The following is a 133,957-nucleotide window of genomic DNA, read 5'->3' as shown; positions in this document are numbered from 1 at the left end:
CCCTCGTCGCTCTCTCTCTCTCTCCCTCGCTACCTTCCTCTCCGGCGTCCGGCGTCCGACCGACCTCGCGCTCCCGCCGGGTAAGTGTAGTATTAAAATCTCCCTCGCCGCACGCTCTCCCCCTTGCTCCCTCCATCCTTCAACATCCTGCGTCGAAACTCATCCCTCGCCCTCCCGGCGGAAAAGTTTCTCCGACGTCTTCAATTGCAAAGCTGGCAGTGAGACCCTACCACCTCACTCCATTTTAATTTGTTAATCCACACCGTTATAGCCTACAAAAATTGTATAATTATATTTCCCAATCACCTCGCCGTTGCTTCGCTTCTAAACGTTGCATCAACTACTTTGCAGGAAACTGTCCTTGTAGCAGCTCATCTTTGATTGGTCGTTGTAGATGGTGGGAACGATTTATGCTACGACGAAATTATGTTGGGCCGACGGCTGCAACAACCGCCTGCTCTACTTCGGACCTTACTTTACTGCTACAACGTGCAGCAGTTAACTCTCCGTGTAGCTGCGACACCTTGTAGCAGCTAACTTCGTAAGTCGTCTATCTCGCACCCCTATTTTCTAGGAGAGAGATTAACGCAGTAGCCATACTTTTCGTATTGTGTATATCAACTTGATTCAAAAATTATTTTTTCTCACATTTTTCGCTGCCTTCAACGCCCTTGGTTTGTTGTCTTGCTACAGATTACGAAGCCATATTTTTATATATATTTTTAAATAATTATTTAAAATTATTTATGGTGCTTCAGCACCCTTGGTTTGCTTTGCTGGTACACATTGAAGCAGCTACCTCGACTAATAACTTGCTACACCTGTTTGTAGTTGTATATCATCTTGTTTAAAAAATTATACAAAGTGATTTGTGATGCTGGCTCTCCTTTGCTTTGGTTTGCTACGACGCGTTGTAGCAGCTAGTTAGACTAATAACTGCTACACATGGTAGCAGTTACATCTACATGTAGCTGCCACAACTTGTTGGAACTAAATCGGTAAGTCATTATTTTAGTATCCGTATTTCGATAAAAAAATTAACCCTTAAAATATTTAATTGTCATGCCCCTATTTAAATTTGCTTAAACAATGATTATAAATTATTTCCGCTGATGCAGCGCTTTTGCTTTGGTTTGCTGCGACACGTTGTAGCAGCTACTTCGACTAATAACTAATACACTTGTAGTAGCTACCTCTACATGTAGCTATGGCAGGTAAATCCGTAAGTCCTTTTTTTAATAGCCATATTTTTGTTCAAAGATTATCAACTTTGAAATAAAAAGATTTAAAATAATTTCCATTGTTGGAGCGTGTTCGGGTTGCTTTGCTGTTACACGTTGAAGAAGCTACTTCGACTAATAATTGTTACACCTTGTAGTAGCTACATATTCATGTAGCTTCAACAAGCTATGGCAGCTAAAACCATAAGTCCTTTTTTTAGCAGCCATATTTTTGTACAAAGATTATTTACTTGAAAAAAAAAATTATTTCCGCTCCCTGACCGCCTTCGTTTTACTTTGTTGCTACACGTTGAAGAAGTTACTTCGACTAATGACTGCTACACCTTGTAGCAGCTACCGTGAGCGACATGTAGCTGCAACAACCTATGGCAGCTAACTCGGGAGGTTAGCTGCTAAAACGTTCTAACAGCTCTTTCTTCGTTTACGCTCTAACAAGATGGTATTATGTATTTTCAACCAATAATAGTTGATAGCAATATCTGATTTTTATTAAGATCAATGAAATGAGGTTCTACAAGTGGTAGAAGCAACTGCAGCACGTTGAAAAAGTTAGTCTTCATAAGCTGCTACACGTTGTAACAGTGTGACGGGGCAAATAACCTTATCTACACAATTACCTTTTTTCATTTATTGTGCGAATATATATAGTGTGCAATTACATTTTTACCCTCATAGTCCAAAGTTTTAACCCCTAAACTCGCCGTGTGACAACTTTTTCTAAGGAATTTCCTTGATAGTTCATCGGTGCCCCCACGGAGTGTTAATCAGTCAACCTCACCGCGACGACTTGTTTCTCATCCAAATCTTTGCCTCCATCGTAAGTATTGTCTTAGGATTTATCAGTCAAAGCTTCGCCTACTTTGATAGTTTGAATTTTTAGGGTTTTGATCTGTCTCATAGCTGCTACAATGGGGTTTAAGGTTTTTAGGTCACTATTCAATGAGTGTTTACTTTGAAGGAAACAAGAGGTTTTAAAAAAAAAAACATTAGATTTGATGTCACAGCTCTTGTCGTTGAACTGCTACAAAATGATACAACGTGTTTAAACCCTACATTGTCGATTGCCTTTCACTATTGTAGCAGCTAATTGACACTAACTGCTACAACGTGTAGAGTATTATTGTTTACCAGCAACAAGTCACAATGAACTACATAACAGAAATTGTAGACATTGTAATGTATTAGATTATGGTTTTAAAAAGAAGAGGGGCAGGTATCATAGTATGGGTGAAAATCAATTGCATTGGAGTGATCGCAACAGTGTATCATTAATATATGTTGTATTTTTTAGACAGAACTAAATGGCGAGCCAAAGAACAGCTACTTCCCGTTCATATCGCAAGAGTGCACTGGAAAAGTAACTACCCTTACTTCAAGGGGTTTATATCATCACTCCACATAAACGACTGACAGATGGAGATGATCAATGGATCCCCATTTGCTTGGGCAGTAGCCATGCTTGAAATTGCAAATATATTTTCCAGTGCACTTTCTTGCGATATGCACGAGAAGCAGCAGTTCTTTGGCTTACCATTTTAATTCTGTAATTCAAAATACATGAAACTGTTATTTTTATACCATAATTACATACATTACAATGTATATTATTTGTCTTAGGTAGTACAACATGAATTGTATATTATACAACATACGTATTGATCACGTTGTAGCAGATAGGGTCAAGTAGCTGTTACAATAATGAGAAGACAATCTCGGTGTAGGGTTTAACCACAACGTATCAATAAATAGGGTTTACCTATATTGAAGCAGTTCAACTACAGTAGCTGCAACAGAAAAGATAAGCATCTATTTTAAACCCTTAATTCTCTCAGAGTAAAACCCTCACTCATTACTGAACTAAAGACATTAAACCAAATTGTAGCAGCTAATGATGGTTCAAAACCCAAAAGATTCAACCTATCAAAGGAGGCGAAGCTTTGGATGAGAAACCCTACCACAGTACTTACGATGAAGGCGCAACTATAGTTGAGGTGTCAAATCATCGCGGTGAGGTTGATTCAGGAAGACTCCGTGGGCCACCGATATACTATAAATGAATTTACTTCCAAATATTTGTCACACGGCGAGTATAGGGGGTTAAAACTTGGTCCGATGAGGGTAAAAATGTAATTAGACACTATATATATATCACTAGATTGGTATCCCAAACCTGATTTATCATTGTTGGGTCTTTGACTACCCAACACTATACCTAAACCCTTATATCCAACATTGAATCTTTCTAGGATTTTCTCCAACTTATCAAGCTTTGCTTTCAAAGCTTGATTTTCCCTTTCTAGGTTCCTAAACCTAGAGTCAACATGTCCACCATGGACATTCCTAGACCTACCCATTTTTCTAGGCATATGTCTCCCCTTCTTGGGATTAATGCCTTGGGCCTCCTTAGGTCTACTGTTTCTAGATTTATCATGCATTGGTCTTCTAGGATTTTGATCTACAATTACCCTATTCCTATCATGATATTTGAATTTGAAGTTATGCATGGGCAAATAATAAGAGTTATTTCTAGCATGCATGGAGGAACTTAAATTTGACTTCAAATTTAAATTAGAGTTTACCTTACCCTTTACCTTTGAAGCTCCCCCTTGACATGAGCCTACATTCTCCCTCCACTTCTTTTCCTCCTTCTTCAAATGCGCCAACTTCTTGATTTCTTTCTTCTTTGGGCATTTGGTGTGGTAATGACCCCGCTCACCACACGTGAAGCACACTATGTGCTTCTTCTCCTTCTTCTTCCTTCAACTCAAATTAGATTTAAAATGAATTGAATTGAGTTTAGGAGATACCTCTTTCTTACCCAATGGGCATCTACTCTTATAGTATCCCTTTTCATTGCACCCGAAACACACAATGTGATCTTTTGACTTTACTTCGGTGGAGGTGCTCACTAGGTTGACCTCCAAGACCTCTTCTTCATCCGTCTTGGATTCTTCTTCAACCCTTGAGGATGTTGATGATGCTTCATCTTCCTCATCCACACTTGTGGATGACCTCTCTTCATCCTCCTTCTCCTTGGACGTGACCGAATTCACTTCCTCTTCTTCTTTTGATGTTGAATTGTTCTCCACATCCAATTGGTCCTTCTTCTCCTTTTCGACCACTTCATCCTTTTCTTCGGATTTTTCCTCTTCGTGTGTAGGCATGAGTTCTTCCTATTGAACCTTCTTTATCTTGCTCCACAAATCGTGGGCGTTCTTGTATTTTTCTACACGGCTCATCACGTCATTAGGCAAAATATCAATCAAAATAGATATTACCTTATCATTTGCCTTTGATCGTGAGGTTTGCTCTTCCGTCCAATGACGCGGTCGGAGTTTCTTCCCTTTCTTGTCCTTCGGGACTTCAAATGGCTCTTTCACCACCATCATGGTGTCCCAATCCGTGACAAAAAAGACCTCCATCTTCATCATCCAAAATGTGATGTCCCCAAGGCTTCCTCCTTCAAACTTTAGAGGTGCAATCAAGCCGGTCATCTTCTTGTATTTGCTCTTCTCGGCGATTAGTCTGGTGAAGTGCGGCCTTGGCTCTGATACCACTTGTTGGGGATCGGTGGCCATCTTGAAGGGGGGTTGGATTGACGGCACCCCGAAATCGATTACTTCCTACACTCGTTAGTATGCACAGTGGAAATACAAACTAACTACAAATATGAAAGCTAAATACTAAAGGAAAGAAAAACAAGCAAACCGCTAACACGTTCGTTTAACGTGGTTCGAAGATTAGGGCTCCTACTTCACAACGTGTCCTTGAAGTGGACGATCCCGATCCGTTAGTGGATTAGCCCTCGGCAAACTCTGTTTATCTCAATTAGCTCCTTGTGAGTGGAGAAATCTCACCGCAACACTCACAAACACTTGAGAATAAGTAAACTACTAATTAGGGTTTACCACCACTAATTTCGTCAAGGATAACCAAGCTTCTAAGCCTTGGTTATATAGGCTGCGGGTTGAAAACTCCGCCTACCAGTCGACTGACAAAACATGCAGTCGACTGCCCTCTGTGAAAATTCAACCGTTACATCCCAACGGCTCGATACTAGTCGACTGCTAAAACTAGCAATCGACTGCTCCACACTGACCAAGCGAATAGAAACATTCTGTTCGCTGCCAGTCGACTGCACCAGTCGACTGGTGAAACCAACAGTCGACTGGTACCCGAGTACATTCTCTCAGCACTCGGACCCTCACCCTTACGACTCACTTGACACTTTTTTACAGCCTTGACCTCTTGCCGTTAAGCCTACTTCCTTTGGCTCTCGTCCCTCGGATGCATACAAGCCCGCGGCTCGTCCCCAATGTCATCCTTCGCGTATGCCTCGAAGTCGCTTCCCTCGGCCCTTGTCCTCGTTACCTTGTCCACGGTCCCTCGGATGCTCCATCCTTCACCGGACCCGAAGCCGTCAACCTGAGTCACATGTGCATCCTGCAATCCTGCACAATTCAAGTACACATATCAAATACAAGGGTGAACCTAATTTAAACCCTTTGTTCAAACACCAAAACACATGGTCTCACGGACCATTGGGATTGCTCCAACACTAAAAACCTTCAAAATAGTTTCTCAAATATATTTTCCCTCTTAGTCACAAGCTTTTTTAGTTAATCTCTTTCTCTGCCCGCCCTCCGCTCAAAACCTTCAAAATACTTTCCCAAATATGTTTTCCCTCTAAGTCACTCCCTCGCTTAAACACGCTCACTCTAAACCCTTCGTCGTTGCCGCCAACTCCCCTTCTGCTCGTCCGCCACAAGATAATTAAAGGCGTCACAAGCTTCTTCTCAAACAAGCTAGAAGTTCCCCAAACTACTGCCATAAACAAAGCTAACGCTGCCACTCCCACCCCTCCATTCTCGATCATAAGACCTTCCTCCAGTATCTTTTTCTCTCTCAATATAATATTTTTTATTAGAGTTTATTCTACAATGTACAAATCCTAACTACTACACGTTGTAGTAGCTATTTGTATAGTAACTGCTACATGTCGATTGATATCTTAATCCTTCTACCTTACGAATTAGTGATGAAGAATAGACATAGTATTTAAAGTTGTAGTCTTCTGGCTTAAACTCTTCCACGATCTATTAACTCTTGAACAAATTAGTGATGAAGAATAGACTTTTAAATTTTCTTGTTGACATGTTCTATCAAATATTAACTACAACGTGTAGCTACTTACGGTCAGACAATCTTTTTTTACAATGTGAATAGTTTTTTTTATAATTTTTAATTTTTTTGTTATATATTTTTTAGGAAACTTGTCAAACATCATTTTCCACATTTCATTATATGGTAAGTCATTTGTTGTGTATCATTTTACATTTTAATTCCTTCTAATCCTAATATATTCTTTATAATGATTTTAAATGATATATTTAATATAGGGAAAATATATATTATCTTTACTGGGCGTTAGCCGAGTGTTTATTATTGGTGCAATCGACCTCCAAGGTTTTAATGTTAGACAAATATGTTTAATGGAGCTTGATCATGGGAAGTCTTATTCATGGCTAGGCAAGGGTGAGAAGTCAACTGAGTCTTGGAAAGTCCTAGTTGTAGGCTAAGCAAGGGAAATCTCGGTATATCGTGGAAGCCAAGTGGGTAGGTCTGGAGGACCTGATCCCTGGGTAGTCGAATACTGAGGCAAGGGGGAAATCTCGGTATATCGTGGAAGCCAGGTGGATAGGTCTGGAGGACCTGATCCCTGGGTAGCCGAATACTGAGGCAAGGGAAATCTCGGTATATCGTGGAAGTCAGGTGGATAGGTTTGGAAGACCTGATCCCTGGGTAGTCGAATACTGAGTCTTGGTGAGTGAAGCCAGGTGGAGAAAACCCTAAGGGGAGATAACCTTAGGTAAAGAGAAGTCTTGGAGGAGTGAACTCCAAGCAAGGTTGATCGCGCGGTCGACCGGACAGCGGATCTCGGTAAATCTAGGATTAGATTTACCATTATATTCTGTATTACTATTATTGTTGTTGGCTAATATAGTATTGCAGGAAAATTCTTAGTGGATCATGTGATTAGACACTGAGCAGGCAAAGTCCAAACATGTCTGGAGGACCATGTTTGGCAAGTAAGTTGAGGTAAACAACTGGAGGAGCGACAATGAGGTCGGGTTCCCGAAGGGAACAACCTTAGGTCGCTGATCCAACTGAAGAAACCAGAAAGGTTTCAAAGTTGAGATCAAGATAGTTTTATTGTCTTTTATATTACTCATGCATTATAATATTATTACTGTGCTGACATCTGTTTTGCAGGATTCTTTTCTGTCTAACACTGTGTTGTAGGTCAAACTGGATCGGTCGACCGAACCGGAGTGTAAAATACCGAAAAATGACGAATAATGATAAGGGATTTTTCTGGAATTTTTAGAATTTTTTCTGAAATTTTTCGGAGATCGTATGGACGAGTTTACAGGGATTAAACTGAGCCCCGGGAAAGCCTGTTTAGGCTACCCCATTTAAGTGAGGAAAAGTTTATTTATCTTTTTTTTTTTTATTTTCTTTTCTTTCTCCTTTAAACGTCGTTTTCTCTCCTCACTCGCCCGATTTTTTTCCCTAACTCGACGCCTCTTCCCCTTCCTCTCGGTGTTGAGCTCTTCCCCTTTCTCCTTACTCCCGAGCCCGATTTCCCTTTCTCTTCCTTCTCCCTCACGCGGCGCGCGGCGCCTTCTCCTATTCCCCTTTCTCCTCCTCCCCTGCCGGAGCTCTAGGTTCCCTCTCCTCAGTCAAGCGATCCTTTGCCCTAGGTGCCAACGCCGCTGACACCCTCTCCGATCTCCTCTGTGCCAGCCACCGAGACTCCTCGGCCGAGCTCCCACCATGCCCTAGCCTTTCAGGCATCGCCTCACCGATCCTCATCTTCCTCGCGCCGTCGGCGCCCTAGGTTCTTCGCCAGCGCATCTCTGCTGGGGTTGCTTACGGCCAGGAGAAAGGAATTCAGGTCCTAGTGTCTTTCTCGTGCCCTAGTTTGCAATCCTCCTCAGTTGTCGATCCTCTGACCTGATGCCCTAGTACCATTGTTGTCCTCTGCTGGTTCACCCCCACAGTAGCAAGTGGAGTTCACCTGAGAGAAAGCTGCGAATCTGGATTGGAGTGAAGCTTGCAAGGTATTGGATTAGCAGGATTTGATTTCATAACCTGTACTGGAATTGTAAGCTATATGATGGATATTGATCTATAAAGCAGGGTTTGGGAATTTTGGTGTGGATTTGGAGGTTAGCGGCTCCACCTAGCTCCGGACATCATTCTGGCAGCAACTACTCCGGCTGTGATTCAACAAAGGAGGGTAAATTAGGTAAGTTTAGAGGTGATTTCATTTATACGTTCGAGTTGATTTAGAGGAGTTAGGTGATCCAATTAGGGTTTATGATTGGATCTGGATTTATGTTAGCTTCTCGAGGATTTGATTTAGCTAATTTATTTATATGTAATTAGCTAAATCTAGATACCATGTATCACAGGACTTTGACACGAGACGAGCATCTCGACGTCGGGTTTGGACTAGATTTGGACCTTCCTATTGGAGGCGGGTACCTTGACTTATCTTTGATAATATCATGTTGATATGTTTAATAGGTTATAACCTTTAGTAATAATTATGTTTATTCTTGTTTTGATATGTCACTACCGGATACCTGTTACATGTTTGTTTGCTCACCTGTTATGCATTTTATGTAAGTATCCACATGATTATATATATGCTCATATGGTAGTTACATACCATGCCTCATTATGCTCAGGACCTAGGTTTTTATACCCTACCTGACCTGTGTACCTTAGGTCTTCAGATTTGACCATCGATACTACGGTACATATTTTATATATATGGATATTGGTATGCTGATCAGGTTATTGCTATGCTTAGTGTCATGCATCATCTCGCATGATTGCATGCTGTGCGATAGTTTGCTCCATTATTATCGAGCACATCGCCAGTTACATGTATCTGTACACACCACCACTCATGGGTTAGTGGTATATCAGACAAGTGTGTGGCAGTTCTGCTGTTTGGCTCTGTTGATCTGGTGACTCAGCGTGGTAGCCGGCAGACAATTCTGCTATGTTTGGCTTTGCTGGTTTAGTGTAGAAGCGTGGTAGCCGGCAGGCGGTTGGACTCTGTTTGGCTTCGTTGGTCCGCTCATGGGTAGTGTGACGCAGAGTGGTAGCCGGCAGAGAATCCTCCCCGTCATCGTGTACTGGGAGATGAGAGCATTGAGCTCCCCCATTTATGATTTGGGGTAGGAGGATAAGTGTACTCCGACAGCATCCCATCCACTCGGTCACTCATCAGGAGTAGTGACGGCAGAGTGCACGGTTGTCACAGCCCTACCGACTCGGTCTCACCATTGTGTGTGAGATAGCTGACTAGCGTCAGGGGTGACCATGTCATTGGCATCATATGCATTTATGCATTTACTGATTGTGTTTGCTGCACTTATATGCTGCATTTGAATGGATGCATATGTTTGACAGCATACAGGATTTATGATACTCTCGGTCTGATAACCTGACTATTCTGATAGGAGGCTCTGGTGAGTACAATTCTTTTCAGCCCTTTTCTATTGTGCATTCCAACTTTTGTTCAGGAGACTGTACTCCATAGTCATTACTGTCTGTTATAGCTTACTATACATGTCAACTGGTATCTGCTGAGTTATTGAACTCACCCCCGTGGACACTATCTTTTTCAGGTACCTAGTTGTTTATGGAGTTGCTTGGAGTATCCTACCTACCGGTCCCCACGTCACATCAGAAGACCTGTCTCCGCTTTTATTTATGTGCATTTTGGTATACGAAATTTATGTATTTCGTTTTGTGTTCCAGTTATGTTTCTGGAGTGTTATGTTATTGTGTGGTGTAAGCCTAGCCGGCTAGCAGTCTTTGTTTATAGTTGTATGTGTTGTCTATTGGATTTTCGCTGTGTTTGGTTTTGGTACAACCGAGTGGGCTGTTAAATTTATATATAACTGCGTGGTTGTATTTTTGTGGTATCAGCCGAGTAGGCTGCATATATAACTGCGTGGTTGTGTATATATATTCCGGCCGCCTGTGGCTGATGTATATTGTGTCTGTAGAAATATTTCATATTGTCACCCGTACAAGGGAGGTGCTGCCGAAATTTCTTCGGATAGGGACTTCCCCGGGGCGTGACACGGAGGATCGGTCGATCGAACAAGAAGAAATCAAGGCAGTGTTCAGATCAGGGCAGAACAGATCAGAGCCCGATCAAAGTTTGATCGGTCGACCGAACAGTAAGATCGGTCGACCGAACCATGATGACTCAGCAATGCCAGCATCGATCAAAAGCAAAAGGAAAATGGGCGGATCGGTCGACCGAACCAATCAACATTAAAGCAACATTAAATGAGGATCGCAGCAAATCTCGACGAACAAGGAAAAGCCTGTTCGGTCGACCGAAAAGAGGGATTGGTCGACCGAACCCTTAATGAGCAATTAATGCCAGAGATCGAGTCAGCGTCAGAATCCACCCAGGAAGGAAGGGAGCTGGTTCGGTCGACCGAACGTCCATTACACCTATAAAAAGAGGCTCAAGGTTTGAGACTAGGTAATACTCTTTGATCGACTGAAGTTCTCTTCTACAAGCTACTCGTGCTACAAGTCTTCATCAGCTCTGCAAGTCACTTCGTCCGATAGTGTCGACCAAAGCTTCAACTCCATTACTTGTCGGTATATTTTATTAGCTTGCATTGTAATTAACTTAAACAAGATAGTAGGTTGTTACTATCTTGCTCATTTTGTACGTTTTGCTTCTTTCAGAGGATTTTGGAAAAAAGGGTTATAGTGGATTGCCCATCAGTGCGATCAAGGATCGTGGGCCTTCGAGTAGGAGTCGACCTAGACTCCGAACGAAGTAAACAAGCTTGTCTTTCTTTTTACTTTCCGCTGTGCACGACTCTGCTTTCAAAGAAAAAGAAAAGTTTTAAAAAGGCGTGATATTCACCCCCCCCCTCCTCTGTCGCACTCATTCGATCTAACAATTGGTATCAGAGCCTCGTAAGCTCTGAAATTACTTAACTGTTTTTCAAAGCACCTTTTTAAAACTTCTTCTTGTTATCAATCATTTTAGAATTTTTTTTTCTTATTGTTTGTATATTTCAAGCACTACTAATCCCAAGATGAGAGTCTTGGAAATTTGTTTGTTATTCTTTTAAGAATATTGATGTCATATCAAGAAGGGCGAAGTATCTACGACCCTCCACCGTACGATCAAGTCTACTTCAATTCCTGGAGACAAATGATGGAATGCTTCATTGGAAACAACAATTTCAACAACTGTATTGCGCTAAGACAACCTTCTCGAAACTCAGAGTTGAACACAAAGGTAATAAAATATTTTGCCTAATGAAGTCCTGTGTCAATTAAAAGGTTACAAGAATGCATTCGAGATGTGGACCAAATTGATCGAGCTTCACGAGACTCCGTCAAGGCTAGAAGATCAAGGCGAAAGTAAGTTCGAATCCAAGTCTGAATCCGGAGAGCTATCCTCAGAGCCAGATCTAGAAGAACAAGACCAAATCAACTTCACCGCACTAGTGGTTGAGGAAGAGGCTGATGGATCCGAACTCTAGTCAGAACATGTGTCCAAACCCAAACCTAAGTCCAACCAAATGCTCGAGCCTGAATTCGAAATGGCAATGGTCGGGGGAGAATCATAATGAGGATTCAGAAGGTAAAATTGTCAATTCTAAATTTAAGGTTCATATAACATGTTTTAAGTGCAGTGCAAAAGGACACTATAAAAGTAAATGTCCGATGAATTGATCTGCACAACCGGAGGCAAAGGAGGAATGATAACGAGTCTGTCACACTCGTAAAACAAATTAACAATGAATAATTCCATGAACCCCTTATCTACACAATCATGTTGTAGTAACGAGCCCAGGATCGAACCTCGAGGAACAAACGGTATGATGTAATCTAAGATTGTATTTTATTCCTATTTTTGGGGTTTTCACATATAAATGGGGGTTTGAACTTGAATTTAAATCTAACAAAAGAAAAGCACAGCGAATAAGAAATTAATCTAATGCATAAAGAAAACTTAACTATGTGCTAATGATTAGTCCAATACGCATTGTCACACTACGTAATGGATTTCATCTTCAACACAATTAAAACACGAATGAAATAATATGACTCAAATAAAATCTATTCTAAAGTAGAATTGAAACCCTAATTAAAAACTTAACAACTTAACAATTAAACAAACTCTAGCAAAACTTAAACTAGCTTGCATAAATGAAATTCTAGCTTCCAAACACGAATTAACCTTCAACAAGAATAAGAAATGCTAAATGGCAGTGATAAAAACATAACTAAATCAAAAGGAATATAATCTATCTATAAGAAAAGTAACAAAGTGAAATAAACCCTAACCAATCCATTCTCACAACCAATCTATCAAGCTTCACTCTCTTGCCGTCACACAAGAGTGTCAAAGTCGAGAACACCCAACTCTGGACCTCAGCGGAGAAGCTCTACAGCGTATCAGCTCGAGGAATGCTCAACAGTGCCGACGGACCACCCCCGACACGCTGTGAACACCTCAAAACCAATCACCGGCTCTATCACACCCATTCGATCTAATATTTATGACATCTAGATAGAAACATCTAGATAAGTTAATGGTTTTAAGGGCGTTATACACCCGTCCTTCAAGATTAAAGAGGAGGCAAAAAGAACTTTTGAAGTGTACTTTGATAAAAATCTAGCACCTACCTCTTTTACATTTTGAAGTGTATTTTGATAAAAATCTAGCACCTACCGCTTTTACATTGAGAGGAAAAGAAAGTTCGTGTGAAGCTTCAGATACAATTTTATGTTCAAACTAAGAGAGAAAACTATCAAAAAATTTAGAAAGTGAAAGATGCATTATAAGTGATAAAACAACATTTAGATTGTCCACAAATTAGTAATGAAAAATAGATATAATATTTGAAATTATAGTATTTATAGGTCTTCTGACTTAAACTCTTCTACGATGTATTAACTCTTGAATAAATCAGTTATGAAAAATAGCATTTAAATTTATATTGTTATCATGGTTTCTATCCAGTATTATAGTTAACATATTTGATACAAGCCAAATAGTCTTTTCTTACAATGTGAATAATCTTTTTTTAATAAATTTTAATTTTTTGGTTATATAATTTTTTGGTAACAACTGCACTTTGTAGCAGTTAGTGTTGGAGCAATTAGTGTAACCCTAGGTTTTGATAATTGGGTAGAGGTTTAAGTTAGGTTGATATGTGTATTTGAATTGTGTAGATTTGTAAGATACATATATGACTAAGCTTGATGACTTAGTGTCTAGTGAAGGATGAAGCATCCGAGCAACCGTGGATAAGGCAGCAAGGACAAGCCGAGGGAAGTGCACTTCGAAGCATACCCGAAGGATGACATTGGAATAAGCTGCAAACTTGAATGCATATGAGGGACAAGAGCCAAAGGAATAAGACTTGAAGGCAAGAGGTCAAGACCGCGAGAAAGAGTCAAGTAAGTCATAAGGGTCCGAATGCGAGAGAAATATATTCGGGAAGGAAAATTTTGAGTTTAGGATTTTACTAGTTCACTGATAAGTGGACCAGTCGATTAATGCAGCGCACATAAAATTTCTGTACCTGATGACTATGGTACTGTAGTCAGTTGATTGATATTATCATCAATCAATTGATATATATAATGAGACCAATGAAAAATAATGGTGAAGAAAGGAGCGAGAACAAGAGAACCGAAAATTATAGAGATATATATACACTTTGCTGACCTTTTTTACGATAGAATTGAATTATGCTGTCTTTTAATGGTCACGGGTTAAATTCTATCAAAACCAATTACGCCTGTATATATATATATATAACTTAATCCTTGAAAATAATAATTAAAATTAAATAATAAATTAAAATTATTTTGTTTTATAGTGAGGACGAGGAGGAGGAGGAGGTACCCTTAACTAGGGGTGTTCATTATTCGGGTCAATCTATTAATCTGCCTGATCCAAATAACATTCGGGTTATTTGGTTTGGTTAAATGAAATTCGGGTCGGTTGAATGAATTGATCCAAAATGTTAATTGGGTTAATGGTTTGGTTTTAGATTTAACTCCCCATCCGAATAACCCGTCCGAAATTCGAATAAGGAATTAATATTTATTTTTTATTTTTTTAGTATAATTTTTGGAATGTGTAAGTTTTTTTCTTATATTGAATGAAATTATTTTATTAAATTTGGAGCTTATTTATTTATAAATGTAAATTATTAAGAGTTTATTTATTTGAAGAAGTTTGAAATTTTGAAATGAAAAGAAAATTGAGTTAATTGGTACCCGAACCGAATAATCCGAATTAGTTTCGGATAATTCGATTTGGTTTATAACTAATTTGATTTGATTTTTGATTGGATTTAGAAAATTATAAAATCTGAATAATCCGAACTCAATAACTTAAATAATTCGAACCGAACCAAATGAATACCCCTACGGCCCTACCCCTAACTTTTATCAGTTTATGGGCGCGTCCAGATGGCCCCGGGCGTCAACAAGAAGTTGGAAAAATTCGTCACGTCTTCTGATGTAAACAATAATTTGTTAACACTGTAAAACGTCCCTCCATACGTAGCCAAAAGCCACAAGCCATACCAACTCGCCGTGTGTTTCTTCTTTATCCCGCTAAGTGACAATCGAGACCGTCCACGTGTGACGTGACCAATCGCATCCCTCCGATCTCAGACTAATCACAACAAACGATGTTCTCGTGCGACGAAGCGACGCGGCGCGAGTTCTTCCGCGTGACCCCTGGCCGGCGACGGTCAGCGCGACGGTAGCACACGCTACCTTGGACTTCCACCTTCTATATAAAGCTCGAGATCGAGAGAGAGCGTGACTCGAACGGAAAGGGTATTTTTTTATAGAGCAATCTAGGAATGGCGGAGAGTTCGAACTCGTTGGAATCGATCAAGAAATGGGTCGTCGACCACAAGCTTCGCGCCGTCGGTAATAAACTATTCGATCGTCCTCTTCCTTTTCTTCTTCTTCTTCTTCTTCCTTTTGATGAGTTTGCTGACAATTGATTTGCGCGTTTTGTGGTGTGGTGACCAAAAAGGGTGCCTTTGGCTAAGCGGGATAGGTGGCTCCATCGCGTACAACTGGTCCCGACCTAACATGAAACTCAGCGTCAAGATCATCCATGCCAGGTTTGATTCTCTCTGTTTCCCATCCTCAAAGGTTGTTTGGGTCTCTAATTCGTAGTAGCCAACGAATCTGTTTGCTTAAATGCTTCTGAGAGACTTTCCCCCGGCCTCCATACTTTTCAACAGCTGAATTAGTATAAGGTAGAATGGTTCTGGAGCTTAATTGAGATTATAGATGAGCCCTTCTATTGTGCCCTAATTGAATCTGATGAAAACCAAGCTTTACCAATGTAAATGTATATTGGACCATGCGTGACCGTGTAATGGGAATGACCATGGCCTCCCCGATGAGCGTTCCTCTGCTAATAGTAGATGCAGGCTCTTGAATTGAAAAGGCTCTCCTGCCTCATGATATCCATGTTTTTAGGTTCACAATTGCAGTTTGGTATCAGTAAATCACATCCCAGAAATATCAGTAATGAATATCATTCCAATGTTTTCTTAGAGCCGTTCGCTCAGGTTGTTTTCTTTAACGAAATCAAATTTTATCTCCATGTTTCAGAGAGCATTTCATACTGTTCAAAAAGCCATTGTGTCACATATTTTGTATTTTGCTAGTAGGGCTAAAGAGAACAGATGCTAATGATATCCCTTACTCTCTTGTTCCACTCCTGGGCTTTGCTTCCACTGAAAACTAAATTGACACTCATGGTAGTAGAGCATTTTCCATATAAAATTTATTAACTTGGTAAAATTTTACTTATTTAAATCCTTTGAGACAACTATCAAAATTAATTCTGTACAAACAAACAATTTCTTTTGTGTATCCAGTATCCCACTTTCTTAAGCAAGTTAACAATATCATTGCCAATGTAGGATATATCTTTGACTAAAGTTTTAGGTTAAGTCCAATCTCTGAGCTAGGCCTGAAGATATTACTTACAGCTCAAGAGGGACTTAGCTTCTGACTGATACAAAGTTGGCCATGCTTGTGTTTAGTGTCATCTCACTAGTTTGAATAAGTTTAGATTGGTTTTGCCTTATTCTATCGTAATATTTTGAGACGCTCTATTGCAATCCTGTCAATAGAAACATGTTCCTTGAAGAGACAATTTAAAGGGGCATTGTTTCTATTTCCATCAAAAATTTCTTTTTGGGGTGCACTGCTAATCATAAAGAACTTAAAAACTGTAGTCGTTTAGAAAATGTAACCTTATTATCCTTAGCTCTACTCATTAGGTAGCTGATATCATGAGCTTAGTTGCTTCAATTTCTCCATTTGAGCTTGGCTTGAAACTTAACCTTTTCTCTATGTGCACCTGTCTTGTTTGTACAAAACAACTTCGGATCGACTTATATCTGTTTGCTTATATCATTGCGCATATCCTGCAGGTTACATGCTCAGGCTTTGACACTTGCTGCCTTGACTGGCGCTGCAATGGTCGAGTATTATAATCAGCAGGAATCAGGAGCCAAGGCAGTCAAGTATCAGAATCAATTCTTGGTACATCCGCACAAAGAATAAGGAACCTGATTACAGAATTCCTGCCCTGCCTTCTGCTCTGGCTTTCCCCCATTCAATTGGTGATAAAAGGAACGGCACATGTTTCTAGAGCTGATAATCTACTACAAAATGTACTCCTTTTTTTTCTTTTTTCTTTTACATTTAATCTTGGATACATGAATCCTTAATGCAAAATAAAAACGTATAGTATTGATTCACTTCTATGCATAGAATGAGTTTAAATGAAATGAGTTTGTCTATCAGAATGGATTGCTTGTATGCGTTCATATTTTTTGGTCCACTAACTTTTAATTTACAAAGAATAAAGCTTTAAATTATGGTCCTTCAATACTAGTTCTTTCTCTATCGTTATATCAAGGGAACATGAAACTAGTGAATGATCTAAACACTGCCAATAAAATCATCAGAAACCATAAAATCTCCATTCTTATCTTTTTTACATAATTAAAGCCCCTAGCAACTAATAAAATAGTCACACCTCCTATAGTGTTCCTTTCTTGTGTAATAACATTATAAATACTATGAATTGATGGCTTGCTTTCTATGGCTAAACAATCTAATAACCATTTGAGTAGTCTAACAATCGAAATTGTATAATTTGATCATACAAATAGTAATCATACAAAAAATCTCAGGGTATTGTTTAAACTCATGCCAAGTTAATATAATTTGATCAAAACTATCATTTTAGTATTTTTTTTTTTTTTTTGCTTAAATTGTTCTCTTGCAATTACTTTTCAATGAGAAATAATATAGAAAAGAATTAAGAGAAAGCAACGAGCAAGCTAGATAGTTTGAGCTAGTAGAAATGTAAGAAAAAGACAATCAATAAAGAATTTCCAAGAGGATCACTTGAATGCATTCTAAAGTTACATAGTATGAGTAACATAAGCACGGTTTATTTATTTTTGATGAAATGAATTGCTACCTTGCAATTGATTTTCGATATTAAGCAAAGATTAAAGATGTTAAGCAGAGTAAAGAACAAGTATCACATAAAGTGTGTCGACGGAGAATTCCCTAAGAGGACAACAAAGATGCATAGCATGTTGACATAATTTGTGATTGGCCTTCAATGGTACTCACAAGTCACAACTTTAAGAAGAGTTGAGAGCATGTATCCAATGAAATGCATGATCTGTGTGAGTAACATTTCTAGTTAAATATATAATCTCTTTTTATTTAGATTGATCCTACAATGCTAGATTAGATAGTTAGTCTAATCTCAATCTTAAGTCTTAAAGTGTATCAAGTTATGAAGGGTAAAATAAAGCTAGAAGAAAGAGATACACTTGAGAAGTGTAATGGCAACTCTTCCACTTAATGACTTTTATATATGACCTTTTTCATAACATAGACCCAAATTAGAATTAATAGGAATGAAATGGAAGGAAAGTTAAAAGAGAAATATAGAAACAATAACTACTTCTTGAATGTTATATATTCTTATACTAATTCATTATCTAAATCACTAAATTAAACTAACAGCCTGTTTGGAATGATATGGAATTCAATTTCTTTTAGAATTGGAATTGAATTCCATGCTTTGGAATGATTTTTTAGCTAAGAATTGATATGGAATTCAATTCCAATTCCATCAAACAAAGCAAATGTAAATCACACCTCTTTATGTGTGATTTAGATAGGGAATTCAATTCTCTATATTATGTCCATTGTGCCCTCATTCTCTCTTCTTTGTAAAAAAAGAAAAGAAAAAAGAAAGAATGATAAAATGGTAAAACATAAGAATTCCATAACTTAAGTTGCAATTCATTCCAAATATGAGAATTGCATTCAATTACTTATGGAATTCAATTCATAATGGAATTCAATTCAATTCCATGACTTAAGTTATTTCCAAACAGGATATAAAGGAGGCGCTAAGGAGATGTTCTGAGGTGCCAATACATTCTCTTAAAAGAAAATTTGATGGTCTCTTAAGAAGGTCAATACAAAATTTAAAGTAATGATAAATTGAGATTATTCACAACTTATAATGACTTAAGTTGGATTTTTTTTTATGTCTTACCAAAAATCCTCTATAGAATAGCTAGGGATGTTCTTTTTCTTAAAAGGGTACACTTTTATTATCTATAATCAACTTATCTCGCAATATACAGTGCAAGTTAGAACTAGACAATGCTAATTTCTCATCATTCAACTTTCTTATTCGGATAATTTATACATCTTTTTTTTTAACTTTTAGTAACTTGTAAATATGAAATTAATCATTGCATTACAAAGATAATCCATCAACTTGCACTCAACTTATTTATGATTTCTAGAAAAAAAGCACCATTAAATATGTGTCATTTATCAAATTAACTTAAGCTTTACATGCACAAACCTAACTCCACTAATAAATTATTCCATTCACGATGAATTTGGCATTGTAAAAATTCTCCATCTAATTCACGAATAATTTATTTATAATTATAATACATTCAACCAAAGACATTTAAATATTTTTAAAATTAACAAACATTTTGAGAAAATGTTTGCACTGGTGGCTTGGGATGTTGGCTATTGGGTGACACAATGCTTGCACTTTCGGATTTATAATTATCTTGATAACCAGTGAAAATTTTTTGTTTATCCAGACTGGTCAACTCTTTTTGTCAAATTAAAAATATAACAAACATGGATTTATCAAGAGTGTGTAGATATGTATCTTTAGGTAAGACAAAAATTATTACAAATCTTTAAGTATCTATTCAGATATGATATTTCATCATATATGAATAAGCCCTAAAATCTCATTTTGGATATATGATATATCACTTTTTACTTATAAAAAAAATGATATTAACAATATGGTGAAGCTATGTTGGTTGAAGTTAGTAGCTATTGAAGATTGGTAGAGGTGGTGATGTATAACTCAACCCACCAAGTGATGGTAAGAAACTAGCACTTGTTGTGGTGGCATTAAAGAGGAAATGGGAGCAGGAGGAGATGAAGTTGATGACTGTGATGGTGGAGAGAAGACTGGGGATAGGGGTATAGGGGTGTGAGAACATTGGTGGAGGTGGCGAGTTCATAGATGGAGAGGTGAGTAAATGAGTGATGGGGAAGAGTAGAATGGTGGGGGTGGCAATGAGTTTACTAGTGGTAGTGGATATGGTGATTAGAGTGGAGGTGGCGGTGAGTGTATTGGTGGTGGTGGTGAGAATACAAGCGGAGGAGATGATGTTGGAGGTGGCAGCGAGGCAATGGGTGGTGGGGGAGATTGTATTAGAGGAGGTGGTGAGTAAATGAGTGGTAGAGGATGAAGGAGAGAAAATATGATATTTGGAGATAGAAGAGGAGTATAACAATTTAGAGAATGGATATAACCAAGGAAGAAATGTAACTTTTTCTCTCAGTATATTTTTTTATATCGCAACTTAGCTTATATAGCTATGACAAAGGAAGTCCAAAGAACAATTTGGATTTTCCTACATTAAACACACCATTACATTTTTCTAATCAAATGCATGTACTTGCCAATTTAATTCAACATGATAACTTAATTAGCCATTGAACCTATCCGAAACTCGATGACATAGATGCTAGGGATGTGGCGTTCCCGCTGACCTCCTATGGACTATGCTCCGACCTGCAACACAAGTGGCGTTAGTGCCGAGTCAGGGAAGGGGTCCCCGACGATGACCCTTAGACGCTCAAGTCAGTCTCTGGCGAAGAAGAAGAAGCAAAGAGTGGAGCAACAAGAACACTGTAGCATAACAGTGAAATATCGCATACCTTCGTCGATGCTTGGACCCCCTTTATATAGAGCTCCTGTAGGGCACATGCACGCTTCCCAAGGCAAGCACGTGCCCCCAAGTTTTCCCTGAAAATACTCGTCAGTAAAGTGTTCCTGACACAGTACCTTAACATGCCGAGCATATCTCTGAAGTGACAGTGGAAGCTTCTGTCATACGATCCTCTGTCTGACCATGTCACCTGTCAACGACATTAGCTCTCAAAAGGATGTCAAAAGATAGTCTGCTATGTCTGTTGCTTGGCCGAGTGGAATAGCCGCTCGGTCGGAATTCCGCCGTCCACTTGTTGTCTGTTGTTGGGCCGAGCGAGATAGCCGCTCGACCGGAAGTCCACTGTCCGAACGTTCTGTTGTTGGGCCGAGAGGGATAGCAGCTCGGCCGGAAATCCACTATCCGCATGCTCTGTTGCTGGGCCAAGCAGGATAGCCGCTTGGCCGAAAGTCCACTGTCCGCGTGCTCGACTATTGTTAAGTATGCTGCTAGGCTGAGTGGAAGAGTCGCTCGACCCGGTTTCTGCATACTGCTCCCTTTGTCGTCCTCTTATTTGAGCGTCGGGTGCTCGGCTCATGGCCGAGTCAAAGGTGATATCAGATCGGACCTTTCTCTTCCTGATCGAGCCTTTCTCGTCCGATCGACCAATGACTTCTAAGCGTTGAGCACCTTGACTTTAACCTCCTTTGACCTCCACCATGGTAGCAGGGTAGGGTCCCTTATCATCACCGCATCACAAGCCTCCCCTTCAAGTTAGTCACCGACAATGAAGTAGAAGGAGGAGCAAAATAAACAGTAGCAAGAAGTGTCTATCGTGTATCGCGTCCCTCCGTCAATGTTTGGACCCCTCCTTTATATAGAGTTCTTGTAGCGCGCGTGCACGCTCCTTGAGGCAAGCACGCTTCCTAAAGTTTTTCCTAAAAAGACTTGTCAGTAAAGTGTCCCTGACACAATACCTTAACAGGCCGAGTATATCTCTGAAGTGATAGTGGAAACTTCCGTCGTATGATCTTCTGGCTGTCTATGCCCGATGTTGGCGGCACCAACTCCCGAAAGGATGTTGATGGATATCAGAGTGTACTGCTAGGCCGAGTGGGTTGGCCGCTCGGTCGAAATTTCGCGGTTCTGGTGTCCGATTCCAATCGATCAGAACCTCGCTACTCCTGTACGTGTGTCCGCTCGACCGAGGTTCCACTCTGCCACTATCGAGACCTGCTGCTAGGCCGAGCGGGGTAGCCACTCGGACGGAGTTGAAATCTGCCAAGGCCGAAACCTGCTGCCTGGCCGAGCGGGGTAGCCGCTCGGCCGAAGTTCCGCTCTGCCAATGTCGAGCTCTGCTATCTGGCCCAATGAGGTAGTCGCTCGGCCCGACTTCTGCACATCGTCTCTTCTTCCGTCCAACGCCCAATACTCCATTAAGCATCGGTCGTTTGACCTCCCCGTGTCGAAGGTGGGATCCGACCGGGTCCTTCTGCTCCCGATCGGGGCATGATCGTCTGATCGACCGATGCTATCTGCGTGTTGATCGCCTTGACTTTGACCTCCACCGTGGCCGGTATCCTCCGCGGGGTGAGTCCCCTCATCATCACCGCATGACCATGCATCATGTGGTGTGCAATCTTTCAAGATTTTTGTTGGAGAATGATTAATAAGACAACCTACACAAGAAACAACTTTTGCCTAAAATTTATTTGGTAAATTTTTTCTTTTGATCATGCATCTCATACTTTCAACAGTAGTTTTATTTTTTTTTTTCACTTACATCATTTTGTTGTGGTGTAAAATGAGCTGTCAACTCATGCCTTATACTATGCTCTTTAAAATTTTTCTCAACTTTATTTGAAATATATTTGCCACCACAATTAATTCTTAAAGTTTTGATATGAACCCCCGGTATAATTCTCAACTTCAACTTTAAAATACTTAAAAGCTTGTGACTTTTCTTTGAGAAATTTAATTCATACATTCCTTGTGAAATCATTAATAAAAGTAATGAAGAACTTTCTCCCACCAAATAATTATGTTGGCATATTTCCATATAGGTCAAAATGAACAAACTCCAATGGCCTTTTTGCTCTCCAAATTGTTTGTTATAGGAATGGATCTTTGTGTTGCTTTCCAAGTTGACATGTTTCTTAAACTTTCTTAACTTGGTCGATCGTTGGTAGTCCTCTAACCTTCTCTTTTGTTAATAACAATTTTAAACTTCCATAATTCAAGTGTCCAAACCTATCATTCCACATTTTTGAAACCTTTTTATCAATAACAACAAAACAAGATAAATTTGTAATTTCAAGTTTGAGAAGAAATAAGTTGTTAAAGGTCACACCAATCTTTGCAATAATCTAATTGCCTTTTGATATAGTGCAAGCATTATAATGCATATGCAAATCATACCCTTTCTTCATAAGATGACCCACACTAAGCAAGTTGTTGGGAATACAATCAAAGTCTCATATTAGAAATATATGAAAAAGATCATTGATTTAAAAAATAAAAATATTTTCATTGGTATGAGGTCTTTTGGTTAGAATCCAAAAATAAATCCATGAGGCCTTAAGCTAAAAGTAGACAATATCATATTATTATAGAGATACGTCAATTCTTTTAGTTCTAACAAATGGTATCAGAGTTAAGTCGCTCTTCACCTGACTAACCGCTGGAAGAAGCACGAGCCAGAGCAGGTCAATGGTGACCATATGTTTGGCAGAAATCCTAGAGGAGTACACCCTAGGTGGTGAAAAGTTAAGCAGGTCAAAGGTGACCAGATGCTTGGCGGAAATCCTAGGGGAGGCCCGGAGCAAGTCAAGGATAATCGGATGTTTGAGGGGAGGTCCGAAGCATGAGAATATTGGTGAATTATTGGAAATACAATCAAAGTCCCATATTACAAATACATGAAAAAGATCATTGGTTTAAAAGATAAAAATATCTCCATTGGTATGAGATCTTCTAAGTAAAACTCAAAAATAAATCCATGAGAACTTAGACTCAAAGTAGATAATATCATACTATTGTGGAGATATTCAATTCTTTTAGTCCTAACACAAGTTACTTTTTAAATCAGGAACAAAATAAACTTTAGATATTTTCTTAATGTTTTACAAATTTAGTTTTAAAGAAAATCTCACTAATTGTTTCAATTTTGTAAATATAGCATCACCAATAATCACTACACCATGATCAATTTCAGATAGTTTGGAAAATATTTTTTTGTTACCTATCATGTGTTTGCTAGCCCCACTATCTAGGTACGACATATTTATCAACTTTGCTATCATTGGAAGCAAGCAACAAAGTTTATTCATTCTTGCTTTGATGAATAAGATCACTTTCAGTTTGCTTGTCATCTTCTTGCTTAAACCAACAATCTACAACTTTATGTCCAGGTTTGTGGTAATGGTTACACTTGATGTAACCATTTTTCTTATCATCTATTTGTTTTGTGCCAATAATCTCTAGCTTTCTGCCCTGGGTTTTGACAATAAATACATTTAATATAATCATGTCCTCAACCTCTTTGATAACCACCATCTCCTCTTTCTCTTTGAAACTTGAAGCTTTGGTTTTTATTATTGTCATTTTGATGATATTGTTGATTATTTCTTCCTCTTATGCGAGAGATTGAATTACCACACCCTCTGGAATTTTTGTCCTTGTTGTTGTGATAGGATGAACCATGACCTCTAATAGAAACTTAGGATTTAAGAGCTTGATCAGATTGTTGTGATGGGGAAATAATAAATTAATCTTCACTTCATAGGCTTTTAGAATGTTTTGTAAATCCTCTAAAGTCATGCTCTTCAAATATCTTATCTGCTCAATAACAGTACCAAGAGTAAAATATTTTTCAAGAAGAGAACGAAATACCTTTGTATAATTCTAAGATCATCCAAAGTTTCATCATTTAAAGCATTTGATTCACTATATAGAACCAACTTTTGTAAAATCCTCCGACAACATTATCATTTTCTTTCATCTTCAAATTTTTAAATTCTGATCTCAAAATTTAAAATTGAACATTCTTCGCTTATTCATCACCTTTATAAGCTTTTTATAGAATTTCTCAAATTTACTTTAATGTTGTTACTTTGCAGATTTTCTCATACACCCCTTTATCTATTATAAGATTAATCTAATTGAAAGAATGAATGTTCTTCTTTTGATTATCCACTAAAACTTTTTTTTTAGCATCACTCAAAGCTTCTTCATCGTAAAACTCAATAAACCCTTTATCGACTATATTCCATAAGTTGAATGCTTTCAGGCAAATTTCAAATCTGCTGCTCCAATAATCATAATCTTCTCCGTTGAAAGCATGTTGAAATGGAGTAGTAATATTTCTAGATGTATTTTTCTTGAGTCTCAACTCGCTCTGATACCAATTGAAGGGGATAAGATATGATATTTGGGGATAGAAGAAAAGTATAACAATTTAGAGAAGGAATATATAGCTAAAGAAGAAATGTACCTTTTTCTCTCAATATATTTTTTCATGTTACAACTTAGCTTACATAGCCATGACAAAGGAAGTATAAAGAACAATTTGGATCTTCCTAATTAAACACACCATTACATTTTTCTAATAAAATGCATGCTCTTGACAATTTAATTCAACATGATAACTTAATTAGTCACTACATAATTCAATCAAACTTGCCTTGATGAAGACCAAAGCAATTTGGTTTTGAGTTCCACGATACAATTTGATTTAGACTTCCAAGCATGCAATTTAATTTAGACTTCCGAGCATTGATGATGGTGAGTAAGTCGGTGGTGGTGGTGAGTTTACTAGTGGTGGTGGTGATTGGAGTAGAGGAGGTGGTGAGTGCATTGGTGGTGGAAGATATAGGAATGATGTTGGAGGTAATTTTCTAAAAAATGATATACATTGACCTCGGATGATCCACACGATTAGCCTCATAGTTATTTGTAGAGAGGTAAATCAGGAAATCGAGCAGACCACCACATAGGAGGAGTGGAGGAGGTGACAAGTACATTGGTAGTGGAGGAGACTACAATGGTGGTGGAGGCGATGAGTACATTTCTATAACAAGTTATACGCTGACCTCAAGTGTCTCAAACAGTCAGTTCCATCACCATTTGTAAAGAAATAAATCAGGAAATCAAGTAAATCATGACATGGAAGGGTATTTTTGTCGGCTTCGTTGGAAATTGATTTTTGTCTATTTTTATAAATCTATTATGTGGTGATTAACTTAACTATATTCTGAAAGGTAAATGATCTTTTGAAACCGTTTGATTCACTATAAAACTAACTTTTATAAAATACAAGGCAATATTTTATCATTCGCTTTCATCTCCGTGCAATAATGGTGGTGGTGATGGTGATGATAATGATAATGATGATGATAATGATGATAATGATGGAGAAGGAGGAGGAGATCACTCAGGTCAGCCTTGAAATACTTGAATTTAAAGTCATCGTCGAGGTCGATATTGCTTGAGAGGTTGAAGAGAGGCTGGCAACGACCAATGAAGGCGATTCCAACATTAGGTGGACTGCATGTTGACCATTTTCCTTAGGAAAATTTAACCATATGAGACTAATTCTAATGCAAATATAATGTTAAAATTAGATTTTTATTTTCAAATCTATTTTTTAAAATTATATTCAAAAGTCAAATCTAATTTTTTGTTTATTAATAAAATATCGATTTCTCTAAACTGCCTAGTTTGAAAGGTGATTCTATTTATATATAAAAAAATTTATCGACCATCGAAATAAATTTAAAAAATACATATATATTTTCTTTGCGAATGACCCCATATCACTAATAATTCGAGCACATCGAGTTGAGAGAGAATCAAATCCTCACCATATGAGAATCAAATCCTCGTTATATGTGTGATCCAATAATGATGAGGGGGCCTCACTAAAGATAGATCAAATTAAAGAAGATCGACTGACGTGAAAGACAAAACTAAATAAAGTATCCAAGTCCACCGAGTAGATCGACTACGATCGAATGGACTGGGAATTACCAAGTGGATGGTACCAACTTAAAAGATAAATAAGTCGGGCCTTCCCCGATCGGGTAAATTGCCCTTCGATCACAAAGAAAGATAAGCAACCACTAGTCTCTTTGACTAGGCATCATACCCGGTCAGACAAAGATAATTGAGGACAGTCGGGAAGCTCTGAAATGACACTGTCGAGCGAGCGAATCCCAACCGAGCAGGGTCCCGTCAAATATCGTCATATCCTTTTGAAAATTTGTGCCGCTGACAATAGGACATATCCAGCAAGTAAATCATAGTTTAGAAACTTCTACACTGTCACGCCAGAGGATTGCATGACTACTTAAGGAGTTGTGTCCGAGACACTTTTCGTCTTGTCTTTTCTTAGGACACCTAGGATAACGTGCGTACGCATTCGGACGTGTGCACGAGCACTACAGTGACACTATAAAAAGGAGTTCCCATCCATAGGGAAAAGATATACAACTTCGTCTTCTAAATCCTTTAGCTGTAGTTCTCTATTTCTTAAGATCGCCGGGGATTAACTTGAGCATCGGAGATTAACACCAAGAATCCTTTCACGATCCGGTACTAATATTTTTATGTTACATAGTTACGTGAAATTTTCACCATATGAATTATGTCCCCATATCCTTAACTTACCATCTTCGATATTTAATTTCTTCACTATTTATTAACACGATGTATATGAAAGTCTGTCCTACCTCCTGAGCCCCGGGCCATTCAAATCTAGAATTAGAAGCTCGACTAAGTCTTCTTGGTTTCTAAAATCTAGATATGAAAACTTTAATTAATAATTAGTAAATTGAAAATTGAATAATTTTACATCTATTTTTGTATTTTGATTTTACATAAATTTTGAAATTCAATTTTACTCTCCTTTATTCTCTCTTTTCATATTTTCCACACTCCCTTCCCTTCTTAAATATATATACATACAAGCTATGTACAGTGTGAAAATTTTTATAATTAATATTTTGAAAAAGAGTTATGCATGAGTTTAGAACTCTTATATATTTTTATATATATAATTGATTAAACTTTATTTACTTTTAATTAAAGTCATAAAACTCAGCAATGGAAAACTAACTAAAAACACAAGCATATACCACTTTATAGAATAGGGAAATTAATTGGGATGAGTTATATTAAATTTGAATTAGATTAGAAAAAAAAAATTATGAAAAATCTCAACGTAAATCCGATCTCGATCCCGACTAATTCGATCCGTTCGGAATAGCTCAATTAAAAACAATTTTTTATTGATTATTTTCTCTATAATTCTTCACTTTTTCTTAATATTTCATCATTATCATACTAATATTAATATAGATGTATATAAAAGTATCTTAATTTTTAAAATTAAATTGAATTTAGCCTTAAAAAATCCACTAAAATCTAAATTTGGATCAATCCGGTTCAACCCGAACTCGACTAAAAAATTTTTAACTTGAAAATCCTCCAACTAGAGCTGTAAATAAGCCGAGCTGAGACAAAATTTGGGATGTTCAAGCTTGTTTGATAAGATAACCGAGCCGAGCTGAGACAAGATTTGGGATGTTCAAGCTTGTTTGATAAGATAATCGAGCCGAGACGAGCTTAAAATGAACCAATCTTTTGAAATGAGTGTTCAAGCTTGGCTTGATTTATTTTTTATGAGCTTGAACTTGTTTGAAGCTTGACTTGAACTTGGTTCGTTTAAATGTTTTCAAGCTCTCAATTCAAGCTTGACTTGAGCTTAGTTTGTTTAGATGTTATCAAGCTCTCAAGTCAAGCTTGACTTGAGCTTAGTTTGTTTAGATGTTATCAAGCTCTCAAGTCAATCTTATTTGATTGTTTGAAACTTTTAATTATTTGATTCGTTATTAAGATTGATAATTTAAATTTATTTATTTTATTTTATTTATTTTATTATTTATTTAACATATTTTAAAAAAATTTATTAATAAATATGGTTTCACAAATATTGTCCTTTAGATACAATGACTTTAAGAGTGCGTTTGGTTGGGGGTTATCCTTGATAACCTTAGTTATCCATCCAAGGTTATCAACAAAAACCCTATTTAGTTTAGGTAATCGATGATTCCCGAGTAATGCTCCATGCCTGACACGTCAGCAAAAAGGGCATGCTACAAGGAATCGGAAAACCTCGAAAAACTGAGGTTTTTCTTGATTCCGGAGTTATCGAGTTTTTTTACCCAAAATACTCTCGGATAAAAGAAAAATATGAAAAAAAGTAAAATGTAAAGAAAAAAATGAAAAATATAAAAAATAAAATAAAAATAATTTTTTTTTCAAAAAAATAAAAAATCATTAAAAAATAATAAAAAAATAAAAAATGGTAAAAAAACTTTTAAAAAAATACAAAAAACACTAAATTTTTTTAAAAAAATACAAAAAAAAATAAAAAAATAGAAAAAACATTAAAAAATTTAAAAAAAACAAAAAAAAATAGAAAACACGTAAAAATTTTAAAAAAGTAAAAAATAATAAAAAATGTTAAAAAACATTAAAAAAAATTAAAAAAAATTGAAAAATGTAAAAAACCCTAAAAATTTTAAAAACTTAAAAAATAAAAAAAAATAAAAAAGTAAAAAAACTTTAAAAAATTAAAAAAAATTAAAAATTTAAAAACATAAAAAACAAAATAAAAAAATAAAAATATATATAAAAATAAAAAAGTGAAAATATAGTAAAATATAATAGAGTTTAAATAATAATAATAATAATAATATTATTATTATTATTATTATTATTATTATTATTATTATTGTTATTATTATTATTATGTATAGTTGGTTTTGTAACTAAGGGTAATCTAGTAAAATACTAAATTAGGTTATTCATTAAAATCTTCGAACAAACATGTTTTTGTTGTATTACCTAGATTGAACCAAACAATATTTAGTTATATTTTATTCCATATAATTTTGGTTATATGATTACCTGATAATTATATAATTAAATTATACATGATAATTTGAACCAAACGTCCCCTAAGTTCTCATTTCTTAGTTTCTTCTCACTTAGCTTGTGGCTAAGGCATGGGGGCCTGTGAACAGATCAACTTTGTATCTAATTGGACCGGCCCACTGTCAAACTCGTTGTTCTCCAGGCCTGTCAAAGTTCACACGTTCTAGGGTTAATGCAGTCTTTATATAGAAGCCCTAATCCGTTGTTCTCCGCCTCGCGCCGCTTTCCTCAGTTTCCTGCGTTTATCGTCGCCAAGGTACGAATTCAAAGCCCCAGTCGCAGTGCTTTTCTCCTTAGGTTTTTTTGGTTCATTTGGAAGTCGGTGATCCTCGTTCTCTGGGTATTTTGATTTTTTATTTTCCTGTTTCTGCATTAAAATTGATGTTCATTAATTCGTCGAATGATCCTTTGCCATTTTAACATACACTCGAGGTGGCTTGTAGGAAAAATATTTCCCTAATTGTTTTTTTATTGTGTTATCAGGTGATTTGGTCACATATTTGTGAATCTAGGGAAGCGATCTCACTTTCAAGATGCAGAACGAAGCGGGTGAAATGATGGATCTTTACATCCCTAGAAAATGGTGATTATCTTATAATTAATTAGAACTTCTGTAGCCTGGATATATTGAACGATTATGTTGATTATTGTGATGTTTTTTCCAACTTTCGTTTTCTCCCCTAGTTCTGCTACGAACAGACTAATCACTGCCAAGGATCACGCATCCGTCCAAATCAATATTGGACACTTGGATGATAATGGAGTGTACACCGGCCAGTATACCACTTTTGCTCTTTCTGGCTTTATTCGTGCTCAGGTTTGTTCCATCTTTGAACTTAAAATATGATTTTTATATGTATTCTCCCTCTGTTGATGAATTTACTTTTTTGTATAGTGTAGCCTGTTTAGTTCCATATTAATCAGGTCCTAACCAGGATTTATTCCATTATAGTGTAGAATGACCTGATAATTTCCCCTAGTCCCACCTCCAAAGTCCATGCTATCAAGTTGTCTTTTTTGCTAACAAAAGTTTACTTTTCAATTTCGAATGACATGCAAACTGTCCTGGATTGGTTGCGTGATACCTCAATGCATTATTGACGCAGGGAAAAGTGGCAAGCTTGAACACTATTTGTGATGTTAAGTGTTCAGATCAATCAAGTCTGTATAGTTGATTCCCAATTCCAAGTCAATGTTTCAATGCCCATAGTGATTTTTTGCAAGTAAAAAAAAAATCTAATTACAATTATCATGTCATATGTTTTGCAAAAAATCACATGTTAAGGCTATTAACTAAGCATATCGAACCTGAAGCTTTCGAGCATCCAATGAGCAACAATTAACATATTGATATGGGGATATTTTCTTCGTAGATTAGTTTTGCCTTTTACAATTTTGACTTGGCATTTAAAATATATACTTGCAATCTGCTTATTATAGACAATAGACCTTGCTAGCTTTCTCTTAATCACTTATAATATTTAGCTATTGCTAATAAAAGTCATTGTTTCCCTCATTATCACGAGCTGAGTTAATCGTAGTGTAGGATAAAGGGAAGGCAAGGTACCTTATTTAGGTCTCATTTTGGTAAAGTGATAAAACGATCTATGGGCTGGTAGGACAATTGATTTGGCAGTTCACTTTTATATGATGTATGTTTTTACATGTCACATGTTAATAGAATGATTCCATTTGGCTTAGTCTATTATTGATCAGTGCTACGGGCATTGGTTGTGGTGGGTTCAGCAGTATGTTTTCAATTGAGTTGGCCTCTCTGTGGTGATCGGTCCTATGGTAGTCTTGCCTTTTGTTTTGGGTTATATCCATCAGCTGGTTTTGAACTTGATTCTTGCTTGCTAGTTCTTTTTAGCTGTGTTCTTTTTTACCTGTTGGGTTTTTCCCTTTAATCATTAGGTTTAAGTGAAAATGGTTGCTCCCATTACTCATTAGACTTAAATATTAAGTATTCAGTGGCTTATGTGCATTCTGCAGTGGCACTAGACAAGAAGTGGAAGCAGCAATGTGCTTAGATTTGCAGTCTGATTATAATATCAGTATTTGGTTTTGCTTTATTATTATTTTCTTGAATTGACCTGATCAAAGTTTTTCACTGCTTTTTATTTTCTTTTTTTTTGATTCAAATAAATGGATATATGCAATATTTTTCTTATGATTTTTTTTTTCTATTGATGGGTTACTGTGTATTTGGCTGTGTTGCAAATTTCTCACTTATTCTTAAATTTCTTCCACTTTTGCGCAGGGTGATGCTGATGGTGCTCTTGACAGGCTTTGGCTGAAGAAGAAAACAGAAATCAAGCAACAATAGTTGCTTAATTTCTTTTATCTGTTATGAACCTAAGCAGGAGTCATTATGGTTATGGTTTTGTTAGTTATACAACAATTTGCTGCTGTTTGATGTTTTAAACAAGTAGATTTCTGAGACATGCCATATCACATTGCCATTTGGTCGTGTTGATTTTTTAAGTTGATGATTTTCTCTTGAAGATCTGTTTAGCCTTGTGCGTCAGTGAAATTTAGCCCTAATAAAGTTTTTGATTCATAATCTAATATGTTATTTCTTTCGAGCAGAGTTTGTGGGGTTATAATTTTCCTACCCAGAACCATTCTTCTATTAGTGATACCTAAATCTTTGACGTTCTTTCCGAGAGCAGCAACTCTGTTCCACCAGATCCTAGCAAGGTCATCCACCATTAAACTCGAGAGAACATTCTGATAAAGTAAGTTTTGACTAGGATTTTTTCTGGTTGATCTTATGTTCTCAATTTCCCTTATTCACAATATCCTCTGGGACATCTTCAATGGCTAAATAGCGCACCTGAAGACATGCTGGTACTTGCATAGCAAGGTCATCAACTAAGTCCTTGAAGATTTCACATTGAGAAACAAAATCAGTTTCACAGTTAACCACAGCTCAAAAACACAAATCACATAGGAGAAATGATTGAATTATATTGTTGCAGCAGCAACTTCTTCTGAAACAGTTATTTTTGACATTAAGGGCTTGGCACAGATGACAAGTGCATGCAGTTTGGATCCTCTATCTCTATTTCTTTCTGTTCCCGTGTCTCACTGTCGATCAGACGGGTTAGATTACATCTCAAGGATGTCTTGCACATCATGAGGATATTGCACACATCTTAAAGATGCCATGATGCATTGAGATGTAATCTGACCCGTCCGATCGGTAGTGGGACACGGGGACAGAGAAAAATAGGGACAGAGGATCCGAACTAAAGTGCATGGTACCTTTCTTTGTCCTGTCATACCATGTACTTAACACTTGTGCACTTGTATTTTATTAACTTAATGTTCATGAATATATTCAGAAATGATATTTTTGAATCATATTCATTAATAAATTTTTTATCAATATTTTAAATAAAATAAATAAATTTTTAAAATGAATAAATAAATTTATATTATCAAATTTAATGAATACAATTTTTATCAATATTTTAAATAAATAAATAAATTTTTAAAATAAACAAATAAATTTATATTATTAAATTTAATAATCAATTGATGTAAAAATTTTAAACAATCAAATTTGAATTGAGATATCCATAATATCTAAATAATGGACAACTATCATAGTTTTGTGCAATTGACAGTTATGTTCCAGCACCTTCTCCATTGAGTTCTATCAAGGCTACTTCATTTGTAACATTCAAATCAATTAACAATTATTTTTTATTACATTAACTAAAATTTAATTTGGTCTCACACTACCTAGCACATCGTTCACTCTAATAGATGAGGTAATTGATTCACCTCATCTAACTATAAACCCATTGATGTCGATAGCATCTCAATTTGTTTTCTAACTTTAGCACTCATTCTTAGTCTGAATTACAAATACCAGTTATGAATTATGCATTAATTTTTTAAAACAAAAACTAAAGAATTATAACATACATATTTTCATTTTCTTTAAAAATTGTATGCTTGTATTAAATTTTTTAATATTTTATTTTTAAAGAATTAAGCAAACTCAGGCAGTAGTCATTCTTGACACCACCGGCTGTCTGACAGCCCCAACACGCTAAGAAAGCAGGCCAACCGAGCCCGAACTATGCTCGGTCCGGTCGGACATCTCCCTCCCTGTCCACCTCTTCTTGTAGCTTCATCATGCACCACTCAACCCTTGCGGCTTCGGTGAGCTTCACCTGTGACCCCGAGCTCACCGCATCAATCTCACATTCGGTATGTGTGCAACCTGTCAATTGCTATGAATCCAGTTCTGCAAAAATCTTAAGCAAACTGAAGAACTCAGAAGTAAATATGAACAAGCGTGTCAAACAAAAACTGAGTTGGTTAGACATTGATGCAAACAACATTTTAATATATATAATTCACTGTCATACAAATAAAGAAATAAGTTATTGGAATAGAGAGAGCATGAACTATTCCTATTCATACTCTGCAGCCAAAATAATAACTGCTTTTCAACAATGTAAATAAAAACGAATTTCATCTTTTCTTAGCTTCCAATGATCACTCTCATTCTTCATTGATCCAAAAGCTCCATCCAAGCTTGTGTAGATGTAGTGTTGAAGTGTCTTTGTAATTCATGTGCTTTAAAAGAATTGAGCTGAATGGTATGAGAAGAACATCCAAATCATGGTTCAAAGGTAGGTACTTCGACTGAAGAACCAAATGAAGCCTGATAGAGAATTCTCCGTACAATGCTTCGGTATGGATCGCCCTCCCTTTTCTGCTTCAAGTAAGAAATTGAGCCTTCAATCTCTGACTTTATGCATAGATATAGCGCATTTGCATCCTTTTTATTCTTCAGAATGTCCAATCCACGTGTTTCAATTGGTTTTCCAAAATGATAATACAGTCGACCAGGTAATTTTGGAAGAAATCCAGGCAAATACATCGGTTGCTCTGATACCTCTCCGTCGGCATTGATCCTATAAACACAGAAAATTATCCGAGCACAACTCTTTGGCTTTATAGGTAAAGAGTTGTGAGAAAAGACATGATGTTCTCGAAAGTACCTTATATTGGTGATGGTTTTATTCAGTTCTTCTATCCTCTCTCTGATGAATGGAATGCTCTCCAGATCATTGTAATCAAAAACCAACTACAAATAGCAATACATAAGTTTTTCAACCAACACATGAAGAATCATGAGAGTGTCATAGGGGAAAATAAACTGTGTTAAACTCCAAAAGTAAAGAAAACATGTTTTGAACTAATTTACATGAAGCAAGTTTATCTAGATACAAAGGAAGGGAAACATTTGGAGGAACTTGGTAAAAGCCAAAATTATCATTTCAAGAGTGACAAAACAATGCAAACAAAAAAAAAAACATAAAAAACAAGAAGTAATAATTCAAATTTGAGCCGGCTATCTTAATCATGATGTTTGTTAGTTGCTGGTGGAAACATCTAAAGAGGCAACTTCTGGGAGTTAGGTAATAAAGGCACAGATAAATCTAAGTAGGTCATGACTAGGGGTGTAAATGAATTGAGCCGGCTCATGAGTTTTTCGAGCTGGCTCAAAAAATATTTGATTCGTATTCGAATTTATCGAATTTGAGCCGAACTTATACATGTTTAACTTTTTTTTCGAGCCGAACTCCAGCCCAAATTATATTGTTCGATAGTTCGCGAGCCTTAATATTTTATTAATATAAGTTAAATATATATTAAATAAATAAATTTTGAGCCTTTCGAGTACACCTATTTTCGAGCAATAATTTAAATAGTTCATGAACATATTCGAATCTTTCGAACCGAACTCGAACCCGAGCCCTAATTCGAACCGAACTCGAACAAAAAATTTTGAATTTTTCGAGCTTCGAATCGAGCTCAAACTCAAATATACCTATTTCGAGTTGAATTCGAGCCTTAGATTTTTCTGTATATTCGGCTCGATTCGGTTCGTTTACACCCCTAGTCATGACAATGGCTTCCTACATTTGACTATTGAATTAAGTCGCTTGCACAATTAGTTAGAGTTTTATGTTGGATCCTTAATCCAACATTGGTCTTATATGTGAAATAATTGTGTTGCGGATTGTAATATTAGGTTAAGCCCAATTAAAAGTGATCAACTAAGGTTTGAGTATTTGACTAGAGATTTTATGGGTAATTTCTATTTTTATGATAGGCTAAAATAGGAATACCAAATATGTAACAGGAAAGTCATCTCTATAAATAGAGGTTATGGTTCCCAAGACACACATACCATGCTATTCTCTTTTGAAGCCCATCATCGGAGAGAGTGCAGAGAGAAAACTGAAGGGGCCGCTCAAGAAAATGTGTTGATCGGAAGGCCAACCGCATGACTCTAAAAGGCTATTAATGGTTATGGACTCAGGTATGCTTCTGCATGTTTGTCTATTATTCTTAATGATTAAACATGAACAATCTTACTTGATGGTTTTCACCATAAGGACAATCTCGATCTAACAAGTGCTGTAACGGTTTTCACCACAAGGACAATTTTGATCTAACATTATATTCTCTAATCATTTTCCTCAAATATATACTACTACCATTTAAAGGTATTTGGTGAAAATTTAAAATAGTTTTATAGTGCTTATTTTGATTCTTTTTGAGAAATAGTCAAACAGAAAATGAGCCTTCCAAAATTCTTTTTGATCCCATGCTACTGTACTGCCCACTTTAACTGATTTAATTCTTCTTTTTCCAGGCCTTCCAAAATACACTGAAAAAACCAAGTTCCTATCCTGATCCAATCAATCATTGAGCCTGATTTTGATGCCTCCAATAGGTATCTTTTATCATAAAGACTTGTCAAACTCAATCTAGTTCACAAGATTTGTTTATTTTGATTCAAATTTATGTTGTGTTTGCCATTTGTTAGGAAGCGGAATAAAAAGGAAACAAGAGGGAAATAAAATGAAAATAGTGGAACAAAGATCTATCATCCGCTTCTGTTTATCCCTCTTCATTTGAGAGAGAAACAAGGGAAGGAAAAAATTGCCATTTCACCTTTTTTCTTTAAGAGATGCAACCATGGAGTACATCCACCGTTGATGATCAGTCATGCCAGTGGAACCCAGTCCACTGTTGTTGGTTAGTTGTGCTCGCAAAAAACCATCTGCCATTGTTGTTCTGATATTGCAGTCGGTTGTCCGCCACTTGAGCCTTGCTGCCCACTATTGGCCGCCTGAGAGCCCCATTTGAGCCTTATACTAATAGAGCTTTGTCCAAACTTCCACTGTCACCTGATGCTACTTGAACTCCTCTTGGCCACTTGATCAACATCGACCTGGCTGAGTGCTTGTTTGAGCTTTGCTGGCAACTCGGCACCACCCAAACTCTATTCACGCTTGCCCACCCGCCAGAGCTTTCTCAAGGTGCTCTTGCCCTAGCCAACCTAGCTACTGTTGCCCCAACCATCCACTTGCTTGTTGACTGGAGCTCCTACCACTCGGTGCCACATAGGGAAAAGTCATAAGCCCTCTTCAAAGTTTGCAAACAAAAGTGTCCGCCCAGCTTTGGGTGAATGCGATCCACTCAAAAACTGTTTTGTGAAAACCTTTTCAAATTCCTTCCTTCAAAATTTTGCAGCAGTTGAACACAGGAAAGCTGCTTGATTTCCTTTTCTTTCCTCTCAAATCCCTCAAACACAATTTTAATGTGGTGAACTTGAGATTGAATATGTAATTTTTGCTGAGAACTTCTGAGGTCTATTTGAGACAATGTAGGGTGGGAGGAATTGCCTCAAATCCAACAGATTCTACCAGCAATTGGAATTTTTGGTAGAATCGTAATAATTCTAATGTTCCATACATCTGTTTACTTCGCATTACATGTATAGTGAAGGAGTGACACACCAAGTTAAGACCTTTAATATGATGCTTGTGAAAGGGATTAGGTGTAGATGGCTATTCAATGCAAAGGAATGTAACATAAATTCTGGAAAATTGACTGTAAGAAATCACCACATTAGTGTCAAGATCGACAGAGCCAGAAATTCGAAGGAACCTGATGAAGGCCAAAACCTATTAGAATCAAGGAAAACAAAAGTTCCCTTTGCCTCTTTAGTCCCACATCCTAAATTTTGATTTCAAATATTTATGCCTTATTTTCCCTTTGATAAGCTTCCAAAAGCCATGTGGGCCTTCTAGGAGGTGGGCTCTCTAATAGTCATACAATTAACAAAAAACAGTTGGCTTGGCAAAAGGTCATATGCTGACTCGGGCGGCCCACACGACCGACCCCACAGCCATAGGTAAATCCTGAACAGGCCATCACATGAGAGGGCATTTCTCCAGGTTTTGTATGGAATCGATCCTTGCTCGATTTGACAATTCTATCATGTGGTGACCAACTCAGCAGGACAATAAACAAAGGGCGGTTGGGCATTTAAGGCATCTTACAGTCAATTTTGAAAATAATTTTATCATTTTTTATTTATGGTGCCATTAGTTTTGAATTTTTTTCATTACTATTTATTTTTACATAATGAATAAATATAGAGAAGCTTTTATTGAGTCTATTGTTATCAATATTTATCTAGGTAATGCAATCAACAATGCAGATGTGTCTTCAAGATAAAACATGGGTTGAAGATGACCAAGCTAGCTTATCCTATTGGACAAGCTTGATTGATGCAAGTTCATTGGGTTTGGGTGGCTCTTCTTTACTTTCTTGGCATACTACTTTTCCATGTTGCTCCAACCTCTTCTACTGTTAACATACTGGGATCTGTGATAGTGAGTCTCAGAATTTGTGGCCAATAGAGGAACCTACTCCCATCCTTGGGAATGATAAAAAGGATAGGAGATAAGAGGAGACTCACTCTTAGGCCCACATGTCTAATCGAAGGTTCCTAAAATAAACTTAAATACCAAGATTTCCCACTTAGTGTTTTGGTTTTGAGGTTAGATTAGGCTTTCAAATTATATCAAAACCCCTTTTAGGTTAGAGTTTCTCCAAAGAAAAATTCCCTCAAGGAGGAGACCACTTGCATGGTAAGCAATGCATACTTGTTCCTTAGTGGATCACAAACTATCTGATAGGTGAACAAATAACTCGCATCCCCTTAATTTGAATCTATCTCAAGACACAAGGACGGAAAGTTATAAAACTGATCCGGAAGGTAAGCAATGCATACTTGTTCCTTAGTGGATCACAAACTATCTTAGCTTCTTTCTTGACTATTGTATATTTTTTTAAGTTGTTCTTGTTCTTACAAATATATAATTCCTTATAAGCTATTCATTTTTCCTTCACTTTCTCTTGCACTCTCATTGCACAACCAAAATTCCTTATTTAGTAGTGCATGTCCTTTTGACTCACCGAGTACACTCTTAGCTACTATTGTCAACTTTGATACCATCTTATCCCATGTCGTATTAGAATCTCCGTATATTTCACCTAATACTTATACTCCTACCTTCTCCTTAAATATATTTTGTTTCCCATCCTTTAACTTCCACCATTTCATTTTAGGAGTCGTATATATTTTCTTTTTATTGATACTATGTTCGAGGCGTATATCCAACACTACTAACCTATTTTGGATAGTTAAGCTTTCTCCAAAATGACCTTGCAATGTTTATAAATCTTTCTATCCTTTTTCCTAATCATAAGAAAATCAATTTATAATTTATTATTCCCACTTTTGAATGTGACTAAGTGTTCTTCTCTTTTCCTAAAAAACGTATTAGCTAATATAAAGTCATATGTGTTGAACCGGGTAGGCTAGCTGGAGAGGGCTGAGTTGCCTAAAACACTAAAACAAAACGCATTTCTCGTCTTTCAACTTAGATTAACAGCAATAGCATAAAAATAAATAATACGAAACTAAAAGAAAGAGTCGCGGATTTTATTTGGTTACAACCGAGGTGGTTATTAATCCAAGGCAGATGAAAGTTCACTAAAAATCTCCTTCAGTGAAGGCGGAGAAGCCTCTTAGACACACTAACAACTCAGACTATTGTTAGGAAATGAATACTCAAGTTGTTGTTTAATTTCCTAGCTCCAGGGGCATTTTTATAACTCCTAGAAATCCTATCCGTAGGCTGAAGGCGCCTTCCATAGGGCTGGAAGGCGCCTCTAGTGAGGCACCGTGAATAAAATTTTATCCACGGCCAACGACTCATTTCGGCCTGGTCGAAGGTGCCTTCCATGGCTAGTTGAAGGTGCCTTCAGCCATTGAAGGCGCCTTTGTCTGAAGGTCACGGAGGCGCCTTCAACTCCTGTTGAAGGCGCCTCTAGCAGCTCCATAGTTCCACTTTAACTCTTCCGTTGCTCCGATTGCCTGGGTGATTTCGGTCAACCGAAATAGGGCTCACTCGAACCCAATATTCGACCTTCTCCTCGAGCAGGCTTCCGCTCCGGCTTCTCATTTTTCGAACATCGCGCACGTCCTTCTCGTCCACCGGTGTACTCTTCCGCAGTATCTCGTCCCTCGGACGCATCGAGCCCATCGGCTCTCTCCCGTGCCATCCTTCTAGCTAGCCGCGTCTTCCACTCGACTTCCTGTGCTCCTAAGTTCCTACACACTTAGACACAGGGATCAAAACATAACAGGACCTAACTTAACTTGGTTGATCACACCAAAAATAACCTTGGGGTTCCAACAATATGCTATCGCAAAATCTAATATAGTTTTTCCTTTCTCATTTCTCGTTCCAAACCCATAACCCCCATGTGTTAGGATCCTTGGCGGTTGGCTAGAGGGGGCTGAATAGCCCCTGCACAAATTAAGCAAACAAAAGTCTTTCTCGAACAAATAACTTAATTAAAATAACACTTGCATATATAGAATGAATAATAAACTAAAAGACAGAGGCACACAGGTTTACTTGGTTACAACTGGAGAGGTTGTTAATCCAAGGCAAATGAAGTCGCACTATTTTCTCCTTCAGGCGGAGAAGTCTCTTTACAGCAATGAAAGCACAGAAAGACGAAGCTAAACAGAAACGGAAGTGTGTACAAGTGTTGCTTAGATATTTCTTGTTGTAATTAGCTTCTAGGAGCAGGGTTGCTTATATAGCCTTGCTCGGGGTGCCTGGAAGGGTTCCAAGCGCCTGGAATGGGATAGAATTCTATCCCCGACGCAACGTTCAAACGCCACGTCGAAATGGCTAAGAATCGGGTTCCAGGTACCCCGGACGGGCCCGGGCGCCCAGAGGCCAAAAATCAGCCCTTTGCTAATTTTTGGTCCCGACCCCTTGCTCCGGTTCTGCTCGCATCGGTTCGGGTCTTCTGCTCTGACTCCGCTCGCGTGAGTGATTTCGGTCATCCGGAATAGGGCTCACCCGAACCCAACTTCCGGCCTTCTCCTCGAGCAAGCTTCCGCTCTGGCTTCTCGTCCCTCAGAATCGCCACGTGCTTCCTTCTCGTCCGCTAGCGTACTCTTCCATAGCTTTTCGTCCCTCGGACAACTGCGTCTTTTGCTCCTCGAGCAATCTTTCGCTCCGACTTCTCGTCTCTCGAAAACACCGCCGCTCCCTTCTCGTCCGCCGGTGTACTCTTCCACAACACCTCATCCCTCAAACGCACCGAGCCCGTCGGCTCTCTCCCGTGCCGTTCATCTCGTTAGTCGCGTCTTTTGCTTATCTTCCTGTGCTCCTAAGTTCCTGCACACTTAGACACAGGGTTAAATACAATATGACTTAACTTGTTTAATCAAATCAAGACTACCTTGGGATACCAACACCATGTATCCTCTCATATTCCTCCTTTTTCATTCCAACATGCTCATTTAGATCACATCATATTAAAATCATTTCATTTGGCGGAATGTTTATAATATTTCATTTAAATTGTCCCCAAATTTTGATTTGGCAGCTTCATCTAATCCTACTTGCAGTGCATTTATGCTAATTATGTTCATAGTTTCTTTCACTACTATTATCTTAAGGGCTATAATTCTATTCCCTTTTCTAACTACTCCTACAACTTCATCATTTAACTTACTATTTACAATAATACACACTTCATTTCTTATTTTACTCTTTCCTGTGTACCATAGCTTAAAATCTGAGTTCTTTATCAGTTTTGTCTTCTCACCTACCCATTTTGTCTCTTGTACACACAAAATACTAATTCTTCTCTTAATCATCGTATCTACTACCTCCTGATTTATAGTGAGGGTTCCTATGTTCCATGTTTCAAATATCAGATTATTAGTTTTCCTATCATATTTGTTCTTATCTAACTTATGGTGTGAGAACTCTTGCTTATTTAACAGTTAACACTATACCCAAGTTCTCATGGAGACGTAGCGATCATTGTCGATACATTGCAATCGGGCCTGTAACGCGAACTCTTGCATATTTAGCACTACACTTGAGTTCTAGAGATATAGCGGTCCTTCCGAGACGTTACAGGCCCTGCAATACGTTCCTTTCAAGGAACAACCTAGCATTAACATAATAATTTAATGGATCTATTTATTGAATATTTGTCATAGTTTTAACGCTGGCTGACAACCTAACGCAATCATTCTCTTTTATCCGGCTCGTCACAGATAAAATTTTAAATAGGATAAAATTTCATATTTAACATTAATGAAGTGAAAATTTTCACTAATGTTAAATACTAAATTTTATCTATTTAAAATTTTGCATTTAAAATTATTTTTAAAATTATATAACTAATTAAGTTACTTAAAATTAATATTTTAAACTTTTAGGGTTGATTGGAAAAAAATTTAAGATTAAATGAAACTTTTCAAGTATACATAATAATCATGATTTAATGAGTTCAAGCTAGACATGATTTTAATTTATTTTGGACAATTTAAAATTGAACCAAATATATATATATATATATATATATATATATAGTCTCATTCAATTATATTTAATTATAATAGTGGTATGTTTTTCAAAAGTTAAAAATTATATTAAAATTTTCTCTCTACGCACATTTCTCACAACCTTCCTCTCCCGCATGACCACTATCATCGCCGCACCTACTGCAAACCCCACGCCCACCTACCGTTGCATAGCGTGTTGTACTTATCACTAGTTTTCTCTAAGTATTTCTCTCGTCCTTTCTCTCTATTTCTCCTCGATCCTCTCCCTCTTTGTTTCCGCCATAAGTTGTTCCTTCAGTGTTGATGCCAAGCTATCTTGATATTAGCCGATGGGCAAAACGATATTTTTTAAATTATGCTCATGTTGACTAGCACGAGTCCACACCTTAATCTTTGATCCAAACTAAAACTATTATGCATGAAAGAAGCATCCTCCCCTGAGAGCATATTTAATGTGCCATAAGAAATACATTAACGAAAATCTTAAAACAAATAACAAGAACAATGTTTACCAAAATAATGAACATAGGATGGGGTACCTCTATCAGATCATCCTCTCCAACGACTCCAAACGGAACTATGGTCGCCCCAAAGCGAGCAGCCATACGAACAAATTCTGGATGGTTTGGCCAAAACAACTTGTGCTCTTCACCCTAGCAAGCAGCTATGCATCACTAAAGATATGAATAAATTAACACTTAATTTTCACAAAAAAAAAAAAAACAACAGTTAATGGCCACCTATATGGAGTGTGTCACAATAAAAAAAGCAACCTAAAAATAAAAATTGTTTCCTGTATTAGTCTCTGTCATCAAAACATCTATCATTGGTGTTCAATGTCCTTTTCTAGGATATTATACCATGAAACTTGATCGAAAAGTTCTAGGATAGAAATGGCACTCTTTGGTTGGATCCAAAGAGCTAGTACACCAAAGATTTGAAAATTCTAGGAAGTGCTTCAGTTTTCCGTCATTAGTTAAAAGCATCTAGTTAAACAAAATTACAAAAGTATATTTTCCATAACAGAAGAAATAAACAAGAATTGGTTCATCCAGAAAAATATCCGAGTAGCTTTTGCTCAATGACAATTTCTGACTCAATATGACAAACAGCTACATTGTTCACTGATCAATTCACTGTTCCCTTTTCTTTGTTTGGAAGTTGAATTTCTTGTTTCCTCACATTTACTTTAAAGAAATTTAATTACAACACTATACTTCCCAACTATCAAGTCCTAAATTATTTATAAGTTCAACCACATTTATGCACTCAACTAAAGCATTTCTTTTACAAATTTTTCATTCTCACCATGAACTAGCACCAAATTCTGACAGGTTGGACAATAATCAAATGGTATGTTCACAAACGTAAGACTAACAACTAGCTATCATTGATTTTCTCCAGCAACTTCCAGTTATTGTAATCCAAGTTATAATATCCCTTTACGCCTCTCCCCTCCATCCGCCTCCACCCTTGCTTCATCTGCTATTGTTATTTTATTATATTTCTACCTGTTTGTTTCTTTTGGTAGAAATGTGGTGTGAGAATGTATTTTGCTTTGCTGGATACACTTAAAGACATATTACAACTAAGCAATCTCACTTTTTGTCTAGACAAAATGGTGGCCCATGGCTGCAGGGCACCATTGCAAGGCCTGCTAGCCAAAAAAAGAACTCAACCTCTTCTTTCAATCAGACTTCCAAGTGAGGGAAGTGCATCGTACCAAATTGGTAACTCTTCTATCAAAAAGTAATGCCAAATTGGATTTGATTCATTTCAAATTTTAAATAAATTGTGTTTCCATACCAATGTGACTGATTAAAATTGCCCCACTAAGCATGGTTTTAAAAATTGTTCCATGTTGATCATCATGGGCAAAACTTTTTGTTACGTCTGCCAACCAGCATGCAAAATAGCTCAAGGTGGCAGCGACTATGATGGAGCTTTCATGCAAGGATTCTACGAGTTACACAAGGTTTTCATGAGGGACAAGATTTGGTTGTCTGTGACAAGGCTTCCTTGTGCCAAATTTTTGTGACAAAATGATGGGGGATCTTCTACACTTGTGCATTTTCCTTCTCCTCCAGATCTTCTTCCACTTCTCATCTCCCTTCTCCTTTCTGATTCCATCAGTACCTCCAACACTGCTTATCAGCATGCCCAACAAGACACTGACACCACATTATTTTAGTTGGAGAGTGAAACTAAAAACAATATTTTAAACCCTGCCTCAAAAGTAAAGGACAAGTGGTGGTAGGGAAAAGACCTTGTGTTTTTATGCTATGGATCAAAAGTAACATATCTGGGTTTACCTTTTGTATAAAATGGTCCACTCCCAACGTCTGCTACATTTTCCCTAATTCATTTTAAGGGAGCGAGTTGTCCTTTAGACAAAGTCACATGAATAAAACCATTCCTAATGACGGGATAGGGTGGGGAGAAGACAAAAGAGGGAGTGATGCACAGAGAGATCATGGTTTCTAAAGTGAGGGCAAGTCTCCTATAGAGGTTGTGCACGATGGTCTTGATTAAAGGTGACAAAAATTGAAAGCACAACATAAAAATCTAGGTGACCTTTGGGAGGCCAATGATATGTGTATCAAGGTTCAACCTTCATAGCCTGAGGGTGACTTCCTAAATGACCGAGGATCACTAAACACTAAACACAAGGTTTACATGGATTCAAGTAAAATTATTATTCCCTTCCAAGGTTGAATACAATCACCCATATTTTGGTTTGAGTGGTGCATGGGACTGATGGACTTTATAAGATTTACATTAATTGGCAAGGCATGTGGTGTTTGTCTTTTTTACTGTATTGTTTTTTGTATGACATGTGATCTTTCTTGTTGGAACAAAGTAAACCTCTAGATGTCAGAACTGTATTTTAAAATTTAAACTTTGCAATGTGCTTATGAAAAAATATTTCATGCAAAGGTTGTGCATATTGGCACTTCTATACCCCAATTTAACTGGAGACTTTTGCATGCCAATATGTATATTATATGCAAGAACTAGAACTACTGAATATGAAATGTTCTAAAATTTAATGTAAATCATAAAAGTTCTTATGCAAAGGTTGTGCATATTGGCACTTCTACACCCCAATTTAACTGGAGACTTTTGCATGACAATATGTATATTATATGCAAGAACTAGAACAAATGCATATGAAATGTTCTAAAATTTAATGTAAATCATAAAAGTTCTAATTGAGAATCATTCTTAAGAAAGCAAGAAAAGTTGTAAAAGAACTATTTAACTTCCCTGAAGTTACCTTACGATGTAGAGCTTCACGAGCACCTCCAGGATACAGGAGTATAAATGATCCCTTTGAAAATAGCCTATACATATTCATTGGAGTCACAGGTGTTGCACCAAAAACACTGAGAGTTTCATTGATAGAAATCTCTTTCCGTGGAGTTTCGGTATCCCTTGAGAATAAAAAAGGGTGTGCCATGCCACGTATAATGACCTTTTTCTCCTTTAAAAATTCCTCATAAAGAGGACGAAGCTCTAGCCCCAATATCATATGATTTCCAACTAAAAGTAGGGGACCTTTATCGGGAACACCTGCAAGACCCCTGACTATTCTTCCATCTTCAAGAGTAGATAGCATGACTGGACTTGCTGCAGCTACATACCATCTGTAGTCAATAATTGGTATGTTGGATGTGAAAGGCACTGTTTTCCATGAAACATTACTTATCAAATATGATATTGCTAACCTTACCTCTCGTTTTGAGAGAACGTTTTTCTGAAATCACTGAGAGATGGAGGAAGGTAATCTGTCACCGTGTCATATTGTCTAGAACGACGGTATGTGATGGTGCCTTTCAAAATATTTAATAAATTAATGCCCTCTTCCTGCCAGTGTTGGAAGAAAGAAATAAGTATTCATATGTCAAATGGACTGTGATATTATAAACTATTTCACAATTTGTGCAAACAAACTCAATAAATAACACTGTAAGTCTAAATTTCATGTTTTTTATGAGCTTGCATGTTCCAACATATTTCAGATACTAAAAATTAATCAAATATATATCAACAAAAGCAGTTACTGCAAAAGGCCAAGGAACTAAAAAAACCATATAACAATGAATTAGTCTACAAAAAGATTCTGACTCCTGAAGAAGAAAAGATAAATGATTCCTTGATCGGATGGCAACTTACTAGCAATAGTGTGTGTCCGCTGTCCTTGAAATATCTAACTCTGCAATTCTTTAGTGAAGCCCAAAGTCGATCTGCTTCATCCCCACTTGGTAACAAGTTATCCTTCCCACTAAGTTACATTTTTCATAGATATAATTATATGTCTACCTTTCGTCCAAAAAATGCACACAATGTAAGGTACAAGGAAGAAAGAAAGAAAGAAACACAACATTCAGGATGAAAAGCATTTTTGTATTTGGATGCAACATTAGAAATCTTGTTTTAGTTTGTAAAAAAAAACGTCAAAATAGTTCACTTAAAAACAATCTGGAAAAAAAAAATCCATTGCCCTATTAACTAAAAAGGACAAAAACAGCAATATGTCAAGCTGGCAGAACTTTACACCTATAAGACCCATGTAATGGGAGCAAAACATATATAAAAACAAGGGAGACAACAATTTCTTGCTTACACGTACTATGTACCACAACACAATATGTACAGATTTTTTATTTACAATAAAGTTGACAGATATATGAAAAAAAACTACCTGGCAAGAACTAGAACTTCAGCTGAAATAGCATGCAGACGAGAATTCACATAAGCAGAACCTGACTTAAGCAGGCGGAGTTTCCACAAAAGAGTGTCTTTCGGTATAATGTCTCCCAAGTCCTGTTATATTCCACTAATTATCTATCATGGTAAAATCATTCCTCCTAGATTATACAAACTAAAGACTTAATGATCTAACTAAGTTATTAATCACTCAAAGGTCATTAAATGACATCAAGAGAAAAGAAATAAAGAAATAAAAAGAGGCCAACCACTTTGCCACGGGTTTAAAGGATCAACCTAGTGCATGGTCTTTTCAACAGATATTGCAAGTCAGTAGCTACAGTAACCTTGCTAAGAATATTGATGAATGCCCAATTTGAGATAGCCACTGCCATATTAATTTAACTGAAATGATATATTATTTCATCTGGTTGTAAAAGGGTATGAATAAAGGGGCTTTTTAGAAGGTTTCAAATCCAAGCCTATATAAGAGACCTTTCTTTAATGAGGTAAAATATCCACTAGGTTTTTGAAAATGGAAACAATGGGTTTTGGAGAAAGGCTTGAAAGGAGTGTTTATAGAGGAAGTTCCTCCACTGACCAAGGAAATGGAAATGCCTCAAATAGACAAGTGTTGGAGTTAGATGGAGGAAATTTGTGATTATTTATAGAATGGGAGTAGCCAGAGGATAACAGACAAGCTTGTAAGGCCTTGCAACTTTAGGTCACCAAGTGAACTTTGATCAATGAGGTTTTGTTCATAAGGTCATTTTCCATGTCTAATCTAATGTGTCTTTACTAGGCGCAATGACGAACCCACAACTTGCATCAGGGTGGAAACTCTACTGAAATTAAATATATCATGGATTACATAAATTTTTTCGCATCATTTCACGCCACTATGAGCACATTCCCCCTCCCCACCCCCCTGGTGCATCACTGTGGAGGAGGCTCTATTGGTGTTGACTGTTGAGGAAAACTCATGAAGGGATGTGGAACTGGAAAGTACATCAAAACCAGGAACTTAGCTTTTAAAGTGATAAGAGTTGGGTAATTTCGACCAACCTTGTCAGCCGAAGCTGCAAACTTCGAGAAGTGAGAATTTGTCAATATTTTGATAAGGTTGCTCAAAAACCTGTCATGGAATTGTCACCAATGGAAAGTATGCAGTTGTTCTATTAATAGGGAGAGACATCTCGGGGGTTGTTTCTGATAAAAAGGGGTGGTCGGAAGAAGTTTCTGCTGGAAGGAGTTGTTCATTCCTCAAAATGGGTGGATATTGAACCCGTTTAAATGTGATGTCAAATAAAATGGCAATCTATTTCAATGTATTTGGTGATAATTATGGACAATTTGTATAGCATTTTGACTGTCAGTTTGTCACAATATAATGGAGTATGAGAATATTATTATTGACACCCTAAGGTCGCCAAGTAGCCATTGAATCACTTAATAAAACTTCAGAGGTGGTCTTACTAGAACAAGTGATTGTTTCTAGTGGCAGAATATCAATATCAAGCTCAGGCTACATAAAGTTTTAGCAATGAACAATATGACACACTTCGATATTATCAAGTTCAGAAACTATTATTGTTTAAAATTTAATTTTATGCCCGGCATATGCAAATCTTTTTGTTCTATCGGCTGACAGACAAGCAGAATAGCCCGAGAAAATAGAACATTGGTTTGAGGCTTCCTCTGGGTTGGAAAACTTTCTGTAACGTGTTTCAGGCTCAAACAAGGTCATGTCAAGTCCTTGAGCCAATGAATTTAAGTTTCAACAAGGCATCCCAACACAGCAAGGCATCTTCGAGGTGTTAGTATTAGCCCTAGTACCAATTATGAGATGATTGTAAAGGGCTCCTTTTGTATCATATTTCATTATTAATAATGGCAAAGTTGGTTATTATATTTACTTCAATTCAGTGCCGAATGAATAAGTATAATAATATCCTAGAGTAGAAGGTTCTAATCTACAACATATCAATTGATTGAATTGATAGTGAGATATTGTAGATATACATAAAACACTACTCTTAACTATTCCTAGTCAAACATTAATATGCAAGGACAATATTAATGTATTGAAACTAGCATAAAGGTCAACGGATGACTTAATCTCACAAGTCATGGATATGAGATATCAGGTTGACACATGAGTATATATTAGAAAATATATACTGAATGACCCGCCATGAGAATGTTTCATGGATCGTTATATGAGTGCATAAACATTCTCATGTGACTATTAGTATGAATAGTCATTAGACCTGAAGTCACTACGATTCCCTACATAAGGAGTTGTATACTTTGGTATCGACAAATGTCACCCGTAACAGGGTGGACCATAAAGTCAATCACTGAGTATGCAATAAGTTATGCGGAGGGATGTGAGTGATGTAGATAAGATCTATTCCTTCCATATGACGGAAGTGATATCTATGGGCCCCTGATTAGTAGGACACAAGAATGCATGGCCATGCTTAAATGAGTCAATATGCGATATTGAGCTTATTTAATTGAGTGTGTCTACTTAGAGATCAAGAAACATAAATATTGATAAGAGAATGACACGGTCTATGCCTCATTGATCAATCTAGATATCGTGGATAGAAGGATTGAGTCATACAAGATAATAGACACGGAAAGGTTAAGTCGAATCTCGACATTTTCGTCACTTGGGTAGCAATGATACCTTGCTAGATGTCACTCATTGCTTATGTATTTAAATGTTCATTTGGATACATTGCCAACGTTACGAGAACCTATTGGATCACACACAAAGAACAAGTCAATGGAGATAGATTCATATGATGGATCATTGGATTTGGATTAAATCTAATTCAAATTAGACTCATTGAGTTAGACTCAATTGAATCCAACTTTTGGATTGAGTCCAATTTGAATTAGACTCACTAAGTCAATTGGATTGATGATTAATGAGTTGGACTCATTAAGTGATTTCATGAATTTGAATTCATGAAGAAAGAGGAGTGAACAATTTAAATTGCTCATGCATTGCATGCATTGGATGAAGAGTGAATAATTTGAATTGCTCATGCATAAGATGCATTGAATTCATTAGATGAAGACAAATATTAATGTCAATTAAGGCAATTGACATTAAGACATAAGGCAATTTCATGAATCTATAAAAAGGGGTTTTGGATTCAATTTTGATGGTGAGTTTTTGGTGTTCTTGCTCTTCTTCCTCCTCCTCTCTTCCACTTGGCCGAAACTTCCAAGAAGGATTGCTAGCACAACCTTTGGTTGCTTCATTCTCCACTTTGTGAGTTTGTGAAACAAACGAGGCTTGTTCATGTGAATACTATAGAGGCGCGACCACTTGATAGCGCTAAGATCCGCATCTAAAGAAACGTTGCTGTCGGGATTGCGAAGGACACGCAACAAAGGTACAACTCCTTTTTCATATAGAAACTTAGTACTTAGTATATGGTTTCCTTTCGTATGGATCTTCTAGAAAGGAAATCGATGTTTTCTGCTGCGCTTTCGCGTGTTTAGCGCCCTAGTTATAGTGGTATCAGAGCCACTTGCGAAGACATATACTAAGTTGTAGTAAAATTTCATATGTGATATAGAAATTGCGTGACATGTTTATTATGATTTACATGATTATGAGCAAGTTTCGGCCAAGAGGTGTTTAGCAAGACCATCATAGCGTTACGGCTCATAATTAGTTGTTTAAATCATAGTAAATTTTATGTCATAATAGATTGAGAATGTTATATGACATGGTGCATGGTTATGACCCTTAAACCCCGATGTGATTGGATGTGTGTGTTGTAATTCATAATACGGCATGCGTGTCGTGCCTCTCCTCTTTCATTCTAATTATAAATTTAGACTACACTCGAATGCAACTCGAGTTTTCTTTAGATTTTGTAATGTACAAATTAGAGAAGAATAAATCTACTTGATGACGGTGAAAAGGGAGACGGACAACAACACACGACGACCAAGGAATCACTTGGAGAAGATGCTTTTGCCTAGGTTGACTTTTCGATCTTCTCATTGGCTTGAGAGGATCATAGAAAATGGGGTCATAACCATGTCACAATTTCTTTTATGCATATATATGATGTATGTCATGATATGCTATGATTGTATGCGATGCATGTGTAGTTTAATCATGATTAGGTCTTTTAAATATGCCTACCAAAGTTTGACACTCACTTCTAGCTCGATCAATTGTAGTCAGGTTTTGCCAAAGCAAAGTGACTCGATTTATCTTGCTAGAGTGCGACAGGACAATTGTGATGTCCGACTACTAAAACTTTGGGTGTGACTTAACTAAGTTGAGAACTTAGAGACATATCCCATACGATGAAATTTAAAAATTATACTAGTCTTGGCGATTAGCCAAAGCTAACTCAAGATGCGTTATAATGTAAATTTCATAAGATGGGCAAATGAACAAATAGTCTTGTTCACACAATGATACAAGAGTTACATATGATATAATTGGTAAATGTTGCCTACCTAAGTTATACTAAGTCTTGGGCAATTAGCCAAAGCTAACTCAAGATGAGGTATAATATGGATCTTGTCCCACGTGAATGTTATCGCGATTGGATTTGGAGCTAGTAGTGTAGGTAAAACCACATCCATGACATGCTCCTACCAAAGCGTTACAATTTAGTGGGAGAATTATTTAATTAAAGGCCTAGTTAAATGATCAAAATATGATACTTATTTCTGCATTTTATTGTTGTAGATCACCATGTCGTCAAATACGTCAAATACTCTCTCTCCGCGATCTGTCGTTGATAAGGATAAGCTCAATGGAGCTAACTTCCTGGATGGTATAGAAATTTGAGAATAGTTCTCAAGCAAGAAAGAAAACTATACGTCCTAGAGCGGCCCATTCTTAAAGCACCCCCACTACTGCCACTAGAGCTGATAAGGATACTTATAAGAAGCATCAAGATGCATGTATTAGATGTATCATGCCTTATGCTCGCTATCATGAACTCTGAGCTTCAGAAGCAACATGAGAACATTGACGTCTATGATATGGTTGAACACCTTAGACAACTATATCAAGGACAAACAAGACATGAGAGATTTGAGATCTCTAAGACTCTATTTCAATGAAGAATGCAAGAAGGAAGTCCCGTACGGCCTTATGTGCTCAAAATGATCGGGTACGTGGAGAACCTACAAAGACTGGGATTTCCACTAAGCCAAGAATTGGCCACTGACCTAATTCTTCAATCATTGCCCGAAAGCTATAGTCAATTTGTCATGAACTATAACATGAATGAAATTGACAAACTATTATTTGAGATGTTGAGCATGTTGAGAACTGCTGCACTCAACCTTAAGAAGGCAAAGCCTAGCACCATTTTAATGGTGCCAAAGGGCAAAGGCAAATGGAAGCCCAAAGGTAAGGGTAAGACCCAAGCCAAAGTCAAGGGCAAAGCTCATGCATTGAAACCCAAAGGTGGGGTGACTAAGGAAGGAACTTGATTCCACTGTGGTGAGACCAGACATTGGAAGAGGAACTGCAAATTATACCTAGAGGAAGTGAAAAGGAAGAGAAGTGAAACTTCTGCCTCAAGTATACATGTTATAGAAGTCAATCTACCTATTTATTCTTCATAGGTATTAGATACCGGATGTGCATCTCACATTTGTACTAATGTGCAGGGCTTGAGAAATAGTAAAACATTGACAAAGGACGAAGTGGACCTACGAGTAGGTAATAGCGCAAGAGTTGCTGCTATAGCTGTAGGAACATATTCCTTATCTTTATCCACTGGACTTGAAGAGTGCTGTTATGTGTCTGCCTTAATTAAGAACATCATCTCTGTTTTTTGTTTGGACAAGAAAGGATTCTCATTTGTAATAAAGGATAAATATTGTTCCATTTATTTCAATGAAATGTTCTATTGTAGTGCACATCTTATGAATGAACTCTATGTTTTAGACTTTGACAACCCAATCTATAACATAAAATACCAAACGGTTCAAGTTTTATGATTTTAACCAAACAGATCTCTGCATTGTCGCTTGGGTCACATAAATGAGGGTCGCATATCCCAACTCTATAAGGATGGACTTTTAGACTCATTTGATTTTGAATCATATGAGATATGCGAATCTTGTCTTAAAGGCAAAATGACAAAGACTCCATTTAGTAGACATAGCGAAAGAGCTAATGACTTGTTAGGACTCATACATATAGATGTATGTGGCCCTTTCAGAATAACAGCTAGAGGAGGCTACCATTACTTCATTACTTTTACTGATGATTTCAGTAGATATGGCTATGTGTATCTAATGCGACATAAGTCAGAATCCTTTGAAAAGTTCAAAGAACTCAAGAATGAAGTACAAAATCAACTTGGTAAGAGTATTAAGATGCTTTGATCAGATCGAAGTGGGATACCTTAGCCAAGAGTTTCATGACCATCTCGTTAAGTGTGGGATTATATCTCAACTCACTCCACCTGGAACACCACAATGGAATGGTGTATCAGAACGGAGAACTCGTACTTTATTAGATATGGTACGAACAATGATAAGTCAAACAAAACTTCCTGCTTCCTTCTGGGGACATGCTCTAGAGACAGCTGCTTTCACACTTAACCACGTTCCATCTAAGACCGTCATAAAGACACCATATACGATATGGATTGGGAAGAGTTCCAAGATGTCTTTCATGAAGATTTGGGTATGTGAGGCTTACGTTCGACAACAAGTCTCCGATAAACTAGGACCCAAATCAGACAAGTGCTATTTTGTAGGATATCCCAAGGGAACAAAGGGATATTACTTCTATAATCCCACGCAAGGCAAAGTGTTTGTTGCCAGAATTGGTGTCTTTCTAGAAAGGGAATTTATTTCTAGAAGAACTAGTAGGAGTAATGTCGATCTTGAAGAAATTCAAGATACACAAACTAGCACCGACGCCTTGATAGAAACTGAACAGGTACTACAAGATATTGTGGATCATGATTTTGTTACACCGCAAGAAGTTGTGGAGCAACAACCTGTTCAAGTAACACAAGCTCTACGCAGATCTGATAGGACCCGTCGTCAACCTGAGAGATATTCTTTTCTCTTGTCTTACCATGGTGATGTAGAGCTTATTGGTCTCAATGAGCCTACATCTTATCAGGAAGCTGTACAAGGCCCAGATTCTGAGAAATGGCTAGAGGCCATGAGATCCGAAATGGAATCCATGTACACTAACCAAGTATGGACTTTGGTTGATCCATCTGAAGGGATCAAACCCATTGGGTGTAAGTGGGTCTTTAAAGTAAAGACTGACATGGATAGTCATATGCATACCTATAAAGGTAGATTGATAGTTAAAGGATTCAAGCAGATTCATGGTATAAACTATAATGAAACATTTTCACAAGTTGTAATGCTTAAGTCCATTCGGATCATGCTTGCTATTGCAACTTATTATGATTACGAGATCTGGCAGATGGATACCAAAACTGCATTTCTTAACGAAAATCTATTCGAGGATGTGTACATGACATAACCTGAGGGTTTTGTAGATCCAAAGAATGCTAGAAAGGTGTGTAAGTTGCAAAGATCTATTTATGGATTGAAGCAAGCTTCTAGAAGCTGGAATCTTCAATTCGACGAAGCAATCAAAACGTTTGGTTTTATTAAAAATGAAGATGAACCTTGTGTCTACAAGAAGGTTAGTGGGAGCACAATCATCTTTCTCATATTGTATGTAGGTGACATACTTCTCATTGGAAATGATATCCCTACTCTTCAATCAGTGAAAACTTGGCTTGAGAATTGTTTTTCAATGAAAGACTTAGGTGAAGCAGCCTACATTTTAAGCCTTAAGATCTATAGAGATAGATCTAAAAGATTACTTGGTATAAGCCAGAGTACATATATTAACAAGGTGCTTAAACGTTTTACCATGGAGAATTCCGAGAAGGGATTCCTACCTATGTCACATGGTGTGAGTCTTTTGAAAACTCAGTGTCCCTCTTCTAAGGAAGAAAGGGACCGCATGGATCAAATTCCTTATGCATCTGCAATGCGGTCTATCATGTACGCCATGCTTTGTACTCGCCCAGATGTCTCGTATGTGTTAAGCATGACGAGCAGATACCCGTCAGATCCAGGTGAAGGTCACTGGACAGCAGTCAAGAATATTCATAAGTACTTGAGAAGGACTCAAGATTATTTCTTGATTTTTGGAGGCGATGAAGAGCTTGTTGTAAAGGGTTACACCGATGCTAGCTTCCAAACTGACAAGGATGATTATAGATCGCAGTCAGGGTATGTATTTTGCTTAAATGGTGGTGCTGTGAGCTGGAAGAGTTCAAAGTAGGACATGGTTGCTGATTCTACAACAGAGGCCAAGTATATTGCTGTTTCAGGTGCAGTAAAGGAGACTGTTTGGATCAAGAAGTTCATTACAGAGTTTGGTGTTGTTCCTAGTATAGCAAACCCAATAGACCTCTATTATAATAATAATGAGGCTATTGCTATTGCACAGGTTAAGGAACCTCACTCTCATCAAAGATCCAAACATATACTACGGCGATGAGACTGTTTGGATCAGGAAGTTCATTACAGAGTTTGGTGTTGTTCCTAGTATAGCAAACCCAATAGCCCTCTATTGTAATAATAATGAGGTTATTGCTATTGCACAGGTTAAGGAACCTCACTCTCATCAAAGATCCAAACATATACTACGACGATTCCATCTCATTCGAGATATCATCGATAGAGGAGATGTAAGTATATGTAGAGTACCGACCGATGCTAACATTGCGGATCCTTGACCAAGGCTTTGGCATAGAGGAAACATGATGGTCATACTAGGTCACTGGGTATTAGATATTTCAGTGATTGATACTAGTGCTAGTGGGAAATTGTTAGTATTAACCCTAGTACCAATTATGAGATGATTGTAAAAGGCTCCTTTTGTATCATATTTCATTATTAATAAAGGCAAAGTTGGTTATTATATTTACTTCAACGCAGTGTCGAATGAATAAGTATAATAATGTCCTAGAGTAGGAGGTTCTAATTTACAACATATCAATTGGTTGAATTGATAGTGAGATATTGTAGATATACATAAAACACTACTCTTAACTATTCCTAGTCAAACATTAATATGCAAGGACAATATTAATATGTTGAGACTAACATGTAGGTCAACGGATGACTTAATCTCACAAGTCATGGATATGAGATATCAGGTTGACACATGAATATATATTAGAAAATATATACTGAATGACCCGCCATGAGAATGTTTCATGGATCGTTATATGAGTGCATAAACATTCTCATGTGACTATTAGTATGAATAGTCATTAGACCTGAAGTCACTACGATTCCCTACATAAGGAGTTGTATACTTTGGTATCAACAAATGTCACCCGTAACAGGGTGAACCATAAAGTCGATCACTGGGTATGCAATAAGTTATGCGAAGGGATGTGAGTGATGTAGATGAGATCTATCCCTTCCATATGACGGAAGTGATATCTATGGGCCCCTGATTAGTAGGACATAAGAATGCATGACCATGCTTAAATGAGTCAATATGCGATATTGAGCTTATTTAATTGAGTGTGTCTACTTAGAGATCAAGGAACATAAAGATTGATAAGAGGATGACACGGTCTATGCCTCATTGATCAATCTAGATATCGAGGATAGAAGGATTGAGTCATACAAGATAATAGACACGGAAAGGTTAAGTCGAATCTTGATATTTTCGTCACTTGGGTAGCAATGATACCTTGCTAGATGTCACTCATTGCTTATGTATTTAAATGTTCATTTGGATACATTGTCAACGTTATGAGAACCTATTGGGTCACACACAAAGAACAAGTCAATGGAGATAGATTCATATAATGGATCATTGGATTTGGATTAAATCTAATTCAAATTAGACTCATTGAGTTAGACTCAATTGAATTCAACTATTGGATTGAGTCCAATTTGAATTAGACTCACTAAGTCAATTGGGTTGATGATTAATGAGTTGGACTCATTAAGTGATTTCATGAATTTGAATTCATGAAGAAAGAGGAGTGAACAATTTGAATTGCTCATGCATTGGATGCATTGGATGAAGAGCGAACAATTTGAATTGCTCATGCATAGGATGCATTGGATTCATTGGATGAAGACAAATATTAATATCAATTAAGGCAATTGACATTAAAGCATAAGGCACTTTCATGAATCTATAAAAAGGGGTTTTGGATTCAATTTTGATGGTGAGTTTTTGGTGTTCTTGCTCTTCTTCCTCCTCTCTTCCACTTGGCCGAAACTTCCAAGAAGGGTTGCTAGCACAATCTTTGGTTGTTTCATTCTCCACTTTGTGAGTTTGTGAGACAAACGAGGCTTGTTCATGTGAATACCATAAAGGCGCGACCACTTGATCGCGCTAAGATCCGCATATAAAGAAACGTTGCTGTCGAGATTACGAAGGACACGCAACAAAGGTATAACTCCTTTTTCATATAGAAACTTAGTACTTAGTATATGATTTCCTTTCGTATGGATCTTCTGGAAAAGAACTAGATGTTTTCCGCTGCGCTTTCGCATGTTTAGTGCCCTAGTTCTTTACACGAGGTATGTGATTGACTCCTCTACCTCTGCTTCATCTGCCTTATTAATCCTCTTACTTTGCCTTGTTCATTTCATCATCTCCTTAACCCCCAAGTGTCGAAAGTCATTCTAATGAATATTTAAGCCTCTTATATAGGATTTATAATCCAAAATCAGACCAAATCTAATTAAAAGAGAAATGAAATAAAAAAAAGCTAGATCTCGGAATTATTCAGACGTTGATATGGAAAGGATTCAGATGCAGACAAAGGTTTAACTTCTGAACTGGTGGTACTTTGCATTAATCGGATAAGCTCATCCTTATTTGAATTTTGCTATGTAATATGTTTTAGTAGTTAAGGTAAGACTACTCCTTTGAAGTTGACATGACCAAGGTTTGAGGTGTATTGACCCTAATACACCAAGCATTGACAACAACCTCAGCACGTGTCGTGCACGAACCTTTCAACCCACATGTTGGTCCTTGCTATGCCCCAGGTTCTATTTTTTCTTTTTTATTATCCCTTTACCACTCAAATAAGTTTTAAAAAAATTTAAATTTTACCATAGTAGCCTTATAAATTTTGAAAAATATCAAATAGGTACTTAATGTTAATGTTTTCAGATTTCTTATTATATTTATATTTTCATTTTTTTAATCAAAACATTTCCATTTTTTATTTTGTATATCTTCCCTTTTACACCTTAAATAACTGCAAAAAAAAAAAAATACAATCCTACTAAATTACCATTAAAATGTTTGAAAAAAATAAGATAAATACTTATGTCTAATACTGTTAGATTTTTAAAAATTTTATATTTTAATTATAAAATCTCTTGCCTAATGAGCTTGATTTGTGCAGGCACAATAAAGGACAATTGTAGCTGAGCCACTGCTAGGATTGGTTTGGTAGCACCCCTAGTTATGCTCGACACTGCCAACTAGAGTAGTTCTCGACAATTGCCAAGTTGTCCTTGTCTGGGCATGACCCATGGGCACATCTAAATCCATTTCCTTTCCCAAAATGCACATGATTTTTGTCTATAATGATGGTGTATTTAAAGTTATGAAATTCACTAAGCATAGATAAGAAAATAAATGAAGCTATCTTACAGAAAGCAGAGGCAATAATGAAGTGAGATTGTTGGACAAATTTTCAAGTCGCTCTGGCAAAGGAAGGTCTTCTTCAACACTCGCCATAGCCATTTTAACAGGATCACCTATTACAATTAATCATCACACTAGCTCAATAAAGAATATAGTCCCACAAACTAAAATCTAATAGAAAAAGTAAGAATTTGTTCATCGTCTCATCATGATAAAAGAAAACACTAATTTATGTGGTCAAAATATTATAATAGCAAGCCCTACCCCACAGCTATTTAGCATCAAGCACATGTTGGCCTATTTTCCATCAGTAAGCTCAATGGAGTAGATGGAGCTGCCAAAATTAAGAAACTACAGGTCACTGCAATTTTAAGGTTTACCTTGTACAAAGCATAGATTTCACCTAACTCTACACAACTGTGTAGAAGTAACGACGACTTAGACAAACCAGCTAATTAGCCTGTTTCTGCCAAGTACTTATCATAGTTACATCAGCTCAAGCAGAATGTCCAGTTTGATCCAACTAATATCCAGTTCAGCCCATCTCTTTCATACCTACCTTTGACTTCACCAATCCTCATCATTTTCAGTTATTTGGATCAGGCTGAACAAAACCATCATAGTCCCTGTTGCAGCCTTGGAAAAGACATCAGAGTGAAGGGTCCCGTACTCAAATAGAAGGAAGGGGTCTGCAGCCTGTGTCTTTCTTTGGCTGTTGTGTTCCTTTCTTAGGGTTTGGTAAGATTATCACACTACCACATGTTCTGGTGTTGAAAAGGTTCGCATAGTTACATGCATATTCGAAGCAAACAAATTATATTGGTAGTTTTGACAACAATAAGACACTGGTTTATTAATTAGTTGTATCAAGGCATAAAGTAATGACTTGTAACAATATAATGGTCTTTGGCCTGAATAATAATGTTTCAGTATAATGTTACACTGACATTAATATGCTTCGGCATACTTTAAAGCACACTGATATCAAAAGAAATTTAATCTATAATTTCTTCCACTTATATTGTTTACTTTCAACTATAAATTTATGGAACTTATAAAATTGAATAAGAAAATCTATAGCAACAAGCTGCAAAAATATTTTAAAATGCACCTCAATTGACTTTCATAATACACAAATGAGTGTTGTGCATCAAATAAGCACATTGACTCTTATAGCATTTTACTGAGATTAATCCTATAATTTTCTTAGCATGTTCGTAAAAATATTCAATTCAGTTAACTGTTAGAAGTTGGACTTAAACTAGCATAATTGGAGCTGAAATGGTACCGTAATTGAACCAGTTTGGTAAGAATATCAATACATTTAGATTTTTTTTAACGTTGGCATCACCTCTTGCACTATTTGCTACTATTTTTGTTTTGGTTGGTGCATTGTGTCTTCTCCTCTCTTTTAGGGATTTCATCGACTCCCCATAATTGGGGGACGGAATCAAAGGTTCAGTTACAAAAAGAGAATCTTCCTTCTTAGTGGATATTGTCGAGCTCTCCTCTTCTCTTCTCAGCCAATATTGTCAAGCTCTCCTCTACTCATCCTCTCTCCTTTTAATGTTTCATCTCCACCTTGAATCCAATAGATGAAAATGATGGAAGAGTTAGGGAATAAAATGTTCCTATCTCAGTTGAATCTAGAGGATGTTGGACTCATGTGTCTTGTTCAACGCCATCAAAACTCTAGATTCAACGTAGGCATAGGCGACACAATGACATTTACCCATGCTGACATAACAATAATTTCAATCTACTTCATTTCTGATATCAGTTAGTGATCAGAATGAAATTTTTGACCTTAATTATCAATACTGATTGGTAATTGAAACCATGAGTTGTATAAAAACGAAAGACTGGAATGAAGAAATATTGCCAAGACCGAACAATTAGTATCTCTGATTTCTTCTTTAAAGAATGTTTCAGAAAATTAAGACACAGTGCATATACATAAAAGTTGGTTATATTTAAATCCTATGATTGGGGAGAGAAACAACCTCTTGCCAAATACAAGGTAAGGCTACATACGTGCATGAGGCTCCCCTTTGATTAGGGAGAGAAACCAGCATTAGTATTACTTACGAACCTAGATTTTACAATGGCAAAAAAGCTAAAGTGAGGGTTTAAAGTGTTTTAACTTAGATGACACCTGGTTTGTGAATGCTTATCTAATGCATATCAATGACGTATATTATATTACATCCACTCGTGTATGCTAAGCTCCTTTTCTTAATCATTACAACCAACAATCTGAACAAATAAAACAAAAGAAAAATCAGGAACGGGATGGAAGAGAATTGACTTCTATAGAGTAAACACCATGACTATATCACAACTTCAGTTCTTAATTTCAATGAAGAGAAAACTTCAGGATCTATGCATCCTATAATAAAATTGATTGGGAGTGGCTGTGAATTGAATTGTTAAGAAGAGAACATTAGCAAATTTTTGCACGAATGAGATAAACAGCATACCCATGATCAAACTAAGGAAGTAAGGTACAGTAGCATGAAGATTTCTGGGTAAAGCCTCCAGAAGAGGGATTATAGGCTGCAATTGCGATTTGCCAAAAGATGTTGCTGAATGAAGAAAAAAAAATTACAACCATTGAACATTAATAGGACTGCAAGCACACCAAATACTAAGTGCTGGAACAAACCTGGATTAACTAGCACCAGTACTAAGTCAATATCAGGATTGCAAGCTGCAGCAGCAAGAGCCAAGCATCCACCAAAGGATTCTCCAACAATATAGATTGGTTTATGTGGAAACTTAGAATGTTCATTCTTCACAGCATTGTCCACAATTTTCAGTAGTCCTTAATGCAAAAATCCAGACTATATTGTTAGCAAAGAACAACAACAGCGATAATCATCAAAATCTGCTAAGTGGTTTCTATATGGAAAATTTCCAATAACCTGTGAAAATTGAGAAAATTTTGCCTTGCCTAAAAATGAAAGCTCATGAGAAAATTTGTTCAGTCTTAACAAGTTTTTCGTTTATGAATAGAACATCATGGTGCCTAACCTTGTCTTCTCCCGAAGGATGAGATCCACAAAATTAAGGGTAATCCTGAGGAACGGTAAAATAGAAAGAGGCTATACATCTAGCCCCCTCTTTGATGACTTCAATAGAGATTTTGTTTGCTATGTTGTGCTCTCTCCTCTCACCTACTTCTCTGCTACCTACAGTGGAAAAGGTTGTAGTTATTACTTTCAAACTACTAACTCAGAAACTGCTATGCCCACTTCCACCTATTGCTAGTACCATAATATCACCTCATTGTCTATTCACCTAAAGTTACTCCCAATTTAGCATAGATCAGTTACCTTTTCACATGGAAAATACCAGAATAAGAGAGAAAGAAATGGGTAAAATTAGTCATCCATCCAAATGTAGGGCATATCATTATTTTAAGTACATTAATATAAACTAGAATAATATACTCCATGATGATATGGCCCAATATATTGTCCTAAAGAATGAAAAAAATCCTATTTATACAACTACAAATTGATCTGTAAAACTTATTTCTTCTCGTTTGAAAATCTTCACAACTTTTTTCCAACGAGTAAGAGTGAATAAAGATTCGCCAAAGCTATATTAGAGCTAGTCTAGTACACAAATACAGTGATATGAAGACCAAAAAGTTGTGCTTATGGAGGATGGCCAAAATCAATGATACATATGGTGCAAGAGTGCAGAGGGAGAAGCTGTAACCAACCAATCTAGGTATAGACACATGTGCTGGTGCCTAGGAAGCTTGAGCTAGAGGGTCAAACTAACAAAGGCTCTCTCCCAGTAGCAAATAGGGCCAAAGGAGGAGAACATTCATGACTTTAATTGTTGATAATCAACCCAGCTTGAGCATGTGTTGTGCTATGTGCATAAATTTCACATCATTTTCTTTTTTGAGGTGATAAAAATCTAGGTGAACTTGCAAAGTTCTTTGGTTCCTTTTTCAAGTCTCTGCTTCTTTCTTATCTATGAGCATCAAGTCTTTAGTTAGCATGAAATTTAGCAAGTGTTAGAACCTATGAAGAGGTCAGCCTGCTACCCTCTAAATAAAATCTTATGAAGAGCATCTATGAGCAAGACGAATAAGCAGTGTGAAAGGGGGTTACCATGTCACCTGCAAAAGAGGTATCATTGTTATTCCCCCTGGGTTATAAACTTATATGGCCTTCACTTCAATCAATGTACATTTTCTTAGTGCACCCTTCCTTTCTCCACATAACTTACCATTAGGAGTGCCAATCCTAATCAACTGACCATGTCTCATTAATTCGTGACTATATAGTTTGGAAAATGTATTCTTCCTATTGTTTATGTAGATGACATTAGCATTATAAGTCATGATACTACTATACAAAGCTTGATCTAGGGAAGACATCTATATCTGACAGTGAAAATAGGTCTTTATTTGTTTGAAGAATATATGTTAATGATATACACGTTGACACTCCCATGGATCCCAATTTAAGATTAATATCGAACTGATTGTTAACTTAAATTATTGATCAGATATCAATTTTTTTGTAGTCAATCATTTCTTGAGTCTTCATGTTAGGATCATTAGAAGCAAACTCTAGCCAGAACCAAGCAAAGGTCTTCTATATTGTGATCGAGGACATCATCAGATTATAAAGTTCATTGATGCAAATAGGGCATATTCCCTTATAACAAGGGTTCATATCAAGTTATTGTGCTATTTTGAAAGGTATAATTTCTTGAAAAAGAAAAAAAAAAAGTACATTCTAGTGTCTAAATCATGTGCGTGATAGAAAACAGGACTTGGCCCCTATATTAGATTCTTTTAACTAAAAGAACTAATGCTTGAACTAGGTATTGTTCCTACTGAATCAATGAACCTATTTTTTGATCATCAAATTGTTATACACATTGCTCCAATTAAATCTTTCACGAGAAGAAAAAGGATATAAAAGATAAATTATAATTTTAAGAGAAGTTGAGATCTAATGAGATTATTACATCTTTTCTAAGTTTCAATAACAAGTTGGCAGAGATGTTTAACCAATTATTTGAGAGGTCCACTAACTTAATAGTTTGTAACAAGTTAAGATTCTTGAGCCAACTTGAAGAATGTTGAGAACCTAGTTATGCACTAGGGTAAGATCATTATAGGGATACGATAAATGTAGCCCACCACAAAGAGATATGACAAACACAACTTGGTGATGTTGACAATATGCAAGGATCTATTTGTAAATATATCTAGTGTAATAAGACAGAAAGGGGACTACCTAAGTATAGAATTTTGATTTTCCCCATTGATAATGATTTTGAATCCGTTATATGTCCTTGTTTAAGCTTGTCATGGACTTGTTTGTTCAAAGCTTTATGTAGCTTATGCTTGCACTATCATATAATTTGGTTCAAGGAAAACAAGCCTGGTAAGGTTTGATCTTTAGGGGATTGTCAAGCCGTCATCCCTGGCAGATAAATCTTTTGCAATAAATGGTTCCTACATCATATCTTTTAACAAGTTTGCTAAATAGTATGCAAAAAGATCCTTAGAGCCCTTTACATTGTCTAGAATTATGTTCTCTCGCTGACCGACGCAATGATCAATCACACGAGAATTGCCCATAAGAGAAAATTAGCAACTATTATATACACAAAAAATTAGAAATATTGATAGACGAGAATTTTTTTTTAGACACTGATAAAAGTAAATGAAAGCATACAACAAAATATATGTTTTTATGTAACTATTCAATCTACAACCATTAAAAAAGAAGTGCAGAAAATTTCTACCAAATCCAGCATTGCATCTAAAAAGATATCTTATAGTTTATTCCTAAGTTTTCTCATCAAGTACGAGAACTAAATCAGAACAAATAAGGCAATGCTCAAAACCTTCAAATGGTGTTCTATCGTTTACTGGTATGTGCAAGCATCTGACTTCAAAAACTCTGCAAAACAAGAGATTTTAAGCAAACATTTGTCTTTCGACCAGTGTATCATTATGACTTCCTATTAAGAAGGAAACACAAAAATGAAAAGAGAAAAGTTTGACTTTTACCTGTAATGTACCAAGTTTTTATATTTCAACCAAGAATACAGTTATTTATAAAACATAGATAGAACATAGAAGTGACTAAGTTCAATAAAATGTAATTTTTTACTCCCAAGGGAAATAAAGAATGACTTGATCATAACTAACTCATGACTGTAACCTAGTGTAGACCTAGTAGTGACACCAGGAGGTCACTGTTCTTTGTTACTTTTTGTGAGTTCAAGACACAGAGAAGTGACTAGACTACCTACTAACTGTACACAGTAGTCACATTTTGTTTAGGGCCAATTAATTTAGGAAAAAATTTCTATTGCACATTAGCTTTAAATAAATTAACAATAAGAATCATAATTCAATTTGTTTGCAATTTAAGGAGAAATGAGAACCAAAATTCATTGCTTATGTTTGTGATCCTTAAGTTTGAAAATATTCGGTATTAAGTTGAAGGAAAAAAAATAATCATGATATATAGATAATTTTCAAACACAAATCTATCAGTTTCTAACTCCAGATTTTTTAAGCAAAATTTAGTTTGCATGTTAAGTACTGATTTTTTTTTCACTTATTAAATTTTATTTTTTCTAAACTTTTGAACCGGCAAAACAAATCAAACTAAACCATTAAAAATGGAATTTGGGTGTCGTGGTGAAGTTGAATCGGATTCGAATTTAATTCATTGGGTAGGTGTGGTAGGGGTTACGTGGGTTCAAATTGGGGTTCATTTGGATTTGTTTTTGGTCAATTTATGGCCAAACAAAATTTTAAGTGGAATAAAGTGGTTCCATCGGTTTAAAACAAATTAAGGAAGTTTTTTTAAGGAGGTAGGGATAGTGTTCTCTCTCCTCTATCTCTCTCTCATGTGATTTCTTCTCATGCACATGAATCCTTGCCAAACACCACTTCTCTTCCCCTCCTCCACAAGCTGGCTATTTCCACCCAAAAACACATCTTCCTCCTCCCTCTTCCTCCTCCTTCCTCTTTTTATCTTTTTTTTTTTTCTACCATCAAGAGCATCAACCTTCCCCTCTTAGCTGACCATTTTCCTTTTCCTTCCTCTCTACTCCTTCCAACCACCCCATGAGCAACACTATTTTTTCCTATTGTTGTTGATCCTTCAGCCAAACTTGCCAATGCCCATCCCAAGCCCGGATGAAAAAGGGTGAGAGTTGCATGTTAGGTTGTCAGCCAACGTTGACTTTCAGACAAATATTCGATAAATGGATTCATCAAACTATTGTACTAATGCTAAGTTATTCCCGAAAAAATGGAAGGACTGCTACATCTCCATGAGAACTTGGGTGTAATGTTAAATATACAAGAATTCTCACGTCATAGGTTGGATAAGAATAAATATTATATAAAAACTAATTGTCTAAGATTTGGAACATGAAATTTAAGAACGCTTACTAGTAAAGCAATGGAGGTAGTCGATACAATGATTAGAAAAAGAATATTTTATGTGTACAAGAGGCAATAAGTAGGAGAAAAGGCAAAGATGATAGAAAATTCAAATTTTAAGTTATGATACACAGAAATGAGTAAAGCAAGAAATAGAGTAAGTATTATTATAGATAGTTCGTTAAAGGATTAAGAAGTAGAGGTAGTTAGAAAGGGGAATATAATTAACTCTCATGGTTGCAAAATAAACTATTAATGTAATAAATTATATGTACCTCAAATAGGAATAGATGAAGACACCAAATCTAGATTTTGGACCGACCTAGATGAGGTATTATAAAATATCCGCCAACAGAAATGATTTTAATAGGAGATAATTTAAATGAGCATGTAAAAGTGGAAAAATAAGGAATACAATAGGGTGCATGTGAGTTATGAGTTTGAAACAAAATGAAGCATGAAAAACTATATTAGATTTTGCGATAACATATGACCTTATAATAGCTAATATATTTTTCAAGATAAGAGAAGAACACTTTGTGACATTCAAAATTAAGAATAATAAATCACAAATGAACTTTCTTATGATTAGGAAAAATGATAAAAAGATTTGTAAATATTGCAAGCTCAACCCCGAAGAAAACCTACTACCCAACATAGGTTAATAGTGTTGGATATGTACCTCAAACATAGTATAAATGGAAGGAAAATGCACATGACTCCTAGAATTAAGTCATGGAAATTAAAGGACGAGAAGTAAAACATATTTAAGGAGAGGGTAGTCCAAGAAGGAGAAATACATAGCAACTCGAATGCGACATTGGATAAAATGTCATTAAAGTTGAAAATATCAGTAAGAGTATACTCGGTGAGTCAAGGGACATGCATCACCAAGTAAAGAATCTTGATGGTGAAATGAGAAAGTACAAGAAAAAATGAAAGAAAAACGAATAACTTATAAGATATTATACACTTGTAAAAACAAGAAATCCTTTACAAAAGTATAAAGTAGCCAAGAAAGCAGTGCATGAAGCTAAGAATGAAACTTTTGAATGTTTATATTAAAAATTGAATATAAAAGAAGGGGAAGGGGACATTTGCAGAATAGCTAAAGCGAGAAAAAAAAAACAAGATATTTTCTCCAAATAAGATGTATTAAAGATGACCGGAGCAAGTATTCATCCACCGAAGTTCGAGGGAGATTTTACGATATGGAAAAAGAAAATGGAGGTATTTTTTAAAACTGATTTCGAAATTTTGTTAACTATAAAATATAGGTTTGTAACATCCAGAGATCAATATAGAGAGGAAAAAGAACATCTGTGGAGTAAAAAGGAGTAGGTCGACTTCGTGGCCAATGGAAAAGCCGAATTCCATCCGCTAACCATACTTCCACCCATAGAAGTTAACTGGATCGACACCTACGACTCAACTAAAGAGCTTTGGGAGAAGTTTCGAGAACTACACGAAGGAACCTCGGAGGCAAAACTCGCAACCTCCGAATGAAAAAGGACGAAACGATAGCTCATCTATACACAAGGATTAAGAAGCTGATCACCAGACTCACAAACCTCAGAGAAACGATAACGAATCGGGATTCGCAAAGGTATGCTTTAAATGCTTTTCCTAGAACATCCGAATGGACATCTATAGTGAACTCCTATTATATCTCCAAGGATCTCAAGGTAAGTAGTTTAGAAAATTTATTTTTCACTTTCAAATTACATGATTCGAGATGTGCAGGCCTAAAAAAAAAAGAAAAAGAACCAAGTCAGAACCTAGCACTTCAAGCAAAGAAGAATGAACCAAATTCAGATTTATCACTCGACGAAAATGAAGAAGCCTACATGGTAAGGAAGTTAGCAAGTTTTTTAAAACTAACAATTTTGATGAGAAACAAACAATGAAGCTATTCTGAAGTAAAAGAAAGGTTCACTGCAACTGAAGGGCATATCAAGGACAACTGCCCGAAGCTGAAGAAAAGGGAGAAAGAAAAAGACAAAGGGTCAAGACGGACGAAGCACAAGAATCTAAAAGCCACGTGGGATGAGTCGTCATAAGAGTCCAATATCGAAGCCTACATCGAACTTGCACTTAGCATGTTATCAAGAAGATGAAGATGAAGATAGCTTGTCCGAGATGAGCATTGAGAGGATCCATGAAGGGAGAGCGTCGATCTACGAGTCCGACACGCTAAATGAGGTATGACTCTTACCGTCTGATCAACGTTATGATGCAATATAGATGTTATCTAGATCTCTATGTAAATTACAAACCAAGTATGTGAATTTAAAAAATAATAACATTGAATTAAAAATTAACTTAGCTGAACCATGTCCTTTAGAACAATTGGACAAAGTTGGAAAATTCAAAATTAAAAGAACAAATAGAAATATTGAAAAAGAATTATGCATGCTCAAATTTTTTACCAATATCTAATTTTTGAAATACTGAAGGACTAAATTGGTATATTAGATCTCATAGGGGCCAAATTGAAAAAGTGCCTAGAAATATTATTCCAAGAAAATACTTAATTAATCCAGTAAGTAGAAATTTATTTTGAGCCTCTAAATCTATTCTAACCCATTAAATTGATTTTATATGCAGGTTAGAAATTAGCTTAGTTAAATACATTGGTAAAATTATTTTGTTTTTAACTTTCTATTCGATGATTTTTTGTTTTAATTTTTTCTATGGTAAACTAATATTCTATCTGTTCTTAGAAAAAATTTTGAATTTTTTTTTACCCTTAAATAATTTTTTATGAATTTTTTATCGAAAAATTGAATTTTAAAATTTAAAATTTTTCAGAAATTAATTTGAAAAATCTGATTTTTCAAAAAATGGTCATTGAACTTAGAAAAATCAGCAAGATTTTTCAAAATAAAAATCTATTTTTAAATATTTTAATTTAAAAATAACTATTTCCGTTCAAAAATATTTATTATGGTTAAAATAATGATATTCTATTTGTAAATTTTTTTGTCATGTTTCAAATGCATATGTTTGTCATTAACAAAAAATTTCAATATTTTTCCAAACTTAAAAATAATTTTTAAATTATTTTTACTTAAATTGAAAATTAATTGATAAAAATTAATTTTGGTAAAATGACATTTCTGAAAATTTTGTTTATAACCCCAAGAATACTTCCCAATATTTTTTATTTATTTTTTTTTCAGATTTTTCCTAATATATATATATATTTTTTTTTTTTGATGTAATCAAGGGAGAGAGGGATTAAGTTAAAGGGAGGTAAACTAGTATTTATTGTAAATTTGTTAATTTACAAATTTATTTTCTTAAATTGTTTTATTGTTTGTTTAACCTAACTTAATTTGAGTTGATGCACATCAAAAAGGAAGATATTGTAAATATCCCGGATTAATTTTGATGTGGTCAACCGAATTAAGTTAGACTATGTGTTTTTTATCCCTTGTGTATGTGTGTAGGGACTTAGGAGCATGAGAAGTCGAGCGAAAGATGCGGCGAGCGAGAAGGATAGTACGGAAAACGAGTTGACGGGCTTGGTGCATCCAAGGGACGAAAAGTTGCGGAAGCTTATACTAATGGACGAGGACACACACAAAGCGTTCAAGGGATGAAAAACCGGGGAGGACCCCTGTTCGAGGAGAAGATCGGAGTTAAGTTCGGGTAAGCTCAATTCCGAACGGATGGGCATCACCCACGCGAAGGGAGTCGGAAAAAGTCAACTATAAAGTTGACTTTTAGAGTCTTCAATGTTGGTGCAATATCCCTAGGTCAAGGTTGACCAAGTTGACTAAGCTTGAGTTGGCTCAAGTTTGAGTCTTTGGTTTCGATATTTGACAATATATGGAGATTGTTGGTGCAATTCCGCTCTTGTCAAGGTTTGACCAGTTTGATGTCAAAAAAAGTCAGGTAGGTCAAGGTTGACCAGATACAAATCCTAATTGAAGGTTAGGCAAAGGAAAGTCCTGGTGAGTGAAACCAGGAAAAATCCTAGTGAGTGAAGCCAGGTGAAAATCTCGGTGAGTGACACCGGACATATGGAAAGTCCTGGTGAGTAAAGCTGAGATGAAAAATCCTAGTGAGTGAAGCCAGGTGAAAATCCTAGTGAGTGAAGCCAGGCAGAGTGGAAAGCCCTGGTGAGTAAAGCCAGGCAGATGAAAGTCCGGGTAAGTGAAGCTAAGCACGTGAAAGCCCCGGCAAGTGAAGTCAGGCACGTGAAAATCCATGTGGGTGAAAGTTGACCGGACACCTAGTATTGGGAAGTCCAAGTAGGTTAAAGTAGTGATCGGATAGTTGGCACAAGGAATTCCAGATGGGTCAAGGATGACCAGACATCTGGTGAAAGGAAGTCCAAGTGGGTCATGGTGGACCGGACACTTGGCACGAGATGATAAGTCCTAGTCGGTCAAGGTTGACTAGACACTTGACACGAGGAGAAAAGTCTAAGTGGGTCAAAGGATTGACCGGACACTTGGTGAAAAAGTCCCAGCAGGTCAAGGTTGACCGGATGCTAAGCATGAGGAGTTCCAACAAGTTACGATTGACCGGATATTGGATTTGAGGACCCTAGACTTGAATGAAACAAGTCAAAGGGAGGCTAATCGATCAACAAATCGATTGGTCAGTGGTCTAATCGATCAGTCGATCGATTGGTTGTGTGCGTGAGTGAAGGCTGGCCCAATCGATCAGTCGATCAAGTGGTATCAGAGCGAGGTCGCTCTTTACCGGAATCATCACCGGAAAGGGTATCAAGCTAGAGGGAGAAGAAGTTGAAGCAATTTCAACAAGTCAAAGACTTCATCAAAGGCTCAACTTCAAGATAGAATTCCGAGATAGACTCGGATTCGACACAAGGATGCCTCCACCATTCACATCAATGACAAGCTTCGATTCTTGGAAATCAAGAATCGAAAATTTCTTCATGATAGAGATAGAGCAATGGTTTGCTCTAATAGAAAGCTTTGAAGCTCCAAGGGATTCAAAAAGTAAAATTCTCAAGATAAGCAAATGAAGCCAAGGGCAAATTCAAAGAAGCGAGACCAATGTATTGGTCAACATTGACCAGCAACATTTTGAAGCAAATAGGAGAATTTAAAAATGCCAAGGAGCTACGGAGCAAATTGACCAAACTGCATGAAGAACCCTTCACTGCACCAAACCAAGAGAAATCCGAAGAGGGCGATCCATTGGAGAAAGACCAAGATGAGGAGGACTCCGAGGTTGAGAGGTGCTCAACATCGGAAGAAGAAGAAGTCCAAGAAGCTTCACACTCAACGAAGTGCAAAGGAAGAGGCAAGGAGGAAGCATACTCCTTGTTTCATGTACAAGAGGATGAGGATGAAGAGGCTTCCACCTCTAGGATTGAGGGGGAGCATCATTCCTTGACATTGGAGCAAGAAGAAGCTTTCTCATTCGGGTCAAATGAAGAAGAAGATGGCACTACCTCCATAAGTCAAGCAAAATCAAATGGAGGATCATGTGTCACCTCTACAAGTAAAGAAGGTATAACTATTTTAATTTTAAATAATAAAAATCACATTATATGCTTTGAGTGTATGGAAAAAGGACACTATAAGAGTAAGTATCCTAAATTGGCCAAGAAAAAGGATCAAGTCTAAGGAGACTGTCCACATGACAAAAAGAGCAAAGAACACATAGTATGCTTCTTGTGCAATCAAACAGGACATTACCGGAGTCAATGTCCTAAGGGGAAGAAATCGGTCAAAGTCAAAGGAGGAAGCTCAAGTCAAGGGGGAGTTCCTCAAAGGAAACTCAAGGTATCATTTGTTGAACCAATACGCATAATAAAAAGCATGTTAGGTCTAGTTTATATCACTTTAATGCTATTTATCATGATAATAGAAGACATGATAGAATTAAAGAAAAGCATGTGGCTTATCATACTAAAATAACTCAACCTAGGGCTAAGAAGGTATAAAACAATTAAGGCAATAACTCTAAGGACTTTAGATATAGGCCTAAAAATAGAAATGCTCATAGGAATCAAGGAAAATCAAAATCTAAGGATTTAAAGTTGGAAAACCAAGCCTTGAGGTTAAGGCTTGATAAATTAGAAAAGACCTAAAGAAAATGGAAAATATTCTTAAGGGTCAAAATGAGCAAAACTTAGGTTTAGATAAACAAGAGTCATCCTATGACCATAGAGGTTTATGATACAAACCCAAAACCAAGAAGGATGTCCCTTCTTATCATAGAATTTTATATAGTTATGGAACCAACCTTAGGTCTAGGGGTCAAGTCAAAGATATAAGAAAAGTTATCCCTATAAGTATTTTTGCCAAGACCAATGTAACCAAAACTTCTAAGAAGTCAAAGAAAGTCACCAATAAGGTCACAAAGGAAGCTATCCCTAGAGTTGACCTAAGTGAGTCGAGTGTGACCAAGGCTTTTCACAAGCCGAGGAAGGTCATTAGGAAGATATTTAAGGAAGTTATCCCTAGTGAGTACCTAGAGCATCCAAGGAGCACTAATAGATTTTGGGTTCCTAGGAGCATATTCTCTACACCCTAGATGGGTTTAGAGAGTATCAACTCCAATTGGAAGGGTAGTTAACCCAACCTTGATGAAGTTGGCACTTGGAGGCATTTTCAAGGTTTTTGTTAACCTTTGAAAATGAAAATGATTAATTGATTACTCTTTGAAAAAGTACAATGTGTCAAACTTTGAGGAAGTGGACTTAATTTTAATTGGCATAAATAGGAAAGAGGAAAAGAATGCCAAGTTGGATTTGGATATTTTCCTGAGAAAATGAGGGCAATCTAGGATCAATTTTAGTTTAATTAAGGATTTAAGATACTTAGAAAGATTATCTAGGTATATTTTATTTATACTAATTGCCATGATTGAATGCCCATCATATCCATGACATCATATTTTGCATTTATGCTTATTATGAAAAACAAACAAAAATGTCATGTCATGTCATACATACATCATGTAGTGATAGTATATTTTCTCTTGAAAATTGTTTCTTTTTGATGTATGTCATAACTCATCATGCATTGTTTTAATTCCCTTGTAATTAAGGACAATGACATTTACTAACAAGTGACATCCTAGGTGGATGTTCATAATTCCTAAAATGCCTAGATAGATATGCATGATCCCTAGTTTTAGGGCAAAACCAAAATCTACATCTCACAAAGACTATAAATTAACTTTTATGTGTATTAATGCACATTAGATACAAGTGAGATGTTAGGATAATGAACAAGACTCAAGATATTGATTTAGTGCATCTATTTGAGTTTTGATTTCATTAAAACACATAGTTATGTGTACTCCAATCATTGGAAAAACTAATGTACAAGTCATGTGCATTGAACCTGGTTGAAAATTGATTTTGAAAATCATTTTAAATATACTTTGGAAAACCTTGGTGAAGACTATCTTTTGATAGTGATCATCATAGAAAAGTTAGACACAAACTTGGAAGACACATTGAAGTTTTAACAAGTTTTCAATTCTGTGTCAATCTTTGACAATAAAGTGTATTTTCTTAGAAAACTATTTTTCCATGATAGTATATGCCTTAAATAATGTCTACAAGAAGTTTCATGATTTTTAGAATTTTACAGAGTTTTTAGAGCATTTCTGAATTTCGGCTAAAATTGAATTTCAAAAATTCAGAAACTCAATCAATCAGCCGATCGATTGGGAAGTCTCAATCGATCGGTTGATCGATTGGGAAAAAGTTTCTCGCGAGCAGAGACTCACGGAATCGATCAGCCGATCGATTCAACTCTACGGAATCGATCAGTCGATCGATTTAAGCAGTTTTTCCAAAAACAGAAGCTCGCAGAATCGATCAGTGGATCGATTGAACAAGTGGCAATCGATTGAGTCTCAACCTAATCAATTGAGAAGGCTGATTTTGACTGGGAAAGTCTGATTTCAGCACTTTAAGTCATTTTTAGTCTCTTTAACCACTCCTAACCTCTTGAAATATATTGATATATATTTAAGGGTAGTTTTCATAATGAAAACAAGGAGAAATGGTTAAGGAACACTAGGTTGGAGTTTGGGTTGAGGTTTGCATTCAAATATTGATACTTAAACCTCAAAACTTCAATTTTTGGGTTTCCTAAAGGTTTAGGGATTCCAAGTCATTGTTGGTGCAATGACAAAAGTTTGGAGCATGTCTTTAGAGGGAGTCACTCTTTAAGGACATGGAAATTAATTTTTTTCAAATACCATGGAAGGTGGTTAACCTTCATTAGAGTATATGCTCAAGGTTGAGCATTGAAAAACAATAGAGAGTGGATATATTCATTGTTGAGTTGTGGATGCTCTAGGATGAACATTATGAAGTGGATTAATGCTCAAGGGTGCATACATTAAAGGGTATGAGACCTTCATTGCTGGCATGGTGGATGCTCTAGGATGAGCATTATGAAGTGGATTAATGCTCACGAGTGAGCATTGCATATATTGAAGGGTATGAGACCTTCATTGTTAGAATGGTGAATGCTCTAGGATGAGCATTATGAAGTGGTTAATGCTCAAGGGTGAGTATTAAAGACAATGAAGGGTATGAGACCTTCATTGTGGTGTTGTGAACAACATGTGAGGCTGTGAATAACGCTGAGTAACTCTTCAGGTGGAGAGTTTTTGATGTGTGTCAAAGGGGGAGAATGTAAGATTTAAGTTAGGCCTTCATTACCTAAAGAGAGAGTTTACCCTCTAGGAAAGGGAGAGAATGAAGGAAACCTTCATTCATGTTTTGGTATGAAGAAGAAGTTGAGGCTATGAGATTAGCTTAACTTAAATGTATTGTCAAACATCAAAAAGGGGAGATTGTTGGTGCAATATTCCTGGGTCAAGGTTGACCAAGTTGACTAAGCTTGAGTTGGCTCATGCTTGAGTCTTGATGTTTGGGTTTTGATGTTTGACAATATATGGAGATTGCATGTGCAATCGTCCGATTGGAGAGATTATTTGTGCAATTCCCCTCTGGTCAAGGTTTGACCAGTTTGATGTGAAGAAAAGTCAGGTAGGTCAAGGTTAACCGGATACTTAACTGGGAAAATCCTAACTGGAGGTTAGGCAAAAGAAAGTTCTGGTGCGTGAAGCCAGGTAGTGGAAAAATCCTGGTGAGTGAAGTCAGGTGAAAGTCCTGGTGAGTGAAGCTAGGTGAAAGTCCTGGTGAGTGAAGCCGAGCAGGTGAAAGTCCCGGTGAGTGAAGCTGGACAGATGGAAAGTCCTGGTGAGTGAAGCCGGGCAGATGGAAAATCCTGGTGAGTGAAGCCAGCTGAAAATCCTAGTGAGTGAAGTTAGGTGAAAGCCCTGATGAGTGAAACTAGGCAGAGTGGAAAGTCCTGGTGAGTGAAGCCAGGCAGATGAAAATCCTGGTGAGTGAAGCCAGGCAGGTGAAAGTCCCAGCAAGTGAAGTCAAGCAGATGGAAAGTCCTGGTGAGTGATGAAAGTCCTAGTGAGTGAAGCCAGACAAATGGAAAGTCCTAGTGAGTGAAGCTAGGCAGAAGGAAAGACCTGGTGAGTGAAGCCAGGCACATGAAAATCCAGGTGGGTTAAGGTTGACTGGACACCTGGTGTTGGGAAGTCCAAGTAGATCAAAGCAGTGATCGGATACTTAGCATAAGGAATTCCAGATGGGTCAAGGATGACCGGACATCTGGTGAAAGGAAGTTCAAATGGGTCATGAAGGACCGGACACTTGGCACGAGACGGTAAGTCCAAGTTGGTCAAGGTTGACCGGACACTTGGCACGAGTAGAAAAGTCTAAGTGGTCAAAAGATTGACTGGACACTTGGTGAAAAAGTCCCAGCAGGTCAAGGTTGACCGGATGCTAGGCATGAGAAGTTTCAACAGGTCACGGTTGACCGGATATTGAATTTGGGAACCCTAGACTTGAATGAAACAAGTCAAAGGGAGGCCAATAGATCAACCAATCGATTGGACAGTGGTCTAATCGATCAGTCGATCGATTGGTTGTGTGCGTGAGTGAAGGTTAGCCCAATCGATCAACCGATCGTTTGGAAAGCAAAATCGCGAGCACAAAATGCTCTCCAATTGATCAGCCGATCGATTGGGCACCGCTAATCGATCAGCCGATCGATTGGGCACCGCTAATCGATCGACCGATTGATTAGGGGCTGGATTTCTCACGCGACGTGAGAAAGGCTGAATGGATCAGGCGATCGATTCAGGTCTCTTCCAGTAGAGCATAGAGGCACTCTGAATCGATCAGCAAATCGATTCAAGTCTCCCCAATCGATTATTCAATCGATTGGGATATGATCGTTGCGAAGGAAGCGCACAAAAGCCTTCTTCCTCGCAACGATTCAGTAGCTCTTCTCCTCCACTTCTTGCAATCATTTTTTACAGGTTCATACTAGTTCTTGAAGCTTTTTGGAGACAAGTGTCGTTGAACTTCTAAGGTCAAGAGGTGTTCCAAGGTAAGAAGAACAAGCTAGGGTTTCTTCATGATAAATCTTGTAAGATTTGATATTATATTAACTTGTATTTCTTTCTTCTTGTATATCTTTGTGTGAGAGTTTGTACAAGGCTTCTCCGCCTTCGGTAGTTACCGAGAAAGAGTGCTTTTATAGTGGATGAGTGAGTGAGGGTCGGGTCCTTGGATTAGTCACCTCTTCTTGAGGTGGATACCAAGTAAATCCTTGTGTTAGCGTTGTAAGTGTTTGCTTGAGTGTTTTCCGCTGCCACAACATCATCACGAAACAAGAGAACGAAGCGCGACAAGCTATTCACTCCCCTCTAGCTACAACTCGACCCTAACATTCAAGACCCGAGGCGTCTCGAATGTGTGGAGGCGTCTCGGATAAGCAGAATCGCTTCTGCCAGCCGTCGGACTAGAGGTGCCTACGACGGAGCAAGGGCGCCTCGGATGAACAGTATCCGAGGCGCCTCAAGCTGCGCGAGAGCACCTCAGATGAATAGTGTTGAGGCACCTCCAAGCACATTGAAGGCACCTCCAATGCGGTAAAGTCGTCGAGTGATCGTTGATGCGTGAATAAAAGTTTATCCATTGAGGGCACCTCGGATGTCCTTGGAGACGCCTCGAAGCCACGTCAGTCAATGGTAACATTATCTCAGGATGCTATAAAACGTCCCCTAAAGCTAGAAATTTAATAACAATCTGTTCTCATTTCTTTATTCATTTTTAAGCATCCAAAATCTATAAGAGACTAATCCGCCTTTAACAAAGGAGAACTTTAGTGCGCTTTCACTTGCCTTGGATTAACAACCACATATATTGTAATCAAGTAATTCTTTTCTCCTCTTACTTATTTTATGCATTTCCTTTTGATTGTTTAATTAATATTGTGTCTTTACTAAGTTTGAAAAGCAAGAGAAATTCTAAACTTTCTATTCATGAATATTCACCTCCTCTAGCTAGCCTACCGGGACCTACAGTTTCGATACTTTTGTAAATATAAATATAAAAGAAATATTATGCACGAAGTTCCCGCCAATACACGATCCTAAGAAAAGATTGGACCACATAAGAATATAGGTTTCCATATAAATATATTAATTAAAAAATATTTTTATTAATATTTAATTGTTATAAATGTTTACTATTGAGTTGTATTTGAGAGGTTAAATATTAAGTTTAAGTTTTGATATTACCATGTTAGATGCTTATTAAGAAAAAGTTAATTTAGGGTTAGCTAAACTCCACTAAGTAGATATGGTAGGATAGTAGGTTTAAATTGGATTTATTTTGATCTGTTTACAAATAAATCACATTTATATATACAATAATTTAATTTATAATAGTATATTTTATAAGGTTAAAAATTATATTATATTTTTTTATTTCTCTATTCCCTCTATCTCAAAGAGGTTTATTTTTCTCTGTTTACTTTGTGGAGAGATAGAGGGGAAAAAAATAATCATCCTTTAAGAGGGCATTCTTTTTATTGTTTATCTCGTGAGTGCTGAAGGAGTGAAAAAAATAACCATCATTAAAGAGGTATTGAGGTTTTTTTTCTCTTTGTTTACCCTCGTGGATGAACGGAGGGAAAAAAAAATAACAATGGTGAAAAAAATTTAATGGGCAAAGGAGAAAAGAAAGGGAAAAGAATATTAACCGTGTAAAAAAAAAAAAATAAATTACGATAAAAATGGAGGAAGCCGCGAGGTCATGGCTTTCAACTCCGAACCCATGTAGGTGTCGGTCGATGAGCAAAATAGTAAATTTCCCTCGTGAACACGATGTTTTATATCATGGTTTAGATTAATTAAAAGGTAAACCATCATGATGAAACAATAATAATTTTAAATAAAGAAAAGAAATACTTAAAAGTAAAAAAACACTGAGCCTTATACCAAAATACCTGATCACCTACTAGAGGACGTGATAGCAAGGGGTCACCCACGGTCGACATTTATTAATGCAAGGGTGCTATATTATTATATACCATCGGCGAATGCTTTTAGCTCTATATGATAAGATGTTATTACACACTAAGTTCACTTCTTAATGAATTTATTAGTAGTTAATTTATCTGTTGGTGTCGGGTGCACAATATTAAATCTAGAGTTTTGATATATAACTAAGATTAAAGTTAGGTTAGTTGTGATCTTACTAATTGTGTTAAGTTTGCAGGTTACTTGACAGTTATGAACTAGGCAGTGACTAAGTCCTAGTGGAACTAGGCATCTGAAATCCTGATTAGGAATCAGGCATGAGCTAAGTCTTGATTGGAGACAAATTCCTAGCTGAAGGCTAGGTGAATCAAGTCCAAGTGATTAAAGCTTGGCAGATAAATTCTTAGCTGGAAGCTAGGTGAATTAAGTCCAAATGATTAAGATTTGACAGATAAATTCCTAGTTGGGTGTTAGGTGACTCAAGTCCAAGTGGAGTCAGCTGGGAGCTATTGGCAAACAAGTTCAACTAGAAGCAGCAGAGAGCTATGGCTTGGCAACTCAGTCTAGATGAGTCGCTAGATGCTAAACATTTAGACTTAATGTATGTGCGAGTAACTTTATATTCTGTAGCCTACTCATTACGTGTAAACAGGGAAGTATGTTAAATGGTTCCAAGCAACATGATGGTGTCCGGAGGTGACTGGCTAGTGTTAACTCTCGACAAAAGGATTTTGAAGGGTCTAGGCGACCGTATTGGGTTTAGGCGACCGGAGAATACGAGCGACCAAAGCAGCTTCTAAGCAACCAGGAGATGACATTATCAGCAATCCGAGCGAGTCGGGTCAAGATGAAATTTGACCCCTCTCCAGGAGACCGGAGGGTGTACGAGCAATCGAAGAGCTTCGTTAATGTTATTGAATGGATAAAAATTGTAGCCACATCAGCACAAGTGACCGAGAAGGCTCCGAGGAGTCCTATATAAGGAGTTGAGGCAGAGCTTGAAAATCATTCATCTACATAGAATTCACTCTTGTTCTCGTGTTCTAAGTGCTCTTTCGCCATATGTGCTACGAGACGCTGTAACGTGCACTTCATTTCTAATGGGCAACACTTTGAGTACATTTTCATTTCTGTTGTATTACCTCATTTTGTTATTGTATTTAATTTTTAGATTTTTTAAGGAAGGTTTCTTCATATAGGAGAAATTTAAAAATAAAAATCATAGTATTATTGCTACATGTGTCTACTTCTGATTTGATTGATTAACGATTTGCATACTTATTACCTTGTCTTACTTGATTGAATTAGTCTAAGCAAATTTTATTTCTATCGTGCTACTTTGATTGATTCAACTATTTTATTTACTATCCACTCATTTTTAAAATTCATAACGTTATTCACCCCCAGCGTCGAGTTCGATCCTACAATTTGGTATCAAAGCGGGTTGAACTGATAGTACATTAGGAAAGTATGCATGTCTAGGTTGGGTAAGGAGTACCCTACCTAGTGCATCTAGTTAAGTGGAACTAGAAGAAGCTAACTCACCTCACTCTAAATCAGTTTGACCAAGATATATTATTAAAGTTAATTTAGCTCCAGTTTCTTAAAAAAACTTTGTCTTAGAAAGTGGTCGTTGTTTTGATATTCAAGAAGACCTTCGTATTGCCGAAGCCGATTTCGGAAACTCTTACTCAATTAGTCCAAAGAAAAACTTGAATCTAACATAGGACGAACTTTATGCTTTAAGAAAAGGAACAAACTAACAAATTGATTAATAATCCGAGCCTAACCTGAACCCAAATTCAAACCTTAATTACAATCATACCAAACCCAAACCAAACTCATATCCTATCCTAAACCTTAATACAACTTGAACAAATTTGCTTTATAGATATGTCTTTGCCCGCCCTCCTCTTTTTTAATGATAAAAGTTTGAAGGCATTCTTAAAACCAACTTAGAATGCTAGGAAAGTATCCAAAATGGAATCGACTTGCCAAGAGACACAAAAGATGGACATGCAAACATGAAACAAATAGCTCAATCTAATGTAAAAGCAACAAACATAATTCTTTATGTTGAGAAAATCAGACCATTTAAAGATGCAAAAGAGTTGTGATAAAAGCTAATTGCCAAAAATAAAGCTGAGTTGATATACTGCACCGCACTTATGGCCAAATCAGACTTAAAAATCTTGACAAATCAAATTCAACATGAATGGATGCTGGACAACGGCTACTCGAGACACCTGACCGGAAATCAGGAGATGTTTACATCACTCAAGCTAAAAGAAATGTGGACAGTTGGCCTTGAAAATAACGGGAAACTAAAGGTACTCAGGTAAGATCACAACGTATTAAATTCAAAGTTATTCATTAAAAGAGTTTTATTTGTAGAAAACCTAAGTTTAATTTGCTTAGCATAAGTTAACTATGTGATATTGGATATAAAGTAGAATTCTTGTTTAACAAATGTATTGTTAATTCTACCAAAGAGCCTGAGTTAACTTTAATAGGAACAAGAAAAATAACATTTATACCATTAGTTTACCTTCCTCCTCACACACATACTTTCTTTCACAATTAGAGGAAACTAGACTATGACATAGGAGACTAGCTCATACTCATGCTAGACACTTATTAAAAATTAGTATAAATGGTTTAGTTTAAGGTTTAACAACCTTAACCAAATCAAATGGCTTAAATTGTGATACAGGTAAAAAGGGTAAACAAACAAGACAATAATTCAAATCAAATAGCTCACATCTTAGAAAGAATTTATATGGATTTATTTAAGAGTGACAAAATTAAATCATTAAATAGAAATCAATATTATCTAGCAATTATTGATGAATTTTCAAATTTTAGCTTGACTTATTTTCTAAAATACAAAGATGAAACTTTAAATAAACTTAGTCAATTTATTAAACAAACAGAAAATCAAATGAACATTAAAATTAAAAAAAAATTAGAAGTGATAATGGAGGAGAATTTGATAATCATGTGTTTAAGAAATTTTGTCTAGACAATAGTTACAAATATAAATTTTTGTCCTAAGACCCCACAACAAAATAATCTAGTTGAAAGCAAGAATTGAACCCTAATAGAAGTAGCTATGACAATGTTAAATGAATTTAATTTACCAAGCTATTTTTACGCAGAAACCGTTAATAAAGCCTGTTTTGTTCAAAATCGAATACATATTAATAAAAAAACACCTTATAAAGTATTCTTTGATAAAAACACCCTCAATTAAATACTTTAAAATCTTTCGATGCAAAGCCAATATCTTAAACACTAAAGATAACCTACCAAAATTTACAAGTAAAATTGATGAAGGAATCTTTGTAGGGTATGCAACAAAAGGTAGAGGATATAGAATTTATAACAAATGTAATCTTTACTGAAGAAAATTCAACCAAAAGAGACCGATCTATTCAATTAGAAATTGATAAAGTGGTTAACAATAACTTAAGAGAAATTAGACAAGAGTTAGACGAAGATCAACCTAAAATCCAAGTTGAAGATCAAACTATAAGGACATCCAAGACCGACATTAATCATCCCGTTGAACAAATTATAGGAGATCCAAACTTAGGAGTCCGAACTTAGATCTACCCACCGAAACTTAAGTCAAAAAGCTTTAATTTCCAAAATAGAACCTAAGATAGATGACGCTCTACTTGACCCAGATTGGATCATAGCTATGCAAGAAGAGTCACACAGTTTGACTGAAATCAAGTTTGGGACTAGTACCTAAGCCAAGTGATAAATCTATTGTAGGAATACGATGAGTGTTTAGAAACAAATTAAATGAAAAAGGTGAAATTACCAAAAACAAAACCTGTCTTGTAGCTCAAGGTTTTAGTGATGCAACAGATAACTATTGATTACGTTGATTCGTGCACAAATATCGAAAGTAACAATCGAATTTGTTGATTCATGCACGAATACAGAAAGCGATCTTCTAAACCTATTAATTTGCACACGAATATAAGGAAATAGGCATCCAAAAACTACTTGAAGTTTTAGGGAAAAGAACGGCATAGCCGAATTAGTATTGATAAAAAATTGTCCCTTATAATGACCTAAATAATTATTTATATAGACTCTAGACCCTAAAACTCAAAGAAAGGAAAGAAATCCTCATATATGTACCTCAATTCCTATCTTGTAAAGAAAAAAAATCGTTTTAGAAAAGGAAATTTCTTTATAGAAATTAACATAACATGACGCTGATATAGACTTCAACCCTAAATATGCAAAGAAAAGAAATACTGATATAAAGGAAAAATTCTAAACATACTACAAATACAAAATATCCTAAACAGACTCGAAAATCTAAAAATATAAAAGACAGAAATTAATAAAAATACCTTAAATACCAAACTCGATAAAAATAATAAAATAGATTAAAAAATACTCTTATATTTCCGTATCATTCTCTTCGGGATGGAGAAAAATCGCCCTCGAATTGTTTTTGTATTGTCATGTCTCGGGGTATCAAAAAGTGGCATAAGACCAATGAATTGCCACAAACCTCTTGGGCTCTCTTTTCTTCCATTTGGAACTTTATGATATGCAACAACAAAGAATGGAATATGATTCTTCTCTTGAATGACATCAACAATCTTTTCCCATTGCTCAGGAGTTGGGTTAATTCCCATTGGATTATGTAAGATACGACAAATTAAATAATAAGTGTTATTGAAGAAATAACCTTATTGAATTTTTCAGAAATTTTTCAAGATTTAAACGGAGCCCGTATGACACGTTTAAATGGATGAATCAATTAGGTATGGAGAAAGCATGTTAGGAACAACTATTTAAGTAGGAATTGATTGAGAAATTAACTTAGAGTTTAATTAAATTTAACGTAAGTGAGAGATATAAAAACTTAAGCGTCATTATCTCTTCATTATTTCCTCACGTGATCCCCGTCCTCCTCTCCTGATCTCCTCCCGATCCCAATCATCGATTGCCCTCTCCCTTCTCCTCTCTGCGTCGCCAACGACTACCACGGCCCGACACCGGCCACGAGGGCCTGAGTGCCACCTGATCTCCCCTCTCTTGGCTCCGAACACCAAGTGCTCGGTGGAAGCCGAGCATCTGAGTCCTCCATTCAGTTGTGCCCTAGCTTCGATCCACCGCCGTTATCGTCCATTCTATGAGACCAGTCGGCGATGCAATAGTCATTGTCGTTGCGGGAGGCGACACCGTCAGCTGTTGCAAGAGCCACAGAGCCTCCTCTACCATCGCGTCTACCTCTCCTGAGCCCCTTTCCTCATTCGCATTGGCTACGATCAATGAGATCGACGTCGACCCTCTCCACAGTCGAGGGTCACTAGAGATTGAAGCTGGCCTCCACCATAAACGTCGTTGTTCTCTCTCATTCATCACACCCTTGCACCTTGGCCCCGGCCATGAGTCACCGTTGTGTGGCCGTGAGCCACCACCAGCCACCGTCAGATTAGGTGAGGATTATGTGTTGAGTGATTGAATAATGCTTAGGGCTGATTTAGGGTATCCGATTTGGTGGATAGGAACTTTACCTTGCTCCGGTCATAGTTATCGGTAGTAGGGTGCTCCGTTCGCAAGTCAACAGTGGAGTCCTCGTTCGTTTCTCTATCATATTTAGTAGTTGATACAATGGATTGAATGATGGGTTAATTGAGTATAGGAATTTGATTAATTTGAATTGGATTGATTAATGGATAGATTCGGTGAGTATGTGAAAGAAATTGTGAGATAACTAGGTTGGATCAATTAAGGTTTTCCCTAATTAGGTTGGGTTTTGGGTTTATCTAATTGTTGCATATGTGATTAGCTAAACTATACATCATGTGATTGCAGGACTTTGATTCAAGACTAGTGTCTCGACATGGGAGTTATTCCGACATGAACAACAAATAAGGCAGGAATTTCTTCCTTGGCCTTTATAGTTCAACTTAGTGCATGGATGTCTTTAATTGATGGATTAAGTTGCTTTACCTTAAACTACTCATATTTATCCATACTTGATACTTACGTGCTTGACCTTAGAGATAATCTAATTATTTCATATACAGTCTTAGCTTTGGATATCTATACTCTGTTGTATATATACATGTAGAGTATGTACCGTAGGAGATATCTTGTTGACTGAGTTAACATGCTAATTATACAAATGATGTGGAATGTACACATAGTTGATATGTATTATAGCAGTTATCGTGTTGACTGTCCATGTAAGGTCTCCTAAGCGTTAATTATGAAATTTATTTTTAAAATAATAATAATAATAATAAATTAAGGTCTCACGAGCGTTAATAAAGGAATTTATTTACTAAATTTTCTATGAATTTTAGGGAATTTTCGAGATTTAAAATGAACTTGCATCACATGATTTAAGGGATAGAACTGATAAGATTAAGGAAAGCAAATGATACATGATTAATTAGGAGTTGATTAATGTGATTAGCCTAACTAGGGATCAAGTAATCTAAATCGCCGACTCACTCACCACTCTCACTGTTTTTCCCAATCGTCGTCGATTCCCATTCACTGTCGCGCTCCGCCGACCGTGACGGAACTGCTACTGAGCCAAAGCTTCGATCTAACATTTGCCAAGCCGGCGGGCCGTGGAAGACGTTGCGACCGGACGCGGAGGTCCCCAAACACCTCTCTATCGACGCGACTCTACATATCGAGAGGTTTCTACGATGACACGCAGAAGAGAAAGGCAAGTACCTTTCACTATATTGAGCTGGGATCGGTGAGGTATGGAATAAGTAGCTAAGGGAACGATTTTCTTGCCTATAGTGTCCGATCTATGAGTTGTGTGGTGTTTTTGATTCTTCCTCATGATGTTCTTAGTTCGGCTTGAGGTTAAGTGATGTTCTTGCTTCAGTTTGGGTTTTCTATGAGGTTCTTGTGTCGATTTGTGATCTTCATGATGTTTTTGCTTCGGCTGGTGGCTTCCTTCGGATTTCCATAAGATTTTATAGCGTTTAAGAACGAATTCGGGGACTGTAGGGTCTATTTAAGGTATCATGTTCTTAAATGGATGTGATACGATTGTTTCCTCTTGGATGGTTTTGAGCGATTCATGGGTTTCCTTCCGGTTTTCAACACGGAATTAGGGCATTGCGTTAAATCGAGAATTGGTTTGGTCTCTTCACCGAGGTCTGCTCTGAAGCTTGGTTTTCTTGCTTCATTGGAAAGGATTGGTTCCTGTTGGCCGATCGGTTTTGGATAGAGGAGACTGGCTTTGAGCGTGAATAAGGTATTCTTGCGTGGATTTAGGGCATTTTATTGAATTCGTTGCAGCTTTGCTTCGGATTATGCGTTACTGAAATGCTGGGATTTTGGTGTTTGATTATTTTGGAAACGTTGGTTACTGTTATGTTCTCTATATAGTTGCGGAAACTGTGTAGAATTATCTGGTGTTGTTCTGTTTTTCTGTGGTGTGGTGGTTTTGATGTGATGCCACGATGTTTTTATGTTACTCCATGATGCTGGAATTCTAGCAAGTGTGGTTGATTTGAGTTGATTTCGATGGAGTTCTTGGTTTCTTTGATTTAGCTACGAACTTTGTGATTGAACGGTTTCTATTTTGGCTTTGCGGTGGCTTGCAATATTGGTTAGTGTAGTAGAAATTCTACGAGATTTGTGGTTTCCATGGTTATTTTAGTTTTTGTGATCCGCTCTCGTAATTGTTTATGTACGATCAAGAGTTTTCCTTATTGGTAGTCTTTCATTATGCATGACTTATGAACATGGCTACATTATAGTGCACTGTAGATAGATTTAAAGAATGTATATGCTTATGGAACGTATGGAATGTGGATGGAACTTTGTATAGGATTGGTTCGGTTATCTCTAGCTATTGAGGTTTTGCTGGATTCAAGTTTTCCCATGGCACCGGGATGAGCTCCGGGGAGGGCCTTTCCAAGCATGACTGATAATGTAAATTTATGACTGATATCGTAATTTATGTTAGCTTCGGCTATATGACTGCATGTTCTCCTAAAAGGTACCTCTAAGGTCATGGGATTGAATGACTGACTCAAATAGTGGTTACCGGATGGTTGACATATCTACCCATATTAGCTATTACATATTGTATTTTCCCTCTTTATTCTGTATTGAGTTTACGTTCTATGCCTATCAGTTACTGTTCCTGCTACTTACAGATGTCATATTATTCATATTGGATTGTACTTGCTGTGTCCGTAGACTCATGATGCCTACGTTACAGGTGAGGACGTCTCCCAGGATGTGACGGAAGGCATGCGGATGGAGTAAACGAGGAGGCGAGATGGATGCATGGCACTGTCCGGATGCCTTCGGAGTGCATAACATACTTTTTCCCTTGTGAGATCTTCTTCATTTGTATAGGGAGATGTTTGGAGGATTTATCATTTTTTCCGTTAATTTCTTACTTGAGATGTTGTCATTTGTATTGGATAAGATAATTCATTTCGATGGAGTTGTTACTACGGATATTTCTATAGCAGATGTTGAGAGGGTTGTTTAAAAAAAAAAAACATAAGAGAAAAACTAGGGATGTTTCAGTTGGTATCAGAGCGACACTCCTAAGGGACATCATGCGCACGTCATCTCGTTAGGAACTCGACTACTTCTGCCAACAAGTTTGTAAGATCTACATTGTTATAGTCCTTAATTTAATGTGGTAACTTAGCCATGATATGACTGATACATTGATATGTATATATGAGAGAATGATGAGAATATGTTGGAAATGTGAAGGTTATGGCTGGTCGAAGGAACAATGGTGAGATAGGTGGACAGAACATTTAGTTCCTAGTAGGACTTACTGCACTTCTACAGGAGCAGAACCGTATTCATGGAGAGCAGATCCAGCAATTATTGCAGGCTAAGGAACAGGAGAGTGCACCCAGACTTCCTACAACCAGTGTGCAACCGGTCTACAAACAGTTTCAGGAGCTCGGACCAATAGAGTTTAAAGGCACCACAGACCTGATCACTGCAGAAGGATGGTTTCGATCCCTGGAAATGATATACAACCTCATGCAGCTTACAGATGCGAGCAAGGTCAGGTGCGCGATATTCATGCTGCGGGACGATGCACGAGTATGGTGGGAGGGTGCACGCTTGACAGTCGATCTAGCTACATTGACTTGGGTTGATTTCAAGGAACTATTCTATGGGAAATATTTCACAGCCGATAACAGAACCCGACTGGCGAGGGAGTTCCTGGAGCTTCGTCAAGGAGATTTGACGGTGGCTGAGTACGTCAGGAAGTTTGAGAGGGGACACTACTTTGTACCCATGATTGTCAGCCAACCAATCGAGGAGCAGAAGCACTTTATTGAGGGATTGAGAGCTGTCATTCGCCATGATGTCAGATTAAGTCGGGTCACCACATTCAGAGAGGCAGTGGACCAGGCATTGATGTCTGAAAGGGACAGAAACGACATGATCAAGGAAGCACAGAACAAGAGATCAAGTTATCAGGGAAGGGATCACCAAGAGTCGGGTAAGAAGAAGTCTATTCCTATTTAGTTCCAGGGCAAGCAGCCGCCGAAACAACACAGCCACGTCAACGATTTCAGAAATCAGAACCAGCTGAAGTACTGCTCCCAAGGTTGAAGACAAGGTTCGATGCCTCAAGTGTGTGAAGGTGCACGCAGGGCAGTGTCTGATGGGTTCAGATGTTTGTTATATGTGCAAGAAGACATGGCATTTCGTTAGAGATTGCCCTCATCTCAGAGAGTCAACCAAAGGAAGGGTATTTGCTATGACACAGGAGCAGGTGGATTTAGATGCAACCATTATTATAGGTATGATTCTTATTGCCAACATACCCGCTCATGCATTAATAGATTCTAATGCTACCCATTCTTTTATATATGTGGCCTATACTACTAAATTGGGCATTACACCTAAACGAATGATTATGGGATATAGCGTTTCTTTACCTTCCAGAGAAGAACTGCACAGTAACAGGATGGTAAGGAATTGTGAGATGATAATGCAAAACCATATAATAGGTGTAGAACTCATCATGATGGAAATGACAGAATTTGATGTGATCCTTGGAATGGATTGGCTGACTCGACACGAAGCGATCATCGATTGCAAACAACGAACGGTTAAGTTGAAGCTACCAAATGAAGAATTCTTCATTTTTTTATGCAACCCCAAGACCGACCTTCCCTCACATGATTTTAATGTGTAAAGCTCCACGAATGCTAAGTAAGGGGTGTGAGGGCCTGCTAGTCAATATTACGGTTAATTCAGAGACTCGTCGATCGAGTTTGGAGGAAGTGGAGGTAGCTCGAGATTTTCTAGAAGTGTTCCCATAGGATATTACGGGTCTACCCCCTGCCCGGGAGGTGGAGTTTGGAATATAATTGATACCGGGGACCACATCAGTGTCGAAAGCACCATACCGATTGGCGCCTACGGAAATGAAAGAATTGAAGGAGCAACTGCAGGAACTACTAGACAAGGGTTTCATCCGACCAAGCGTGTCACCATGGGGAGCACCGGTGTTGTTTGCTCGTAAGAAGGATGGGACTGTGTCTGTGCATTGATTACCGGGAGTTGAATCGAGTTACAATCAAGAATAAGTACCCATTGCTCAGGATTGACGATCTGTTCGATCAGCTACAAGGAGCAACAGTGTTCTCAAAAATTGACTTGAGATCAGGGTATCATCAGATGAAGGTGACAGAGAAAGATGTTCATAAAACAACATTCAGAACTCGATACGGACACTACGAGTTTCTGGTTTGCCATTTGGACTTACTAATGCCCCGGCAACATTTATGGACTTGATGAATCAGGTCTTTCAGTCGTATTTGGACCAGTTCGTTATTGTCTTCATTGATGACATACTAATTTACTCTCGAAGTCGCGAGGAACATTGTCTGCACCTGACAACAGTGCTGCAGACACTTAAGGATAAACGTTTGTACGCAAAATTTGGCAAGTGTGTCTTCTGGTTGAGACAGATTCCATTTCTGGGGCACATAGTTTCATAAAAAGGGATAGAGGTGGATCCAGCCAAAGTAGAGGCAATCAGAAATTGGGGTACACCGAAGAATGTTACCGAGATCCGAAGCTTCTTAGGGCTGGCAGGCTACTATCAAAGGTTCATCCAGAATTTCTCACAAATCGGTATGCCCTTGACTTCGCTGACCAAGAAAGGGGTAAAGTATGAATGGACAGACCAGTGCGAGAAAAGTTTTGAGGAGTTGAAAGAAAGATTGATGACATCACCGGTGCTTACTATCTCGGATGGTTCTGGACGGTTCATAGTGTACACCGACGCCTCCAAAAATGGATTAGGGGATGTGTTGATGCAGAATGGGAAGGTCATTGCATATGCTTCACGTTAGTTGAAGGTGCATGAGCAAAACTATCCCACACATGACCTGGAACTAGCAACAGTCGTTTTTGCTCAAAAGATTTGGAGGCATTACCTTTATGGGGAACGTTGTGAGATTTTCACAGACCATAAGAGTTTGAAATATTTTTTCACACAGAATGAACTGAATATGAGACAGAGGCGGTGGCTGGAACTAGTGAAGGACTATGACTATAACATTAATTATCATCTGGGTAAGGCTAATGTGGTGGCAAACACCTTGAGTCGCAAGTCCGCAATGTTGTTGCAGCTAACCACTTAGCAACAATTGATATCCGAATTTCGACGGCTGAGTTTGGAGGTAGTCGCACCAAATGAGCAGATTAGTTTGTCAGTATTGACCATAAAATCAAACTTACTGGACCAGATCCGGGAAGGACAGGTGATGGCTCAATAGTTAATGGAATGGAAACGTAAGGATGAGGAAAAGGGGCGTGCTATCTATTAGACAGTGGATGGAGTTGTGTGATACAAGGGTCGCATTTGGGTACTTAAGATGGGGTCACTCCGGGAGGACCTCATGATTGAAGCACATACCACTCCATACTCCGCTCACCCCAGAAGCACGAAGATGTACAAGGATATACAGTTATTGTATTGGTGGTCAGACATGAAGAAAGACATAGTCAAAGTAGTGCACGAATGCCTTACTTGTCAGCAAATAAAGACCGAACATCAGAAGCTAGCAAGACTACTTGAACCACTCCTGATTCCCGTCTGGAAGTGGGAAGAGGTTTCCATAGATTTTGTGGTAGGATTACCAACCTCACCTAGAGGATCAAACGCTGTGTGGGTTATTATGGATCGATTGACAAAGTCAGCACACTTTCTACTAGTAAAAATCACCTTCACGATAACACAGTATGTAGAACTGTACATATGAGAGGTAGTACGGTTACATGGAATTTCAGCTCAGATTGTGTCAGACAGAGATCCAAAATTTACCTCCGAATTTTAGGAAAGTACATCGTGGATTAGGTACAAAGCTCACCTTTAGTATCGTTTTTCATCCACAGACGGATGGTCAGTCCGAACGGGTGATTCATATTTTGGAGGATCTGCTGCGAGCATGCATGATAGACTTCAAAGGAAGTTGGGAGTCAAAATTGCCCCTGGTAGAGTTTACCTATAATAACAATTATCAGGCCACTATAGGTATGGCTCCGTATGAAGCGTTGTATGGAAGAAAGTACAGAATGTCATTGCATTGGGATGAGGTCGAAGAGAGGGCAGACATAGTGACTCATACAGTGGATCTGGTGGCTAAGATTCAGAACAGAATGCAAGCAGCGCAAAGCCGCCAGAAGAGTTATGCCGATCAACCACGAAGGGATTTGGAATTTGCGGTAGGGGACCATGTATTTCTCAAGGTGTCACCAATGAAGGGGGTGGTGAGGTTCGGAAAGAAGAGGAAACTCAGTCCAAGGTATATTGGACCTTTCAAGGTTTTGGAGCGAATTGGAACCCGAGCGTACCGGATTGCCCTACCACCCAATCAGGAGTTCATAATGTGTTTCATGTATCCATGCTTAGAAGGTACATTTCTAACCCTTCTCATATAGTTGGTCATGAGTCTGTGCAGTGGAGGCCAGACCTATCTTATGAGGAGGTGCTGAAATAAATCTTAGATCGCCAAATCCGGAAATTGTGGAACAAGGAGATTAGAATGGTAAAGGCTTTATGGGGAAGCCAGCAAATGGAGGAAGCTACCTGGGAAGCCGAACGAAATATGCACAACCGCTACCTGAAATTATTTGGTAAGTCAAATTTCAAAGATGAAATTTTTATAAGGGGGTAGAATTATAAGGTCTCCCAAGCATTAATTAAGGAATTTATTTAAAAAATAATAACAATAATAATAAATTAAGGTCTCACGAGCGTTAATAAAGGAATTTATTTACTAAATTTTCTACGAATTTTAGGGATTTTTCGGGATTTAAAATGAACTTGTATAACATGATTAAAGGGATAAAACTGATAAGATTAAGGAAAGCAAATGATACCTAATTAATTAGGAGTTGGTTAATGTGATTAGCCTAACTAGGGATCAAGTGACCTAGGTATAAGACTCTAAACCGCCGACTCACTCACCACTCTCATTATTTTTCCCAATCATTGTCGATTCCCATTCACTGTCGCGCTCCGCCGACCGTGACGGAACTGCCACCGAGCCCAAGCTTCGATCCAACATTTGCCGAGTCGACGGGCCGTGGAAGACGTTACGACCGGACGCGGAGATCCCCAAACACCTCTCTATCGGCGCGACTCTACATATCGAGGGGTTTCTACGGTGACACGCAGAAGAGAAAGGCAAGTACCTTTCACTATATTGAGCTGGGATCGGTGAGGTATGGAATAAGTAGCTAAGGGAACGATTTTCTTGCCTATAGTGTCCGATCTATGAGTTGTGTGGTGTTTTTGATTCTTCCTCATGATGTTCTTAGTTCGGCTTGAGGTTAAATGATGTTCTTGCTTCGGTTTGGGTTTTCTATGAGGTTCTTGTGTCGATTTGTGATCTCCATGATGTTTTTGCTTCGGCTGGTGGCTTCCTTCGGATTTCCACAAGATTTTGTAGCGTTTAAGAACGAATTCAGGGACTGTAGGGTCTATTTAAGGTATCATGTTCTTAAATGGATGCGATACGATTGTTTCCTCTTGGATGGTTTTGAGCGATTCATGGGTTTCCTTCCGGTTTTCAACACGGAATTAGGGCATTGCGTTAAATCGAGAATTGGTTTGGGCTCTTCACCGAGGTCTGCTCTGAAGCTTGGTTTTCTTGCTTCATTGGAAAGGATTGGTTCCTGTTGGCCGATCGGTTTTGGATAGAGGAGATGGCTTTGAGCGTGAATGAGGTATTCTTGCGTGGATTTAGGGCATTTTATCGAATTCGTTGCAGCTTTGCTTCGGATTATGCGTTACTGAAATGCTGGGATTTTGGTGTTTGATTGTTTTGGAAACGTTGGTTACTGTTCTGTTCTCTGCATAGCTGCGGAAGCTGTGTAGAATTATCTGGTGTTGTTTTGTTCTTCTGTGGTGTGGTGGTTTTGATGTGATGCCACGATGTTTTTATGTTGCTCCATGATGCTGGAATTCTAGGCAGTGTGGTTGATTTGAGTTGATTTCGATGGAGTTCTTGGTTTTTTTGATTTAGTTGCGAACTTTGTGATTGAACGATTTCTGTTTTGGCTTTGTGATGGCTTGCAATGTTGGTTAGTGTAGTAGAAATTCTACGGGATTTGTGGTTTCCGCAGTTATTTTAGTTTCTGTGATCCGCTCTCGCAATTGTTTATGTACGATCAAGAGTTTTGCTTATTGGTAGTCTTTCGTTATGCATGACTTATGAACATGGCTACATTACAGTGCACTGTAGATAGATTTAAAGAATGTATATGTTTATGGAACGTATGGAATGTGGTTGGAACTTTGTATAGGATTGGTTTGGTTATCTCTAGCTATTGAGGTTTTGCTGGATTCAAGTTTTCCCATGTTAGTTTTAGTTCTTGTGATCTATTCTCTATTTTATTATGCTTGAGTTAAGTTTTTGTTCACTGGTATTCTTATGCTTATACATGACTTGGCTAAAGAAAATTTTCTTATTTTTATGAATTGGTGTGTATACAGAATAAATACAAGTATAATGTAGATAGATGATGTATTTTATGAAGCTAATTGGATGGGTATGAGCAGATGTGGTAACAATACGGGATGAGTGCCCCGGGATGAGCTCCGGAGAGGGCCATTCCAAGCATGACTGATAATATAAATTTATGACTGATACCGGAATTTATGTTAGCTTCGGCTATATGACTGCATATTCTCCTAGGAGGTACCTCTAGGGTCATGGGACTGAATGACTGGCTCAAATAGTAGTTACCGGATGGTTAACATATCCACCCATATTAGCTATTACATATTGTATTTTCCCTCTTTATTTTGTATTGAGTTTACATTCTATGCCTATCAGTTACTGTTCCTACTACATGTCATATTATTCATATTGGATTGTACTTGCTGTGTCCGTAGACTCATGATGCCTACATTACAGGTAAGGAGGACGTGACGGAAGGCATGCGGACAGAGTAGACGAGGAGGCGAGATGGACGTATGGCACTGTCCGGATGCCTTAGGAGTGCATAGCATACTTGTTCCCTTGTGAGATCTTCTTCATTTGTATAGGGAGATGTTTGGAAGATTTATCGTTTTTTTTCGTTAATTTCTTACTTGAGATGCTATCATTTATATTGGATAAGATGATTCATTTCGATGGAGTTGTTACTATGGATATTTCTATAGCAGACGTTGAGAGGGTTGTTTTAAAAAAAAACTTAAGGGAAAAACTAGGGATGTTTCAGTTCATTTGCATGTTGTGTGTGCACACATGTCTAGTGTGTACTATTGAAGGAATCATGTTGATTGTACCTATGTTATGTATGCACACATGTCTAGTGTGTACTATCGGAGGAATCATGTTAATTATACCTATGTGGTAGTATGCATACGTGTCTGATGTGTACTATGTTGGAGCAATCTAGGTGGCCTAGGTTTTGATGTTTGGACAAAGGTTTAAGTTAGGTTTATTGTTGTATTTGATATGCATTGTGAGTGTGCAGGATACAGGTACAACAAGGAAAGTCCAAGTGTGATCTTGGCAAAGGAGGAAAGTCCAAGGATGAGTCTTGGCGGTGTAAGTCCAAGCATGTAGTCTTGGCAACGTAAGTCCAAGTGTGACTTGGCAATGGATGAAGTCCCCGAGGTGAGGAGCCTCTTGGCAAAGGAAGACCTGACAATATGGACAAGGCCGAAGGAAACTTCAGAAGACAAGATGTGAAGGATGGGGAGATATCCGAGGGATGCAAGGCTGATGGAGAAGGCTAGAAGGCTAGGTTTAGGTTGGTCGGAGAGGATGAGTGCTGAGTGATGGTACTCAGGGCAAAATCCTATGTGTTTAGGATTTACTGTAACAGCACTGTTGTGACACTGTAGCAGCACTATAGCAGCCGACTGATTACTGTAGCAGTCGACTGGTAGCTGATCGTTGGGTAACGGTCGGCTTCACTTAAAGGACCAGTCGACTGGTGCATACACCAGTCGACTGGTAGCGGAAAAACAGCTTAGTGTTTTCCTCTCGAGCTCTATTTAATAGAGCTCGGGGTCCTTGGGCATGGTTGACGAAATAGAGGTGATTAACCCCTATCAGTAGTCTTCTAAAGCCTCCAAGCTTTTCTTGTGATCTAAGAGTGTTTGGATCAAGGTTGTAGTGATGTTTCTCCACCGAGAAGGAGGTTTGAGCTATCCGGAGATTTCCAGGGAGTCATCCACCGACGGATTGGGATCGTCCACCTTACGGACAGCCGTGGAGTAGGAGCCCTAATCTCCAAACCATGTAAATGCCTTGTGTTACAGTTTGTTTTTGATTTATTATCTTTCCTTATTGTTTATAGGGTTTAGTTTTCTTCTTGTTAGTTTGTATTTTGTTTTCCGCTGCGTACTAACAAGTGTAGGAAGTGAAGATTTGGGTGAGACGCTATTCACCCCCTTCTAGCGGACGTCAAGGTCCCAATAAATGGTATCAGAGCTAGGTGAGCTCTTGTTGGACTAATCGCCAAGAGAGCGACTAGAGAAAGAAGATGAAGTAGGAGGGACCTCTCGGATGAGACATCCGAATCCCACCTCCTATAGGTGTTACTATTACCATGCATGATGTTTAGTGGACACCTTTTAGATCTATCCATACCTTTAGATTTATGTGATAGATGGATCATGTACTAGAGGGATAACCAGATTATCTGCTCCTAGTAATAAGTCAGCAGTTGCTTTATTAAAGGCAGCTAAACCTTCAATAGGAAGATACCGTGCTTCCATCGGATCAACAAGCAACCCAACAATAGCAGTGTCTTTAGCATCTTGATTTTCGATCCTCGAGGCTCTAGCAACCATCAAGATCACAGTGTCCTAGCTTACACCTTTAGAGAAGACCTCAATAAGGTTTTTATCTACAACTTTATCCACTTTGTAATCGTTGTAAGCTGGATCACCGAATATCTCGATCTTGTCGTCCACGTATTCCTTATAAATAAAAATTCTTTCCTCTCATCAAGAACATCCTCTTCATAAACGTCCATCTCTCGAAATTACTGCTCTATATCACGATCAAAAGCATAGTCGACTCATTGTTGTCTTCTCGGCAACATGCTTCCACAAGAACGACTTGGCTCAGATCCCAAACTGTTACAGTGGATAACTATCGGTTCCATTTATTTACGCACAAATACCGAAAGCTAAACATGCTGATTCACATACGAATATCAAGAAATAGGCATCAAAAACTAATCGAAGCTTTGGGGAAAAGAACGATGGCCAAATTAATATTGATAAAAATTGTCCCTTATAATAACACAAACAATTATTTATATAGACACTAGACCTTAAGACTTAAGAAAGGAAATAAATCTTCATATATGAAACTTAATTCCTATCTTGTAAAGCAAGAAAAGAAATCCTTCCCGAAAAAAAAATTCTTAACAGAATTGAAATTAGCATAACAGAACGCTGATATAGACTCCAAACCTAAATATGCAGAGTAAAAAGGAAAAATTCTAAACATACTAAAAATGCAAAATATCTTAAAAGGACTCAAAAATTCAAAAATATAAGACATAAATTAACAAAAATACCCTAAACATCAAACTCGATAAATGGCAGATGCCTTAAGTTGTTGGAATAGCTTGCTAGTTACTATGTGTGTTGAGGTGCCAGATTTTGACTCTTTTCGCGAGTCGCTTGCTGATGATTCTTACTTTTATGTGGTAATACAAGATGTACAAGCGAGTTACTATGGATTTATGTTTAAAGGTAATCAATTATGTATTCCAGATTATAGTCTTCGAGTGCAAATAATCAAGAAGTTGCACATTGAGGGACATGTAGGTCGAGACCGAATGTTGCAATTACTTCGGACTTCCTATTTTTGGCCTCCACTGCGGCGAGAAGTCGAGAAGTATGTGCAATGGTACAAAATTTGTCAAGTCTCTAAGGGAGCGGCCACTAATGCAAGATTGTACATGTTTTTGCCGGTCCCTTCTCGGCCTTGGGTTGATATCAGCATGGATTCTGTGCTTGGTTTGCCACGTACCCAGCGAGGTAGTGATTCTATCTTTGTTGTCATTGATAGATTTTCTAAGATGCTTCACTTTATCCTTTGCAAGAAGACTACTGATGTTGTTAATATGGCACAATTGTTCTTTTGATATATCTACCTCAGCATAGCCTTCCGACGACCATTGTGTCAGATCAAGACACTCATTTCCTTAGTCATTTTTAGCACAGCTTGTGGAAGATGGTTAATACACAGTTAAATTTCAGTAGTATTTATCATCCTCAAACAGATGGTCAAACGGAGATTGTGAATTGATCACTTAGCAATTTATTGCATTGCTTAGTGGAAGATCATGTGAACAATTGGGATCAAAAGTTGTGTCAGGTAGAATTTGCTTGCAACCATGCAGTGAATCGCAATGCTGGTTTCAACCCATTCCAGGTGGTTTATTCGGTTCAGCCTCAAGGCCTGCTAGATTTGATGACATTGCCCAACAAGACGACGGTTCACGGTAAAGCTGCAGATTTTGTGAATAGCCTACAGGGAGTCCATAAAGCAGTTCATCAGCATCTATCTAACTCTAATTCAAAGTACGAATACAGTGCAGACCAAAAGTGCCGACACTTGAGTTCGATGTTGGGGATTTTGTGTGGGCAATGTTAACAATGGAGCGTTTTTCCGTTGGATATTAGAACGAATTATCAGCCAAGAAGATTGGCCCAATCGAGATTATTGAGAAGATAAACCCCAATGGTATCGTTTAAAACTGCCTAGTCATATTCATACTACCGATGTTTTTAATGCGAAACGTTTGATTCTCTTGGTGATTCTTCTGATGATGAGGTGGCCAGCAATTTGAGAGCGATTTTTCTCCACCCTGGGAGAATGATGGCAATCTTCCGGAAGCCATAACTTTTGATTCGAGACTCAGAATCAGGCTCTATCGGTGGCAAACATAGATCTTTGAATTCTATATGCGTGACCACCGACAGAATCTGATTTCAAGTCTCGAGTCAAAAGTTAAGGCTTTCGGAAGATTGCATAGCCTTATCTACCCCTAAAGCTGAGTATGTTGCTATGGGTGGATGTGCCGCTCAATCGTTATGAATGATGAACACACTTAAAGATTACAGACTTGATTATAAAAGGGTTAAGTGATGATTGATAACATCAACTCCATTAATCTAACTAAAAAGCTCGTACATTATTCTATAACCAAACATATAGAAGTCAAACATCATTTTGTTGGAGAACACATATTAAATGGTGACATTGAACTCAAATATGTTGACTCCAAGTCTAACATAGCAGATATCTTCACAAAATCGTTAGTTGAAGCTGAATTCAGTACACTTAGAAGAAGACTTGGCTTCTGCATGATAAATTAACTTAAATTTGATTTGACTTTCACTTACAATTGACTTATCCTTCACTATGGTTGAATTTTCTTACTGTTTACCTTATTGAGTTATTAGTTGACTTGGAGTTTGACTTGAACTATATTTTCAGTTGATTCATCTACATTGCTTTGCTTGATTTAATTAAGGTTGAAATATATGACTATATGTTTTATTTGCTATATTTTTATGATTTAACCCATTTTGATATATGAAAAAAGGGGGAGAAAGAGAAAAGGTTAAACTATAAAAAATTGTTTTTTAATTAACTTTCACATTTAATTTCTTATTTGATTAAGGGGGAGCAATAATCAAACGGGAGTTATATTTCAATTATTATATTCATGTATGACTATACTAATTCTATTTTTGTTACTTTCATACATTGAATATATATTCAAAATCCAATCTTTTTTTTATTATTGATTACTAACTTTAGCTTAGTTTTCATACTATCAAAAAGGGAGAGATTGTTAGTGATGGATGCAACATTTAACTCAAAGTTTTGATATATGGCTAAGGTTAAAGTTAGATTAGTTGTGATCTAATTGCTTGACATGAAATCCTAGTTGTGAACCAAGCAGGGATTAAGTCCTAATGGAAATAGGCATCTGAAGTCTTAGTTGAGAATCAAGCATGAGCTAAGTCTTGGTTGGAGACCAAGTAGATAAATTCCTAGTCGGAAGCTAGGTGAATCAAGTCCAACTGATTAAGGCTTAGTTGAAAATTTTAGGAGGCTAAATGAATCAAGTCCAAATGATTAAGGCTTGATTAACAAATTCCTAGCTAAAGGCTAGATTAAACCAAGTCGAAGTGATTAAGGCTTGGCAGACAAATTCCTAGCTGGGTGCTAGGTGAGCTGGAATTGAAGGCTTGGCAAACAAGCCCAAGTATAAGCAATTGGGAGTTGTGGCTTGATAACCCAATCTAGCAGTCGGAGGCTGAACATTTAGATCCAACATAAATGTCAGTAACTTTACATTCTGTATCCCACTCATTACGTGTAACCATTGTAGGAAAGCACGTTCGACGGTTCCAGGCAATCGGATGGAGTCCGGGACTCTCGACAAAGGGATTTCAGAGGGTCCAAACAACTGTATTAGGTTCAGGCGATCGGAAAATACGGGCAACCGGGAGATGTCGTTATTAGCAATCCGAATAAGTCGAGTCAAGATGAGATTTGACCCCTCTCCAGGCACCAGAGGGTGTACGGGCGACTGGCGAGCTTCGTTAACATTATCGAATGGATAAAAGTTGTAGCCGCGCCAGTACTGATACAAGCGACCAGGAAGACTCCGGGCAACCAGAGGAGTCTTATATACGGAGTTTCGAGGCAAAACTTGAAAATCACTCACTTACATTCACTCTTGCTCTCGTGCTCTTTCGCCTTCTATGCTACGACATGTTGCAATGCGTGTTTCATTTCTGATTGGCAACACATTGAGTACATTTTTTATTTTTATTGTGTTGCCTCATTTTGTTATTGTGCTCTCATTTTGTTATTGTGCTTAATTTTTAGATTCTTGTTCTGTAAAATTTCTCGACCTAGGAGAAATTTAGAAATATGAATCATATTATTATTATTATTATTATTATTATTATTATTATTATTATTATTATTATTATTATTATTGCGTGTCTACTTTTGATTTGATTGATCAACTACTTGCATGCTTAACTGTTAACTAAATCTACTGCATGTTTATTGCCTTGTCTGTCTTGATTAAATCAGTCCAAGTGATTCAACTATTTTATTTACTATCTGCTCATTTTTAAAATTTGTAACGCTATTCAACCTCCTCTAGCGTCAAGTTTACTCCTACATTATCAAATTTTTATCATTGGTGACATTTATATATAGTGATTAAATAATTAAAATTGAAAATATCTTAATTGGTGATAAAATATGATGATAATTTAGAGTAATAGCGGTAACTCTAAATATTAATAAACAACCAAAACAAAATAGTTGTTGATTGTAAATAAATTTATATAACTATATATATAACCTAAAGAACTGAAAGAAGAATTTAAAGTTGTAATATGAAATGATGGCTTACTTTATTTCTTGACCACTTAATCAATATTAAATTGCACATCTTTCCTAATTACCCACTTAGTAAAATTGTATTTACTTCCTGTTTTCCTTAGCCTCCAAATTTGTAAGCAAAGACACTCTTTTGATATCATAGTTGATTTCAGCTAGTATATAGAGTTGTTTAGAAAAGATATATAGTTGGTGTATTTACTTTTATTGTATTGGTATAAAAAGAAATATAAATAAATATATAAAGTTTGTTGAACTTGTTGGTTATGCTGAGTTTAAATGTGGGAATAAGCCCATTTAAATTTCAGAATAGTCCCATTTAAATTTGGAAATGGCAAGCTGTTGAGTAATTTCAAAAAGTTGGAACTTCCCTATCGTAATTGCATTTCCCAGAGTAAAGTTAAATTGTCAAAAGATAGTGAAGGTTATTCGTACCTTAAAAGATTAAAAAAAACACAATTTTGTCCTTGATTTTATGCAGATAGTTCACAGTGAATTCATAGATCCACTAACTAATATTGTTAAAAAAACTTACTTTCCGAGCGATTTGTGATGCAGAATCAACCCCATTCCGACACCATCAGCCCCTGCAGAAAGAGAGAAAGGGAAACCAGACTCAAGTGGCAAAACACACCCCGTAGGTCAAATTTTCCACCGCACTAATGGTTTTGCTGAAAATAAACAAATAAGCCAATTCAAGAACTTGAATCAAACACCGACCGGGCAAGAAAAGCAGCAAAGGCGATCCCTTTATCGGGGCCCCGCACTCTACGGGGCAGAACCAGCGAGGGGCGCCGCCGTCCGGCTTGTTAATCGCCCTAGCCGCATCGAAGTAGTCTTTGACGCTGACGTCCCCAAACCCATCATCATAAAGCGCCTCCAATCCTCCATTCTGACCCGCGTACGCTTTATTCTCCGAATCTGAGTGATTGGCACCCACGCGGCCACCGCCCAACATCCGGCTCGAAACTTCCCCCAGACGATTGCCGCTTACCGCCGCACATCGGAGCCGCGGTTTGTGAAGGAGAGACGGAAACGGTAGGAAAGGGAGGACGGAGGATCCAGACGAAGACAGAGACATGGGTGGAGAAAGAGATGGCAAATGACAGAGGAAGGCGAAGGCGGGGAGAGAGGGAGAGGTGGATTGGATATGCAGAAGTGTCTACGACACTCAACGTGGAGTGCGACAAAACTAGTAGGTGCAGGTCCTCGTCACGCAACACACATCCGATTTTATTTTATAATAATATTGAAGTAATAAATTTAATTAAGTTAGAACATCCGGATTAACTTAAGTAATTTTGATAAAAAAAAATCACCTCGGTATTTTGTGGCTGAATATGTCTAGCTATCTATTTTGTCTCTATCGTTAAAAAAAACACGAAGGAGATACACAGATATGTGTCAGCCAAAAAAACGAACGAGGTTTCGGATTTCGAGATTTGAAAATTTGAAATTTTGCCAAACTAGTTAAAGTACTTTGGATGATGCAATCAAAGAGGATGCTCTATGGATCAGATAAATACATCACACTTATTTGATACCTGATGAATGTATGGACATGAGAGATAGTGCACTCAGAAATTGATTTTGAAAATCATTTTAAATATACTTTGGAAAACCTTGGTGAAGACTATCTTTTGATAGTGATATCATTGAAAAGTTAGACACAAACTTGGAAGAAACATTGAAGTTTTAACAAGTTTTCAATTCTGTGTCAATCTTTGACAATAAAGTGTATTTTCTTATAAAACTATTTTTCCATGATAGTATATACCTTAAATAATGTCTACAAGAAGTTTCATGATTTTTAGAATTTTACAGAGTTTTTAGAACATTTCTGAATTTCGGCTAAAATTGAATTTCAGAAATTCAGAAACCCAATCAATCAGTCGATCGATTGGGAAGTCTCAATCGATCGGTCGATTGATTGGGAAAAAGTTTCTCGCGAGCAGAGACTCGCAGAATCGATCAGCCGATCGATTCAACTCTACGGGATCGATCAGTCGATCGATTCAAGCAGTTTTTCCAAAAACAGAAGCTCGCGGACACTGATCGATTGAACAAGTGGCAATCGATTGAGTCTCAACCTAATCGATTGAGAAGGCTGATTTTGGCTGGGAAAATCTGATTTCAGCACTTTAAGTCATTTTGTCTCTTTAACCACTCCTAACCTCTTGAAATATATTGATATATATTTAAGGGTAGTTTTCATAACGAAAACAGGAGAAATGGTTAAGGAACACTAGGTTGGAGTTTGGGTTGAGATTTACATTCAAATATTGATACTTAAACCTCAAAACTTCAATTTTTGGGTTTCCTAAAGGTTTAGGGATTCCAAGTCATTGTTGGTGCAATGACAAAAGTTTGGAGCATGTCTTTAGAGGGAGTCACTCTTTAAGGATATGAAAATTATTTTTTTTCAAATACCATGGAAGGTGGTTAACCTTCATTAGAGCATATGCTCAAGGTTGAGCATTGAAAAACAATAGAGAGTGGATATATTCATTGTTGAGTTGTGGATGCTCTAGGATGAACATTATGAAGTCGATTAATGCTCAAGGGTGCATACATTAAAGGGTATGAGACCTTCATTGCTGACATGGTGGATGCTCTAGGATGAGCATTATGAAGTGGATTAATGCTCGCGAGTGAGCATTGCATATATTGAAGGGTATGAGACCTTCATTGTTGGAATGGTGAATGCTCTAGGATGAGCATTATGAAATGGTTAATGCTCAAGGGTGAGTATTGAAGACAATGAAGGGTATGAGACCTTCATTGTGGTGTTGTGAACAACATGTGAGGCTGTGAATAACGCTGAGTAACTCTTCAGGGGGAGAGTTTTTGATGTGTGTCAAAGGGGGAGAATGTAAGATTTAAGTTAGGCCTTCATTACCTAAAGAGGGAGTTTGCCCTCTAGGAAAGGGAGAGAATGAAGGAAACTCTCATTCATGTTTTGGTATGAAGAAGAAGTTGAGGCTATGGGATTAGCTTAACTTAAATGTATTGTCAAACATCAAAAAGGGGAGATTGTTGGTGCAATATTCCTGGGTCAAGGTTGACCAAGTTGACTAAGCTTGAGTTGGCTCATGCTTAAGTCTTGATGTTTGGATTTTGATGTTTGACAATATATGGAGATTGCATGTGCAATCGTCCGATTGGAGAGATTATTTGTGCAATTCCCCTCTGGTCAAGGTTTGACCAGTTTGATGTGAAGAAAAGTCAGGTAGGTCAAGGTTAACCGGATACTTAACCGGGAAAATCCTAACTGGAGGTTAGGCAAAAGAAAGTTCTAGTGTGTGAAGCCAGGTAATGGAAAAATTCTGGTGAGTGAAGCCAGGTGAAAGTCCTGGTGAGTGAGGCTAGGTGAAAATCCTGGTGAGTGAAGCCGGGCAGGTGAAAGTCCCGGTGAGTGAAGCTGGGCAGATGGAAAATCCTGGTGAGTGAAGCCGGGCAGATGGAAAATCCTGGTGAGTGAAGCCAGGTGAAAAGCCAGGTGAAAATTCTAGTGAGTGAAGTTAGGTGAAAGCCCTGATGAGTGAAACTAGGCAGAGTGGAAAGTCCTGGTGAGTGAAGCCAGGCAGATGAAAGTCCTGGTGAGTGAAGCCAGGCAGGTGAAAGTCCCAGCAAGTGAAGTCAAGCAGATGGAAAGTCCTGGTGAGTGATGAAAGTCCTGTCGAGTGAAGCCAGACAAATGGAAAGTCCTAGTGAGTGAAGCTAGGCAGAAGGAAAGACCTGGTGAGTGAAGCAAGGCACATGAAAATCCAGGTGGGTTAAGGTTGACCGGACACCTGGTGTTGGGAAGTCCAAGTAGATCAAAGCAGTGATCGGATACTTGGCACAAGGAATTCCAGATGGGTCAAGGATGACCGGACATCTGGTGAAAGGAAGTCCAAATGGGTCATGAAGGATCAAATACTTGGCACGAGACGGTAAGTCCAAGTTGGTCAAGGTTGACCGGACACTTGGCACGAGTAGAAAAGTCTAAGTGGTCAAAAGATTGACTGGACACTTGGTGAAAAAGTCCCAACAGGTCAAGGTTGACCGGATGCTAGGCATGAGAAGTTCCAACAGGTCACGGTTGACCAGATGTTGGATTTGGGAACCCTAGACTTGAATGAAACAAGTCAAAGGGAGGCCAATAGATCAACCAATCGATTGGACAGTGGTCCAATCGATCAGTCGATCGATTGGTTGTGTGCGTGAGTGAAGGTTGGCCCAATCGATCAGCCGATCGTTTGGAAAGCAAAATCGCGAGCACAGAATGCTCCCCAATCGATCAGCCGATCGATTGGGCACCGCTAATCGATCAGCCGATTGATTAGGGGCTGGATTTCTCGCGCGACGTGAGAAAGGCTGAATCGATCAGGCGATCGATTCAGGTCTCTTCCAGCAGAGCATAGGGGCACTCTGAATCGATCAGCAGATCGATTCAAGTCTCCCCAATCGATTATTCAATTGATTGGAATATGATCGTTGCGAAGGAAGCGCACAAAAGCCTTCTTCCTCGCAGCGATTCAGTAGCTCTTCTCCTCCACTTCTTGCAATCATTTTTTACAGGTTCATACTAGTTCTTGAAGCTTTTTGGAGACAAGTGTCGTTGCACTTCTAAAGTCAAGAGGTGTTCCAAGGTAAGAAGAACAAGCTAGGGTTTCTTCATGATAAATCTTGTAAGATTTGATATTGTATTAACTTGTATTTCTTTCTTCTTGTATATCCGAGAGTTTGTACAAGGCTTCTCCGCCTTCGGTAGTTGCCGAGAAAGAGTGTTTTTATAGTGGATGAGTGAGTGAGGGTCGGGTCCTTGGATTAGTCACCTCTTCTTGAGGTGGATACCAAGTAAATCCTTGTGTTAGCGTTGTAAGTGTTTGATTGAGTGTTTTCCGCTGCCACAACATCATCACGAAACAAGACAACGAAGCGCGACAAGCTATTCACTCCCCTCTAGCTACAACTCGACCCTAACATTCAAGACCCGAGGCGTCTCGAATGTATGGAGGCGTCTCGGATAAGCAAAATCACTTCTGCCAGCCGTCAGACTAGAGGTGCCTACGACGGAGCAAGGGCGCCTCGGATGAACAGTATCCAAGGCGCCTCAAGCTACGCGAGAGCACCTCAGATGAATAGTGTCAAGGCGCCTCCAAGCACATTGAAGGCACCTCCAATGCGGTAAAGCCGTCGAGTGATCGTTGATGCGTGAATAAAAGTTTATCCATTGAGGGCACCTCGGATGTCCTTGGAGACGCCTCGAAGCCACGTCAGTCAATGGTAACATTATCTCAGGATGCTATAAAAGGTCCCCTAAAGCTAGAAATTTAATAACAATCTGTTCTCATTTCTTTATTCATTTTTGAGCATCCAAAATCTGTAAGAGACTATTTCGCCTTTAACAAAGGAGAACTTTAGTGCGCTTTCACTTGCCTTGGATTAACAACCATATATGTTGTAATCAAGTAATTCTTTTCTCCTCTTACTTATTTTATGCATTTCCTTTTGATTGTTTAATTAATATTGTGTCTTTGCTAAGTTTGAAAAGCAAGAGAAATTCTAAACTTTCTGTTCATGAATATTTACCTCCTCTAGCTGGCCTACCGGGACCTACAGTTTCGATACTTTTGTAAATATAAATATAAAAGAAATATTATGCACGAAGTTCCCGCCAATACACGATCCTAAGAAAAGATTGGACCACATAAGAATATAGGTTTCCATATAAATATATTAATTAAAAAATATTTTTATTAATATTTAATTGTTATAAATGTTTACTATTGAGTTGTATTTGAGAGGTTAAATATTAAGTTTAAGTTTTGATATTACCATGTTAGATGCTTATTAAGAAAAAGTTAATTTAGGGTTAGCTAAACTCCACTAAGTAGATATGGTAGGATAGTAGGTTTAAATTGGATTTATTTTGATCTGTTTACAAATAAATCACATTTATATATATAATAATTTAATTTATAATAGTATATTTTATAAGGTTAAAAATTATATTATATTTTTTTTATTTCTCTATTCCCTCTATATCAAAGAGGTTTATTTTTCTGTGTTTACTTTGTGGAGAGATAGAGGGGAAAAAAGTAATCATCCTTTAAGAGGGCATTCTTTTTATTGTTTATCTCGTGAGTGCTGAAGGAGTGAAAAAAATAACCATCATTAAAGAGGTAAAGAGGTTTTTTTTCTCTTTGTTTACCCTCGTGGATGAACGGAGGGAAAAAAAAATAACAATGGTGAAAAAAATTTAATGGGCAAAGGAGAAAAGAAAAGGAAAAGAATATTAACCGTGTAAAAAATAAAAAATAAATTATGATAAAAATGGAGGAAGCCGCGAGGTCATGGCTTTCAACTCCGAACCCATGTAGGTGTCGGTCGATGAGCAAAATAGTAAATTTCCCTCGGGAACACGATGTTTTATATCATGGTTTAGATTAATTAAAAGGTAAACCATCATGATGAAACAATAATAATTTTAAATAAAGAAAAGAAATACTTAAAAGCAAAAAAACACTGAGCCTTATACCAAAATACCTGATCACCTACAGGAGGACGTGATAGCAAGGGGTCACCCACGGTCGACATTTATTAATGCAAGGGTGCTATATTATTATATACCATCGGCGAATGCTTTAGCTCTATATGATAAGATGTTATTACACACTAAGTTCACTTCTTAATGAATTTATTAGTAGTTAATTTATCTGATGGTGTCGGGTGCACAATATTAAATCTAGAGTTTTGATATATAACTAAGATTAAACTTAGGTTAGTTGTGAACTTACTAATTGTGTTAAGTTTGCTGGTTACTTGACAGTTATGAACTAGGCAGTGACTAAGTCCTAGTGGAACTAGGCATCTGAAATCCTGATTGGGAATCAGGCATGAGCTAAGTCTTGGTTGGAGACAAATTCCTAGTTGAAGGCTAGGTGAATCAAGTCCAAGTGATTAAAGCTTGGCAGATAAATTCTTAGCTGGAAGCTAGGTGAATTAAGTCCAAATGATTAAGATTTGACAGATAAATTCCTAGTTGGGTGTTAGGTGACTCAAGTCCAAGTGGAGTCAGCTAGGAGCTGATGGCTTGGCAAACAAGTTCAACTAGAAGCAGCAGAGAGCTATGACTTGGCAACTCAGTCTAGATGAGTCGCTAGATGCTAAACATTTAGACTCAACGTATGTGCGAGTAACTTTATATTCTGTAGCCTACTCATTACGTGTAAACAGGGAAGCATGTTAAACGGTTCCAAGCAACATGATGGTGTCCGGAGGTGACTGGCTAGTGATAACTCTCGACAAAAGGATTTCGAAGGGTCTAGACGACCGTATTGGGTTTAGGCGACCAGAGAATACGAGCGACCAAAGCAGCTTCTAAGCAACCGGGAGATGACATTATCAGCAATCCAAGCGAGTCGGGTCAAGATGAAATTTGACCCCTCTCCAGGAGACCGGAGGGTGTACGAGCAATCGAAGAGCTTCGTTAATGTTATTGAACGGATAAAAATTGTAGCCACATCAGCACAAGTGACCGAGAAGGCTCCAAGTGACTGGAGGAGTCCTATATAAGGAGTTGAGGCAGAGCTTGAAAATCATTCATCTACATAGAATTCACTCTTGTTCTCGTGTTCTAAGTGCTCTTTCGCCTTATGTGCTACGAGACGCTGTAACGCGCACTTCATTTCTAATGGGCAACACTTTGAGTACATTTTCATTTCTGTTGTATTGCCTCATTTTGTTATTGTATTTAATTTTTAGATTTTTTAAGGAAGGTTTCTTCATATAGGAGAAATTTAAAAATAAAAATCATAGTATTATTGCTACATGTGTCTACTTCTGATTTGATTGATTAACGATTTGCATACTTATTACCTTGTCTTACTTGATTGAATTAGTCTAAGTAAATATTATTTCTATCGTACTACTCTGATTGATTCAACTATTTTATTTACTATCCACTCATTTTTAAAATTCATAACGTTATTCCCCCCCCCCCCCCCCCCCCCCCCAGCGTCGAGTTCAATCCTACAATTTGGTATCAAAGCGGGTTGAACTGATAGTACATTAGGAAAGTATGCATGTCTAGGTTGGGTAAGGAGTACCCTACCTAGTGCATCTAGTTAAGTGGAACTAGAAGAAGCTAACTCACCTCACTCTAAACCAGTTTGACCAAGATATATTATTAAAGTTAATTTAGCTCCAGTTTCTTAAAAAAGCTTTGTCTTAGAAAGTGGTCGTTGTTTTGATATTCAAGAAGACCTTCGTATTGCCGAAGCCGATTTCGGAAACTCTTACTCAATTAGTCCAAAGAAAAACTTGAATCTAACATAAGACGAACTTTATGCTTTAAGAAAAGGAACAAACTAACAAATTGATTAATAATCCGAGCCTAACCTGAACCCAAATTCAAACCTTAATTACAATCATACCAAACCCAAACCAAACTCATATCCTATCCTAAACCTTAATACAACTTGAACAAATTTGCTTTATAGATATGTCTTTGCCCGCCCTCCTCTTTTTTAATGATAAAAGTTTGAAGGCATTCTTAAAACCAACTCAGAATGCTGGGAAAGTACCCAAAATGGAATCGACTTGCCAAGAGACACAAAAGATGGGCATGCAAACATGAAACAAATAGCTCAATCTAATGTAAAAGCAACAAACATAATTCTTTATGTTGAGAAAATCAGACCATTTAAAGATGCAAAAGAGTTGTGGTAAAAGCTAATTGCCAAAAATAAAGCTGAGTTGATATACTGCACCGCACTTATGGCCAAGTCAGACTCAAAAATCTTGACAAATCAAATTCAACATGAATGGATGCTAGACAACGGCTACTCAAGACACCTGACCGGAAATCAGGAGATGTTTACATCACTCAAGCTAAAAGAAATGTTGACAATTGGCTTTGAAAATAACGGGAAACTAAAGGTATTTAGGTCAGATCACAATGTATTAAATTCAAAGTTATTCATTAAAAGAGTTTTATTTGTAGAAAACCTAAGTTTAATTTGCTCAGCATAAGTTAACTATGTGATATTGGATATAAAGTAGAATTCTTGTTTAACAAATGTATTGTTAATTCTACAAAGAGCCTGAGTTAACTTTAATAGGAACTAAGAAAAATAACATTTATACCATTAGTTTACCTTCCTCCTCACACACATGCTTTCTTTCACAATTAGAGAAAACTAGACTATGACATAGGAGACTAGCTTATACTCATGCTAGACACTTATTAAAAATTAGTATAAATGGTTTAGTTTAAGGTTTAACAACCTTAACCAAATCAAATGGCTTAAATTGTGATACAGGTAAAAAGGGTAAACAAATAAGACAATAATTCAAATCAAATAACTCACATCTTAGAAAGAATTTATATGGGTTTATTTAAGAGTAACAAAATTAAATCATTAAATAGAAATCAATATTATCTAGCAATTATTGATGAATTTTCAAAATTTAGCTGGACTTATTTTCTAAAATACAAAGATGAAACTTTAAATAAACTTAGTCAATTTATTAAACAAACAGAAAATCAAATGAACATTAAAATTAAAAAAAATTAGAAGTGATAATGGAGGAGAATTTGATAATCATGTGTTTAAGAAATTTTGTCTAGACAATAATTACAAATATAAATTTTTGTCCTAAGACCCCACAACAAAATAGTCTAGTTGAAAGCAAGAACTGAACCCTAATAGAAATAGCTAGGACAATGTTAAATGAATTTAATTTACCAAGCTATTTTTACGTAGAAACCGTTAATAAAGCCTGTTTTGTTCAAAATCGAATACATATTAATAAAAAAACACCTTATAAAGTATTCTTTGATAAAACACCCTCAATTAAATACTTTAAAATCTTTCGATGCGAAGCCAATATCTTAAACACTAAAGATAACCTACCAAAATTTACAAGTAAAATTGATGAAGGAATCTTTGTAGGGTATGCAACAAAAGGTAGAGGAAATAGAATTTATAACAAATGTAATCTTTACTGAAGAAAATTCAACCAAAAGAGACCGATCTATTCAATTAGAAATTGATAAAGTGGTTAACAATAACTTAAGAGAAATTAGACAAGAGTTAGACGAAGATCAACCTAAAATCCAAGTTGAAGATAAAACTATAAGGACATCCAAGACCAACATTAATCATCCCGTTGAACAAATTATAGGAGATTCAAACTTAGGAGTCCGAACTTAGATCTACCCACCGAAACTTAAGTCAAAAAGCTTTAATTTCCAAAATAGAACCTAAGATAGATGACGCTCTACTTGACCCAGATTGGATCATAGCTATGCAAGAAGAGTCACACAGTTTGACTGAAATCAAGTTTGGGACTAGTACCTAAGCCAAGTGATAAATCTATTGTAGGAATACGATGAGTGTTTAGAAACAAAATTAAATGAAAAAGGTGAAATTACCAAAAACAAAACCTGTCTTGTAGCTCAAGGTTTTAGTGATGCAGCGGATAACTATTGATTACGTTGATTCGTGCACAAATACCGAAAGTAGCAATCGAATTTGTTGATTCATGCACGAATACAGAAAGCGATCTTCTAAACCTATTAATTTGCACACGAATATAAGGAAATAGGCATCCAAAAACTACTTGAAGTTTTAGGGAAAAGAACGGCATAGCCGAATTAGTATTGATCAAAAATTGTCCCTTATAATGACCTAAATAATTATTTATATAAACTCTAGACCCTAAAACTCAAAGAAAGGAAAGAAATCCTCATATATGTACCTCAATTCCTATCTTGTAAAGAAAAAAAATCGTTTTAGAAAAGGAAATTTCTTAATAGAAATTGATATTAACATAACATGACGCTGATATAAACTTCAACCCTAAATATGCAAAGGAAAGAAATACTGATATAAAGGAAAAATTCTAAACATACTACAAATACAAAATATCCTAAACAGACTCGAAAATCTAAAAATATAAAAGACAGAAATTAATAAAAATACCTTAAATACCAAACTCGATAAAAATAATAAAATAGATTAAAAAATACTCTTATATTTCCGTATCATTCTCTTCGGGATGGAGAAAAATTGCCCTCGAATTGTTTTTGTATTGTCATGTCTCGGGGTATCAAAAAGTGGCATAAGACCAATGAATTGCCACAAACCTCTTGGGCTCTCTTTTCTTCCATTTGGAACTTTATGATATGCAACAACAAAGAATGGAATATGATTCTTCTCTTGAATGACATCAGCAATCTTTTCCCATTGCTCAGGAGTTGGGTTAATTCCCATTGGATTATGTAAGATACGACAAATTAAATAATAAGTGTTATTGAAGAAATAACCTTATTGAATTTTTCAGAAATTTTTCAAGATTTAAACGGAGCCCGTATGACACGTTTAAATGGATGAATCAATTAGGCATGGAGAAAGCATGTTAGGAACAACTATTTAAGTAGGAATTGATTGAGAAATTAACTTAGAGTTTAATTAAATTTAACCTAAGTGAGAGATATAAAAACTTAAGCATCATTATCTCTTCATTATTTCCTCACGCGATCCCCGTCCTCCTCTCCTGATCTCCTCGCGATCCCAATCATCGATTGTCCTCTCCATTCTCCTCTCTGCGTCGCCAACGACTACCACGGCCCGACACCGGCCACGAGGGCCTGAGTGCCACCTGATCTCCCCTCTCCTGGCTCCGAACACCAAGTGCTCGGCGGAAGCCGAGCATCTGAGTCCTCCATTCAGTTGTGCCCTAGCTTTGATCCACTGCCGTTACCGTCCATTCTATGAGACCAGTCGGCGATGCAATAGTCATTGTCGTTGCGGGAGGCGACACCGTCAGCTGTTGCAAGAGCCACAGAGCCTGCTCTACCATCGCGTCTACCTCTCCTGAGCCCCTTTCCTCATTCGCATTGGCCACGATCAATGAGATCGACGTCGACCCTCTCCACAGTTGAGGGTCACTAGAGATTGAAGCTGGCCTCCACCATAAACGTCGCCATTTGTTCTCTCTCATTCATCACACCCTTGCACCTTGGCCCCGGCCATGAGTCGTCGTTGTGTGGCCATGAGCCACCACCGGCCACCGTCAGATTAGGTGAGGATTATGTGTTGAGTGATTGAATAATGCTTAGGGCTGATTTAGGGTATCCGATTTGGTGGATAGGAACTTTACCTTGCTCCGGTCATAGTTATCGGTAGTAGGGCGCTCCGTTCGCAAGTCAACAGTGGAGTCCACTGATTTGGGTAAGATTGGTTCGTTCGTTTCTCTATCATATTTAGTAGTTGATACAATTGATTGAATGATGGGTTAATTGAGTATAGGAATTTGATTAATTTGAATTTGATTGATTAATGGATAGATTCGGTGAGTATGTGAAAGAAATTGTGAGATAACTAGGTTGGATCAATTAGGCTTTTCCCTAATTAGGTTGGGTTTTGGGTTTAGCTAATTGTTGCATATGTGATTAGCTAAACTATACATCATGTGATTGCAGGACTTTGATTCGAGGCTAGTGTCTCGACATGGGAGTTATTCCGACATGAACAACAAATAAGGCGGGAACTTCTTCCTTAGCCTTTATAGTTCAACTTAGTGCATGGATGTCTTTAATTGATGGATTAAGTTGCTTTATCTTAAACTACTCGTATTTATCCATACTTGATACTTACGTGCTTGACCTTAGAGATAATCTAATTATTTCATATACAGTCTTAGCTTTGGATATCTATACTCTGTTGTATATATACATATAGAGTATGTACTGTAGGAGATATCTTGTTGACTGAGTTAACATGCTAATTATACAAATGATGTGGAATGTACACATAGTTGATATGTATTATAGCAGTTATCGTGTTGACTGTCCATGTAAGGTCTTCCAAGCGTTAATTATGAAACTTATTTTTAAAATAATAATAATAATAAATTAAGGTCTCATGAGCGTTAATAAAGGAATTTATTTACTAAATTTTCTATGAATCTTAGGGAATTTTCGGGATTTAAAATGAACTTGCATCACATGATTTAAGGGATAGAACTGATAAGATTAAGGAAAGCAAATGATACATGATTAATTAGGAGTTAATTAATGTGATTAGCCTAACTAGGGATCAAGTAATCTAAACCGCCGACTCACTCACCACTCTCACTGTTTTTCCCAATCGTCGTCGATTCCCATTCACTGTCGCACTCCGCCGACCGTGACGGAACTGCCACTGAGCCAAAGCTTCGATCCAACATTTGCCGAGCCGGCGGGCCATGGAAGACGCTGCGACCGGACGCGGAGGTCCCCAAACACCTCTCTATCGGCGCGACTCTACATATCGAGGGGTTTCTACGGTGACACGCAGAAGAGAAAGGCAAGTACCTTTCACTATATTGAGCTGGGATCGGTGAGGTATGGAATAAGTAGCTAAGGGAATGATTTTCTTGCCTATAATGTCCGATCTATGAGTTGTGTGGTGTTTTTGATTCTTCCTCATGATGTTCTTAGTTCGGCTTGAGGTTAAGTGATGTTCTTGCTTCGGTTTGGGTTTTCTATGAGGTTCTTGTGTCGATTTGTGATCTTCATGATGTTTTTGCTTTGGCTGGTGGCTTCCTTCGGATTTCCATAAGATTTTATAGAGTTTAAGAACGAATTCAGGGACTGTAGGGTCTATTTAAGGTATCATGTTCTTAAATGGATGCGATACGATTGTTTCCTCTTGGATGGTTTTGAGCGATTCATGGGTTTCCTTCCGATTTTCAACATGGAATTAGGGCATTGCGTTAAATCGAGAATTGGTTTGGGCTCTTCACCGAGGTCTGCTCTGAAGCTTGGTTTTCTTGCTTCATTGGAAAGGATTGGTTCCTGTTGGCCGATCGGTTTTGGATAGAGGAGACTGGCTTTGAGCGTGAATGAGGTATTCTTGCGTGGATTTAGGGCATTTTATTGAATTCGTTACAGCTTTAATTCAGATTATGCGTTACTGAAATGCTGGGATTTTGGTGTTTGATTATTTTGGAAACGTTGGTTACTGTTCTGTTCTCTATATAGCTGCGGAAACTGTGTAGAATTATCTGGTGTTGTTCTGTTTTTCTGTGGTGTGGTGGTTTTGATGTGATGCCACGATGTTTTTATGTTGCTCCATGATGCTGGAATTCTAGGCAGTGTGGTTGATTTGAGTTGATTTCGATGGAGTTCTTGGTTTCTTTGATTTAGCTACGAACTTTGTGATTGAACGATTTCTATTTTGGCTTTGCGGTGGCTTGCAATGTTGGTTAGTGTAGTAGAAATTCTACGAGATTTGTGGTTTCCATGGTTATTTTAGTTTCTGTGATCCGCTCTCGTAATTGTTTATGTACGATCAAGAGTTTTGCTTATTGGTAGTCTTTCGTTATGCATGACTTATGAACATGGCTACATTATAGTGCACTGTAGATAGATTTAAAGAATGTATATACTTATGGAATGTGGATGGAACTTTGTATAGGATTGGTTCGGTTATCTCTAGCTATTGAGGTTTTGCTGGATTCAAGTTTTCCCATGGAACTGGGATGAGCTCCGGGGAGGGCCTTTCCAAGCATGACTGATAATGTAAATTTATGACTAATACCGTAATTTATGTTAGCTTCGGCTATATGACTGCATGTTCTCCTAAGAGGTACCTCTAGGGTCATGGGATTGAATGACTGGCTCAAATAGTGATTACCGGATGGTAGACATATCTACTCATATTAGCTATTACATATTGTATTTTCCCTCTTTATTCTGTATTGAGTTTACGTTCTATGCCTATCAGTTACTATTCCTGCTACTTATAGATGTCATATTATTCATATTGGATTGTACTTGCTGTGTCCGTAGACTCATGATGCCTACGTTACAAGCGAGGACGTCTCCCAGGATGTGACGGAAGGCATGCGGATGGAGTAGACGAGGAGGCGAGATGGATGCATGGCACTGTACGGATGCCTTCGGAGTGCATAGCATACTTGTTCCCTTGTGAGATCTTCTTCATTTGTATAGGGAGATGTTTGGAGGATTTATCATTTTTTGCGTTAATTTCTTACTTGAGATGTTGTCATATATATTAGATAAGATAATTCATTTCGATGGAGTTGTTACTACGGATATTTCTATAGCAGATGTTGAGAGGGTTGTTTAAAAAAAAAAACTTAAGAGAAAAACTAGGGATGTTTCAGTTGGTATCAGAGCGACACTCCTAAGGGACATCATGCGCACGTCATCTCGTTAGGAACTCGACTACTTCTGCCAACAAGTTTGTAAGATCTATATTGTTATAGTCCTTAATTTAATGTGGTAACTTAGCCATGATATGACTGATACATTGATATGTATATATGAGAGAATGATGAGAATATGTTGGAAATGTGCAGGTTATGGCTGGTCGAAGGAACAATGGTGAGATAGGTGGACAGAACATTTAGTTCCTAGTAGGACTTACAGCACTTTTACAGGAGCAGAATCGTATTCATGGAGAGCAGATCCAGCAATTATTGCAGGCTAAGGAACAGGAGAGTGCACCCAGACGTCCTACAACCAGTGCGCAACCGGTCTACAAACAGTTTCAGGAGCTCGGACCGACAGAGTTTAAAGGCACCACAGACCTGATCACTGCAGAAGGATGGATTCGATCCCTGGAAATGATATACGACCTCATGCAGCTTACAGATGCGGACAAGGTCAGGTGCGCGATATTCATGCTACGGGACGATGCACGAGTATGGTGGGAGGGTGCACGCTTGACAGTCGATCTAGCTACATTGACTTGGGTTGATTTCAAGGAACTATTCTATGGGAAATATTTCACAGCCGACAACAGAACCCAACTGGCGAGGGAGTTCCTGGAGCTTCGCCAAGGAGATTTGACGGTGGCTGAGTACGTCAGGAAGTTTGAGAGGGGACGCTACTTTGTACCCATGATTGTCAGCCAACCAATCGAGGAGCTGAAGCACTTTATTGAGGGATTGAGAGCTGTCATTCGCCATGATGTCAGATTAAGTCGGGTCACCACATTCAGAGAGGCAGTGGACCAGGCATTGATGTCTGAAAGGGATAGAAACGACATGATCAAGGAAGCACAGAACAAGAGATCAAGTTATCAGGGAAGGGATCACCAAGAGCCGGGTAAGAAGAAGTCTATTCCTATTCAGTTCCAGGGCAAGCAGCCGCCGAAACAACACAGCCACGTCAACGATTTCAGAAATCACAACCGGCTGAAGGTACTGCTCCCAAGGTTGAAGACAAGGTTCGATGCCTCAAGTGTGTGAAGGTGCACGCAGGGCAGTCTCTGATGGGTTCAGATGTTTGTTATATGTGCAAGAAGACAGGGCATTTCGTTAGAGATTGCCCTCATCTCAGAGAGCTAACCAAAGGAAGGGTATTTGCTATGACACGGGAGAAGGTGGATCTAGATGCAACCATTATTATAAGTATGATTCTTATTGCCAACATACCCGCTCATGCATTAATAGATTCTAGTGCTACCCATTCTTTTATATTTGTGGCCTATACTACTAAACTGGGCATTACACCTAAACGAATGGTTATGGGATATAGCGTTTCTTTACCTTCCGGAGAAGAACTGCACAGTAACAGGATGGTAAGGAATTGTGAGATGATAATGCAAAACCATATAATGGGTGCAGAACTCATCATGCTGGAAATGACAGAATTTGATGTGATCCTCGGAATGGATTGGCTGACTCGACACGAAGTGATCATCGATTGCAAACAACGAACGGTTAAGTTGAAGCTACCAAATGAAGAATTCTTCATTTTTTTATGCAGCCCCAAGACCGACCTTCCCTCACATGATTTCAGTGTGTAAAGCTCCACGAATGCTAAGTAAGGGGTGTAAGGGCCTGCTAGTCAATATTACGGTTAATTCAGAGACTCGTCGATCGAGTTTGGAGGAAGTGGAGGTAGCTCGAGATTTTCTAGAAGTGTTCCCATAGGATATTACGGGTCTACCCCCTGTCCGGGAGGTGGAGTTTGGAATATAATTGATACCGGGGACCACATCAGTGTCGAAAGCACCATACCGATTGGCGTCTACGGAAATGAAAGAATTGAAGGAGCAGCTGCAAGAACTACTAGACAAGGGTTTCATCCGACCAAGCGTGTCACCATGGGGAGCACCGGTATTGTTTGCTCGTAAGAAGGATGGGACTATATGTCTGTGCATTGATTACTGGGAGCTGAATCGAGTTACAATCAAGAATAAATACCCATTGCTCAGGATTGACGATCTATTCGATCAGCTACAAGGAGCAACAGTGTTCTCAAAAATTGACTTGAGATCAGGGTATCATCAGATGAAGGTGACAGAGAAAGATGTTCATAAAACGACATTCAGAACTCGATACGGACACGAGTTTCTGGTTTGCCATTTGGACTTACTAATGCCCCAGCAATATTTATGGACTTGATGAATCAGGTCTTTCAATCGTATTTGGACCAGTTCGTTATTGTCTTCATTGATGACATACTAATTTACTCTCGAAGTCGCGAGGAACATTGTCTGCACTTGACAACAGTGTTGCAGACACTTAAGGATAAACGTTTGTACGCAAAATTTGGCAAGTGTCTTCTGGTTGAGACAGATTCCATTTCAGGTCTTTCAGTCGTATTTGGACCAGTTCGTTATTGTCTTCATTGATGACATACCAATTTACTCTCGAAGTCGCGAGGAACATTGTCTGCACTTGACAACAGTGCTGCAGACACTTAAGGATAAACGTTTGTACGCAAAATTTGGCAAGTGTGTCTTCTGGTTGAGACAGATTCCATTTCTGGGGCACATAGTTTCAAAAAAAAGGGATAGAGGTGGATCCAGCCAAAGTAGAGGCAATCAGGAATTGGGGTACACCGAACAATGTTACCGAGATCCGAAGCTTCTTAGGGCTGGCAGGCTACTATCGAAGGTTCATCCAGAATTTCTCACAAATCGGTATGCCCTTAACTTCGCTGACCAAGAAAGGGGTAAAGTATGAATGGACAGACCAGTGCGAGAAAAGTTTTGAGTTGAAAGAAAGATTGATGACATCACCGGTGCTTACTATCTCGGATGGTTCTGGACGGTTCATAGTGTACACCGACGCCTCCAAAAATGGATTAGGGGATGTGTTGATGCAGAATGGGAAGGTCATTGCATATGCTTCACGTTAGTTGAAGGTGCATCAGCAAAACTATCCCACACATGACCTGGAACTAGCAGCAGTCGTTTTTGCTCTAAAGATTTAGAGGCATTACCTTTATGGGGAACGTTGTGAGATTTTCACAGACCATAAGAGTTTGAAATATTTTTTCACACAGAATGAATTGAATATGAGACAGAGGCGGTGGCTGGAACTAGTGAAGGACTATGACTGTAACATTAATTATCATCCGGGTAAGGCCAATGTGGTGGCAAACACCTTGAGTCACAAGTCCGCAATGTTGTTGCAGCTAACCACTCAGCAACAATTGATATCCAAATTTCGACGGCTGAGTTTGGAGGTAGTGGCACCAAATGAGCAGATTAGTTTGTCAGTATTGACCATAAAATCAAACTTACTGGACCAGATCCGGGAAGGACAGGTGATGGATCAATAGTTAATGGAATGGAAACGTAAGGATGAGGAAAAGGGGTGTGCTATCTATTAGACGGTGGATGGAGTTGTGTGATACAAGGGTCGCATTTGGGTACCTAAGATGGGGTCACTCCGGGAGGACCTCATGATTGAAGCACATACCACTCCATACTCCGCTCACCCCAGAAGCACGAAGATGTGCAAGGATATACAGTTATTGTATTGGTGGTCAGACATGAAGAAAGACATAGTCAAAGTAGTGCACGAATGTCTTACTTGTCAGCAAGTAAAGACCGAACATCAGAAGCTAGCAAGACTACTGGAACCACTCCTGATTCCCGGCTGGAAGTGGGAAGAGGTTTCCATAGATTTTGTGGTAGGATTACCAACCTCACCTAGAGGATCAAACGCTGTGTGGGTTATTATGGATCGATTGACAAAGTCAGCACACTTTCTACTAGTAAAAATCACCTTCACGATGACACAGTATGCAGAACTGTACATATGAGAGGTAGTACGGTTACATGGAATTTCAGCTCAGATTGTGTCGGATAGAGATCCAAAATTTACCTCCGAATTTTAGGAAAGTACATCCTGGATTAGGTACAAAGCTCACCTTTAGTATCGTTTTTCATCCACCAACGGATGGTCAGTCCGAACGGGTGATTCAGATTTTGGAGGATCTGCTGCGAGCATGTATGATAGACTTCAAAGGAAGTTGGGAGTCAAAATTGCCCCTGGTAGAGTTTACCTATAATAACAATTATCAGGCCACTATAGGTATGGCTCCGTATGAAGCGTTGTATGGAAGAAAGTACAGAATGTCATTGCATTGGGATGAGGTTGAAGAGAGGGCAGTTCTGGGCCAGACATAGTGACTCATACAGTGGATCTGGTGGCTAAGATTCAGAATAGAATGCAAGCAGCGCAAAGCCGCCAGAAGAGTTATGTCGATCAACGACGAAGGGATTTGGAATTTGCGGTAGGAGACCATATATTTCTCAAGGTGTCACCAATGAAGGGGGTGCTGAGGTTCGGAAAGAAGGGGAAACTCAGTCCAAGGTATATTGGACCTTTCAAGGTTTTGGAGCGAATTGGAACCCGAGCGTACCGGATTGCCCTACCACCCAATCTGTCAGGAGTTCATAATGTGTTCCATGTATCCATGCTTAGAAGGTACATTTCTAACCCTTCTCATATAGTTGGTCATGAGTCTGTGCAGTGGAGGCCAGACCTATCTTATGAGGAGGTGCTGAAATAAATCTTAGATCGCCAAATCCGGAAACTGTGGAACAAGGAGATTAGAATGGTAAAGGCTTTATGGGGAAGCCAGCAAATGGAGGAAGCTACCTGGGAAGCCGAACGAAATATGCGCAACCGCTACCTGAAATTATTTGGTAAGTCAAATTTCAAAGATGAAATTTTTATAAGGGGATAGAATTATAAGGTCTCCCAAGCATTAATTAAGGAATTTATTTAAAAAATAATAACAATAATAATAAATTAAGGTCTCACGAGCGTTAATAAAGGAATTCATTTACTAAATTTTCTACGAATTTAAGGGATTTTTCGGGATTTAAAATGAACTTGTATAACATGATTAAAGGGATAAAACTGATAAGATTAAGGAAAGCAAATGATACCTGATTAATTAGGAGTTGATTAATGTGATTAGCCTAACTAGGGATCAAGTGACCTAGGTATAAGAGTCTAAACCGCCGACTCACTCACCACTCTCACTATTTTTCCCAATCGTTGTCGATTCCCATTCACTGTCGCGCTCCGCCGACCGTGACGGAACTGCCACCAAGCCCAAGCTTCGATCCAACATTTGCCGAGCCAGCGGGCCGTGGAAGACGCTGCGACCGGACGCGGAGATCCCCAAACACCTCTCTATCGGCGCGACTCTACATATCGAGGGGTTTCTACGGTGACACGCAGAAGAGAAAGGCAAGTACCTTTCACTATATTGAGCTGGGATCGGTGAGGTATGGAATAAGCAGCTAAGGGAACGATTTTCTTGCCTATAGTGTCCGATCTATGAGTAGTGTGGTGTTTTTGATTCTTCCTCATGATGTTCTTAGTTCGGCTTGAGGTTTAGTGATGTTCTTGCTTCGGTTTGGGTTTTTATGAGGTTCTTGTGTCGATTTATGAACTCTATGATGTTTTTGCTTCGGCTGGTGGCTTCCTTCGGATTTCCACAAGATTTTGTAGCGTTTAAGAACGAATTCGGGGACTGTAGGGTCTATTTAAGGTATCATGTTCTTAAATGGATGCGATACGATTGTTTCCTCTTGCATGGTTTTGAGCTATTCATGGGTTTCCTTCCAGTTTTCAACACGGAATTAGGGCATTGCGTTAAATCGAGAATTGGTTTGGGCTCTTCACCGAGGTCTGCTCTGAAGCTTGGTTTTCTTGCTTCATTGGAAAGGATTGGTTCCTGTTGGCCGATCGGTTTTGGATAGAGGAGACTGGCTTTGAGCGTGAATGAGGTATTCTTGCGTGGATTTAGGGCATTTTATCGAATTCGTTGCAGCTTTGCTTCGGATTATGCGTTACTGAAATGCTGGGATTTTGGTGTTTGATTGTTTTGGAAATGTTGGTTACTGTTCTGTTCTCTGCATAGCTGCGGAAGCTGTGTAGAATTATCTGGTGTTGTTTTGTTCTTCTATGGTGTGGTGGTTTTGATGTGATGCCACGATGTTTTTGTGTTGCTCCATGATGCTGGAATTCTAGGCAGTGTGGTTGATTTGAGTTGATTTCGATGGAGTTCTTGGTTTTTTGATTTAGCTGCGAACTTTGTGATTGAACGATTTCTGTTTTGGCTTTGTGATGGCTTGCAATGTTGGTTAGTGTAGTAGAAATTCTACGGGATTTGTGGTTTCCACAGTTATTTTAGTTTCTGTGATCCGCTCTCGCAATTATTTATGTACGATCAAGAGTTTTGCTTATTGGTAGTCTTTCGTTATGCATGACTTATGAACATGGCTACATTACAGTACACTGTAGATAGATTTAAAGAATGTATATGTTTATGGAACGTATGGAATGTGGTTGGAACTTTGTATAGGATTGGTTCGGTTATCTCTAGCTATTGAGGTTTTGCTGGATTCAAGTTTTCCCATGTTAGTTTTAGTTCTTGTGATCTATTCTCTATTTTATTATGCTTGAGTTAAGTTTTTATTCACTGGTATTCTTATGCTTATACATGACTTGGCTAAAGAAAAGTTTCTTTTTTTTATGAATTGGTGCGTATACAGAATAAATACAAGTATAATGTAGATAGATGATGTATCTTATGAAGCTAATTGGATGGGTATGAGCAGATGTGGTAACAATATGGGATGGGTGCCCCGGGATGAGCTCCGGAGAGGGCCTTTCCAAGCATGACTAATAATATAAATTTACGACTGATACCATAATTTATGTTAGCTTCGGCTATATGACTGCATATTCTCCTAGGAGGTACCTCTAGGGTCATGGGACTGAATGACTAGCTCAAATAGTAGTTACCGGATGGTTGACATATCCACCCATATTAGGTATTACATATTGTATTTTCCCTCTTTATTTTGTATTAAGTTTACATTATATGCTTATCAGTAACTGTTCCTGCTACATGTCATATTATTCATATTGGATTGTACTTGTTGTGTCCGTAGACTCATGATGCCTACATTATAGGTAATGAGGACGTGACGGAAGGCATGCGGACAGAGTAGACGAGGAGGCGAGATGGACGTATGGCACTGTACGGATGCCTTAGGAGTGCATAGCATACTTGTTCCCTTGTGAGATCTTCTTCATTTGTATAGGGAGATGTTTGGAAGATTTATCGTTTTTTTCGTTAATTTCTTACTTGAGATGCTATCATTTATATTGGATAAGATGATTCATTTCGATGGAGTTGTTACTATGGATATTTCTATAGCAAACGTTGAGAGGGTTGTTTTAAAAAAAAAACTTAAGGGAAAAACTAGGGGTGTTTCAGTCCATTTGAATGTTGTGTGTGCACACATGTCTAGTGTGTACTATTGAAGGAATCATGTTGATTGTACCTATGTTATGTATGCACACATGTCTAGTGTGTACTATCGGAGGAATCATGTTAATTATACCTATGTGGTAGTATGCATACGTGTCTGATGTGTACTATGTTGGAGCAATCTAGGTGGCCTAGGTTTTGATGTTTGAGCAAAGGTTTAAGTTAGGTTTATTGTTGTATTTGATATGCATTGTGAGTGTGCAGGATACAGGTACAACAAGGAAAGTCCAAGTGTGATCTTGGCAAAGGAGGAAAGTCCAAGGATGAGTCTTGGCGGTGTAAGTCCAAGCATGTAGTCTTGGCGGTGTAAGTCCAAGCATGTAGTCTTGGCAACGTAAGTCCAAGTATGACTTGGCAATGGATGAAGTCCCAGAGGTGAGGAGCCTCTTGGCAAAGGAAGACCTGACAATATGGACAAGGCCGAAAGAAGCTTCAGAAGACAAGACGTGAAGGATGGGGAGATATCCGAGGGATGCGAGGCTGATGGAGGAGGCTAGAAGGCTAGGTTTAGGTTGGTCGGACGATGATGAGTGTTGAGTGATTGTACTCAAGGCAAAATCCTATGTGTTTAGGATTTACTGTAACAGCACTGTTGTGACACTGTAGCAGCACTATAGCAGCCGACTGATTACTGTAGCAGTCGACTGGTAGCCGATCGTTGGGTAACGGTCGGCTTCCCTTAAAGGACCAGTCGACTTGTGCATACACCAGTCGACTGGTAGCAGAAAAACAGCTTAGTGTTTTCCTCTCGAGCTCTATTTAATAGAGCTCAGGGTGCTTGGGCATGGTTGACAAAATAGAGGTGATTAACCCCTATCAGTAGTCTTCCAAAGCCTCCAAGCTTTTCTTGTGATCTAAGAGTGTTTAGATCAAGGTTGTGGTGATGTTTCTCCACCGAGAAGGAGGTTTGAGCTAGCCGGAGGTTTCCAGGGAGTCATCCACCGACGGATTGGGATCGTCCACCTTACGGACAGTCGTGGAGTAGGAGCCCAAATCTTCAAACCATGTAAATGCCTTGTGTTACGGTTTGTTTTTTGATTTATTATCTTTCCTTATTGTTTATAGGGTTTAGTTTTCTTCTTGTTAGTTTGTATTTTGTTTTCCGCTGCGTACTAACAAGTGTAGGAAGTGACGATTTGGGTGAGACGCTATTCACCTCCCTTCTAGCGGACGTCAAGGTCCCAATAAATGGTATCAGAGCTAGGTGAGCTCTTGTTGGACTAATCGCCAAGAGAGCGACTAGAGGAAGAAGATGGAGTAGGAGGGACCTCTCGGATAGGACATCCGAATCCCACCTCCTATAGGTGTTACTATTACCATGCATGATGTTTAGTGGACACCTTTTAGATCTATCCATACCTTTAGATTTATGTGATAGATGGATCATGTACTAGAGGGATAACCAGATTATCTGCTCCTAGTAATAAGTCAGCAGTTGCTTTATTAAAGGCAGCTAAACCTTCAATAGGAAGATACCGTGCTTCCATCGGATCAACAAGCAACCCAACAATAGCAGTGTCTTTAGCATCTTGATTTTCGATCCTCGAGGCTCTAGCAACCATCAAGATCACAGTGTCCTAGCTTACACCTTTAGAGAAGACCTCAATAAGGTTTTTATCTACAACTTTATCCACTTTGTAATCGTCGTAAGCTGGATCACCGAATATCTCGATCTTGTCGTCCACGTATTCCTTATAAATAAAAACTCTTTCCTCTCATCAAGAACATCCTCTTCATAAACGTCCATCTCTCGAAATTACTGCTCTATATCACGATCAAAAGCATAGTCGACTCATTGTTGTCTTCTCGGCAACATGCTTCCACAAGAACGACCTGGCTCAGATCCCAAACTGTTACAGTGGATAAATATCGGTTCCATTGATTTACGCACAAATACCGAAAGCTAAACATGTTGATTCATGCACGAATATCAAGAAATAGGCATCAAAAACTAATCGAAGCTTTGGGGAAAAGAACGATGGCTAAATTAGTATTGATAAAAATTATCCCTTATAATAACACAAATAATTATTTATATAGACACTAGACCTTAAGACTTAAGAAAGGAAAAAAATCTTCATATATGAAACTTAATTCCTATCTTGTAAAGCAAGAAAAGAAATCCTTCCCGAAAAAAAAAATTCTTAATAGAATTGAAATTAGCATAACAGAACGCTGATATAGACTCCAAACCTAAATATGCAGAGTAAAAAGGAAAAATTCTAAACATACTAAAAATGCAAAATATCCTAAAAAGACTCAAAAATTCAAAAATATAAGACATAAATTAACAAAAATACCCTAAACATCAAACTCGATAAATGGCAGATGCCTTAAGTTGCAGGAATAGCTTGCTAGTTACTATGTGTGTTGAGGTGCCAAGTTTTGACTCTTTTCGCGAGTCGCTTGCTGATGATTCTTACTTTTATGTGGTAATACAAGATGTACAAGCGAGTTACTATGGATTTATGTTTAAAGGTAATCAATTATGTATTCCAGATTATAATCTTCGAGTGCAAATAATCAAGAAGTTGCACATTGAGGGACATGTAGGTCGAGACCGAATGTTACAATTACTTCGGACTTCCTATTTTTGGCCTCCACTGCGGCGAGAAGTCGAGAAGTATGTGCAATGGTACAAAATTTGTCAAGTCTCTAAGGGAGCGGCCACTAATGCAAGATTGTACATGTTTTTGCCAGTCCCTTCTCGGCCTTGGGTTGATATCAGCATGGATTCTGTGCTTGGTTTGCCACGTACCCAGCGAGGTAGTGATTCTATCTTTGTTGTCATTGATAGATTTTCTAAGATGCTTCACTTTATCCTTTGCAAGAAGACTACTGATGTTGTTAATATGGCACAACAGTTCTTTTGATATATCTACCGTCAGCATAGCCTTCCAACGACCATTGTGTCATATCAAGACACTCATTTCCTTAGTCATTTTTAGCACAGCTTGTGGAAGATGGTTAATACACAGTTAAATTTCAGTAGTATTTATCATCCTCAAACAGATGGTCAAACGGAGATTGTGAATTGATCACTTAGTAATTTATTGCATTGCTTAGTGGAAGATCATGTGAACAATTGGGATCAAAAGTTGTGTCAGGTAGAATTTGCTTGCAACCATGCAGTGAATCGCAATGCTGGTTTCAACCCATTCCAGGTGGTTTATTCGGTTCAGCCTCAAGGCCTGCTAGATTTGATGACATTGCCCAACAAGACGACGGTTCACGGTAAAGTTGCAGATTTTGTGAATAGCCTACAGGGAGTCCATAAAGCAGTTCATCAGCATCTATCTAACTCTAATTCAAAGTACGAATACAGTGCAGACCAAAAGTGCCAACACTTGAGTTCGATGTTGGGGTTTTTGTGTGGGCAATGTTAGCAATGGAGCGTTTTTCCGTTGGATATTAGAACGAATTATCAGCCAAGAAGATTGGCCCAATTGAGATTATTGAGAAGATAAACCCCAATGGTATCGTTTAAAACTGCCTAGTCATATTCGTACTACCGATGTTTTTAATGCGAAACATTTGATTCTCTTTCATGGTGATTCTTCTGATGATGAGGTGGCCAGCAATTTGAGAGCGAGTTTTCTCCACATGGGAGAATGATGGCAATCTTCCAGAAGCCATAACTTTTGACTCGAGACTCAGAATCAGGTTCTATCGGTGGCAAACATAGATCTTTGAATTCTATATGCGTGACCACCGACAGAATCTGATTCCAAGTCTCGAGTCAAAAGTTAAGGCTTTCGGAAGATTGCGTAGCCTTATCTACCCCTAAAGCTGAGTATGTTGCTATGGGTGGATGTGTCACTCAATCGTTATGAATGATGAACACACTTAAAGATTACAGACTTGATTATAAAAGGGTTAAGTGATGATTGATAACATCAACTCCATTAATCTAACTAAAAAGCTCGTACATTATTCTATAACCAAACATATAGAAGTCAAACATCATTTTGTTGGAGAACACATATTAAATGGTGACATTGAACTCAAATATGTTGACTCCAAGTCTAACATAGCAGATATCTTCACAAAATCGTTAGTTGAAGCCGAATTCAGTACACTTAGAAGAAGACTTGGCTTCTGCATGATAAATTAACTTAAGTTTGATTTGACTTTCACTTACAATTGACTTATCCTTAACTATGGTTGAATTTTCTTACTGTTTACCTTATTGAGTTATTAGTTGACTTGGAGTTTGACTTGAACTATATTTTCAGTTGATTCATCTACATTGCTTTGCTTGATTTAATTAAGGTTGAAATATATGACTATATGTTTTATTTTCTATATTTTTATGATTTAACCCATTTTGATATATGAAAAAGGGGGGAGAAAGAGAAAAGGTTAAACTATAAAAAATTGTTTTTTAATTAACTTTCACATTTAATTTCTTATTTGATTAAGGGGGAGCAATAATCAAAGGGGAGTTATATTTCAATTATTATATTCATGTATGACTATACTAATTCTATTTTTGTTACTTTCATACATTGAATATATATTCAAAATCCAATCTTTTTTTTATTATTGATTACTAACTTTAGCTTAGTTTTCATACTATCAAAAAGGGAGAGATTGTTAGTGATGGATGCAACATTTAACTCAAAGTTTTGATATATGACTAAGGTTAAAGTTAGATTAGTTGTGATCTAATTGCTTGACATGAAATCCTAGTTGTGAACCAAGCAGGGATTAAGTCCTAATGGAAATAGGCATCTGAAGTCTTGGTTGAGAATCAAGCATGAGCTAAGTCTTGGTTGGAGACCAAGTAGATAAATTCCTAGTCGGAAGCTAGGTGAATCAAGTCCAACTGATTAAGGCTTAGTTGAAAATTTTAGGAGGCTAAGTGAATCAAGTCCAAATGATTAAGGCTTGATTAACAAATTCCTAGCTGAAGGCTAGATTAAACCAAGTCGAAGTGATTAAGGCTTGGCAGACAAATTCCTGGCTGGGTGCTAGGTGAGCTGGAATTGAAGGCTTGGCAAACAAGCCCAAGTAGAAGCAATTGGGAGTTGTTGCTTGATAACCCAATCTAGCAGTCGGAGGCTTAACATTTAGATCCAACATAAATGTCAGTAACTTTACATTCTGTATCCCACTCATTATGTGTAACCATTGCAGGAAAGCACATTCGACGGTTCCAAGCAATCGGATGGAGTCCGGGACTCTCGACAAAGGGATTTCAGAGGGTCCAAACAACTGTATTAGGTTCAGGCGATCGGAGAATACGGGCAACTGGGACATGTCGTTATTAGCAATCCGAATAAGTCGAGTCAAGATGAGATTTGACCCCTCTCCAAGCACCAGAGGGTGTACGGGCAACTGGCGAGCTTTGTTAACATTATCGAATGAATAAAAGTTGTAGCCGCGCCAGTACTGATACAAGCGACCAGGAAGACTCCGGGCGACCAGAGGAGTCTTATATACGGAGTTTCAAGGCAAAACTTGAAAATCACTCATCTACATTCACTCTTGCTCTCGTGCTCTTTCGCCTTCTATGCTACGACATGTTGCAATGCGTGTTTCATTTCTGATTGGCAACACATTGAGTACATTTTTTATTTCTATTGTGTTGCCTCATTTTGTTATTGTGCTCTCATTTTGTTATTGTGCTTAATTTTTAGATTCTTGTTCTGTAAAATTTCTCGACCTAGGAGAAATTTAGAAATATGAATCATATTATTATTATTATTATTATTATTATTATTATTATTATTATTATTGCGTGTCTACTTTTGATTTGATTGATCAACTACTTGCATGCTTAACTGTTAACTAAATCTACTGCATGTTTATTGCCTTGTCTGTCTTGATTAAATCAGTCCAAGTGATTCAACTATTTTATTTACTATCTGCTCATTTTTAAAATTTGTAATGCTATTCAACCTCCTCTAGCGTCAAGTTTACTCCTACATTATCAAATTTATATCATTGGTGACATTTATATATAGTGATTAAATAATTAAAATTGAAAATATCTTAATTGGTGATAAAATATGATGATAATTTAGAGTAATAGCGGTAACTCTAAATATTAATAAACAACCAAAACAAAATAGTTGTTGATTGTAAATAAATTTATATAACTATATATATAAACTAAAGAACTGAAAGAAGAATTTAAAGTTGTAATATGAAATGATGGCTTACTTTATTTCTTGACCACTTAATCAATATTAAATTGCACATCTTTCCTAATTACCCACTTAGTAAAATTGTATTTACTTCCTGTTTTCCTTAGCCTCCAAATTTGTAAGCAAAGACACTCTTTTGATATCATAGTTGATTTCAGCTAGTATATAGAGTTGTTTAGAAAAGATATATAGTTGGTGTATTTACTTTTATTGTATTGGTATAAAAAGAAATATAAATAAATATATAAAGTTTGTTGAACTTGTTGGTTATGCTGAGTTTAAATGTGGGAATAAGCCCATTTAAATTTCAGAATAGTCCCATTTAAATTTGGAAATGGCAAGCTGTTGAGTAATTTCAAAAAGTTGGAACTTCCCTATCATAATTGCATTTCCCAGAGTAAAGTTAAATTGTCAAAAGATAGTGAAGGTTATTCGTACCTTAAAAGATTAAAAAAAACACAATTTTGTCCTTGATTTTATGCAGATAGTTCACAGTGAATTCACAGATCCACTAACTAATACTGTTAAAAAAACTTACTTTCCGAGCGATTTGTGATGCAGAATCAACCCCATCCCGACACCATCAGCCCCTGCAGAAAAAGAGAAAGGGAAACCAGACTCAAGTGGCAAAACACACCCGGTAGGCCAAATTTTCCACCGCACTAATGGTTTTGCTGAAAATAAACAAATAAACCAATTCAAGAACTTGAATCAAACACCGACCGGGCAAGAAAAGCAGCAAAGGTGATCCCTTTATCGGGGCCCCGCACTCTACGGGGCAGAACCAGCGAGGGGCGCCGCCGTCCGGCTTGTTAATCGCCCTAGACGCATCGAAGTAGTCTTTGACGCTGACGTCCCCAAACCCATCATCATAAAGCGCCTCCAATCCTCCATTCTGACCCGCGTACGCTTTATTCTCCGAATCTGAGTGATTGGCACCCACGCGGCCACCGCCCAACATCCGGCTCGAAACTTCCCCCAGACGATTGCCGCTAACCGCCGCACATCGGAGCCGCGGTTTGTGAAGGAGAGACGGAAACGGTAGGAAAGGGAGGACGGGGGATCCAGACGAGGACAGAGACATGGGTGGAGAAAGAGATGGCAAATGAGAGAGGAAGGCGAAGGCGGGGAGAGAGGGAGAGGTGGATTGGATATGCAGAAGTGTCTACAACACTCAACGTGGAGTGCGACAAAACAGTAGGTGCAGGTCCTCGTCACGCAACACACATCCGATTTTATTTTATAATAATATTGAAGTAATAAATTTAATTAAGTTAGAACATCCGGATTAACTAAGTAATTTTGATTAAAAAAAATCACCTCGGTATTTTGTGGTAGAATCCTAGGAATCATCGATCGTATTTACGATATCTGTAGATCTTCTATGGACGTCTGAGCATTCCCGATACACTAGACAATTTGTATGTCGGCAAAAGATAAAAGGAGGCATGGGATTTCGAGATTTGGAAATTTGAAATTTTGTCTTACTAATTAAAGAACTTTAGATCACATAATCAAAGGAGGATGTTCTCTGACCAGATGGGTATCTCATAGCTATTTGACACGTGATGATTTATGGGCATGAGAGATAGTGTGCTCCGATTCATAGCTAATCAAGCAATTATTTTATATTCGGGATTTTATACTTTTGACTTCTAGGTCGTTGGTGGATGATATACGAAGATGATAAAGTGGTTTGGGTAGGATGGAGAAGTGTCAAGGGCATATGACTTTTTTAAGTATTTTAGTCCTAAAAAGTCTTGGGTGTGGATAGTGTCGAAATCATATATCCAACTAAGACATGTAATTACATTCTGGATGTTAGCACAAAAATCTTTTCTTCTCACAAACTATCTGGAGAAGAGACGGTGAACACTAAATGATGGAGACACAAGAACACTTATTTTTTGGATATCTTGGTTACGAAACTATGAAGGAGGATCAAAACTTGATTATATATGAAACAAGAGATATCTACTTAGATAAGGATGTTATGAATATTTGGACATTATTTTCATAGTAGATGTTTATTGATCAAAATAATCGTATTTATTTTGATATATTTTGTATGGAGGGATAGAAATAATAATTTTTTTATGATGAGTTAAATAGTGAGTATTCTTTCAAGCTCGAATAAAGGAGAAGGATTGTATTAAGTTATCAGTCAACGTTAAAACTATGGTAAATATTCAATAAATGGATCTATTAAATTATTATGTTAATATATATATATATATATATATTTATTTAAAAAATTAATATTTTATATATATAATAATTTCGATCAAATAAATAAGAGAAGTATAAGAATTTTTTTTTCATAATAAAAAATAAAATACTATTTTAATATTTTTATGTAGAGTAAAATAGAAAAAAAAAAATTGACACAGCGGTAGCATTAGGTACCATAGAGTCAATGTAATTTGACTTTTTTTTTTTTTTTTTTTGTCGAGATCTTGTATTGATGACCGCTTGAGCTATCTTTTGTTTTTTTATGTAGAGCAACATACTCTTAATAAGAAAATTCAAATCCCAAGTTTAAATTTTTTCAAAAAATTGAACCCAATTTAATTATTTGATTAGTAGAATATATTTTATTTTTAAAATAATTAAATTCATAAAATATATATTTAATTTTGAATTTATAATTTTATAGAGTCTTTAGCAATAAAAAAATAATACCAGTAAAATATATATTTAAATCTAAATTCAAATTCAAGAAAGATATTTATATTTTTATAAAATTTTTAATACACCAGAGAGAAATACAACCATAAAAATAAAAAACTATAATTTATAAAAAAAATATTGTTTAGCGAATAAAATTTAAGTTATATACAGTATCGTGCGGTTTGGTGATGTGGCAAGTTCCACGTCGTTTTCTGTTGTGGTGAAAGTTTTGACACGCAGAAACTCGTTCCCCACATTTTCCTCTCCACAAAACCCTAGCCTTCGCTCCTCCCTCTCCGAATCGCCTCTCTTACCACGATTTACCAGTGATCTCTATTCTCGCCTACGCGAGCTCTCCCTACGCCGCAATCAGCCCTCCGAACAAAATCACACAGCTAGGTTTTCTCTCACCTGGAAAATCCTTCTCGGGTAAAAACTTATATACTTTCTGTTTAGTGTTGATTGTGGGTATTAGGGTTTATGGTTTTGTCGGTGATCCTGTCCGAGCGCTGAGTCGACGAACGCTGGGGACGTGGCACGCTCCGCTATCTCGGACTATCGGTGTAGATCTCCGGCGAACCTGCAAAGAAGTCGAGCCGGGAGGGGTTTCCCTGCGGCGGCCCTCCGACGCTCAAGTCAGGCAATGAGAAATGAGAGAGGCAGCGTAACTGTGGCTACAATGAGATCGCGCCTTACCTTTGTCGACGTCTGGGGGTCCTTATATAGGACCCCGGGGAGGCGCGGGCACGCTTCTCTATGCGTGCACGCTTCCCCAAACATACCTTAACGAGCCCCTGTCAGAAAAGTACCTCTAGCGTCATTCCGCAATCGTCCGAGCATATCCCGGATGTGACGGTGGAAGCTTCCACCATATGATCCTGTGTATGGCTCGCCCACCAACCCTGCTGCCTATCAGCGGCAGACGTTTCGAGGATGATGTTATCCCCTGTCTCCTTTGTCCTCTTGCACTTCCTGCCTGTTCCAGGGCTGAGCGATTCGGCCGCTCGGTGGACATATCACTTCTGCCTCGGTCGTATGCTCGGATGAGACTGCTCTTGCCTGTCTTTGTTGCCTTGTGCACCGGTCGAACGGACAGCCCGCTCGGCCCTGAAACCTTTTTACCTTGAGCATCGAAAACCCGACCCCTAGTCGGGTTGTCTTTCATTCGGCTTGGGGGATTCCCGGCCGGTCGGCCATCTCAGTCCGGTCGGTTGGGTAGCCTGTCGGCCCTCTCAGTTCGGTCGGCCCTCTCAGTCCGGTCGGTCGAGTCTCGGGGTTGAATCTCTTAACCTTTGACCCCCACGTGTCGTTGACCTTCCGCCAGCGAGGGTCCCCCGTCCTTACCACCGGATCACATGTCTCCCCCTCAAGTCTAGTTGAAGGAGGCGCTAAGTCCGACTGACTGGACTGCCGGTCGGCCGAAGTGACACCGCTCTGCCACTTTCTGAAATGTTCCTCCTCACGGTCGCTCGGCCTCTTACTGCCGTTGGCTTTGCTATCGTGTCGACGGTCAACGCTGACGCCCTTCGGATCTCCTCAGGATTCATGCAAATCCTCTCCATTAAGACCGATCACGCGCGCTGCACGCCGTAATGTCGCTCATTAAATGCGCCCTTATAGCATGGTGCCACGTGGCGCCTCCGTTGGCGTCATCGTACGGCTCGGCGATGTGTCCGATGGGACATCGGCGGTTTAAAATGAACGGCCCAATGTGGGCCTTGGTTCCTGTGACCTGCATCCGACAGTCGAGGTCGATCGGGCCCGACCTTATAAAGTCGTCACCTTCTTCCTCCGCTGCACCTTTGCCTTCGCGTGTCCCGCAGCCTTCTTCGGTGCTTCAGCGTTCCGGTGACTCCGATTCTCCGTTTTCCGACGATTCCCCGCCGCCTTCCTTCGATCCCTAGCTTCTTTGTAAGGTTCCTCCGCCTTTCCTCTCTGTTTCCCT

The 133,957-nt window shown here is 37.8% G+C and overlaps 3 protein-coding genes across 7 annotated transcripts; 2 read left to right on the top strand and 1 right to left on the bottom strand.

Annotated features, from left to right (window-relative positions):
- The first annotated feature begins 15,112 nt into the window (after positions 1–15,112).
- On the top strand, positions 15,113–17,128 carry LOC121967211. The gene is made up of 3 exons (XM_042517296.1): positions 15,113–15,269; positions 15,379–15,469; positions 16,799–17,128. Exons 1-3 carry the CDS (start codon positions 15,200–15,202, stop codon positions 16,929–16,931), a joined length of 294 nt encoding a protein of 97 aa, XP_042373230.1. The 5' UTR covers positions 15,113–15,199; the 3' UTR covers positions 16,932–17,128.
- A 12,664-nt stretch (positions 17,129–29,792) lies between these two features.
- Positions 29,793–32,227, top strand: LOC121967210 (40S ribosomal protein S21-like). Its single transcript, XM_042517295.1, has 4 exons — positions 29,793–29,915; positions 30,143–30,242; positions 30,344–30,476; positions 31,920–32,227. Exons 2-4 carry the CDS (start codon positions 30,193–30,195, stop codon positions 31,983–31,985), a joined length of 249 nt encoding a protein of 82 aa, XP_042373229.1. The 5' UTR covers positions 29,793–29,915; positions 30,143–30,192; the 3' UTR covers positions 31,986–32,227.
- Positions 32,228–33,990: 1,763 nt separating this feature from the next.
- Positions 33,991–130,524, bottom strand: LOC121967209 (acyltransferase-like protein At1g54570, chloroplastic). 5 transcript variants are annotated; one of them, XM_042517292.1, is made up of 14 exons: positions 101,305–101,329; positions 101,120–101,171; positions 64,726–64,781; positions 61,873–62,030; positions 61,505–61,663; positions 61,320–61,424; positions 58,846–58,952; positions 47,143–47,264; positions 46,614–46,722; positions 46,171–46,304; positions 45,715–46,084; positions 42,950–43,090; positions 34,684–34,769; positions 33,991–34,596 (listed from the first exon to the last, which is right to left on the bottom strand). In XM_042517292.1, the coding sequence occupies exons 4-14, from the start codon at positions 61,949–61,951 to the stop codon at positions 34,299–34,301; spliced, it is 1,710 nt and encodes a 569-aa protein (XP_042373226.1). In that variant the 5' UTR covers positions 61,952–62,030; positions 64,726–64,781; positions 101,120–101,171; positions 101,305–101,329; the 3' UTR covers positions 33,991–34,298. The 5 variants fall into 5 exon arrangements, with proteins under 5 accessions (XP_042373226.1, XP_042373224.1, XP_042373227.1 ...); XM_042517290.1 differs by lacking the exons at positions 61,873–62,030; positions 101,120–101,171; positions 101,305–101,329 and adding exons at positions 129,881–129,932; positions 130,066–130,524; XM_042517293.1 differs by lacking the exons at positions 101,120–101,171; positions 101,305–101,329 and adding an exon at positions 129,881–129,932.
- Positions 130,525–133,957: the final 3,433 nt, after the last annotated feature.

The sequence above is a fragment of the Zingiber officinale genome, chromosome 3B (genome assembly GCF_018446385.1).
Source record: "Zingiber officinale cultivar Zhangliang chromosome 3B, Zo_v1.1, whole genome shotgun sequence".
NCBI classification, from domain to species: Eukaryota; Viridiplantae; Streptophyta; class Magnoliopsida; order Zingiberales; family Zingiberaceae; genus Zingiber; species Zingiber officinale.
The sequence above is the reverse complement of the archived record's forward strand: the minus strand, read 5'-3'. Positions and strand labels throughout refer to the sequence as shown.

Excerpts from the sequence above, each read along its gene's own strand:
- LOC121967211 (XM_042517296.1), top strand. The coding sequence starts at position 15,200 with ATGGCGGAGAGTTCGAACTCGTTGGAATCGATCAAGAAATGGGTCGTC. Across the intron at positions 15,270-15,378 it reads CCACAAGCTTCGCGCCGTCG|GGTGCCTTTGGCTAAGCGGG; the intron begins GTAATAAACTAT and ends GTGACCAAAAAG. Across the intron at positions 15,470-16,798 it reads GTCAAGATCATCCATGCCAG|GTTACATGCTCAGGCTTTGA; the intron begins GTTTGATTCTCT and ends CATATCCTGCAG.
- LOC121967210 (XM_042517295.1), top strand. The coding sequence starts at position 30,193 with ATGCAGAACGAAGCGGGTGAAATGATGGATCTTTACATCCCTAGAAAA. Across the intron at positions 30,243-30,343 it reads CTTTACATCCCTAGAAAATG|TTCTGCTACGAACAGACTAA; the intron begins GTGATTATCTTA and ends TTTCTCCCCTAG. Across the intron at positions 30,477-31,919 it reads CTGGCTTTATTCGTGCTCAG|GGTGATGCTGATGGTGCTCT; the intron begins GTTTGTTCCATC and ends ACTTTTGCGCAG.
- LOC121967209 (XM_042517290.1), bottom strand. The coding sequence starts at position 130,426 with ATGTCTCTGTCCTCGTCTGGATCCCCCGTCCTCCCTTTCCTACCGTTT. Across the intron at positions 46,723-47,142 it reads GAAGTTCTAGTTCTTGCCAG|TGGGAAGGATAACTTGTTAC; the intron begins GTAGTTTTTTTT and ends AATGTAACTTAG. Across the intron at positions 46,305-46,613 it reads GCGGACACACACTATTGCTA|GAAGAGGGCATTAATTTATT; the intron begins GTAAGTTGCCAT and ends CAACACTGGCAG.